Below are 141918 nucleotides of genomic sequence, written 5' to 3'. Positions count from 1 at the left end.
TCCTTGGCCAGTGACTTCTGTCCAGTCACCAAAGCAACCCGCAGAGGTGTAGCATCCGTGTAGATGTTGAATACTTTGCTGACCTGCAAAAGGAGTCTGTCACTGATCTAAGATAGACGGTGGCCCCTGCTACAACAAAGACTCTTGAATTGAATACAGGTGGTCAAGAGTTAAGTACCCGTACATCCAGCAGGGTAACTAAAGCTGGAAATACAGACTTCTAGATGCAGAGCTGGCATACCTGTTGGGCCAGCTCCTTAGTGGGAAGCACAACCAGCGCACGGATGTGGCAGACCACGCGATGCAACAGGGCCTGCAGGGACAGATATCATCTATGCTGCCAGGACTCTCCCAATTGTAGCAGCTCCAGCTAGAAACTTGTACTCTTATACTCACTTGTACCACCGGGATGACAAAAGCCAGTGTTTTCCCGCTGCCCGTTGGGGCAGAAACACAGAGGTCGCTAGGTTGGTAGCCACCTCTGCCTACCAGAAACCCACTGTCTGTACTCTCCAGGAGGGCAGGAATCACGGCTGCCTGGACTGCAACGAAGGAAGGAAAGGAACAGGTCAACTATACGTCAGGATATACCACTTCACCCAGGAGGATCTCCTGGTCAAAGACAGCACCAGGACTGGATAAAACCTAAGATAAGCACCAGGAACCTGAGCCCAAGCTCACTGATCTGGCGTGCAATAGGGGCCCCTAAACCACAGTCCTTAAACCGGAGCACTGACTGACAGCCCAGGGAAGGCTGCCTCGAGGAGTTCACCCCAATATCTGCCCCGGGCTGAAGTACCAGGAAAGTAGGACGAGATTCCATTAGCCCTCAGCTGCTTCTGCAAGTCAGGGTGAACCCCAGGGATGTCCTCGATTGGAGTAAGATCCTCGGTGACACTCTTCTTGACACAGCTTGGCTCTGCCAGCCATGTTGGCAGGAAAGGCTGGACCTGAAAGAGGAAAACCACAAGAGTTCTGCAGAGCCCTTCTTGGAGCAACACCAGTCATTAGAAATCAGGAGCTACAGAAAAGACCCTAACAACAGCTTCTGTAGAGGCACCTGGGGAGAGCAAATGCTGGAAACGGAAGGGTATGGGCGCAGGATTTAGAACATATTAGCAGAACAGGTTTCCTCAAGCCACTACTGTTTTAGGACCAGCAAGGGGATCTGACAAAGGGAGCAACACGCACATTGAACAGTCAGCCCTTCCTCAACATCCATCCTTGCAGCCTTTAGACAAGATACCCAGAACAGCAACTGCCCGCCCCTGCACCCAGAAATGTTCTCTGTGGGGGGCTGCCAGGCACACAGTGGGGCTTATCCCAGTATGTCTTACACGACTCTGGATTTCGGATACCCAAAGGAACTCCATAAGCCTCCCGCTATCCTGCAGTTAGGGTCACGCAATGGCAAAAAAAGGAAAAGAAAAAAGACAAAACAAAACCCACAAACACCATACTCACCTTCGGTGTCTTCCTCCTTGCAAAGTTCCCCAGCACCGGGCCCGGAGCCGGGGATCTCGGGGCCTCCTCTGGGGGCCTCTCACCTGAGTCCTCTGAGCCGGTGCTGAGCTCCCCGGGCGTCTCCTCGCCTCTCCCTGAGCCTGAGCGACACAGCACAGCACGGGGAACATCAAGCCCGGAACGCACCCAGGAAGCAGCCTCCACACCCGGTCCACACCTGGACGCACGGCCCACCTGCGTCCACGTTGTTGTCCGCTTTCTGCCGCTTCGCCCTAGGAGCCTCCAGGCTCTGAGCCACCGAGCCGCCAACCCCACGCCGCCTGCGGGGCCGTCGACGCCGCCTGCCCGCCGCTTCCGCGGCCGCCTCGGCAGACTCGGGCTTCGGCTCCCGCTGCTGCCGCTCACGGGCTCGGCTCTGCAGCCGCTCGAGCAGCACTCGCGCCCGGCTTCCCGCCTCGGCCTCTGTATCCCCGAGCCCGGACGCCTCGGGGCCCGGGTACCGGGCTACATGGAAGAGCGCCATGGTCGCCGCACGCTGTCGCTCCTCCTTGGCGCTCCTCGATGACGTAACCAACGTGCCCTAGCATGTGCTGGTGACGTCACGAGCGCGACTAAGCTAGGCGCAGACATCCTTTCCCGGGGGCAGCTACCGGCGGCATGGACCGTCTCCCGGCTTCGGCGGGCTCCCGCGGGGAGCTGGGCCGCCTACTGCAGGCGGTGCTAACGAGCCGTGGCCAGGCTAACGCGGTGTTTGACATCCTGGCGGTGCTTCAAGTGAGTGGCGGGGGCGGCCCTGGGGCGGCAAGTGGAAGTCACAAGCGGGCCCAGCATCACCCTGTCTGGCGTTCCTCCTCAGTCCGAGGACCCGGAGGATATCCAGGAAGGAGTACGCACATGCAGCCGACTCTTCGGTACCTTGCTGGAGCGGGAAGAGCTGTTCGTGGGCTCGCTGCCGCGCGAGGACACGGTCCTGGCAGGTGAGTGACCTGGAGGGTTGGGGTGCTCTCCGCCAGGCCGCCCCAGTGGGACGCCAGATCAACACCAGGAGGAACACCCCAAGCCAGGACCGTGTCATAGACTATGCGGTGTAGGAGGACTCATTCAACACACTCTGGCTCTGCAAGTGAGATCCGTGTACTGGCCAGAGCTACACTGAACTCGTATACTTAGCAGCTTTTTTTTTTTTTCTCCTTTCGTGTTTTAATTGTGCCACTTCCAGAGTTTGGTATTATCACTGCCCTGGTGTTTGGGATATCTAGAGGCAAAGTGAGAGGAACTGTGTTTCAGTCTCTCCCCCCACTTTGCAGAACTCAGAAATGGTCTTTTCCAAGCCCTGGAAGCATGAAGATGGGAGACACTGGGAAGGTGGGGCTGGCTTTAGGACCTTGGTCTGGCTTGGCACATGTAAACATCAGTGGGAGTTAGCTCTCCTCTGCCCTCAGGATCCCAGGAAGCCACACACAAATACAAAGTGTGGATGAGACACCGCTACCACAGCTGTTGTAACCGCCTGGAAGAGCTACTGACCCATCCCTCCTTCCAGGTCAAGGTGAGTTTTGGTGTGTGTGTGTGTGTGTGTGAGAGAGAGAGAGAGAGAGAGAGAGAGAGAGAGAGAGAGAGAGAGAGAGAGACAGGGTTTCTCTGTAGCTTTGGAGGCTGCCCTGGAACTCACTCTGTAGACTAGAGTGCATGAGTACACACTGTAGGCTGGTCTCAAACTCACAGATCCACCTGCCTCTGCCTCCCGAGTGCTGGGATTAAAGGTGTGAACCACCAACACCCGGCCTTCAAGGTGAATCTTGAAGTTGTTAGCCCAGCTTCCCCCCTTACTCTAAAATAGTTCACAAAGCAGAGGTAGGGGCTGCAGACGTGAACATCTCTGTCCTGGACTGAGAGATGCTTTTCTACCGGCATGTCTTCATCACTGCTCTTTGTCTTCCACGCAGTTGTTTCATTGTGGGGTATGTGTGATTCACCTGGTCCTCAAGGCACAGAGTCTGTCACCCAGGTTCTGGGCACCATATCTGCTTTGAGTATTGTATTTGTTATGGTGTCTCCAAAATTGTGTCACAAAAGGGCAGTTAGGTGGCCTTCCCTGCAAGCCCAGCTTGTGTGTACACCTCAGGCCAGATTCTATTGAGTTCTTTCCCAGGATAACAAGAGCATGTCACTGTCACTATCACCACAGGTGTATATATATAACATGGAGCAAGAAAAGATGGGTCTTCCTTTCTCTCCTGCTTTTTGGCTCAGACATAAGCCTGGTTGTGAGTCAAGATAAGCTTTGGGAGGCCTTCTGGAGGGTGGGGACATCATGGTCACTCTTCTCTGCTTTCCAGGAGCTGGCCCTCAAGACACTCATGAAGTTTGTGCAGCTGGAAGGAGCGAAACCCCTTGAGAAACCCCAGTGGGAAAGTCACTACCTCTTCCCTCGTACACTCTTCAGGGTGAGGCCTTGGTGGGACCTGAAGACTGTGGTGGCCATAAGCCTAAGATGGTTCTATGAGTTAGCTGCCTGAACAGCTAGATGGGAATATTATGTTCCTGTTCTGTTCTTGTTTTTGGTGTTTTGTTTTTTTGAGACAGGGTTTCTCTGTGTAGCTTTGGAGCCTGTCCTGGCACTCACTCTGGAGACCAGGCTGGCCTTGAACTCACAAAGATCCGCCTGCCTCTGCCTCCCGAGTGCTGGGATTAAAAGCGTGCGCCACCAACACCTGGCTCCTCTTCTGTCTTGACTTGGGAGCTGAGCAAGGCTTTTTGCTTGCAGGTCTCTGTGAGTTGGAGAGGAAATAGCAGACAGCCTGGTGTGGAGCTTGGTGGGATGGTGATACCCTTTTTGGTCATTCTAGGACCACTGTGTGAGAGAGTCACTCACCTTATCTCTATCCCTAGGCAGTGGTAGGAGGCCTGCTCACACCCGAGGAAGACCACAGCCTGCTTATCTCCCAGTTCTGTGAGTACTTGGAATATGATGACATCCGGTACCACACAATGCAGGTGGCCACAAGCACTGTGGCCCGAACCACCAGCCAGCAACCTGAGGTAAACAGCTGGGTTCCATCACCATTCTGTGTCCTAGTACCTCAGGGAGGCAAGTGGACAGCTGCTCAGGCTAGACTTCCTACAGGTGTCACTCACCTTCTGGAACAATGCCTTCGTGTTGCTATCTGCTGTGAACCTGCCCCTCCAGGAGTGCAACCTCACCAACTTCTATGTGAAGCATGCACGTGAGTTCTGGGCAGGTTAAGGCCAACCGGAGCGCCCCCCCCCCCCCCCCCCCCCCCCGCAAAGCACCCCTTGGAGGTCTCCTCAACACAGTCCAGATCTATCAAGCCCAGCTAGCCACTGGCTTCCCCTCTTGCAAATTGGTGACCCCTTTTTGCTGTTATTACAGAGACATCAGACAAATGGAAGGTCATTCACTTGAAGGTGAGATGCTTTCAGCAACTTGAAGGCTTTCCTTGGCACAGCCTTCTCTCTGGGAAGACACAGGCAGTCGCATGTACTCCGCTGTCTCAAGCAATGCCACTTCTATGTGTTGCCATAAGCAGCTTCAGACATGAATCCCTTGTGCCCTCTGTTCACTGTCCCTCCTTGTGCTGAGACATGGCATTACAGACTAGCATGGGGCTGGCAGGATCAAAGGCCCACAGTTGACTACAGAAGGGTTGGGTGGTGGGTGTCGGCAAGGAGGGGCTGGGGTGTGTCGAGATACATGAGCTACCTGGTCCAATTGCAGGAACACAGAAAAGCTTTCCAGGAGATGTGGCTTGGCTTCCTTAAGCACAAGGTAGGGTTTGGTGGGTGGAAGTGCCAGTCTTGGTATGGGGAGTGGGGGCGAGGGGAGTAGCTCCTTGACTGCCATGATCTCTGCAGCTGCCCCTCAGCCTCTACAAGAAGGTACTGGTGGCTATGCATGACTCCATCCTGCCCCACCTGGCTCAGCCCACCCTCATGATTGACTTCCTCACAAGTGCCTGTGATGTGGGTGAGTGGGACTTCCACCTAGGCTATTTGGCAGGGACGCTCACTGTGCATGGGTCCAGCTGCCATCTCCTGCCTGACAGACCTGAGCTAAACTCCATGGCCTTAGGTAGTCACCCTTTAGGCTGGCCACCTGCAGCTATGCCCATCCCTCCCTTACCTGCTCAGGCCCAGGGTGAACAAGGTATAGCCTCATGTCTTCCTGTGTTTCTGCAGGTGGTGCCATCAGCCTCCTGGCCTTGAATGGGCTTTTCATCCTAATCCATAAGCATAACCTGTGAGTGTCAGACAGGCCCACACTGGTCTGCTCTCTAGTTTCTCTCAAGGGCTGAGTTGCTCACCTAGAGGAGGTTACTACAGAAGAGGTGCAAGAGGAGGAGCCTTGGTTGCCTGGGGTTCTGTCCCTTTAACCATCTCACCTCCTGTATCTCTCTGGTCCCTTTCCTTCCACAGGGAATATCCTGATTTCTACCAGAAGCTCTATGGCCTCCTGGATCCATCCATCTTTCATGTCAAGTACCGAGCCCGTTTCTTTCACTTGGCCGACCTCTTCCTTTCCTCTTCGTGAGTGTTGGGGATATCCAGCTCCTTGGCCTGTGGCATCTATAGTTCTGGTTAGGGAGGAGGTGGAAGAATGGTTGGGGACCTATTTTTCTCATACCTGTTGCCTTCCCAGCCACCTCCCTGCCTACTTGGTGGCTGCCTTTGCAAAACGCCTGGCCCGGCTGGCCCTAACAGCACCGCCTGAGGCCCTGCTCATGGTCCTGCCCTTTATTTGCAACCTGTTGCGCAGACACCCTGCCTGCCGAGTTATGGTGCACCGCCCACAAGGCCCTGGTGAGCATAAGTATCTAGGCATTGTGGCAAACCCTGGCAAGAATCCTACCTGGTTCCTGTGGCCCAAAAGGCCACGTGGCAAATGAAGTCCTAATCCTTTTTATAGAGCTCAGTGCTGATCCATATGACCCAATGGAGAAGGATCCTGCCAGGAGCCATGCCTTGGAAAGCTGCTTGTGGGAACTTCAGGTGAGTCACCAGCCTGTCCAGATTCTAGAAGGCATTTGAGTCTCCACTGGCACATCTCCAGCAGCCTCCAGGGATCTTGGTCACACAGGGCACCATGCCAGGGTGTTACTAGCAACCCCACACTGGCTTAGGGCTTCAGGCTCCATCTTAAGGTCCTGCTGGTGTGTCAGGAAGTTTCTGTTAACATCATTACATGCTGCTCCCAGGCCCTCCAGCAGCACTACCATCCTGAGGTGTCCAGAGCTGCCAGTGTCATCAACCAGGTGCTGTCTGACCCAGAGGTTAGCATTGCACCACTCCTGGAACTTACTGCATATGAGGTGAGGGCCGTGCATGGGGCTGTTGGGGTGCAGGCCACGGGAACTACTGCATCCAGCCCAAAACCACTGTCTGTGCTTTGCAGATCTTTGAGCGGGACCTGAAGAAGAAAACACCTGGGTCGGTGCCTCTGGAGTTCATCCCAGCCAAAGGCCTGCTGGGCCGACAGGATGACCTCTGCGCCCAGTTCTTCACTCTCAGCTGACCTGGATGTTGCTTCATCTCCTAAGAATTTTCTTTTTGTGTCCGAGACAGGATCTCACTGTGTAGCCCAGGCTGGCCTGTAATGTAAGGTCCTCCTGCCTCAGCTTCCCCAGTGCTGAGGTTACAAGGGTGCACCAGCCATGCCTGGGTTCAAATAAATGTTTTTTTAAGGAAGTATATCTGGCCAGTTGGGTCTTGGGCAGGGCTGGGATCTTCAGGCCAGGCTCACATCCCTGCTAGGCAGGGAGAGGCTGCCAGAGTCCTCTGCCTTTCCTATAGTCTGGAGGACAAGGATACTTCCACGGGGATCCTGATGGAGGTGGCTTAGGAGCACTGGGCCCACTCTGTAGTGGGCAGCCCTGCTACATCCAGCTATGTTTAGTTTAGACTCATGTGAGGCAGGGTATCAAGTGGTGTCCTGGGGACACAGATCTGTCCCTATCCTTTGGACTGCTGGAAGTTTAATAGCTTGTCTACCTGCTCTTTACCACACAGAGCCTGGTTTCTACTGAAGTCAAGGACCCTCAGTTTCATCTCGGGGTTCAAACAGAGATGTCTTGGAGCTGTGGTGATGCAAGCAAATGAGTACACTGCCCTGTTTCTCATACCTGTTTGGCTGTTTGGATTCTGTATTAACCCATTTGCAAGGTGTTGGCCAACAGGTCCCACTGTGCATGGCTTGCAAGAGGCTTGGAAGAAAATGATGGTGGATTTGTCTGCCACCTGCATGATTTGTGGGCAGGGAGAGGGGTGGGATGGGACACAGGGCTCCTTCCATATGTCATCCCCTTAGCCACACTGCTCTAGTCAGTCTGGTGGGTATTTCTGCTGGCCTAAGGGTATTAGGTGGTAGAGCATGCCTTTAATTCCAGCACTCAGGAGGCAGAGGCAGGCAGATCTCTGTGAGGTCAAGGCCAGCCTGGTCCACAAAGCTACACAGAGAAACCCTGTTTCAAAAAACAACCCCCCCCAAAAGATTACACATTAATAAAGACATCACAATATAAGACATTTTACAAACTAAGACTACACAGAGAAACCCTGTCTCAAAAAAAAAAAGTCTTTAAAAAAAAAAATCTAGTCTCGCCAGGTGTTGGTGGTACACACCATTGATCCAATCAGAGGGAGGCAGAGGCAGGCAGATTTTTGTGAGATCCAGGCCAACCTGGTCTAAGGTACATAGAGAAACCTGTCTTAAAAAACAAAACAAGGAGTGGAGAAATGGCTCAGTGGTTTTTGAGTTCAATTCCCAGCAACCACATGATGGCTCACAACCATTTATAATGAGATCTGGTGCCCTCTTCTGGTGTGCAGGCATATATGCAGGCAGAATTCTATACATAATAAATCTTTAAAAAACAACAAAAAAAATTCAGTTCTTAAAATCCAAATTCTCTGTAAAACTCATCCTTTTAAAAACTTTAAGTCTCTCAACTGTGGGCTCCTGTACAACCAAAAACAAGCACTTCAAGAGGGAAGAACTGGGGCACAGTTACGATCTGAACAAAGAAAAAAACTCTTCTAACTGTAAATAACTCAATGTGCAAAGCCTGGGATTCACTCACCATCTTTCGGGCCTAGGGTTGCTTCTCTGGCACCCGCTGCAGCACACATAGCTTGTCTTCTAGGCTCTGGTTAGCTCCACTCCACACCGGCTGCTGCTCTTGTGGTTGTCATACAGTACTGGCGTCTCCAAAATGTTGGGTCTCTGTTGCAACGGGGCTGAACTTTCACCTATATCCTCTTAGGAGCTCTCTTCAGGGACTCCAGCCCTGCCACACAGTGACAAGCCTCAGCTGCTCTCCACGACCCCTTCAGGCCTGCAAACCAGTAACACCTGGTTGACCTTACACTACTGAGTTCAGCTACCAGCATGAGGTACCACCTTGGCGGCTTCTGGAACACAGCTTCTGTGTGCTGACCCTGAGGACACACTTCTCAGAAGACTTCATCCTTAAGTGATGCTGGTCTCTTCTTTATCACAGCTGATTCTTCAGCCCCAGATGACCAGCATCCATTGTCCCAGCAAAACAAAAGGTTTCACTTTTGTGGTTCTGGTTTCTTGTTAATCACAGCCAATTCTTCATCTCCAGCTGACCAGATACCACAGATTCTTCACACAAATGACCCAGTACTCTTTGCTTCCCGCTGAAACTTCACAAGCCAGGCCTCCATCAGCTGCACTGCTCTGAACATTCTTACCTCCCAGGCTCCTACAGAAGAGCTCTGAGCTCTCAACACTCAGTGGCATTTCTAGTTCAAAGTTGCATAATCCGTCCACAATCCTTCCCAAAGTAGCATGGTCAGGTCTGTCACAGCAATACCAGGTACTATCCTGGTACCAACTTGTCTTAGTCAGGGTTTCTTTTGCTGCCATGAAACACCATGACCAAGGCAATTTGGGGAGAAAAGGGTTTGTTTAGCTTACACTTCCACACCATCCTGCATCACTGAAGGAAGTCAGGACAGGAACTCAAACAGGGCAGAGACCTGGAGGCAGGAGTTGATGCAGAGGCAACTGAAGAGTTGATTGCTGGTTTGTTTCTTGTAGTTTGCTCAGCCTGCTTATAGAACCCAGAACCACTAGCCCAGGAATGGCACCACTCACAATGGGCTGGGTCCTCCCCCATCAATGCCCCACAGGCTTGACTACAGCTTGATCTTAAGGAGGCATTTTCTCAACTGAGGCACCCTTTTCTCTGATGACACTAGCTTTTGTCAAATTGATGTAAAACTAACCAGGAAGAATCTGTGGTATCTGGTCAGCTGGGGCTGAAGAATCAGCTATGATAAAGAGACCAGCATCACTGAGATAAAATCTTCTGAGAAGACTGAGAAGTGTGTCCCATGTAAAGATGTGTTGCTGATTTACCTTGCCTGGCTAAGGCACCTGATTGGTCTAATAAAAAGCTGAATGGCCAATAACAAGGGAGGAAGTATAGGCAGAACTTCCAGGCAGGGAGAATAAGGAGGAGGAATTTAGGCTCCAGGAAGTAAGAAAAAGAGACTACAGGGAGACACCAGGTACCAGCCAGCCAGACATGGAGGGAGCAGGAAAGTAGGACATACAGAATGAAAGAAAGGTAAAAAGCCCCAAGGCTTTTTACATAGATGAACAGAAACAGGTTAAATTAAAACAGCTAATGGGACAAGCCTAAGCTAAGGGCAAGCATTCATAATAAGTCTCTGTAGCTTCAGGCAATTAAGTCATACTCATAAGTAATAAAGACCATGCCTGGAGAGAGGTGGGGACACTCGAACATCTAATTGGCACTTAGCAAATTTGCTACAAGGAATGGTGTCAGTGACATACTTCCCAAAAGACAGCCCGTGCTTGGCGCTTCGGCAAAATCCCCAGCTGAGCATGACTTCCCCACTAGGTGATGGGGCGCATGGATGCCCCTCTGTAGTTGGAATTTTCTTTGGGCCACCAACCAGCTACAGAGACAGCTTTACATAGTTAAGCAATGCAACACACCTTTACATAGTTAAACAAATACTCAACACAAACAAATGCAGCACCTCTTTGCATAGTTAAACGCGTGTTCTACAACAACCCTCTGGGATGCTCATCTGCCCCAGGGCCTTGCCCTCTTATAGTCAGTAGCTGCTAAAAAGTGCCACACACATTCATCACACAACAGCCAAGTTGCTAGCTCAGGAAGGTGGTTTGTGCCTGTCCATCCTCAGTTGTTCAGTTGCTGTGGCCACAAAACAAGTTACTTTGGAACTTAATGCACAAACTACAACAGCATTTGTTCTTTAGCTGTGCTGGCTCTGCTCCACTCACAATAGCTGCACAGGTCATGGCTGTACTCCTCTGAGGCTTCCTTATCTACAGCAGCTGCTGTGGAGACAGAGCTGGAGTGACAGCCACAAATAAACCTTGCAAGCATCAAAAGGGGCTGGGTCACTTCCACGCTGTGATGCTGCAGATCAGGTAAGACACATCAAAAGGGGACCCAAATGGGGTGGGATGATGCTACTGTGTTCCTTCACGCTTATAGAACCTCATCACATCACACAAAGAGAGAGATGAAGGCACCCAGGGTGTTTTCTTTGGAAATAACACTGTTGAGCCTGTCACCAGGTGTGGACATTCAGATTCTGTGGGCCATATTGTTCTTGCTGCACGGGCTCAACTCCACCCTGTGACATGGAGGCCACCCTAGATCTCAAGAAGCTGGCCCTACACCAAGGGGATCAGGTTTTAGCCAATGACTGTTACCTGAACCTATCCCCTCTCTGGTGAGAATTGCTACCCGTGGTTATCTCTCTTGGGTTACTCAAGCCCCCTCAAGTCTCAGCATCTTCCCAGATCTCTTTATCATCTGTTACTCTCAGAACAAGCAAGGCTGACAACCCCTAAGCCTATGCAAGCCATCTTTCGGCTACTGATTCAGGATGGACGCTGGTTCCTTGCTGCTTACAGCGTATGCTTTGGGATTCCCCCTTTGAACTATTAGACCACCCCACTGTTTCCCTCATCAGCCACAGATTTGAGGCTTTTTCCTGGTGCTCACTTATTTGTATTGGAGCCTTGATCTCGCCTTTGTAAAAGCAATCATTTGCATATGAGCCACATCTCAGGCTGGCAAGTGTCCAGCCCACACCTAGGACTCTTTTTTATTCAAAAGTCCTCAACTTGTGACAAACAAAGTAATTGGTGGCTCCCTCTCTCACTCCTGTCCCATTTTCTTTGCTAGGCCACTGTTAATGCCCACTCTCCTCATGACAGGTGTGTGTAGCTGCCACTTGCCTGTCTCCTGATATCGGTCACTGCTTTATTGGTTTCATTTTGATTCTGTGTCCAAGAATTTTCTTCATTTCCTGGAGCCTTGACTATTCCTTTCTAGTTTATTGGAAACAAGACTCTTGGACCTCGATGGAATGTTAACACGTGACAAGGTGTTTCTAGCAGAAGAGATGTGTGTCTGTGGCCAACAAATCGGGGCCATTCTTCACCTCCACACTCTATGGCCTACAGGAGCTGACACAGGTCTGCATGGGCCAGGCGTCAGGTCAGCTGGGGCCTCACTCAGTGGAGGAAACATGGAGATTCAGAGAGGGGACCCTGATGCTTTCCCCAAATGCCTGCTCAATGGACCTTGCTTAAAAGCTTGGATTTTGCCCTTGTGATTGGCGACTCTGTGTCAGACACCGTCTAGGAATGGAGTTGTTTGTGAGAACTACCCAAGAAGACAAGACAAGAAGAGGTCTATAACCTCAGGTTCTTCAAAACATGGGAATTGTTCTTGGAATGTGTTTTTGTGTTCCTCCAAGGTATAGAGGATAGGAGTGAGTTTACATTAGATTGCTCATTATTGCTTGCTGTTATTATTCAATCAAATGTGCCACACCCATTCCAGTGGAGTCTGTGTGACACGAAGCAAATATTGCTAAAGACATGTCCAGACCTGAGATGTGTGTTTGCCGTAGCTAAGGCTCCTGGAGGTCACTGGCAGGATCCCAAAAGGACAAGATGGTCTCTGTGTCTCACTGTCTGTGGTGGGTTGTTTTCTGCTTTTTTCTTTTATGACTGGTCTGACTTTCTCAGCATCAACAGATGATCAGGTGTTGGTTGCTTTGGAGAAAGATTGAATACCTCTAGATATTTTGGTTCCAGGAACTGAAAGCACCTCACCAGCAATTTTTGTACAAAATGCTATCATTGAAGTTTCGTTTCTGCCTGTGGCCCGAGTGGAACAGTTCCTTGCTAGGGTGGCTCTGGATATGAACATTTCTACTAGAAGCCCCCCGTTAGTTAGAACTCTATTTGAAATGTTTAAAACACAAAATAAAAGCTTCAGATCAATCATTAATTCCAGCAAGCAGAGTTGTCTTACCAGATGTCTAGGAAAAGTAAAAGAGAAGCTCAAGAAGGAGATGATTCAGAAAACTTAGGGGAACTTGGAATTCCTATAAAGGTTGAATTAGCAGAACTTATGATAAGATTGATGGGAAGTGGTGGCATCCTCTAAGGTACAAAGGTCCATTATTTTTATAAAACAACAGCTGCCCCTTTGCCATACATAGGAGATTATGATAAAGACTTTAATCGCTGGGTTGTCATTGGGGGTGAAAAAAAGATTGTATATATCATTAAGCCGGTGGGAGAGACTAAAAGGAGCAAGACCACCTTGGTGTGGTGTCTTTAGCTGATAAGAGAGATATTTTATGGCAAATGTATAGATATTTACATTATCAATCAGAAGACTTTGTATGGAGACATACAGGGGATAAAAAGGATTTTATTGATTGCTTTATGAAACTTGTAAATTGGCCTAAAGAATCTTAAAGTTCAACAAGATCAAATTCTCAAAATCATAGCCAGCTCAGCAACTTAACCACTGTCTGGAGCTGAGATGATTCTGACTAAGACTGCTTCCTGCCATGTACTTTCGTCTTAACATTTGCTTAGAGCTAGTAATGTCTATTTTACACATTTTCTGTACTCAAGCCAAAAATGAAGTTCCTGTATTGCTTGTATAAGTTACAGTGATGAAGCAAAGATTTTTTGCAGCAGCATCAAACCTCTCTTGTGTCTGTGTCTGTCTGTCACGCTGAATCCGTCCCAACCTGAGTACCAAGACCCCGATTCTCCCGCAATCTGGTTCTCTCCCTGAGTGGTCTGCGGCACAAATGTCTATTTGCTTCTGTGGAAAAACATGCTTTCCACACGGGGCTTGTCTGTGTAATTGTATACAGTTTGCACTCATGAGAACTTTACACATGTGACTTTTCTTTTCTTGGGGGTGGGGTGTTTCAAGACAGGGTTTCTCTGGGTAGCTCTAGCTGTTCTGGAGCTTACTCTAAAGACTAGGCTGGCCTCAAACTCAGAAATCTGCCTGCCTCTGCCTCCTGAGTACTGGGATTAAAGGTGTGCACCACCACTGCCCAACTTCATGTGATTTTTTTTTCTTAACCATCAGAGCTTAATTGTCTGAGGCTCTAAATAAAGTTGGCTATTGCAGGAGACTTTAGTTTGCCTCATTTATCTGCTCCATCCTCCCAGGCCCCACTGCCTTAGAGCAGGACTGCTTTTCCTACTGGTCCTGTTGGGAAGAAAATTAACATTTCCCCAGCCTTTGCTGGCTCAGGGTAAACATCCCATAGCAAATTCAAGAGACAAGCAGCTCTAATCACATATGGCCCTCCTCTTTAGATGGATGAGAAATAGCTGGACCTCCAGAACAGACTCAGAACTGTTGGCTCCAATCTGGGTACCACAATCTCTGAGGCCAAGGTGAGAGTGGGCAAGTATCCATGTGAGCAGCCATTACGCCTGCCCTTTGCTGGGTGGCTGGAGTGATAGGCCTGCCTTCCTGGTGTTCAGGAGGAGGCACTCAGCCACAGAATAGTGCCATCGTTGAGTCTGGAGCCTCTTCAAGACAACCCTTATTAGGAAAACTATTTGGGACAGTGTGGCCTGAATCCAGTGAGGCCTTATTGGCTTCTGTAGCTTTAAGTCCTGGGGTTGGCCAAGCATGACCAGACAAGGATGGGGACTGTCCAATGGCACCCAAAGCTTTGCTTTCCAGTGTTCTCATGGTAGCAGGGAGAACAAAGGAAGTGAAGACTCCGTCCTCCTAACCAGATAACACCACAGTGAAAGCCTGGTTCTCAAGCACTCCAACAAAAATGCCCAACGTAACTAGCTCAGGTCCCTCAGACCCTGAGCCAGCAGAGTGGCAGGAGAGGGGGACTCAGTACAGACACACGTTGACATCAATCATTTCAATATTAGCTAGAGGAGCTCCTCCTCACAAGTTCCAAGGGTCAGACTGACAAAACAGGCCATCCCTGCTATGTGACAGCTCAGACCAAGACATATTGAGTCACTTCTGCTTTCTGAACACAAGGTGGCTCTCTAGACCCAGGTCTACCTCAGTTTTGAGCCGCCTTAGGACCTTCATAAGTAAAAAAGAGATTGGTGACATGGGAGAGTGCAGCAATTGGTAGTTGTCCTTAACCCTGCTACACTTACTTAATTTGCCAAGCTGCACTTGTGTCATTCTCTGGCTGGGCAACTGGTCCAGGGAATTTCTTTTACATCTGCTTTGGGAAGTTGGGCAACAAGCAAGGACTCTGCTGGATACAGGTCCTTGTCTACTGGACAGACAAGGTCAAGCCCAGCCCTGTCTGCCTCTTCGTGAGGTTCTAAGACTAGGAGAATGTGCTTGGCCAACCAGCCACGGACGATTCCTCTCACATTACTGTGCCCCTCACTGAGCCTCAGCAAGCCATGTTCTGCGAGAACACCCCCGTGTCCTGGCACTCATGGGTACCCATCTGCATGGGGTCCTGGTGTCACATGTGCCCCAGTTCAGGGACATGTTCACACAGGGCTAGGAAACAGCAGAGGGGATGTGAGATGTAGGAGAGGAAGAAGTGACAATCCATTTTCTTTGAACTGAATGACAAGCTATCATGCACAAAGATGTGGAAAGTTTCTTTGGGAACAGAAAGCTATCACTGAAGGCCACACCTGCATCTGATCGTGGAAGCCTATGGTGTTTGTGATGTCTGCAGTATGTATGTATATCCACATCACTTGTGGTGTGCGTGTGTGTAGGTGTGTGTGTGTGTGTGTGTGTGTGTGTGTGTGTGTGTGTGTGTACATGCACATCTGTGGTGTACTGCTGCATCTGGTTAGACAGCCTGAGTTTTAATCCCAGCAATCACATGACTGGACACCATAAGATAGATGTATGTACTTTGACCTCCACAGTCAGGCTGTAGCACCTACATGCACCCCACACACAAAATACATACAAACATATGTACACTAAAACTTTTTTTTTTTTTTTTTTTGGTTTTTGAAACAGGGTTTCTCTGCATAGCTTTGGAGCCTGTCCTGGAGCTCACTCTGTAGACCAGGCTGGCCTTGAACTCACAGAGATCTGCCTGCCTCTGCCTCCCGAGTGCTGAGATTAAAGGCATGTGCAATCACCACCCTGTTTAAAACATATTTTTTTTTCCATTTTTTGAGACAGGGTTTCTCTGTGGCTTTGGAGGCTGTCCTGGAACTAGCTCTTGTAGACCAGGGTGGTCTCGAATTCACAGAGATCCGCCTGCCTCTGCCTCCCGAGTGCTAGGATTAAAGGCGTGAGCCACCGCCATCCTATGACTGGTGCCAGAGTTGATGCCGTGTGAGGCAGAGGAGTGGGGACAGTGACTGAGAGGCAGGATGAAGCCCAGATATCTATGGTGTCATCATCCTATCCCAGGACTAATGACTACTGGTTTACTGCTTCTGGGGTATTGGTGGGATCTGGCTTGCTGAGGTTGGGTGGGAAGGCCTGGCTCTCCAGGCCTGCTTGTGCCTGACATTTCTGAGAACATCAACCACCCTGATGGAGGGATCCCAACTGATGGAGAACGCCAGCGGTAGGATTATCTTTCAGCGTAAGTAGTGGTGGCAACCTTACTCAGACCTTGCTATAAGCCTTGTTTCTTTATAAACAATGATTACGTTGTTTCTTTCACCTAGATCTAAAGATGGGAACAAGTTCAAGTCAGACAAAAAAGTGACTAAGCACCCCCAAACCTGCTACTTTGTCCTTGCTGTCCACGGAGCTCACCCCTTCCTGTACTACCCCAAGTCCCATTAATTGGCCTTCTTGATAGTTACAGGAATCCTTAACTTTCCTTGCTCTCTCTGCTCTGCATCCCCCACCTCCCAAACCACACAGAGCTTCACAATCAATGGTGGAATTACACAAAATGCAATTTATTGACCTAATGAGCAGACAAGTAAATAACTCAGCCAAGCAGGAGATCAATTCTTTGGTCTGATTTCCCCTATCTGCACACAGGGATCCATCCTTCTCGAGGAGAGGCACAGGCATGGACCTGGCCCATGTTTTCCTGAAGGCTAAGACCCTGCCCATCCACATTGCATCCCTCTTCTCCTGATCTGGTGATCAGGTCCTCTCAAATGCCTGGGGCTGCAGACAATCCTCTAAGGCCAGTCCCTCCACTACCTAAGACATCACGGTTGGAGCTGGATAGCTCAGTAGTTAAGAGCATTTAATGTTCTTGTAAAGGACCAGAGTTAGGTTCCCAGCAGTGCTGTGAGGTGGCTCACAACAACTTATAACTCCAGCTCCGGGCCATCTGACAAGGTCTTATGATCTTCAAATGCACGCTTGTCCATGCGTGTGTGCACTCACACATACACACACTCCAGCAAATGAAAATATATATATTTTTTAAATGTCACAGTCCTCTGGTCAGCAGTCCACGGCGGGTTAGCGCTAGTTCCTTGTGGAGACTCAGGGGACAGTCTGTCCACTCCTTCCCAGTTCTAGAGGTCTGACATTCCTGGGCTTGGGTCCACCTTCCGTCCTCAAAGCTGGTAGCATTTTGTCTTCTGGATCCTCTTAGTGTCTCTTGTCAGGCTGCCTCCCCTCTGTGTGGCCCTCTGTATTTGTAGCTTTTCTTTGTGGTGTTCAGGATGTAACGCAAGGCCTGAAGCATGCATTCTACCAGTTGAGCCACACACCTGGCCCCCTGAATTCTTCTAATAAAGACTTCATCTTGGTTTCTATTGCTGTAATAAAAATACCATGACCAAAAAAGCAACTTGGGGCAGAAAGGGTTTAGTTCAGTTCATAGTTCTACATCAGTTCGTCATCGAAGACACTCAAAGCTAGAACTCAAACAGGGCAGAGGCCGGGGAGGAGCGCTATTTATGACTTGGTCCCTGCAACTTGCTCAGCCTGCTTTCTAACCGTGCCTAGGGCGACCAGCCTGGACGAGGCACTGCCCACACTGCGCTGGGCCACAGGCCACTCTAGCGGAGGCATTTTCTCAATTGAGGTTCTCTTTTCCAAAATGAGTCTAGCTTGTGTGAAATTGACATAAAACTAGCTAGCACAGGCTCTTAGGAATAAGCTCTGGGCCCAGTCGAAACCCAGGACTTTTTACCTGCAAAGCCCCTTTGTAGGTCTCCACATAGCCTTGCAGGACACGTCTCCAGCACTATTCTACTATTTCCCCTCTACCCCGCATGACCCCCAACCCTGCCTTCACAGCTGCACACCATGCCCTTGGCAGAATGAATGGGTTGTATAGTAGTATTTGCCTGGAACTGGGTGTTGGCAGATGTTAAAACTCATGCTTACTGTAAATACAGAATTTCCTAACGCAATTACAGTCAATGTTGGACGGGGAATTAAATCAGCATGGCGGGAAGAGCAGGGAGGAAGAGGACAGCTTCTGGGTTTCAGAGGAGCACGCTTAACCTCAGCAGAGCGCTTACTCACTATGAGGATCATGTCCTTTAGCTTGGCCATTGTCCCTGACTAGAGCAGGGTGGGGTGTGGGGTGATGACAACAGAGGTGTTGTTTGTTTTAGATTTCTTATTCTTTTTTGTGTGTGTATGATTATTTTGTTTCCATGTATGTAGGAGCCAGAAGAGTGTTGGACCCCCTAGAACTGGAGTTATGGACAGCTGTGAGCCACCATATGAGCACTAAGTATCAAATCCGGGTCCACTACAAGAACAAGTGCTCTTAACCACTGAGCCATATTTCCAGTCCCGACAGGGTGTTGAACTTAGCTCTGCCCTCTGAACCTCTGAAAAGGTGACTAATTCCCAAGGCCAAGCTTTCACAACTCAAGGTGGGTGAGCGTTAGAAACCCAGGTGAGTATCTACAGAACTCAAGGAGAGGGATCCTGTGTCCTGGTTGCTTTCTAGGGATTCTTCGGCCCAGTAGAGACTCCTGGACTTTACCTCACTCGTCATTAACTTATACTCCTCCCATCCTTACCCTTTTGGACTTTAATTTTTTTTTTTATTTTATCTATTTATTACATATACAGTCTTCTACCTGCATGTCAGCAGAGGGCACCAGATCTTATTCAAGGTGGCTGTGAGCCATCATGTGGTTACCTGGAATTGAACTCAGGACCTCTAGAAGAACAGCCAGTGCTCTTAACTGTTGAGCCATCTCTCCAGTCCCTCACCCCCCCTTTTTTTTTTAGGCAGAGTCTTGCTAGGTAGCCCAGGCTTCAACCTTACTATGTAAATCAGTCTGGCTTCAAACTAATGCTATAGTCCAGACTGACCCCAAACTCTTAGCAATTCTCCTGCCTCAGCCTCCTGAATGCTGAGCTAATCAGCATTATGTAATGATGTAAGCCATCATTTTAAGCTATTTTTTTCCTGAGATAGGGTTTACCTGTGTAGTCCTGGCTGTCCTGGAACTCTGTCTGTAGACCAGGCTGCCTTGAACTCTCACAGATCCACCTGTCTCTGCCTACTGAGGGCTGGGGTTAAAGGTGTGGGATACCACTGTCTGCCAAAATTATTTCTTCCATATTTGGTTTAGTTTAGTTTGTTGAGGGGAGGTTTCAGGCAGCATCTCATGTTCAGGGCTGGCCTTGAACACACTATGCAGCAGAAAAGGGTCTTGAACTTATGACTCTCCTGCCTTATTTAATATTAATCACATCAGTGCTGAGGATTAGACCTAGAGCTCCCTGCTAGGAAAGCACGCTCCAGAGCACCACCCTAGCCTAAGCAACTTCCTGTTATAAAATGTCTTATTCCAGAATAACCATGTAAGGTGTGATTCTAACATGAGAGTGACCGATGCAGTTGCTAATGATACTACCATGTAGTTATTAATTATGACAATCCTAATTGTGGGAAGATAATGGAAATCCCAGAAGCAAAATGAAGCAGTGAGAAATCTCTGGAAAGTCACAAGGGAGGCACACCCAAGGGGATGGACCCAAAGCTTCCCACGCACGTATGACATGCCTTATTCATGTTGTACATTCTTTGTGTATATTTTGAGCAGAACTGCAGGCAAGACTCACATACATGTACTAAGTGTGCTTTAATTTTGTCTCAGCTTTTTTGATTGTCCTCATTTTGAATGAGGCACCACATGCAAGTACCTCTGCCAGGTGGATCCCAGGGATGCGTACTCAGGTTGAATCTGGAGGCAAACACCTAACCTGCTTAGTCATCTTGTGGACCCCTGTGATGGCTAATCTTGGCTGTCAGCTTGCCTACATCTGGAATCACCTAAAACCCAAACAATTGAGCACACCTGTGGAAGGGAAGACCTCCCCCCGAGTCTAGGCCATGTTTTCTGGAATGGAAGAAGGAAGCTTGTTGCCTGCTTGCCCTCACTCTCACGGGCAAGCTCATCTATCCTGTTGCTGAGGCATTTCCTTCACCCATATTAGAGCCCACTTCTTCAGGGTCCCAATGCAGCAGAAGACTGGCAGCTCTCTAGGAATTCTGAGACTCCAACACAGACTGGGACTGCCGAGACATGATTCTTAGCTCCTCTGTCCAGAGACAGCCATTGTTGGACTACCTAATCACAGTCTATAAGCCACTCTGATAAATTCCTTTTAATGTATGCCTATCCTTACATATATAGCTACAGGTATATTCAGATAAATAGATGTACATAAATTCTTTTGTTGCTGTTTTTGAGACAGGGTCTCTCTGTGTATCCCTGGCTGCCCTGGAACTCACTCTGTAGATCAGGCTAGCCCTGAGATGTATCTGCCTCTGCTTTCTGGGTGCTGGGATTAAAGGTGTGCACAACTTCCTCCCAGCTAGATATATTTTATCAATTAGTTCCTTTAGAAAACATTAACGTAGTCCCCTAAGCTATTCTTTGTTCTCCCTGAAGGTGTGTGTGTGCATGCACTTATACTTCTGTGGAGCAAAAGGACGATCTTAAGCGTCATTCCTTGGGAGCCATTTTTAAAATAGGCTCTCTCAGTGACCTGATTATTTAGCCAGTCAGTGAGCCTCAGGGATTCTCCTGTCTCTGCCTTCCCAGGACTGGGATTACAAGTTTAAATTACTGTCTTAGTCAAGGTTCCTATTGCTGCAATGAAACATCATGACCAAAAGTGAGTTGGGGAGGAAAGGGTTCCCTTGGCTTATGCTTTCACACCATTCTCCATCATTGAAGGAAGACAGGATAGGAACTCACACAGGGCAAGACCTGGAGGCAGGGGCTGATGCAGCGGCCATGCTCCTCATGGCTTGCTCAGTCTGCTTGCTTATAGAACTCAGGGATGGTACCACCCACCATAGCTGGGCCCTCCAACATCAATCACTAATCAAGAAAATGTTCTACAGGTTTGCCTATAGTCCAGTTTTATGGAGGCATTTTCAACTGGGGTTATGTCCTCTTAGATGATTCTAGCCTGTGTCAAGTTGACACAAAGTTAGCCAGCACATTAGCCCCTTGTCAACTTTTATACACATTTTTAAAAACATAACCTTTACTTTTTTGGTTCATTCCCAAGATCTCAGATTAATATTTATATATCACAAGTGTAAAACATATTACAAACTTAAAAGCCCCAGAGTTTTTACCAATTCAAACACTTTAAAATTTTAGTCTAGCTGGGCGTTGGTGGCGCATGCCTTTCATCCCAGCACTCGGGAGGCAGGGGCAGGTGGATCTCTGTGAGTTCGAGGCCAGCCTGGTCTACAAAGCTACACAGAGAAACTCTTGTCTCAAAAAACAAAAAGTTCAGTCTCTGTAAAAAACCCAAAGTCTCATCTGGCATAGTGCACACTCCTTTAATCCCAGCTCTTGGGAAACAGGCAGGTGGATGTCTGAGTTCAAGGCTAGCCTGTTCTACAAAATGAGTTCCAGAACAGCCAGGACTGTTACAAAGAGAAACCCTGTCTTGAAAAAAGAAATAAATCCAAAGTCTCTTTTAAAATCCAAAACCTCTTTTTTAAAAATTCAGTCTCCCAACTTATAAAATCAAAAATAAGGGACTGGAGAGATGGCTCAGAGGTTAAGAGCACCAGCTGCTCTTCCAGAGGTACTGAGTTCAAATCCCAGCAACCACATGGTGGCTCACAACCATCTATAATGAGATCTGGTGCCCTCTTCTGGTGTGCAGATATACATGGAAGCAGAATGTTGTATATATAATAAATAAATAAAATTTTTAAAAAAATAAAAAATAAGTTAAATACTTTCATACTTAAAGTGGGAAGAACCAGGGCACAGTAACAATCCAAACAAAGCAAAAACACATTCCAACAGTGTGAAGAGTTCAATGTACAAGATTTGGGATTTATTGTACACACAAGCTTCTGGGCTCCTTCAAAGTGCTCGGGTCACTTGTCTAGCTCCATCATCTTCAGCACGCATGGCTTGTCTTCTAAGCTCCAGTCTGCTTCACTCCACCACTGCTGCTGTTCTTGGTGGTCACCCCAGGTACTGGCATCTCCAAAATGCTGAGGTCTTCTACTGCAACTGTGCTGCAGGTTCACCAATAGCTTCTCCTGGACTCTCTTCAGGGACTCCAACCCTGCCACACAGTGACAAGCCTCAGCTGCTCTCCACGACCCCTTCAGGCCTGCAAACCAGTAACACCTGGTTGACCTTACACTACTGAGTTCAGCTGCCAGCACCAGGTACCACCTTGGCGGCTTCTGGAACACAGCTTCTGTGTGCTGACCCTGAGGACACACTTCTCAGAAGACTTCATCCTTAAGTGATGCTGGTCTCTTCTTTATCACAGCTGATTCTTCAGCCCCAGATGACCAGCATCCATTGTCCCAGCAAAACAAAAGGTTTCACTTTTGTGGTTCTGGTTTCTTGTTAATCACAGCCAATTCTTCATCTCCAGCTGACCAGATACCACAGATTCTTCACACAAATGACCCAGTACTCTTTGCTTCCCGCTGAAACTTCACAAGCCAGGCCTCCATCAGCTGCACTGCTCTGAACATTCTTACCTCCCAGGCTCCTACAGAAGAGCTCTGAGCTCTCAACACTCAGTGGCATTTCTAGTTCAAAGTTGCAAAATCCGTCCACAATCCTTCCCAAAGTAGCATGGTCAGGTCTGTCACAGCAATACCAGGTACTACCCTGGCACCAACTTGTCTTAGGGATTCTTTTGCTGCCATGAAACACAATGACCAAGGCAATTTGGGGAGAAAAGGGTTTGTTTGGCTTACACTTCCACACCATCCTGCATCACTGAAGGAAGTCAGGACAGGAACTCAAACAGTAGAAAGCTGGAGGCAGGAGCTGATGCAGAGGCCATGGAGGGTGCTGCTTACTGACTTGCTTCTCATGGCTTGCTCAGCCTGCTTTCTTAAAGAACCAGGTCCACCAGCTCAGGGATGGCTCCACCCCCAAAGGGCTGGGACCTCTCCCATCAATTACTAATTAAGTAAATGCTCCACAGGTTTGCCTACAGCCCAATCTTTCTTTTCTTTTCTTTCTTTCTTTCTTTCTTTCTTTCTTTCTTTCTTTCTTTCTTTTTTTTTTTTGAGACAGGGTTTCTTTGTGTTTAACAGTCCTAGCTGTCCTGGAACTCACTCTGTAGACCAGGCTGGCCTCAGACTCATAGAGATCCCCCTGTCTCTGTCTCCTGAGCACTGGGATCAAAGGCGTGCACTACCACCTGGTGAGATTCATTTCTTTAACTCTGCAACCTGTTTTTATCCCCTCCTCTGAGCTCTTTTCAGCATTCTACCCACACAAGTTCTCCAAGGACATTTCTTCACTTCTGTGGAGTGTGTTTTCTTCCAGCCTGGCTCTTCCTCTGTCTTCTGTCAGCATCCCCCACCCTCACTCCTGACCTTGCTTTACTCCCCCTTTTCTGCCATCTCTCCTCTCTCTCTCCCTCTTTTTTTTTTTTTTTTTCTTGTGCTGAAGAGGATTCAGATCACTGTGTTGGGACAATACAACCTGAAGTGAAATATGCCCTTCCCACCCCCGAGCTGTCCTAGCCCCTCAGCGGGGCGCCATCGATGTGGCCCTGGCTAGCAGTCCAGCACACCTGATAACTGAGGTACATGGAACAGGGTCAGGGAGAAATCAATGCAAACTGCACCCAGATGCAAGGATTGTGTCAGAGCTGCAAGTTGTCCAGCATCTTCCTGCTGCCTTGACCCAACGGGGCAGGGGGGTTGGAACTGCTTGTGGGTCCCTGAGACAACTGGCTCCAGTCACCTAAGTGCACTGCACTCGGCCTGTCTGTCCGACCCTTCCCACCTGCCTCCCTTGAATTCTGCGTGAGCAAGCTGGTGTAGTTTGAGGGAGGTGTGGGGCCTGTGAGGAGAGAGGGCCTCTCATGCTGGCGATCAGCGGGAGGAGGCGCCAGCCCGGGTGGGCTGTGCAGCTGCCAGATTCGCCTGAGCCCAGCGCTCATCCTCGCAGGAAAGCAAGGGCAACTCTGGGTGACAGCACGGTGACAGTCATGGGAAGTCCTTAATACTCCTGGCGTCGTACTGCCCTGACCCTGCCAAGTTTCAAAGGGGGCATTCTCGTTGGTGAGAAGATGAATGAAATAAACCCCTACTGCCGAAGTTACCGACTCCAAAAACCTTTCTATTGGGGAGAATTTCATCAGTGTTTAGAAAGTAGCATCCTGCATTCAAAGTCACCAGATCTTGCTCTTCAAATCAATCATTGCAGTGTGCTAAACAGTGCTTTCTTCTGCCCTCATCCTCTGTAATAAATGGTTTGGATTTGTTTACAGTTCGTGGTTGGGGGGGAACTTTGGTGACTCTTTTGTTTTGTTTTGTTTTGTTTTTCGAGACAGGGTTTCTCTGTGTAGCTTTGGAGCCTATCCTGGCACTCTCTCTGGAAACCAGGCTGGCCTCAAACTCACAGAGATCCGCCTGCCTCTGCCTCCTGAGTGCTGGGATTAAAGGCGTGCACCACCAACGCTCGGCTTGACTCTCTTATGTGAGGACACTGTCTCCCTAGAGCATAGAGCAGACCTGCTGTCCTGTTATGGAACCACCCCATGGAAGGCTGAAATGAGAAAATGCCATCCCACAGAACTGTGACCTTTGAGGGGAGAAATGAACTGGACTTTGGAATTTGTCATTCAAAACTGGTAAACATGGCCTGGCCAAGCTGTGACTCTATGACGAATGTCGGCAGTCACAGCCGGCCAGCGCCACTCAGCCGCTGAAGAAAGATGGCCTGTCGGTTTGTGTTAGCACAGATAAGCCATTTAATTTAATTTTAAAAATGACTATCAGGTGCTTAAAAGACCAAGAAGAAATAACAAACAAGCCTTCTCATCTTATTTTTCCCCAGGCAGTTAACTGAAGGACTTAGTGAGATTGTGAACTTAATTAACTCTGGCCATGTGGAAGCCATCAGCAGCATGAGGAGGCCGCACCACTGTGCAGGCACCAAGTCCCAAGATGCCTGCGCCAGTAGCTTCTCTAGGGGTACTTGGGTCTTTGGGGAATCCTGCATTAGGTGCAGCCTGGTGTTGCTTTATTCCCAGCTCCACCCTCAGGTTCCTGCGTTCTGACTCTGCCTGCTGCCGTGAGACCCCAAAATACACAGGTGTCAGTCCCCAACCTTAAGGCTTCCTGTGAGCCACATACTTGGGAAACCCCACTGTGTTTCTTTAAATTCTTAACTTGTGAGACCCAGTCCTCTACATGGAGACACATAGCTCAGCCCTATCTGGAAACTTCCTCCATGCAGTCCAGGGGCCCTGGTCCAGCCTCCATTCACCAAGGAGCCATCTGACTCTCAGAGCTGGGCAGTGACAGTGCCCCCAGGCTGGCCCTCTGCAGCAGTTAGCTTGGGCAGGTAAATTGTCATCTCACAACCTCAGAGTGATGCTTTGGGTTCCTCGATGTCAGCCATGATGACACTTTAGAGTCACCATGAACACCACAGTGGAATTAGATGTTCTTGGGGACACACAGGGTTCCTGCAAGTCTACGGTCACCACAGAGGTCACACAATCATGGATTCTGGTCTTGTTTGTTTGAGACAGGTTTTCTCTGTGTAGCCCTGGTTGTCCTGGAACTCATTTTGCAGACCAGGCTGTCCTGGAACTCCCAGAGATATGCCGGCCTCTGCCTCTTGGAGTGCTGAGACTAAAGGCATGCACCACCATCACCTGGCTAACAGCCCTCCTTTTAAGGCAGAGTCTTACTAAGTTGCTCAAGTTGGTCTTGAACTTTCCATTATTCTACTTCAGTCTCTTTGGAAGTTGGGGTACAGTTTGGGACACCAGGGGCCAGAGCATGAAGCCAGTCCACTCAACTCATGGCTCTGCTACTGCTTGGTTCCTCTGTGGGGTCAGGAAAGTTTCTGGGTTTGTTCCAAAATGAGAACATAAACATGCTGTTTTCCCCAGAATATTGTCTAGTGCCTCAGGGTAACACCTTACTTAGACACAGGATCTTTGCAAATGTAATATGAGTGGGGGTCAAACTGGAGCAAGATAGCCAGGGGCTTATGACAGAAGAGGGAGGACACAGGCCCAGGGAGACAGAGAGACATGGTGATGGAGGCAGAGCCTGGAGTGAGACTAGCCATGGGGGTCCACGACCTCTGGAAGTAGGAAGAGATAGGATCCTGCCTGAAGGCTCTAGTGGTGCTGGTCCTTCTTATCCCTTAGTAGGCTCCTGGCCTTTGGAACAGGGAGAGACCATGTTTATGTTGCTTAGACTCCACAATAGGTGGACATTTCGGAGGCAGCCCTAGGATACCAGTGCAGGCTTGGAGGTTCTTGAGCTGGTCCCTGTGGGAGAGGAAGCATGTGGTAGGTAAAGGTACAGATTGGAGGGCAGAAGATGGGTACCAAGGGATTCCTCCTGGGAAGCCTGGGAATGCCACCTCAGTGCCACTTAAGTGCCAGATACTAGGTGGGATTTGTTACTGCTATTCCCTTGTGCTCACACTTGAGTCTGGTTGCTTCCCATGGGGTCCAGTCCCAAAGATGATCTGAGCCATCAGAGAATCGTTGCTAGCAAGTTGAACACATTTATTAGACAGCATTAAATTCTGATGCATTGTGTCTACCAAAACCAGAGGAAAACAGCAGCGCCCTGCTCTCCCCAGGGAGTCCTCCCAGTTCTGTCTCCCAGAGCAGCCAGAGCTTTGGCTACAAATGAGCCATCTTCTGCCCAAACAACATGGATTCTTCTACATTGGCTGTGAAGCCAATTTATAATTGAATTATTGAAAGAAACAGACTCATTCAGTCTTACTAAATTCTATGTGTTTGGTTATTACCATTTAAAACATGATTGTTGTCTGAGAGAGAGAGAGAGAGAGAGAGAGAGAGAGAGAGAGAGAGAGAGAGAGAGAGAGACTACATGAGGCAGCCAGGCCAGGCAGGGTGGAAGGAAGGATCCCAGTTAGGCATGGAGAAGTGTAATCCATGTACCCTGTGACTGTGGCCTTCTTATACACAGTCACTTTCTTCTTCCCAGCCTCTGCCTGGCTAGCCAAAAAGTGTGGTCAGATGTTCTCAATGCTACTTTAATGTATTTAGAGAACTCATATTAATATAAACGGTGTCCTTTCTCTCTCCCCCCTTTCTCCTTTCTTCTCTCTTTATTCCCTCCCTCTTACTGGCTTTAACACTGCCCACGGTGGTATTCGATGTTATTCTGAGCCCAAGATTTATGGTTGAAGAATCAACACACATGAATGCCACTCAAAACTCGAAAGCAGGTCCCAGCATGGAACATCTCTGGGACAGACAGGGTCTAGGCAAGCAAGTACATCCTGCTGGCCATGGGCAGTACTGTCAACAGCAAAACGATGAAGCGTTAAGCTCTACAACAGACCCCCCCACACACACACACTATGTTCTTTCTCCATCTTTAGCTTGAATTGTCCCTTAGCATTCCTGGGCAGGTAGGTATGGGGGAAGTATGGACCATTTGTGAGTAGGAGAAGGCTGTGAGGGATGGATTTATCTCACAAAACAGGTGCTCTATTATGTCTGTGCTATAGCAGATGGAGGGAATGGATACCTTGGCCCCTGCCTCACAGCCCCTTCCAGGCCAGGAAGATGCTGAGGAAGACAGGTGTGTGATTTGCCAAGGTTTGAAAATGTTTTTCTGGTGAGATCCTCTATGACTATAGCTTGGTGGCTTTATCTGAACTGCCAATTTGCCCAGTGGGTACACATCAAGACAGATCTGTGGTGATACCTTGTTTGTATACTAACAAATAAAGCTTGCCTGAAGATCAGAGAGACAAAGGGACAAGCCACAGCACACCTTACCTCACCAACTTCCCAGCCAAAAAGAGAGCGAGCTCCTATATCCTTCTCTCTGCCCAGCCACATCACTTCTGGTCTGTCTGTACAGACCTCCAAACTTCTATGGTTAGCTAGCAGCTAGCTCTGCCTGCTGATCTTCAGGCAAGCTCTGTTTGTTAGAGCACAAACAGAACACAGCTGCACAGCTCTGTGTCTATGAGCCTGCAATGTTTTCCATGTGAGGGCAGAGGCTATGTTCAGTCACCAGTGGATGCCAGTATCACCCCCTCACCATGTGAACATCAGGTCTGCGGACTTCTTCCTGATTCTTCCTATGGGAACTCTGGGAAGGTCTAGACCAGAAGGAGGTGCTCCTGTGGCTGAGGGTAATGGGAGTCCCATTGAGAATGAGAAAGTGAATACCACAGCTCACAGCTACCGGAGGGGAGGTACTCAGGGGCAATGCACTGTGGTGGTCCCAGCTTTGGAAAGAGAATGGGGACATGCGACCTGTGTCTCCCCCATGGTAAGAGAGCATCATGGTATATTGCTGGGAGTAGCTCCATATCTTGCTTCAAAAGGCCAGGAGCCTGCACTGTGGAGCTTGGTTCACATCAGGGCAGCATGTGGGGTGTGCTTGCGTATGCGCAAGTCCTGCTGTTTGCTGGCCTTTGTAGCAGTTTCCTTTGTGAATCTGGTGTCCTAGCAGGATGAGGTAGTGACGCATCTTGTCCTGGAAAGAAGTATGTTGGGAAAGCGACTGCCAGGCCCATGGCCCCTCTGAAGTCTGGACTGCTCAGCTAAAATAGGTGTGGACAGGGCTGTGACAGATGGGGGCTCTGCTATTTAAAAGCCAATCTTTTCCTGCTGACCCTATGGAGGGGCGCAGGAAGCCAACAGTGGCCCATAGTTCTTCTACCTCTGCGAGACCAGCAGAGGGGTCAGGAGGCCTCTGTGTGGGCAGAGCTGGCTGGCCTTCAGCAGCCAGCAGTGAGCGGCGACTTCCAATGTTTCATGGGTGTTAAGGATCAGCCAGTTTTCCTCCTAGCAAGGAATAAGCTGCTCTTGCCACTTTTAGTTAGGAAGCATGGCTGCTAAGACCAGTTTGGCAGCCCTGGAATGGTCAGGGATTTAGGGTGGTAGCCATAGCCAGAACCTCACCATATGTACACCTACCTCCACCACTGTCTATGGTGACTGGTCAATGTCCATGGGAGTCAGGTGACTGCAAATAGAATAAGATGAGCCACTGTGTCCTGAGGTCGCTGTCTGTGAGGACACTGGCCATGTTCACACAACTCTCCTGCCTTATGTCTTAGAAACTCTGGCTTTCAGCTGCAAGTGCAACTGCCCACTGATAGGCCACATTTTCCAGCTCTGACCACCAGGCCAGGGATAACAGAGGCAAACAGCTCCAAAGGCCAGTGCCTCCATGTTTATCAACCCCCCCCCCCATCACCACTACCAGCAGGGAAACAACTACAGTGAGCCTAGCAAGGACATCTGGAAGTGCTCCCTAAAATTCAAGGCATTAAGAGTGTTTAACTTTATGCCGGGTGTTGGTGGTGCCACACCTTTAGTGCCTTCAGCACTGGGGAGGCAGAGGCAGAGGCAGAGGCAGGCAGATCTCTGAGTTCAAGACTAGTCCGGTCTACAAGAGCTAGTTCCAGAACAGCCTCCAAAGCCACAGAGAAACCCTGTCTAAAAAAAAAAAAAAAAAAAAAAAAAAAAAAAAAAAAAAAAAAAAAGAGTGTGGCATGGTCTCCACTCTGTGCTGTAGTTCAAACACTGTAGCCATAGATGATCTCAAACAACAGGTATGGCTGTGTGCCAATAAAACTTTATTTATAAAACAAGTGAGGGGCCAGAGGGATCATTTGATGGTGCCCACTGCAGAAATGGCAGAGCAACAAGAGACTTACTTCCCAGGCTGAAACCCATGCCCTGTGACTGCCCTCAGGAAGAAAGGTATAGGTGTTCACTGGGTCTGTCTGTCCATGTGATCTCTTTCCATAGCCTTGTTACCAGAGCACAAGAAGGGGCCACCCTCTGAGTTTCCCTTAGATTATGGTGAGGCTGAGTGGGTGAGCGAGGGGCAGCTGGGCTGGGAAGCCTGAACCTGCTAGGAAGACAGGGTGCTTGGCGTGAGGATGCACCCACTCTCAGCACTGAGTAGCTGAGTTTCTTTCCATGTGGGTTATGTACAGGGACTTAGCACATGCGTGGAGACTGTCCTCGCAGTCAGTTGGGGAACACTGTAGAAAAGGCACGTGATTTGGCATGGGTGTGCGCTGTCCTCAGATGTCCTCCCTCAGGCACAGCCGCCTGATCCAGGAAGTCTTGTTCCTAATGCAGACTGAAGCTGCTGTTCCTGGGCCTCTCCTCTGCTGTCCCAGGTGACAGGGCCCAGCCCTGAGGTGTGCAGGGCCCACATTGCTCTGGGTCTGTGGGGGTGGGCAAGAAGTTTCCATCCTGGCTCCAGTCCAGGATCTCCTGAGTCTTGGAGCACTCAAGAGTCCAAGGGCCCGAGTGTGTGGAGGTGGGGTGGGCAGAGGTCAGTGCTTGGTGTGTTTGATCCAGTTTCGGATCATCCACTTCTGCCCCGAGCAGCGCTGCACCACCAACCGCAGCCCAAAGTTGGCGTCTTTAGACATCTCTACCTCCAGACACCGGCCTGTGTCTCGGCTCACGATGGGGCCACTCTGTAGGACAGGAGAGACAGAGTCAGCTTGAGAGTCCGGGTCACATCCTGATAAGGAATCACAGCACTATCACCTAGGGACCTGTTTCCTTGGATTATTTGCATTTCCTCTGCCCTACCTCAGCCGGGCTAGCAGTTCTGTTCAAGTCTCTGGATTTCAAAGAGGTTCTAAGAACGCATCTAGGGCCTCCAAGACTGTCCTTTTCTTAGGTGCCCTTTGGTCTCCTTAATTATTTGGTATCTCTGTGGTCCCCAAATTTCATGGACCCTGGAGACTTTGGAGCCATCTCCAACAGGTTCTTCCATGCATGCTAGCCCTCCCTGTCCACCTGGCCAGCCTCCTGTGAGCCTTAGACCCTCAGTGGCCCAGCAAGCAACAGTGGCAATTCATCCCTACAGTCAGAGTAGCTACACCCCACCTCCTCCTACAAATTGCCCAGGGTGGCAGAACAACTCTGGAGGGATCCTCTGTGTGAGATCTCTGGAGGCTAGGGGCCAGGAAAAGATCAGTGGAGGTGTGATCCATAGAGGCTGCTGCTGAGTGGATTTCGGTGTACAGGAAGGGATGGTGAGGGGGTTGGACCTGGATCAGGGCCCAGAGACCAGAAGAGCAGGGCTTGAGGCAAGTGAAGGGCAGCAGGGAAGTGGTCAGCTGCAGAGCCCAGTGCGAGGAGCTCTAAAGGCCAGAGCTCCACCTCCTCTGCCTCTGTCCAGTGCTGGAGCAGGCAAGGTTGTGCCTCTCTCTTTTTGTGACTCTAGACCAGTTTTATAAACGTTCTGTGCCACAGGCCATGAGGTGGTCAATCTTGACTATCAATCTGATTTGACTGAGAAGTGTCTAGGGCAGTAAAGCATACCTCTGGGTGTGTCTGTGAGGGCGTCTGCAGAGAGGTAACTAGACAAGGGAGGCAAGCATACACCCCACAGGCTGGGGATCCAGATGGAATAACGGACAGAAAGGATGAAGCCAGCTGGTATAGGCTCCCTCCCTTCCTCCCATCATGGCGTGGGCTGCCCTGCTCTGCCACTATGGTAAACCCTCCGAAACCAGGAACAAGAAGTAAATCTTTCCCTTTAGCTGTTTCTCTCAGTATTTGCTACAGCCATGAAGTCTGAGTTTCCAGGACTGTCAGCCCCATCCACTGACCTGGGTGAAGTCCCATAGCCTCTGCGTAGGCCTGGCTACATCCTCACACTTCTTCAGGGTGGGCATGCGCCCCCGGCCATCATCTACCAGACACTTGGAGTCTGGCAGAAAGGCAGTGGAGCCCAGGGGGCCCAGTTGCAGGAGGCCATCAGCACTGTAGCGCACCAGCTGGGGAAACAGTGGGAGTTGTGAGTGCAGCTTAGGTTCAAGCTCAAGGTACCTGTCTATGCCAGGGCTTTCATCAATATCCAAACCCACAGCTTTTCTCTCTAGCAGGACAATGTGGTGTTGCTGTGGCCATGTCCACCACAGTCACAAGGCACCTTGTCAGGTGCCTAGGTCCCACTAGCACACACTCACTCATCTTGGACCTGAGAAAATGGTGCCAGCCAGGGGCTGAACCACAAGTGTTGACGAGGCTGGAGGGACAATCATTTACAACTCTACTGATCTCCCCCTTTGCCCTCAGTCAGAGGCCATTGTGCTGAAAACCCATTGGGGGAGGTTGGCCCAGGAAGCTTAACTCTTCCAGAGGCCACTACAGTGGGTGGCATGGAGGACAGTGATCTCCCACTCACTGGGCCATTGTGTCAAAGCAGGCACTTTGCAGCCTGAAATTAAGCAGCATTCAAAAGATACTGGCTATCTCTGTCCCATGTTGGAGGCAGCAAAACCATGAGCTCACAGAAACCCCAGTCTGCCCAGATGGATGTTGATGAGTGAGGCTCAGGTTCAGAGAAGACAGGTGCTGAGCTCAGCACCTGCTGGGGAGATACCAATCAACAGCAGCAGAATGGGATTGATTCACTTGTGGCTGGGATCAGCCACCTAGAGGTATGAACAACCCTAGCCCTGAGCTGCACAAGGCACTTAAGCCTGGCAATCATTTCTCTGAGTGATCCAGGCTTGCAAGCACAAAGCAGGGCTTACCTATCAAGAACAGAATGGAAAACATAACTTTTTTCCTCCATCATGTTTAGACCAGGCAACACTCCACCATGACTTCCATTAAGCCACAAGACCACCCCGGAAAACACATACTGCCTCTGTCCCATTTAAGTGATGGAGAAACCAAGGCAGGGGGACAGTTCATGACTTGGCAAGGCCCATTTGACCCAAAGCACTTGCTCTTAACTTAATGGCACCAGCTGCTTTCAGAGTCCCAAGCTGTTCCAGGCTCTTCTGAACTTGGCCCCAACAGCCAAGGGATTCTCCATGACCCATCCCATGCTCACCTTCCCTTCGCTATGAGGTCTAGGTGTGGCCTACCTGGGAGGACATGCCATGGCAGGGGTAGAGGATGGCCCGGTCATCATCTTCTGCGCCCTGGTCCAAGCAATAACCACTGGCTTTGCTGTTTCTTACCTATATCCAGGAGCAACAGAGAAACTGTAGGTCACTGAGGAAAATCCCAGGGCTTGAGGGAAAGCTTCCAGGGACTCTCCCACCTTGTCTCCCTCTTAGGAACAGAAGTGACCACTTTGTAGCTGGCTGTGGGCTGCCTGGGATGAGACAGGTATGAACTTCACATCCAGAATTCCTCCCTTGGGATAAAACCTGGGGGCCTAGCATCCACCTGGGGCAGGGCAGAAGGTGTGGTGTAGTGTGGGTGCATGGAAGGAGGTGGGAAAGTCAAACAGATGAGGCAACTGTGGTACCCTAGGCAGCCTGGGAAGAGATGAGTGAGCTTGTTACATAGACAGGTTGTGAGTGTATGGAGAGTTATATGGGCCCCAGGAGGTGAGGCTGGATTTGGTCAATAGGATGGCTTGTGTTACTAGCTTAGGGACATCCGTGTGCTAGCATCTCCTCCTATGCAGATGCAGAGGCTGTCTTGCCTCCAACACACTTTGGCTAAGACTGCAGCAAAAGTGGCTGTGTATAGCCCTGAGCTCAGGAGATAGTTGTAGGTTCCCCCAAGCACACACTTGGACAGAGCGGTTCCCAGATGGTGGAGGGGTGACATGACCCAACCAACAGCCAGCTGATCTCTAATCTATGTAACAAGTGCAGGGGCACCCACTCTGCAGTCCCCAGGAACAGTGGCGACCTCAGACTCTGACCCAGAAGAGTTATGTTCTGTTTCACCCAACTGGGTTTCAGGCTGTGGAGTTTGAAATAAGTCAATCACAGAGCACAGCCCCTTGAAAGGACCCCTGGGCCTGACCCTAGGACAGGAAAAGTCCAAGGGTCTCAACATCTAGAGTTGGGTATGGATCCCATGGAGGGACAACACAGGAAATGGAACAGTTGCTTCCCTTTCCACCTGCACTTCCAGGAAAGCTTCGTGCCCACAGGCTGGATCTGACTAAGGGGTGACCAAGGTCCAGAGCTGATAGGTCTGCCTGCCAGGCCCCTCAGTCCTACCCCTACCCTGGGTGATGTTCCAGGGCGGTCTGTATACCACCTCCACATAGGGAAGCTGGACTGACCTTATACAGTCAAGAAGCTGGGAACAGGAGGTTGTTGCTGTCTGTGGGATACCCTCCCCTCTTCCTGCCAGTTCTGTGGTGGGATACCTTACATTCCACACCTGGGCCAAGGTAGGAACACAGTGCCTTCTCCCAGGGTTTGGAGAGGGCTCTGTGCACAGCTGTGCACTCTGGAATCAGGGAGAAACATGGGTCCAGGGACAGCTGATGGGCCGGCACTCAAGTACACACACTTCTAAATACACCTATAATGCGTGCTTTGTGGCCAGGCGTTGGTGGCACACGCCTTTAATCCCGGCGCTCAGGAGGCAGAGGCAGACGGATCTCTGTGAGTTCAAGGCCAGCCTGGTCTACAGAGCAAGCTGCATGCATTGTGGTGTGTATGTAGCTCTGTGGCACCAGGGCACAAACCTGTGCACTTCTGTGTGTGGTGGAAGCTTCTGCACATGGGTGAAACTGTGTGGGGAGCTCCATATACATGAACAGCAACAGTGTGCATGTGTGTGTGTGTGTGTGTGTGTGTGTGTGTGTGTGTGTACACGTACCCATAGGAGCAGACAGACACGCTTCAGTGTGTGTTTGTATGATCTCATGCACAGGTATGCATGGGATGAGCTTATATATGTTCGTGTGAGTGAGTGAGCACAGGCTGCACACGTGTCTATACATAAGCTCATGTATTCACACATGTATGAATGCACATTCATGTGTAATCATGCACACGTGCACCTTGATATGAATGCGTGTGAATATATACACAGATGTGTGAAGATGTGTGATGGGCACGCGAGTTTATGCATTTGTCAGCATGTGTGTGATTGATTGCCCGTGTGTAAGCATGTGTGAATGTCTGTTTATACATATGCATGTATACATAGGCCTATCTGTTTTGGTATATTTCTTTTTATAACCACACACACTTATAGTAGGAGACTTCTTTTTAAAAATTACGTATTTTTCCCAGCAGGAGCATCTTTGTGAGATGTCTACAGGACAACCAGGGACTCTGTCTCCAAGAACTCCAATGAATTAATTAGTGTTTACTTTGTACCTGGCTGCACACTTGCCATGGTGAGCATATGGAAGTCAGAGGACAGTGTGAGGGAGCTGGTTTTCTGCTTCTACCATGCAGGTCCCAGGGATCAAACCCAAGTTATAGGACTTGGCAGGCAGCAAGCATCTTCACCTGCTGCGCTATCTCACTCACCCATTTGTTTGGGTATATTTCTGCATGCAAATGTGTAGGTACGTTTCCATGTGGACTCAATGGTGGTGCTGTCCATGAACAGGAGTATACCCATGTTATTTGGGGCCTCAATGTCCAAGAATGTGCATGAGGATATATACATTTGTGTTGGTGAGTTTCTGGTGGTGGGCACAGGATGCTGGGATATGTGATCCTGAGGTATAGGTGCTGAGGTGTTGGGCACCTCAACCACAACCCCAGCAGGGCCCTGGTGCAGAGGCGGTACCTCTCCGTACGTGAGGGTGTTGTTGTAGATCCTCATCTCAGGGTACACGTTCTCCAGGTACCATTTAAAGCTGCGGCATTTTAACTTCTGGCGCAGGGCCAGCCTCTCAGACACATCCCCGAAGTCCACTCCTGGGTTCTGTGGGACACAAGCATGCAGGAGAGTGTAAGTGTTGCGGATCCCATGGGGTCCTGATCCATGAGGCGGGAGGGAAGCCTGGAAGGGGACCTTGCAGGTCCTGGGTTAAGGAGGTCGGTCTTGTGCATCTCGCCGGGTTGTGAGGGATGGGATGGTCAGGTCCAGACGGTCCACATGATTATCCAAATGCCAGGTGTGCGGCCTTAGTGGCGGTGAGACAATTTAAGAGGATTAAGAGAGACATTTAAAAAGGTTAAGTCGGCCAGGAATGGTGAGGCACATCTGTGACCCCAGCACAAGGGAGGAAGAGGCAAAACTATAGTGAGTCAAGGTCAAATGGGGCTGCAGAATGAGACCCCATTTAAAATAACATATAAATACAAGAAAGCACCCATGTGCCCTGAATCAGGATATAAGGTCTATAGGACAAGGATTCTGACTATAGGACGGGGGTGGGGGGGCGCAGGCTGTTTCTAAGAGGCTGGACCAGCTGGAGAAAGGAACACTAGGGTGAGATTTAGGGCTTGGCTGACCTCTACTTACATTTGGTGGCTACCTGTAGCCTGGAACCTATGGTAAGGGGAAGGGTGTGACCACTGTGGCTGTACCAATGAGAAGAATCCCTTTCCTACATGGCCCACCCTGTAGGGGAGGTTGCCTGGATGTGGCCCAGTGTTCCAGAGTCACCCCAATTCCCTCCTTAGAGTCTTCAAGCCTCCCTGTATCTGTCCACCCCACCCAGTACCCGCCTTACTGTCATGGGGATATTCCATGCCATGTACACGTGGGACTTGAAATCATCCATCCACACCTCGGCCGCCCTCAGCGCGTTACGCTTGGCATAGTAGTCAATGTCGTTGTTGTATGGCTTCTTAGTACGCTCAATGTGGGCCACACGGGAGCAGGGGAGGACCTCCATGCTGCCGCCACACTGCCACACCTGGGGTGAGAGGGTTGGACCTGGTTAGAGGCTAAGGGGGTCACCTGACATACCAAGTAGCCCAGAATGCCATGGGAGGACACCTGGTCCACTCAGGTCTGGACTTCCTAGGGGCCTGGACATTTTGGGTTTATTAGAGGAAGGTGTCGAAGAAGAAGACATGGACTACAGGCTGTATCCACTTGGGCAAGAGGCTGCCTCCCCTTTAGGATTTCCTGACATGCCTGATTTCTCTTCCATGTTGTATGGCTGTGGCTTTGGATCCCATCTACCCCAGTCAGAACTCTGGGTAGGGATGCTTAACAACTACCTCCCTAGCCTGGTTTGTCAGAGTCAACCTATAGCTGATTTGGTTTGATTAAAAAAGGTAACTGGTTTCTCTCTGGGCGTTGGTTTAATCCCAGCACTCAGGAGGCAGAGGCAGGCGGATCTCTGTGAGTTCGAGGCCAGCCTGGTCTACAAGAGCTAGTTCCAGGACAGCCTCCAAAGCCACAGAGAAACCCTGCCTAGAAAAACCAAAAAAAAAAAAAAAAAAAAAAAGTACCAGTTTCTCAACAGCAACTGAATTGGAACCCCCAATCCCCACCCACCAGCCCCTACCCCAGCTCATTTTTAGATGCTTTCTTCCCAGTGTGTGGTGCTATTTTGATAGCCTGTGAAAATACTAAGAGAAGGGACTGGGCTGCAGGAAATAAGTCACTGAAGTGAAGCCTGCTTCCTGTTGCACTCTGCTTTATAGTCACCATAATGTGAACACCCACACCTCATGTTCCTGCCACCACAGACACACCTGCTTCTGCTGCCATGCCTTCCCAGCCATGCCAGACTGAGACTCTAAAACTACACACCCAAACAAATGTTTCCTTACTCATGCTATTGCTGTTGGGTGCTTTGGTCACAGTGAAGAAAACTAGCACACGCAGCCTCTGGTACCCTAAGCAAACACATGATCCCAATAGAAGGTAGAATAGCTTGCTTTCTAAGCAAACAAACATTGAATCCCCTAACCATCTGCAGCTCTGCAGTAGGAACGGATTTCATGCTCTGGTTCCTAAGCTCAGGCTTGTTCTAGTCATTTCAATTATATTTAGCTCTCCCCGGCTATAGGGCAAATCTCCATGATCATCTCAAGCTGAGCTAGCAAGTGGCCCATTTTTTATGTTGCCTTCCTCTCTGCCCAGGAATGGGATGTTTGACCAAGTGTTATTTGGAGAGTGCTGGGTAAGAGCTACGATGCACCTACATGATAAACAGGCCAGAGAAGATGCAGGCTAGGAGAGGAGTTTGCTCTCAGCCTGTGCCTGGGGCTGGACTGAATTATGTCAACATTTTGAACTGGCACTTGCACTCTTAGATCCCTGAGCTCCTGGTGCTGACCAGACCTTGGGGCTTCTCAGAATCCGTAACTGTGAGCTGGTTTCTAGGTCCACCTAGGTCTTTCTGATCTGTTTCTCAGGAGAACTGTTATAGAAAATTATTGTAACTATGTAAAGATGTGTTACATTTGTTTATGCTATGGGATATTTAACTGTGTAAGGGTGTATTACATTTGTTTCTGCTGCCTTTGTTAATGATGTAAAGATGTGTTACATTTGTTTATGCTGTATTTATTTTTCCAACTTGCCTGTCTAAGGCACCTGATTGATCTAATGAAGAGCTGAATGTCCAATGGCTAGGCACAGAGAGGGATAGGTGGGGCTGTTGGGCAGAGAGAATAAATAGGAGAAATCTAGGCTTGAATAGAAAGAGGGGAAAAAAGAAGAGAATGAGGGATATAGAGAGGGACACACCCAGGGCCAGAAGCCAGGGAGCTGCCAACCAGACAGGAGAAGAAGGAAAGAAAGATATACGGAAGGAAAAAAAGGTAAAAAGCCGCAAGGCAAAATGTAGATAAAGAGAAATATGTTAAGTTATAAGAGCTAGTAAGAAACAAGCATAAGATAAGGCGGAGAATTCAAACTAATAAGTCTCTGTGCCATGATTTGGGAGCTGGTTGGTGGCCCAAAGGCAAAAGCCTGCTACAGAGAACTCTGGCCAATCCCCTTTGTCCTGTGCCAGTGCCACTTCCATCAAAATAGTGTCTTGTGACCCACACAAACACATGACATCACATGACTTCAACTACAACAGGTATGATGGGATTGTTTTGTTGTTTGTGTTTCAAGACAAGGTTTCTCTGTGTAACAGCCCTGGCTGTCCTGGAACTCTCTTTGTAGACCAGGATCTGGAATTCACAGAGATCCACCTGCCTCTACCTCCCCAGTGCTGGGATTAAAGGTGTACAACACCACACCCAACACAATGGAATGTTTTCTTAAACACTGACAAATTTCACAGGCATAGTGACAATGCCTGAGAGAAACAATTTCAAGAAGGGATAATCATCACCCGTGGCCTCAGAGGTTGCAGTGCAGTCATTTGCCTCTGCTGCTGTGGGCATGAGGTGAGGCTGATGGGAGCAAGGCTGCTGGCTTTATGGACAGGGAGACACAGGAAGGAGCCTAGGGCATGATGTGCCTCCTGCCAAGGCTCTGTCTCCTGTGACCTATGTCCTCCAGCATGGACCCTCCTTCTTAAAGTTCCCGTTACCTCCCCAAATGGCACCACTAGCTGGGGACCAAGCCTTCAATATAGAAACCCGTGGAGGACATATCTTTTTCAAACCATGGCACAGGAATGAAAACAAGAGAGTAGCCAAGAAATCCTAGACAGACAATGAGGACATACTCAGTTGCTAGGTATAAAGTATTTTATAAAACAATGAGGTAATGGCTGAAAGTAAAAGCCCCAAACAGACACTATGGACACACATATATACACACATACCACATACAAACATACATACATATGTACATACCACTCACACAAAACACACTGACACATATGCATACACACCAATACACACTTGCACACACACAGAGGCTGTTGTTTTTGCGGCAAAGGATGGAGGGGCCTCTGTTTTATAACAGCATGAAGGCATTGGGACCTCATTTCTTTACAAGCACACACTGAACACTGACCAAGCTCTTACAGTGGAAACACTGTGCTACCAACAGGGAGGTTTTAAAGGGCTGCTGGCTTCAAGTTGTCCCTCCAGAAAACACCAGGAAAAGCCCTGTGCCCAGAATGAAGCCAGATGCAACAGGAAGGGGCTTCCCAACCACACAGGGAGCTGATATCCCTGAGGGCAGAACAGCTCTTCAACCAGCCAGAGAAGGAGAGGCAAGCAAGAAAAGCCAGCCAGGGAGAGAAAAGCACACGGTGAACATATGTACACAGAGTGTTCACCCCATTCAAAACCACAAAGCTACATCCTCAGTGTCTGTTATATTTGCAGAAGTTAAAAAATGACAGTTGATCAGCCCCCCGCATGCCGCAAGGCCTGGACAATGGCCTCCCTCAGGCATCACTGACAAAACAAATTCCACATACTCCGTATACTCACATATACAGACCACACAAACATACACACATGACACATTCCACACAAGTACACCAAGACCACACATACACATATATCGTAGTGTGTGCACATACCACACACATATATGCTCATTCACACATACACACATGTATGCACAAAACCCACACATATATCATACACATGCACACACATATACGTACATATACCACATGTATGTACAAACATATCACCCATGTATATACACAACACATGTACATACACACATACTACATTCATTCCACACATGTACACCCCACACTCACAGACATGTGGATTACATACACACACACACACACACACACACACACATATATTTCACACATGCACACACATACATGTGTACATATATACACCACACATATATATATATATACACACACACAGATAGATATCACATGCACATATACATATACCACACACCACATTTATATATGCATTCACATATACACACATACATATACTCACAGAGAAACATACCACACACATTTATCCTTTTGGGGGCAGAAAAGGGACCTAGCATTTGCATCAAAAGCTGTATAACACCAGTCTCATTTGGCTGGGAGACTCCATTTCCAGAGACATATCATAAGGGGTTGACTGAGCTGTGTGGGTAGCCAGACCAAGCCATCACTTCATGTCTGGTGACACAGAGAAGCCACAAGTGCCTTCCAGGTAGGTACCAGAGCCCATGAGTCTGAGTATGTGAAAGAAGACAGGAACTCATGAATTCATGTCGGCAGCAAACTTGCAGGTCCAGCAGGTCACCTCAAAGATATCTGCAGGACCACACCTAAGGTACAGACATAAATAACACATGGCAATGCTCATCACACGTGACCTACTGCATGCAAGTGCACACGCATATCCACAAGCAGGCTCTGAGCAGGGCACACCTGACACTGACACGCTGTGGGCAATTTCAATTCTATTTGAGTCAATGTGCCTCACCTCCCCATTTACATTAGGGTGATTTCATAAAGGGGGTAAAACAGTGTATAAGAAAGTGGGCAAGCATCTATCAAGGCCACCTTGAGCTCCTACTGCATTTTATATTTGCACAGTTCCAGGAGTTAGTTCTCATATGCTCCTCTACATGGGGAAACCGAGGCTGAGACAGTGGTGCAAAAAACAAACAAAAAAAGAGCAAGCAAAGGCAAGCTTGAATGCAGGTCTCAGGGATCACTGAAAACACAGTGCCCATGATGCTGCTCTACACACGAGGCAGTAGATACCCTCCGTCCTTTTCCTCCTGCCAATGCCTGCTCCCCACAGCTGGAGCATGTTCATATGTTGATAGTTGGCAGGTAAGGAGGCTCAGCTTATGGCCACTCTTGTCCAACACCCAGAAAGCAAGGGGCCCCTCTGATCTGTCTCAGTGAGGACTGCAGCTACATGACTCTCATAGTGTGGTCCATCCAATGTCCAGCCTAATCCTGCTGCTTGCCTGATTTGGGCTGTGTAGCCAATGCCCCTAGAAAACTCTTGGGAGCCTGCTGCAGTTAACATTGGAGCTGTTGGAAGCAGGCTGCTTCTAGGCCACCCACTTTCAGGGGGCAGCTGAGACTCCCCAGTAGCATCAGTGTGGCAATGACCTCAGATCTGACACACAACTCAAAGGTGCCGTCTCAGTCCTCCTCACCTTGGGCTCAGAGTAGATATCCTCTTGGGGCTCAAATATCATCCTGGGGAATGGCCTGCTCCCTGCCTCACACACATCTTACCAGTGCTCATCAAATTAACTGCTCATTTTTAACTTCCTGTCGTCTCCTCTCCTCCCTCTTCTACTAGAATTTTGTTCTCATCAGGCCTGGAGACACAGTCAGTATAGAACATTTGTATCACCCCCAAATCTAAATGTCCTTGGTGCCACCCTGGAGCATGGAGGGGCTGAGGGATTCCCATGAGGAAGGCTGGGAAGATGGGAGGACTCCCAGGGCGACATCTGAACCGACAGACATGAAGGAACAGTGGGAGCCAGCCAAGCTGTGGGGTCTGTAGGGTAAAGTGTCCCTGGTAGAGGGACAGCAGGGCGGAGGCTTTGGGGTGTGAACCTGTTTAGGATGCTGGTTAGCAGCCACAGGCCCATGCTCTGCTAGCGATTCCCTGTTCCCACAATTGCTGACCTGAGATTAACACGATGGCCCACACAGCCTTTCTAATCAACTCAACCCAATTAGAGAAACTCCATGGTCTTGAGGTCAATTTTCATTCCTGTGATTGTAGGAATGCCATCTGTGCGTCCCCTAATGAGGAAAGTCCTGCAGCCAATTAGGGGGGAAATGACTCTGTCACATCCATTAGGTTTAATAAAGGTCAGGACAAAAATCAAACAAAGTCTGGCCTGGAGAGCCAGCTGCAGAGGAGAAACTCAAGCGCTTGCTCCTGCATGGTAAACTGCCTGCAGCTTGACATGCTTTCCGTCCTGAGGATCACGGCTGGACCAGGGCCCACCCCATGGGGACTTGCCTTAGCCTTGGAACTGACTTTTACAAGGAAAGATGATTAAGAGACTATTCTTATTCTGCAGAGCTACTTTCAGAAAATGTGTTCTAGATCCTGGAGAGATGGCTCAGTGGTTAAGAGCACTATGCAAGCAGAAGGACAGTGACAGGAGCAAACATCATTATCCATTTGCATAGTGGACGACTGATTGGTGCAAGAGGAGTTTCGCCATGACTGGCACCAACAAGGCCCCTCGATTTGTACAAAGGACTGCAGTTAATTGGTACAAACCTCTGGCCATACCCCTTTCTGGCTATAAAAGCAAGGTGTTCAACTCACTTTGGGAGTCACTGGGAGACTCCCTCCTGTGCTGTCCCCTAGATATGTTAGCAACAGGCTGAACTGGCAACACAAAGAAAAGACTACGGCAGTGGGACAGCAATGGCAGTGCAGGCTGTAGTGGTGACAAGAGGTAGCAAGAGTTCCATGGAGAGACGGGCCAAAGTGACAAGGAGCAGAACATAGGAGAGCAGAGGTGGAGAGCTAAGATTGAAAAAGGGAGAAAGAAGAGAGCTATAGATGAGGAAGTATGGGCCCTGGTTGCTGGAAGAATTACAGAGAGCTGAAAAGCCTTTAGGGCTGGAAACCCTGACATCCAAAGCCCGAGAATTGTGACTCTTGTCACTCTAGAACATAAGGGCTTTCTTGAGAGCTGCAGCACTGGAAGTCGACACCTTCAGCTGCTCTGCAGTGCTTTGTCTGCTGCCACTATATATTTCTACCAGAAGCGGAGGGTCACAAAGGCTGCCAAGTGCTTGGGCTGCTGGTAGTTAAGGCCCAGGGCAATGAGCCTCCATTGCCAGAGAGTGTCCAGAGAAATTTGGTTCTGTCTTCGGAAGGGTCTGGAGCCATAAGCCTTTGGATCTGCCAGTCCAGTCCCCGGGCCTCGGGTAATATAGGGCCCAGAACTGCCAGCCCTGGAAGAACATCTCTTTGTTACTCAGGATTCCTGAGTAGCTGTTGGTAACACTGAACTTTTCCCGTGTATGCACATGTTCCCCATTGCCTCCCAGGATGGGGCTGCAGTTTAAGGTCAGACAAGCATTTCAATTATGATGTGTTACATCCCTCTCCAGCATGGATCTCAGCCTCAGTGGTCAATCACACCAGAGCCCACACATACATTAGCTGTGACAGGACAATAGGTCCTTGGAGACACCATAGCCACATACAAGTTTCTCACAGTGGGTCCTGGGACAGGCAGAGGCATCAGTCATGCAGTGGGGAAAGCTGTAACATGGTGGGTTTTTTTTTTTTTTTGTCCCTCTTAATCTCAGGGTCATGGGTTTGGGCCCTGTGCTAGGCACCATTTTGTGACATGAGGGTTTTTTTTTTTTTTTTTTTTTTTTTTTTTTTGTCCTGGATGGTCCCACTGCCACTTCAGCCCCAAATGAACACATGGATTCTATATTAGTTATAAATCTGTTGGCCTGTGACTAGGGCTTCTTATTGGCTAGCTCTGTCTTAATTATTAACCCATTTCTATTAATCCATGTATTTCCACATAGTCTTGACTTACTGGAGAATGCGGGACCCACAACTCCTTTGCCTGCTGCATGATGATTGCTCAGTGTCTCCGCAAAGAAGAGAGGGATTTCCTATTTGTCCCTGCTTATATCCTGATTCTGCCCAGCTAGTCACTTCCTGTCTGGCCAATCAGCCAATCAATGTTTTATTCATTAACCAGTAAGAGAAACATATACAGAATAACATCTCCCATCAAAAGGCTCTGGGACTTGGGGGGTGCGATGGTTAATCTGGATTGTCAACTCAATAAGACTTAGAATCACCATGGAAACACTTCTGGGGTCTGTCTGTGAAGAAGTTTCTAGATTGGGTTAGCTGAGGAGGGATAAACCCACTATGAATGTGGGCAGCACCATTGCATGGGTTGAGGGTCTAGACGGAATAGAAGAGAAAGCAGCTGAGTACCAGTGTCTGTCTGTCTCTGATTCCTGACCACAGACACAGTGGGATCGGCTGTCTCGAGCTCCTGCTGCTGTGACTTCCCCGCCGTGATAGGCAGCACTTTCAAGCTACAGACCATAATAAGCCTTTCTTTCCTTCTTTCCACGAGTTGTTTTTATTGGGTATTCAGTTACAGCAATGAGAAGAGGGCCTAAGACACTGGAGGCCAGTGACACAGGGACACAGCATGTGAGTCCACTAAGACCCCAAGACCCAGGCATGGAGCTGCTCTCACAGAAGATGGCAAAAAGCCAGCTCTCCTGAGTCACCATGGAGTTGGGTTCCAGACTTCCCTGCTTGCTCCTGATTGTCTTTGTCTTTATTTCCAAGTCCCCAGTAACAGCTTTCTGTCCTGAGAAAATCACTCTACAACCACATGCTTAAAAAATGAAGAAATATAGAAGACCATGACCCTTACCCCACAGGCTCTCCTAACAGCCACCCTGTCCCCTCTTAACCACCCCGTGCCATCTGTACCCTTCCAGTCTAAGCCACAGGCACCTTGTAAAGTGACAGCCAGCAGTGGTGGTTGCTACCACTGTTATTCTCCTGCCTTCTGCTGTCTCTAGCTTGGGTTGGTCCCGACTCCTTGTTTGCTTCCAGACCATCCAGGCACTATGAGCAGGGGTGGTTGATGAACTGCAGCTGCCTAAATCCAGGGTACCCTGACTCTCCCTGCTTGCAAGTCCCCTTTGTCCACACATATGTGCTGGACCCGGTGGTCAGCCCGGGTCATTCTGGGGAATAGGAGCATTGCCTGAAGGGTCAGATAGATCTACACTAACCTAGGCAAAACTGCTTCCTTGATTGCTATTGACTACAGGGATGCCTTGTCTTTGGCAATTTCTAGAACCACACCACACGGACGGCTCTTGAAAGAGCCATCTTAAATCGATTACTCTTTAATAATAGGATAATACTAGAGAATATTCACATTTGGAAGACCCGAGATTCCTGTGGATTCTCTAAGAAAAAGTGCCTCAGCCAGGGGTTGCCCCCACAGTTTTGGACCTGGAGCCACACAGGTGTCAAAGGCATCAAATTGAGTATTTGGGGGAGGGGAGGTCACCTTGTTTCTTCTCCATAGGCCAGACCTGGAGAGGCCTGTCCTGTAGGCTCCTGGTTTGGGGGTTCTCCTAGGACTCAGGAGTTTATCCCTGCAGGAGGGACCTTAGGAATTCAGACTCCAATCTTTAACAATGAGAACAGAGGAACCAGGGCTCAGCCTCTAGAGTCTTAGGATGGGGCAGGGAATCCTGGCTCAGAGAAGTGCTGGCCTTCCTCCTGCCCAGCTCCACAGGGTTTTGTAAGTATGCTGTGTTAGCCCATCCCACCTCCCTTCCCTTCTCTGCCCTTTCCCTTTCTTCCTCCTTCTATGGTTTATTTTATCTTGCTGGAACTGTCTATTTCAATGCAATCTCCCCTAAGTGCAGTCATAAATAAAAATAGAATGTATGCATTAGGCTCACTTGTGTGCCATTCACATGATGTGCAGGCGGTGTACATACCAGTGATTGCACACTCTTGAATTCTGTGTACAGGTCTCTGCAAAGAATAAGATCTACCTCTGGGTGAAGCTATGCCCTTGCCTTGTCCCTTAAGGGTTAATCCTGTGGGGCAGGTCAGGACCACCCCTAGGAAGGTGGGTTCACCTTAAGATAATGTATGATTCCTGATGTAGCAAAACAAACAAACTGGAAGTAATAGAATTGCTGTCTTAAAGGGTTTGTTAATAGATTTTCTTAGGAGACATAAAGTCACACAAAGTAGAATTTAGCTAGGGGGTGCTGCCCCACAAATACCCCAAAGATAAGTAGTATACTAACCAGGCCTGTTAGAGATAAATTTACAGCACGAGGATGTAAATGCTTGTCCACTAAATTTGACTAGCCATTAGACTCGTTCTCAAAGAACATGCCTCTGACATGCTCAAGGGGGCAGTGCAGGGCCACAACCAATGTTCATTCCTGGCCTGCCATAAAGCCCACGCCCCCCTCTCTTCTTGAGAAAAGCATAGTTCTTCCAGTCGGGCAAGATGAACCTGGGTGACATCTACTGGAGAAGAGCAAAACAGGTGTACTTAGGAAATTACTCCGGCAATATCTTTGCTATGAGAATCTCCCATCTGCCCAAGTGGCCAAACTTTTAGTCTCTTTCCTGTCACTGTTTAAATTGTTCCAAGTATAACCTGGGACCAGGACTTAAAAGAGATTTAAAGGTGATAGCATCTGTAAGATGCACGAGCCTAAGTTTTACTAAGTTGGTAAAATCTTCTGGTAGCAGCAAACCCGTATTTGGCTGCTAGCCTTGGCTGGCCGGGTGCTTTAGTAAAGAGACACCCTTCATCTCTAAGATTTCTCAATGAAAAGGATGATTATTTGTGTAACATCCTTTCCAAGAATTTCAGTCCCTTAGTGCAGTCCCTATAAGCCACTGGGTTCTCCTGGGTCTACCCACTGTTGTGCATCACGACTCAGAAGGATTCAACGATTCCCTTTCTCCTCCTTTTTATCTGGGACACTGGTCAGAGCCTAACTGTGCATTTCAACTCTCCAGTGCAAGCTTCCAGCTTTCCTACTCTTTCTAAAGCTTCCATCCCCACATCCTGGCTGCCTGCCACCATGCGGCTGACCTTGACCTCTGTGCCTGCTTATCTCTCCAATCTCTTCCTTCCACCAGTGGTGCCATTCACAGCTTACCTGTGCTTGGGTTTTCCTGATAAATTCCAAATTGACCTCAAGCTTTCATCTGAGTCTTCTTTGTCCTCCAGGAGATCAAGAGCCTAGCACGGGCCTGCCACACACAGCCTCTGCCCCTGAGCCACAAGCATAAGCAGAATCCTGACCACCAGTCTCCAAATCCAACCTGATTTTTTTTTTCTTTTTCAGGATAAAACAAAGCATTAAATAACTGCTTTCTCTACAAAACACTTGGAACTGAGGCTTGGTGGGATAAAGCTGAGTCCCAGGCTCTTCTGGCTTGGCCTCAGGCTGCAGTAAGGTCTTTCTCAGAATGGCAAGACTGCATGGATTCTGAACTTGGAAGGGACTTCAGGATCTGTGGGATGCACCCACCATCAGCCCCAACACCTCGGAGATACCTCTGTCCTTCTAGATGCTCGAGACCAATATGGCGGGGAGGCTGCTTTCCGCCTTTCCCTCCACTGCCCACCACCTCCACTCAATTCTTCTCTCAGCCATGGCTCGTCCTCTTTGTCTATTCTCTTCCATCCCACAAGTCAGAGGGATCCTGGAAGAAGATATCAGGGGCCTTGGAGTCTGGTGCTCCATGTCTTACTTCATAGACTAGGTGTATATCCTCCCATCTCTGAAGTGAGGCCACACAAACCTTGGGGACACATATGCTGCCTTAGAGCCTTGCACTGGCCAATCCTTGCCAGCCACATCCTGGCTTGCTGTCCAGAACCTTGTGGCTCACTACAGGATCCTGGTTTCCCTATGTGTCTTTATGATAAGTGCCACCACCTCGACCCCCCCTCCCTGTTTCATTTCCTACTGTCTTTCCCTCTAAGGGACACTCTTTCTTTACTCTAGTCATTTCCTTCTCTATAAACCAAGATGCGGGAAGGCCGGCCATCCTCTCCTGTTCCCTCTGTAGCTATAAAACCCAGCTATGAGGCATTCAGCACATCTGTTGCTAATGGTTCCAAGAGGCCCCGTGTCCTAGGGATACACAGAAGCAAAGGCTTAGAGTAAGGGCTGTGCCCATATCTGACTCACAGGGGTTATATAAGGGCTCATGGCTGCTTAATCTCCATTCTACAACCTCTCTGCTTGAGGTCAAGGTCCACGCTCTGCAGCAAGGCCCCAGTGCCCAGTTCTGCCTGTCACCTCCACTGCAGGCTGTTCCCAAGTCTCCTCTCATAGAGGCCCTGGCCCTTCTGTAGATGCTCTGCCTTTCCCCTATAACCAAGGTGGTAGCTGTATCTAGTTAGCAGGAGGACCAATGTTTTCCCCACTGTGTCCACCTGGGCCCCCTGCTCTGAGTATGAGACTTTCCCAGGCAACCCCACAAGCCAATGTGCATAACACAGGAAATGACAGTTTGTAGTGCTAACAGACATACGTGCTCCATCTGCTTTGACTGGCTCACAGGCAGAGCTTTGCTTTTAAAAGTGCTGGCAAGGACTCCAACTGGGCCCTTGTCTTAACTGGGCTAACAAAACCTTCCAAGCAGCGTGGCGCCTCAGGTCCACCCTTGTAGGCAGTCTTGGCTCCCCAGAGTCTGCCAGCCCAGCGCTCACTCACCCTCATTCCCAATTCAATATTCTCTGCGCCGTACACCTCCATGCCTGGGTCCAGCAGGCCAATGTCCCCGAAGTACTCCCGGTCCACCACAAATGAGCAGCCAATCATGGCAGGTGTCCTGGGGAAGGAGAGATACTGTGTGAGGGTATCACCATGGTGCAACCCAGAGCCCCATCGGCCTGTGAGACCACAGCTGAGTCTGCCCCTTCCTATCCTCATGTTTCTTGTTCCCACAGACATCAGTGTGCCCTGGGTATATGAGAACCCATTTCCCCAGGAGCCATGGGCCTGTCCTTGTATGCCTTAGGCCCCGAAAGAACAGTACAGACCAGAGTCTAAGAACTTGGCTTTGGTTGTGTGACTCCAACAGATGACAGTGTCTTAGACACTGTTTTCCACATGTCACTCCTTAGTGTCTTGTCTTGTTGGTGTATAAAGATTCAGGGCTACATGAGGCTTACATGCGCCAGTTGTACACTACTCAGTTCCATAACCTTTGCTGACATCAGTCTGAATGATGAGCTCTGAAGTTACAGAGTACACAGCTTTGCAGCTGTAGTCAACAGACTGCCGACTGCCACGTAATATTTTGACTTAAACCCACACACTTAAAAATGGCAGCAAAAAGCCTTTGGCATTTTGTTGAAATCATGAATGGATATGCTAATTATCTAGGTAACAAAAATCCATCAATGTCAGCTGGGCAGTGGTGGTACATGCCTTTAATTCCAGCAGCACTTGGGTGGCAGAGGCAGGTAGATGTCTGAGTTTGAGGCCAGCCTGGTCTACATAGTGAGTTCCAAGACAGCCAGGGTTACGCAGTCTCTCAAAAAAAAAAAAAAAAAAAAAAAAAACTAAACAAAAAACCAAAAACCAAAACAACAATCCATCAGTGTGCATACCCCTGGAAGTGGTAGCATGGGAAAGCAAAGATCAATAAAGGACCAGATGGGGGTGGAGAGTGAGTGGCCACCACCTTGATGACACTTTGCCAGAGTGAATGGATTGGCACAGGGTGAAAAATGCTGAAAAGATGAAGAAAAGGCAGTGCCACTTTTCCTTAGAACAAAGGCAACCCTCGGCATTGAGCACTTAGTCTCACCCAGGCCATGACTTTCTGAGGGACCTGTCATGGTCTTCCATGGCTCCTAAAGCTGAAGCCAGTGGAGGTTACTCAGGGTTCCTGGTTTCCCAGCTCAAATCTTTCCAATAACAAGAATGAAAAGACATCAGTCTGCATCAAATTTTTGTTTTGTTTTGTTTTGTTTTTGTTTTTCAAGACAGGGTTTCTCTGTATTGCTTTGGAGGTTGTCCTGGAACTAGCTCTGTAGACCAGCAGGCTGGCCTCAAACTCATGGAGATCTGCCTGTCTCTGCCTCTTGAGTGCTGGGATTAAAGACGTGTGCCACCAATGCCTGGCAGTCTGCATCAAATTTAACAGAAGCATTCTGCTCTTGCTGCCTGGAAAGGCAGTGATGAACATCATCTGAAAAGTGGTATTAAAAAGCAGTTGTCCTTTTATTTGTGCAATGATACAATTTCTTTTTTGTTCACAAAGATAACAGTAACAAAATGTTAATAGCACTTCTGGTTCTTAATAGCAAGAACTTGATTGGTTAAGATATAATCCCAATGTACAAATAGGTGTGGCTCTCATCTTCTTAACAGCAGTAACAATCCCAGGGTGACTTCTGATGAAGAGAGGTGCCAAATCCCCCACCACCAAGGCTATTATAGCCAGTAATGACTTTTTATTATTATTGCCTGGCTCCAAAATAAACGTAAACTCATGAGGAGACAGTGCATGAGTCAGATGCACTGATTTTATTTGCATAAGAAACTCTTGCTGTGATTACAGAAGAGTAGAACCAAGCGATGCCTCAAATGAGGTTTTCTCAGGTTGGGGGATGTGTCCTGGTCATTATAGGGATGTCCCCTACTTGTGCAACATTCAGAGGACAGTAAGACACAGCAACAGGTCTCCAGGGGTCCTGGTCTGGGGATTGTTTATCCCAATCAAATCTCTTGACTCTAATCCTGTCTTCTGGCCTTTAGGCTCCACTAGGCCATGGATGTTTCTGTTGTGGCATAAAAAGTGGATCAACCCAAATGGTCTCTGTGGCTGACTAGATAGACAAACAATGGTTTGTGTACAGCATGGAACATACAGGAGTATATCAGCTCACCAAGAGTCAGGCCACACCAAGGAAGAAACTGGCTTTAGGCGGTCACATTTGGGGCCCTGGTTCCATACACAGGCTCCTTCATCTTTCCACACTTCTCTCTTTCATGTCTCTCTCTTTCACTTCTGGGAGTTCTATTATTTGTGTAAAATTTGACTCCAATATTCTATTGCAGTCACTTATTTGGAAACAGCAGCGGTGATTCTGGAAACCCACTGGAGCCATGTAGGGATGACAAGCCAGAAGCAGTATTCCATGGACACCTGTCTTGCAGAGCTGTGGCTCTGAGTGGAGGTCATAAGCAGTCAGTTCAGAACCAGATTAAAATTGGTGGCACACGCCTTTAGTCCCAGCACTCGGAAGGCAGAGGCAGGCAGATCTCTGTGAGTTCGAGGCCAGCCTGAACTCCAGAGCGAGTGCCAGGTTAGGCTCCAAAGCTACACAGAGAAACCCTGTCTCAAAACAAACAAACAAACAAACAAAAACCAACAAAACAAACAAACAAAACAAAACTGCGAAGTTCTGTTATTTCTCGTTCCCACTCTGTTAAGTGACCTTCAGCTCTTCACGGAAGGCTACAGAGGATGGGCCCCACCACTGACTGTGTGGGGAAGGTGCTTTTTTTTTTTAAGCTTGAAGATAATTTCATTCGAGTTTTAAAAGATAAACCTCAGGGCAGACAATGCCCTTAATCCCAGGATTGGGGAAGCAGAAGCGGTAGTCACAGATCTCTGTGACTACGAGGCCATCCTGCTCTACATGTCAAGATCCAGGCTATCCAAAGCTACATAGTGATACCCTGTCTCAAAGTGGGCAGGGGTAGGTGGTTGTGCCATTTTGCCCTTTGAATTAAGACAGCATGGCAGAGAAGCAGCCACTTAGTAGGGAGGAGGGCGGGCTTCAGAGGAAGAGCTAAAAAGCCCAAAGCGTTAGGGAGAACACACCTAGACTTAGGCCAGTATCAGAAAGAGACAGAAAAAGTTATCCTTTCTGAGTCCCTACTCAGAAAGGGGTGGGAGTGTGGGGGGGAGCTCACAAAACCTCAGGGAAGCTCTGTTATGACTGCATCAGGGGCAGGCTTTCCAGGAAGGAAAGGTACATTATCTCATTAAAGGGTTAATTATCCCTCCCATCTTTTTAGCATGGTGTTAGGTGGATCAGAACCTGAAAGATGATCCGTTTAGCTAGGTCATTGACTGGCCCAGCTGATGTAATTAAGGAAGGAGATAACTGCAAGTCTCCCCACAGGCAGATTCCATTCCTTTGCTGGTCACACTTAGGAGGAATGAGCATAGATCTCCTTGTGTCAGAGGAAGTAATCTTGGTGAGGAGCAGCAATCATTCCAGATCGATGGGGATTTTGCCCATGGTTCCCGCTAACACAAAGTAAGTGCTATCTGATTGGGATTTGTCTTTGGCTCTTGATCCTCCAAGTGAGAAGCGTGATATGAGCCAAGAGTCCCCCATTATTCCAGATGTTATAGCATGAGGGAGGTGGCAACCAACAGCATTCTCCCTCCTCTGTTGCTCCTGATCCAACACCCTGAGGGAGAGGATATTGCCCCCACCATCTCTCATGCTCGAGTGAGGAAGTGATATCTGACAGGATTCCCCTCTGTTGCTCCTCATCTAAAACTGTGAGGGAGGTGACACCTGACAGGATTCTCCCCCACATTTCCTCATATTCCAGCGTGAGGGAGGTGACATAGGACTGCATTCCCCCGTCTCTCCTCATACACCAGGGGGAGGGAGGCCATGATGAAATCGTCCACCATCGTTCCTCCTGGTACTCCAGAGTTTAGGGACATGATGCCCGACTGGATTCTCCCTTGGACTCACAGGCAGGGGAGACAATGATACCAAGACAGTGATGCTCAGCTGACATATCAAACCACCTCCAAGGGCAAATCCGTGAAGGAGGTTGTGTCTGTCAGGATCTCCTCTGTGGCTCCTGGTGCTCCAGAGTGAATGTCAGTCAGGACTCACCTGGCCAAATATTTGGCTTGAGTCTGTTATCTTAAAAATTGCCCTTACAGGCCATTGTATATAAGCCTTTTTATGGATCGTGCTTTCATTTATTTTGAAAAGCCTGCCAGGAATAGAATGTCCAGATTACACAGGAAGTTCCCGTGTCTTTACAAGAGACTGCCAGTTCTCCAAAATGGCTTCTACTAGCCAGACATGAGCTTCTGTGTGCACCACCCACTTAAGAAAGAATTGTCCATCTTCATTTCAGCCGTCCTCTTGGGTACATAGCGGCGTCTCTGCCAGGTTTCAACTTGCATCTTTTCAACTGGGGCTTCCGTCTGTCTAGCATCTTTCCAGTGGTTAGCCACGTGCCTGTCTTTTCTTATTTATTTATTTATTTGTTTACTTGGTAAATGTTAAGTCAGCCCCATCAGTTAGCTGGTTTTGGGCACCAAGGTTAACAGCTTCTGGATGATTCTAATAAACTTGTTTGGGAACCACCATCCCACAAGATTCAATCAGGCCGGCAAGCTTGTTCCCTACTGTCTTTTGGGTATCGAGAGCCTGCCACAAACTGTGGGAGATGCCTCCCGTTGGGCCTCTGACTTCCACTGATTTCTAAAATGTCACACACAGAGCATTTATCTTGCTACTAATTAGGATCATGAAATGAATCTCAAATGAAGAAAAATAACCTTCAGACTGTCACTCTCTGCTTCAATGAGCCCCTTGGGAGCCATCTGTGAGCCTTGTGCTTCAGGAAGCTCCTCGTTTCTGGCCTTGCTGTAAAGCCCAGAGCCCAGACCCCTGCTCAGCAAACTACTGCAGGCCAGGCCAACTCCAAGACTTCTGGTCCATCTCTGAGGAAAAACCATGTGGAGCTAGGAGGTATGGTGAGATGGCGCTTTGCCAACTTTGGAAGCTCCCTTAGTTTTAGTGTTGTGAAACCATTTCCTCTGGGGCGATTTTTTTTTCCTCCTTTTGCACCAAATGATTTCATCTGGATTTAGGATTTAAAACCAATAGCTCTTTGCCAGTGGAGAGATGAGCAAGGCACTTCATTCAACTAGTTCCACAGTCTGCAGGGTCGAGCTGTGCACCAGCCTGGAAGGCCCCCAGGAGACCCTTGTACAGGACAGACTATGGACTAAAGCTTCTCTCAGCACTCTAGCCAGAATGCAACATTTTACCAGGAGGCCAGGAGGTGGGCCCCCCCAAGACCCACTGTGGGAGATAGAGTACAGTGGGCAACAGCACCCTGGGCCCAGAAGCATCTGGAGATGTTCATTCATTCCGAAGACAGTTCTGGAACCCAGGAGGATCCCCCAGGAGAAAGTGGAACAAGCTACCAGATGTGAAGGTACAGATTCCCCAGGGGCTCATCATCAGACGGTGTGGTGGGAGGGGGTGTTCTGGGGAAGGGCCCCAAAACTGCAGAAACATGGCAGTGACAACACAGGCAGGTGAACGAAAATTGACTAAGTGGGATGACCGATAGTGGCAGGGTCTCCCACACACAAGCTCCCACGGCCCCTGATGGCCAGGGCCCATAATTCTTTTGGATGAATGCGGCCCATGCTCAGGGCTTCTCCACGGCTGCCTCCTCTGCTCTCTGCCTTTCTGTCTCTGTATTTTTCTTTTCCTCTCTCCCTCTCCCTCTCTCCCAGTCTGTCTCTCTGCCTCTCCCTGAGTCTCTGTCCTTCTCTATACTTCTGTCTTTGTTTATACATCACTGACCTTTAACCTTTATCTCTCATTCTTTCTGTCTCCTTCTGTCACTGTCTCAGTTTGTCTTGTCTTTATCTGTTTCTGTCGCTCACTCAGCCTATCCCTATATCTCCATCTTTGAGCCCCCTCACACACTGTTGCTGTCTCTCTTGGTCTCCCCCTCCTTCTCTGTGTTTCTGCCTCTCCTCCTTCCAACCTTACAATACCAGCCCACAGCCTAATCAGACCTGATCATCATTCTGGTGGACTTGGATCTGAGCCAACCCTGTCCAGGTTCCCCGACCATGGCTACTCTGTAGTCTTGGCAGTCCCTGCCCCTGTAAGGTGCACATCTTTCCTCTGAGGCCAGGCCGGGGTTTCTTCAAGGAAACAATTCTCCCTCTGGTCCTGAACCATCTTTGGTGGCACCTCCCCACCCTCACAGTGATCCTGGCTCACCTGATGGGTGCTGACTCATCACCACGGTCCAGCCAGTCCTGTGGAGGGATGATGTACATGCACCACAGGCCCCAGTTGTAGCCGTGGGCGGCGCTGGCGTACTGCTGCACCTCAAACGTGCTGAACTTGATGTTGTCGATGGCTGGCAGGATGATGCGACGGCGGTCCTCCCGGATCCGCGCAAGGGCGGGCTCTGCCCTGCAGAAGGCACTGGCCATAAACAAGAGCCATCCCAGAACCCTCAGCAACCCAAGGAAGGAGCTCCACTGACCATGAGTGCAGACCCTTCAACTAGGCCCGGTCATGGCAGACTTGGACTACAAGGAATGGCTAACCCACAACACTGCCCTGACCAAAGACTGGGCCTTCTTGACCGGTCAGTTCTAGGCTCAGGGACATCTGAATGTTCAAGGGTCAGCCATGGCCCTGGGGTTGTACAGAGAGCTTTCTTAGCCTAATTCTACTCTCCCCTCTATTCCTGTGCCTGTGGTAGGTACATCCATTTGCAAAAGCTAACTGAAGGCCACACTTGTAACAGATTGTGTTCGTAAGAAGAAAAAAATATCCATATGCCTCATGGTGCATACATATACCGTATGCAACGCACAGCCTACATAACAGGCCGTGGTTAAGGGGAACGAGGATGATGATGTGTGGGAGGTGAAAGGCATTATGAAAAGCAAGCGCGAAGCAGTGAGTGGGGTGAGCTCTGCAGCTCTAGATGATACCCAGTGTGGAGTGCTCTGGGCACTGAGTGGGAGGACACTAGGGTGCGGGGATGGAAGTCCACACTGACAGAGCAGCTTTACCAGCCATTGGTACATGCTCAGTATGCATGGGGGGAAGGGGATCAGGAGGCCATGGGAGAGATGGGCAGGCAAGAGAGGTTCTAAAGGCAGAGGCTAGGGGCCATAGCAGCAGGCTTTCTTTCCATGGCATCAGCTGGGCTGATGCCTGTGCAGTATCTTGGAGGTAGCAGGGACAGACCTGGCCTTTGGGGTCACACTGTCTACCACAGGACAAGGTTCTATTTGGAGGACTACATCCAAACTGGGGTTCACCTACTGTCTGAGACTGACATGACTAGTGGGCTGAGGGTCTGTATGCTTCAGAGATGGGGGGATCAAGAGTCGGGGCAATATGGGGAGGGGCCAGCCCCTAACCTTGTCCCTCTGGGAGCCTCTATTGTCCTACCTCCTCATCAATGAGTGAATATATAAAGGACACCACAGAGACTGCAAATGCCATGTCTGCTAACATGCAGGATCTGCAATAAAGGCCAAGCTAGGAGGGTGCTGTCCTCAGATAACGGGGTTTCCAATTGAGTGAAAATGGGAGTTATACAGGTTTAAAAAAAAAATCACATTCTAACTGATAAATTCAGTTCTCCCAAGTGCTCACTATCCCTCAGGGAGCTGATGGTAGATAGAGTGTTCATTGTTGTGCAGTGTACAGCACAGGCCACAGTATGGGGTGATTCTGGTGGGAGGGTACATGATGGCACATAATGAATGATGTAGGATTCAAGGAGGTGACAGAATAATGGAAAAAGAAGTCTTGTCACAGAGTGGCAGAGGAGGGAGGCACGGGAGTATGAGGAGCAGAAGGAAGCCAGGTCTGTCAAACACCTGTTGAGTACAACCAGTAGCCCGAGCCTGCAGAAGGTATCCACAGTGCCTGCCAGGGTCCACAGTGAGGACCCACCCTGGGCCAGTTGTCTATTTTGCCCCATTTTCAAGAGAGACTGAAACTTGGGGGTTTTGTATCACTTCTCCCACCTCTTTGAAAGAAACTTAAGTTACATTTTATTTATTGTGCACACAATAAATAAATTGTGCAAGCCATAGTGTATGTGCGGAGGTCAGAGGACAACTTGGATGATTGATTCTCTCCTTCTACCACGTGGGTCCCAGGGATCAAAGTCAGGCTTGGCAGCAAGTGCCTCTACCCTCCAAGCCATCTCAGCAGCCCACTGACTCATTTTTCAAACTGAGAAGTTTGTCTTGGTGTCAACCTGGGGGTCAGGGGACTGGGTGTTACAAAGGGGCTCATTGCACAACTGTGTAGAACTATCTACTCTTTTAGTACAGGGACCTTCTGAGCTCCTGGTTGTTGGATGGCAGTTCCTGGTTCACCCAGTTTGGCCTCTCAGACAGGTGTGGCTTGGAGGCAGCTTCTCTTGTACCTCAGCTATCTCAACAGGTTTGGTGCAGGGGCTTCCTGGATGAGCCAGTGACCAGATTCCCAATAAGGGACAGGAGGCCTTGTGAAGGCCAGCAGAGGAGAAGAAGTGCAGCCATAAGCTGAGGGATACCTAGCCGTCAGGAACTTCGAGAGGGAAAAACCCTCTCTAGAGCCTCAGAGGGATGCAGCCCCAAAGTGCCTTGGTCCAGGTGCCCTAGCTGGGAGAGGACAAATCCCAGATATCTCTGGCAGCTGGTAAGGGGTTTTGGTCATGGTGGCCTCAGGGCAGTACTTTCCAGGCCACTTTTCCACTGCTCTGCTCTCCACACCCTGTGGTGCCCACTCTTACTTCTCATACCATGTCAGCCTAAGTGGCTTAAGGTCCCAGTTGCTCATGGGACATGCGCCTACGTGATGGCAGGTGTCACTCTGCAGTCTTGATAGACACACAGACACTGAGTTCCAGAGGAGAGCCATAGGTAGGGCTTCTAATGCCCCCTTCTCCATATGAAAAGCCAAGATCGTAGTGACCATTGCCAATCACACCTATAGGTAAAGCACAGCCTGCCAGTCACATGTATAGGTACAGCACAGCCTGCCAGTCACATGTATAGGTACAGCACAGCCTGCCAGTCACACCTATAGGTACAGCACAACCTGCATAGAGTAATAGCTGGGAATCCTTGAAATTGGAGGAGGGCTTTCCTGAAGCAGGAAGCTCCATGTTCCTCTGCCCAGCTCCTACCCATGGGACAAGGAGCCAGCTCTGATCCCAAGCCTCTGACATAGCTTCCCCAGTATGGGCCAGTTGCTGGACAAAAGATACTGTCCTCCAAGGCATCCTTTGCTGAAAAAACATGAGAAAGCCCAGGACAGACTCTGGGGTACTCAGCCCTTGTGGGTGTCTTGAGCTTACACAGGCCTGCCCTGGTCTAAGAAGCAAGCAGGGATAGGTTCCTGCCTCCGTGGACCACAGCAAAGAAAGGGATAGATAGATTGCTCCTATAATAGATGTCTTGCATACCTGATGGACTGTGACCACAGAATGGGGATGCTTCTTCATCTCCCGGTCACAGGGTCCCCTCGGTTTCTCATTTGAGCCCAATCCTTCCCATGAATGAGAAGTAGTATCTAGAATTTCTTAATCTATAACTTCCCACAATGTCAAGAAAACTCTCCCTCTCATGCCAAAATGGCTTGGCCTATTAGCAGAGCCCATCTCTGGAAACCTCCAGAGCCACAGCCCCACCTCATCTTATGAGCTCTCTGACCTGAATTCCCACAGGCTGTCCCTGTGTTCACAGACCCAAGCCCTTACCAGCCAGTATTGAACTCCACGTGGGCATCAAAGAAGCCAACAACGGGAGCGGTGGCCACCTTCCAGCCCTGCAGCCGGGCACGGATCAGACCTTCCCGACGGCTGTTGCGTACAACCTTCACAAGGCCTGGGTACCTTTTGTGAACATACTGGTCCAGGTTGAACTTGAGTTCCACTAAAGAGGAAAGATATGTGTGTTAGCATGCTACACCAGCAAGAGTCCAGGACACGACTGGGACGTTTGAGTCCTGCTCCCAAATTGGAGTTTCAAAAAGGTACTGTGAGGCCACATTAGGTTGGGTGATGTCCAACATGCTGGCAGGACTATGAGAGGACAAAACCCCAGTCCTATGAAGCTGGTACTTCCTGGAAAGGTAGCAAAGGGAAAAAACAAGCACAACTCAGACCAAATCGATAGAGGCAGTGTAGGCAGCAGGACCAGCCACTGAACTACAAACGAGAATGAAAACCCTGTGCAGATGAGGGGATGTCCAGCCAGGTCCTTACAAGCAGGAATGAAGTCCTGTGCTGTTAGCATGAGTTTTCTGGCCCTTGAGCCCAAATGAACACACAGATGCTATATTAATTATGGAACTGTTGGCCGATGACTAGGGCTTCTTATTGGCTAGCTCTGTCTTAATTATTAACTCATTTCTATCAATCTATATATTGTCACGAGGCTGTGGCTTACCCGGTAATGCCCAGCATTGTGTTACTCCTCTAGCAGCATTGTGACTCTAGCCTGCCTACACCTCCCAGAATTCTCCTTCTCTCCTGGTCCCACATATCCACTGCCTCATTGGCCATTGGCCCAACGGTGTTTTATTCATCAACCAATAAGAGAAATACATGCAAAAGGACATCCCCATCACTGTGAAGATGAGGGGGCAGCCAGCAAGGTCCCTCCACACTAGGGAGCCACTTGGTCGTAATGAGATAGGGTCCTCTGATACTGCAGCATTATGGAGGAACTGTAACATAGCACTCAGTGACACATACCAGACACTCACAGATGAATGCAGCTTGACTGTCTTCATGAAATGCCTACAGGTGTCAAATCGACAGAGGGACAACAGGAAAGTGTTGGCAGCTGGGACAGGTAAAGAATTGATTTCTGTGAGAATGCATGCTGGCTCACACCTGTGATCCCAGAACTCAAGCAGGTGAGGCAGGAGGATCTCTGTGAGTCTGAGATCACCTTAGGCTATGTGCTAAGTCCCAGGCTAGGCTGGGCTATAGAATGAGGCTCCAGAGGCCCCACCTCCACAAAAGATTCTAAGGTAGAGGTAGTGGTTGCCCAACATGGGTATCTCAATATCATTGGACCACATACTTGAAAATGGTTAAAATGGTAAAGGAGGGAGTTTCTAATTGGGTTAGTTGAGGGGGAGGCCCATCCTGACTGTGGGCAGCACCACCCATGGGCAGGAATCCTGGGCTAAATAAAACAGGAGAGATTGAGCCAAGCACCAGCATCCATTTTTTTCTGCTTTCTGAATGTGGGCGGACTAGCTGCCTTATGCTCCTTCTGCCACGTCTTCCCCACTGTGACGAACTATGCCCTTAGCCTGTGAACCAAAGTAGACCCTTCCTTAAGTTGATTCTATCAGACATAAGTCACTAATGCAGGCCTATTGGTAGTGGCCTTGAGAAGAAAAGGCACAAAGAACTGCACCCCAACAATGCAAAGACAGAGCCAAGGGTTACAGCCCGGAGCCCCCATGCATTGCTGCCAGCCACAGAAAATGGGAGGACACTCGGCAAGGTGCTTTCCCTGGCCACACCTCCAGGCTATTGCCTCAAAGCTTAGCAAGTCAACACTATGGCTTCAAGCCCCTAGTTAGAAGCCCTTGGCTGGGGCAGCCTGAAGATGGTGGTTTCTGTCCCACCTGGTCCTACAGCCAATTAGTCCTAAATAAACACAAAAAGACTTATATTAATATATAAACCGTTTGGCCGATGGCTAGGGCTTCTTACTGCCTAGCTCTCTCTTAATTATTAACCCATTTCTATTTATCTAAGTATTTCCACTTGGTCTTATCTTACCGGAGAAGGGTCCAGACCTGTTACTCCTTCCTCTTCTACATGGCATCTCTCGGTGGCCTCTCTCTACCTTCCTCTCCCCAGCCTTCTCATCACATAGCCCCACTTCTTTGACCCCCAAACAGGCTTTATTTGTGCAAGAAAGATATCACCACAACAGCTCCAGGAGTCTATACACCCCGAGAGCTGGTCCATAGCTGCAAATCTGTGTTCTCGACATCACTGCCCTTAAGGCGTGGTACCCACTCACCATTGTCGCTGTTGTCATCCACCAAGATGACTTCCTTCAGGAGCTGGGAGGGTGTATGGTTGACCACGCTGTGTACCGAGCGCAGGATGACCGAAAGAGCCTCGTTGACAAAGATGAAGACCACAGAGATCTGGGGAAGGTCTTCAGGGTGTGTTATCTGTTTGCACCTGTGGAGGCATGGTGCTCATCAGGATGAGCAGCAGGCAGCTGGGATTGGGGCGGCCCCTCAGTGCTGGGCTATTACCTAGAAGTGTAAGATGAAGTAAACTCTCCCAACCCCCAAGTTACTTTTGGTCACAGCAACAGAAACTCTGAGATACTGGGATATATAAGATGCTGTCTCAAAAACAAACAAACAAAAAATGAAAACAAAACCTAACCCAGGGGCTGAAGAGATGGCTCAGTAGTTAAGAACACTGGATGTTCTTGCAGAGGACCCAGTTTCATTTCCCAGAACCCACATGGTGGCTCACAACCATCTGTAACTCTAGCTCCAGGTGGATCTGACACCCTCTTGTGGACTTCAAAAGTACCAGGAATGCATGTGGTTTGCAGGCATATACATATATACATGCATATATGCACATATACACAGGCAAAACTCCCATGTACATAAAATAAAATCCAAATAAGAAAGGTAAGGAAAAGGCAGGGAGGGAGGGAGACTGGTTGGTTAGGTGACTTATACTTGTAATCCCAATACTCGGGAGGATGAGGCAGGAGGATCTGTAAGGATTCAGGCATTATGCTGTTCTACCCCTGTTACCTGGCAGAATGCACTCAGGCAGTACCCTGGTCAGCCCAGGGTTCCATGAGTACTAGTCTGCATGCAGGTGCAAAGGACCCCTTTAAAAGACAGATCCCCTTGCCAGGGCTCACTCCTTTAATCCCAGCACTCGGGAGGCAGAGGCAGGCGGATCTCTGTGAGTTCGAGGCCAGCCTGGTCTCCAGAGCGAGTGCCAGGTTAGGCTCCAAAGCCACACAGAAAACCCTGTCTCGAAAAAAAAAAAAAAAAAAAAAAAAAAAAAAAAAAAAAAAAAAAAAAGACAGACCAATACACTTACTCTCTCTTGCTCTCTCCTCTCTTGCCCTTTGCTCTCCCTCTCTCTCCCTTTGACTCTCTCTCTCCACCCCCTCTCGATCCTCCATACCCCCACCCCCGTTTAATAAACTCCACGGTTAATGAATCTCTTGGTTCGTGTTCTGTCACACACAGGTAATTTAAACAAAAGAACAACAGGATTACTATGAGTTCGAGGCTAGCCTGGATACATTGTGAGTTTCAGGTCAACCTGGGATAGAACGAGACCCTATCTCAAAACAACAAAGAAGAAATGGATAAAAGAGGAAACAAAAACTCGGGTGAAAACAAGGGATGGGACCCACTGAAAGACGTTGGATGCTATACCAAAGTAAAAAAATGTTTCCTTCCTCAAAAATGGAAAAAGCTGTTAAGTTAAACTCACCTACATTTGTGCGACATGGAATGCTACAGGAGAGATATGCTGGGTGGGGGCCCCATGACCCCTTCAGAGGCAGGAGTGTGAATGAGTACCAAAGGTAGACAGAGGTGGGACAAAACTGGGCATGAGGGAAGATAATACTGAGGGAAACTAAAGTTACAATTCTTTATTACGAAGGGGAAAGGCTGGAGAAGAGCTAGGGGGTCTGACCAGGATACAGCATCAGCACCCAGAGCAGTACTGGGGATGGACGGGGGCAGGAGTCTGCAGGAATTACACATGTCCCTAATGCTTCCAGGGAATGTTTCCATTTTGTTCCAGTGCTCAACAGCCAAAGGCACTTGACAAATCTGATAATAAGAGTTCAATCCCCAAGACCCACAAAGTGGAAGGGAAGAAATGATTTTTGCAAGTTGTCCACTGACCCTCAGACATGTGCTGTGGCAGGCATGCCCCAAGCCCACAAATCAACAAACAAATAATGTAACTTAAGATTTTGAATATATAAGGAAAGAAAATCACAGGGGTATATAAACAGATGGCCCTCTATCCAGCTTCTGCCTCCTCTTCAGTCACATGGGGTTTGGGGATCTCTCTTTAACTAATCGTAACCATAGTATCTCTGCTTCTAAATGAAGCTCTGAAGTCCTGTAGGTTAATATTTCAAAGTGAATTTTGGGGGCACAGATTAGTCTGTGACACCAGGAGCAGCAATGTTCATCCCACATTCAGACTGAGCTAGAATCCAAGGGGTTTTTGTGTCACTTCTTGAGAACACGGATAGCATTTGCTCACCGTCTACTCTTTGTGTCTTTTCAGTCAAGAGTCCCCGATTATGCTGTTAGAGATGAGCACTCTCCCTTGGCAGCAGGGGTTCAAACCATCGTCAGGAGCGGAGCATGGAGTGGGTCTCCTGTAGTTAAGGACCTGGCCATCCCCAGAAGTCACCTCCTTCGTGGACAGGCTGCCTACCTCTTGAGCTGCCTGTGTGACTTTCAAGGGACAGCTGCTGCCTAGCTCCACATTGATATGGGCTGCGTGTGCTTAGCCATGGAGATTTCATCACTCAGACAAACGCTTCCTGACAAGAAGACCTCAGTCCATTTATCCGTGGAGGAGAAAGTTGGAACGTATAATTTCATGAACTTGTGAAGCATGTAAAACAGAAACCACCAGCAGGCTTGCGGGAACTGCAGCCACACAAAAGGAAACCCCATAGCTCCATGGGGGAGGGGTGCAGTTGCTCTCTGCACCCTACCTACAGGCCACTGTGTCACTGGTCCATCATTGGTGCCCCTTGTCCATGGTTTATGCCTACTGTTGTTTAAGTTCCCTCCTGGAGGAGGATTGTAAATAATGTTTACTTCTCCTCCTAAGACCCCAACAACGAACAAGCACAATTCCACCCAAGTTCACTCTGGGGAACAAACTGGGCTTCCTACAGAGTGTTGGTGAGGACTGAGTTACAGGGCTGTGAGCGCCGCCCTTGAAGGGCCACACCAGAGAGTCTTTAGCCATCAGGGATGTTGATTTTCCCACAGCTTCACAGATGAAGCCTCTCCAAGTCTTCCCTGTCCTGTATACGTGAGCCCCTCTCAGAGGCCACATGCAATTAGAGCATGTGCATACAGCAACAGGTGGCAGGGAGACACTAGGTACTCAGGTGACCATCTTGTAATCATTCTTATCTTTCAAGGAGGGAATGTAAACAGCCAACATGCCCAGCTGTCTGACCCTTTTGCAAGTGAGATGGTGGTTGGTTTGTTCTGGGGACACTTATATATAACACCCACCCAGCACTTGAACCTCATGCCCATGTCTCTCACCCGTGTCCTCTGCCAGGGTCTTCTCTCCACTAGTCCTTTATGAGAAGGTGATGGTGGACATATAGGCCAAGTACCATTTGAGCATCTGCAAATCACTGCCATGTGCTATCAAGAGGCAGTGGCTGGCTGGGTCAGGAAGGACTGTACCAATTGTTTCTGTTTCTGGGTTAGTTGGCTATAAGCCCATGAACTTGGCCATTGGGCACATGCACTTGTTCCAAAGAACCCTCCATTGACAAGAACTGGTTCATTAGGGTGTGTGCTTTGAGAGTGCCCTGTCTCTGGCCCTCAGCCTAGCAAGCGCTGTTGAGAGGGAGAGCTCCTACCTCCCCCGGGCTCAGCCTCTCCTCACTGGTTTCCCTTTGGCATGTTGGTTGCTTCCCCTTCCTGGTTGTAGCAACCTTCCTCTTACAAGCACACTGCCTTCACTGAGAAGGCCAGGGTTTCCTCACAGTCACCATGCACTGGTCTAGGAAGTGGGCATAGGCCACTGGACTCCCGGTCACCTGCAGAAGAGCCAGGGTCTCCCAGGAGTGGAGGGATAATGGCCCCTTCTCAGAAATATCAATGTTTGCCTAGCAGAAGCACAGCATGAGATGGTATGCAGAAGACAGCGCTCCCATTTGCTAGAACCCGGCCTCATGGTTAGGAGACCCCAGGGAAAATGGAGGGAAATAGCTTCATTCTGTAATTATCTCCAGAGATAATTGGATAATATGTCAGAGATAAAGACAAGCTAACTAGAGAGACACACAGAGAGAAAGAGACAGAGGGAATGTAGAGAGATAAAAAACAGAATAGTGTCACGCAGTCCTTTAAACACCTGACAAATACAGAAATGAGTAGCTGCTGGCTCACGCCTCACATCCTTCCACACACCCTCCCACCCTGAGCTTTTGCTATTTGTCTAATCTCCCAACTTCCCTAGCCCACTTTGAATCGAGGTTTGCTTTTTTTGTTTTGTTTTGTTTTGTTTTTCACAAGAAAGGGCATAGGATGTCCTCTCTAGCAAGCATAGATACAACACAGAGCTGAGCCCATTCCACCCCCAGTTCTGTTCGCTCCTTAGGGGCACTGACGTAGGTCTGACAAATATCCTTGCTACTCTCTATGTGTTACAGAGAGTTATATGTTATGTGCCCTTGAGGTACCTTGTCCCTCCTTCAGATAAATGATGACTGTTCAATATGGAGTCAATGTGGTACCCTGGGCTGAATGTGTAAAGTGCTCATGAGGTAGTGTCTCAGGCCACCCTGTGCCCCCTCCTAACCTTGGGTTCCCTAGAGGTGCTGTGTGGGCTGAGATAATGCTTGTGATCACTCAAGACCTCAGAACCCCAGTGTCACAGAGGAAAAGAATAAACTGCTATTCCATGGCCCTGAAGTAACTCAGTGTCCAGGAGCCGGAGGTTCCTCCCAGCATCAGTAGCATCCATCATGTCTGTCAGAGAGGGAATAAACCAGATCTCAGGTTTTCTTATGGCTGGCCACACTGCCTTTCTGTGCACCAGGAGGTGGTTGCTATGTCTTGTTTCCAAGCCAAGGGAAGAGTGTAGCCCTGTGTCCAAGCAGAATAAAGCAGAGTGTTCAACCATGAGGACTGATAGGCAACAATCAACCAACTAGTGTTCCCCAAAGTTGGGCCCACTATGGGTTTACTATGGATACTGCCCCCTCCCAGTGCTGGCGTACAGTGGGGTTTCTGGAAACACATGGATGAGCATGAGCTGGAAGAGGAGGATTGAGGCTGAGGCTGGAAAGTGCACTAAAGGGACCACATACCGCAGAGGTTCCTGCTCACAACAGGGAGATGGAGGAACCCTGCCACAGAGATGGCAGGAGCAGCACACTTGCTGAGAACCTGAGCACCCCTCCTCAAATGCCCAGATCATTGGTGCTGATGGAAATGCATGGGGCTTCCCTTTGTGCCCTAGAAAGGTAAGTGTGGGATGACAAGAAGTGAAGTGGTGGCATGTCCCTGAGAGCCACTCACTACAAGGCAACAGGACACATGTCTCACGCTGAGCTGAAACTCAGCAGACAGAACGTGGCTCATTTGGAAACTGTGCCTTCATTTCTGGGAATATTGTATGGGGAGGTTCTTAGAAGGCAGGTCCCTGGGGACAGTGCTGCTGCCATGCTGAAGGCAGTGTCCTCCCTTGCTGTGAAACACACAATCATCCATGCAGAGCACACAAACGAGTTCAAAATCCTCAACTAGACAGCCACCTTGCTCCTGCCTTCCCACTGCCATCAAAGAAGCAGGGGAGTATTGACTTCCATTAGCCAAAGCAAGGAGACACTAAGGATCCAGAAACTAGGCTGTCCCTCCTGTACCAAACTGCCTTTCACACACTGAATTCATCCATACATCCATGTCGCTGGAGGCAAGACTTCCCTGCAATATACCCACACATACGAATACACACACAGGCACACACACACATTTGCACAGATGAGCATACACATGTGCACACTTGCACACATATGTACGTCCACATTCACAGATTTATATATAGTATTTTGCCTGAATATGCAGACACATCCCACAAAGACACCTCCAACTGGCATGTTACTGACCTAAGGAGGCACATACATTTACACAGTGCCTGTCTCTAGAGTTATGGACACACACATTCCACAAACACACTTCCATGTGCAAAGACAAAAAGCCATAAGAACCAAAAGTTGAAGTCATGCCTACATTCTCTGCCCCTACCAGTCCTCTTCTCACAGGCCCAGAAAAGTGATACAAACTCCCTTTTGGAGACATAGACACACCCTCAACCACATGTCAGAAGCAAGAAACACAAATATACATAGACACATGCAGGGCTCTCTCATGCTACCAACTCTCAAAGGGAGACAGGAAGGGACCTTAAACTGGTCAGAGGGTCACCACCTGAGTGAACTAGCCACTCAGAGACAGGCAGCCTCCCCTAGCCCCACAGGGCTGTAGGTATACACATCCCCTGTCCTCCAGGTAGTGACAATCTTCAAACCATTCCTGGGTCACTGGTGCTGGCAGATCTCCCAGGTCCAGGTGACACATTATGCTCTGGGCCAGCTCAGCTGTTGGTGTCCTCTGCTGACTTTCAGCAGCTACACCAGGCTCATGTGCTATAAGGATTCAGGCATTCTGCTGGCCTGCCCTGTCACCTGGCTCAGGCAGTACCCTGGGTTCAGCCCAGGGCTCCACAGAGGTGCAAAGGATCCCTTTAAGAGAAAGACGCTGCCCACTTAATGGTCTTTCCGCCAGTTCATCTTTCTGCTCTCTTCTCTTTTCCTCTCTTCTCTTTTCCTCTCCTCTCTTTCCTGCTGTGCCCCTGGGGCAGACCGGACTTTCCTGTCTCCCTCTTCTCTCCTCCCTCTCCCTCTCCCTCTCCCTCCCTCTCTCTCTCTCTCTCTCTCTCTCTCTCTCTCTCTCTCTCTCTCTCTCTCCCTCTCCTTCTCTCTCTCTCTCTGTCCTTCTCTCCCTCTTCTTTCTCCCCTCTCTCCTCCCCCCTCTCTCTCCCTACCCCCTCCTCTTTTCTCTTCCCCCCCCTTCCATCTCTGTTCCCATTTGGTCAACACCTACCCCCCCCCCGCTTCGCCTTTCCCAATAAACTCCATGTGGGTTTGTTGAAGTTTTGTGGTTCGTGTTTCATCACCCGTGGTAGCTGCAGCAAAACAACAATGTGTTCTGTCTTAGCCTAGGACCCCCTTATAGGGGCTGTGGGTGCTCAGCAGGCCCTGGTCAGAGGCCACACAGCAGGAAAGGGGAAAGCTGGACCGAAGGCCTATGGATGTTGAGGGCATACTAGGGGCTAATGTACTCTGTGTCCCCTCTGCCTACTGAGAGGCCTAGGGCCAGTCCTGTGCTCTGTGGCCCTCCCCCAGCTCCTCGGTGGTCCACATTTAAGGATGCAAGGATGGTGGCTTTCACTGTCAGGTTAGGTTTCAATCTTTGGTATCAGGGATGGGTCTGGAGTGCCAGAGAACAGTTGCTGTGCTGGCCCCTCTGCGGGGCCTTCTAGCTGTCCTACACACCTCTACCAGAGTAGGACTAGATGTGCAGCCAGGACAAGGCCTTGCTGCCCACAGCTCTAGTCCTAGTAAAAACCAGAGCCAGGAGTGGAAGCACATAACTGTCATCCCAGTACTCAGGAGGCTGAGGCAAGAGGATTGTGAATTTCAGGCCAGCCTGGAATGCATGAGAAGACCCTCCAGAAAGGCAATACTAAAACAAAACAAACGGAAAAAACCGTGGCACTACAGAACATAGGTCATGGGTCATGTCTTCAGGGAACTCCACTTCCCCTGAGATCTTCAGTGTCCAAAACTCCTGCCGTCCTCACAAGGACCAAGAACACAAGGGGATGGGGGTACGATTTGTCCAGTGGACAGTGCAGATCTATCTGCCAGTCTGGATCAAGGAGCCAGCTCAGCCTTCCATTGCCACGCACTCAGTTTGCACTTATCGGGGCTGACAGCCAAGCTGTTCCTAGCTCAGACAATGAATATGCATGGAGACTGCAAACATGAGACAAGGGACATCATGGCTGTGGCTTCTGGGGAAGGTTGTTCGTTTTGATGACACTGTTTAATTTGGATTTACTGGCTTCCTTTCATCATCCCAGGGGCAGGCTTAGTGATCAACATCTATGTGATACACTTTGTGCCATAATTAAAGCTGCCGCTTAATTAGAAAAGCTGTCCACCCCCAGACAAAAGGGGTCTGAGGATGGCTCTGACAAGGAAGCATGAGAACTCATTTGAGTGGATGGTGCTGCCTGTGGGTGCTGGGACACACACACACACACACTTATGCACACATGTACACACACACACACACACACACACACACACACACATACTCCTGCAGCCCAGCTTCTGATGGCCATGTCTGCCAGTCCTGCAGGCAGGTTCTGGCTGTGATAGGAGTGAAGCCCTTGAGGAAATCACAGCAAGAAAGCTTTGAGGGAGCCTAGACTGAGCTTGCAATGATCAGTTTCCCCACTTAGCCACCACAGACACCTGTCACTAAACACCAGGTGTTTATTTGCTGAATAGGCAGTGTTCACAGACAACACTGACATCACCGCCCACGTGTTCACCTTGGCATTCTTTGCCGGATGTCCAACTGCTGACTGCACACAATAGCCTCTAAGAATATGACTCAATACAACAGCCATTTCTTGCCATGGTTTTGGAGGGGCAGGAATTTGGAGGCCTCTACAAAGATTCTAGATTGAGGACTGTCATGTGATAGGCATTTGGGGTACCTGGGTGGTATGGGTGTCTCTCCAAACATCATTTCAGAACCTGCCCACTTCACCTTGCCCATTGGCCTGCATGCTCGGATGTCTGTCTTATTCCGTTTTTATTTCTTGACAGCCCTAACATGCTTCTGGCACAGTATCTCTGGGCTGGTTCCCATCATGCTTACACTCTGATTGGCCAGGCCTGGCACACATGCCTCACCTAACATGGAGCTTCTGCCATAACACATGAAACCAGACATGGGGAGAAAGGGTCTAAGAGCTGAGTGATGAAGTGTTGAATACACTTGTCCTCGGTTTACTCACTGGGAAGGGAGCGCTCACTGCTCCTTGGCAAGACGAGTGGGTGACATTCTGATGCAGGTGAACTGTCCATGTCAGAACCCTACCCACACTGTCCACCACTCTTCCTCACCCTCCCAACCTGGATCAGGAGGCTGTGAGAAAGACTATAGCAGGTCTTACCAGGTTCTGTCACAGCATGTCAGAAACCTTTGTGCAACCCCAAATTTAAAGGCAGCAGCTAGCTCCCTGGGTCTGTCTCATGATGTAAATAATTCAACTTCTGAATTTCAGAAAATGCCCAAAAATAAAGAATCAGGCATGAAAAATACAGGTTATTTTGGGGACTTAAAAAATAGCACAGCTACTAGGATATCCCCGGAGCTGCAGTCTCTGCTCCATGCTCAGAGGAGCACCTAGGCCCAGGCACCATCCTGGGAGCTGGTTCAAGCATAGCCCCGGAGAACTGTTCCAGATTCTGGACCTTCACAGCCACCCGGGACTCTGGGCTTTGGCCGTCTTACGACCCAAGCCCAAGTACAGAGCAAGGCAGAGGTGGAGAATAAAGTCTTCAAAAGCAGTCTAAAGAGGTGGGTGGTCCACTCCTTTTTTCTCCATCACTGCACCCACTTTTCTGATGAGGCACCTTCCTGAACTTCTTGTTCCCTCCTCCTCCTGGCCCCATCCTCTGCAGCAAGCTCCTTGATAGAGTTCTAGTCTTGGGTCCACTGGGCAACAGAGGAACTGCAAACAGACTCACCTCTCATCTACCTTCACCAGGCCCCACGAGGCACTCTGGCAGTAAGCTGCTCCCTGAGCTCAGACATCAGGAGCTGCAGAGAGTTTCCCTGTCTAGGCCTTCTGTCCTGGTAGTCTGTGACAGAGCCAAAGGGCAGCCAGCTTGCTGCTGCCAATTCAAAGCCTTGATGCTGGGCCTGGCTAATCCTCCTATCAAGGTATTTGTTCAATACTCAGCTCTGGTCAGGCCCCTTTGTGCTTTTGGAATGAGATAATAACCAGTCCTCAGAGACACAAGCAAGGCCATAGCAATGAGGAAGGTAACTCTCTTGGATCCTTTGCTTCTTTGTGTGGGGAGAAGCGATATGGTCACAGCCTCTGAAGGACTGGTGACACTTGGGACTCACCAAGCAATGACAGTACTGGCATAGCAGAAATAGCTGCAAAAGCCAGTGACATGAACACGCTGAGCAGTGACCAAAGCCTGTAGCTCAGGTGTCCAAATCCATGTGAGCGCTTGTGTGCATTTAAGTACATGCACACAGCTATAGCTGGACTCACATAATAGATCAGCCACCTCCAGCCTGACAGCCTCTGAGTCCAAAGGAAAGGGGACTGAACGGGTGGCTGGATGTCAAAAAGATGAATACAGCAGACAGCAGAGGGTCAAGAGAGACAGAGACAGAAAGAAACAGAGTTAGAAAGATTGGGGGAGACAGAAATAAACAAAGAGAGAGACAGAGACTTAGAAAGATTGAGGGAGACAGAGAAGAGACACAAAGAGAGACAGAGGAATCAGGGAGACAGGGACACAAAGAGACCAAGGGTCCATTTGTAACCCTGTACAGCAGAATCCCGCCTTCAGGCCTCAGCTGCCAAGCCCAGGCTGCTCACCTCTTGGGCCTGTAGTCGGGAATGGTCCTATCCAGGGAGATGCGGTCACTGAGCTGTGCATTGTACCCAAACTCCTCGAACTTGCCCTCGGTCTCTTGGCTATCGTCCTGCAGAGTGGCCGCCACTCCTCCCTGGCCCAGGCCACCTGGCCCCTCCACCAGCCCGATGGGCTTTGCAAGGCCTGGAGAAGACAAGAAAGGATAGGTCAGCAGATCCTTGGAGTTGCTCCCAGCACACCCACGCCAGCCCAGTTTGTTGAGGAAGAGACACAAGGCTGGCAAGGTTGTGGGAAGGTGGACAAGCAGAGCATAAGTGAGGGCTACTCTATATGACACCATGATAGTAAGAGTAAGTCACCACACATTCACAACAGAACCCCAGCAGCACAGGAAGGTCCAGTAGGACCCTTAACGTCAGCTACGAGTCCCATGCCATTATCAGTTCACCCATATAAAAGATCATTATGCTGACCTAAGAAGCCAAGACTGTGAACTCTTTGGACTCTATGTGTACTCTTTCTTTAACCCTGAAGCTGTTGTAAAGGGCAAATCAGGGCCAGTGAGATGGCTCAGAGGTTAAGGGTGCTTGCCACCAAACCTGATGACCTGAGTTCAATCCCATGTCAACCAGAACCACGTGGTGAAAAGAGAGAACTGACTCCTGAAAATTGTCCTCTGAGTTCCACCTGCATGCTGTAGCATACATAAACATACACACACACACACACACACACACACACACACACACACACACACACACCAGTGTAATAAAATCTAAAATAAAGAGTAAAGTTAACATATAAAATTTAATTGTAAAGAACTAAAATAAACTTTTCAATACAAAATCATTGTCCCCACACTGGGCATGGGTAGTGTTGTGTCTTCCAGACCAATTACAAATTGCTGCCACATAGAGTTTCGATCTGAGGACACAGGGAATAACTCAGGGAAGAAACAAGGCATTGGAGAAGTGAAGCCAGTGAAGAGCAGCAAGAACTCTCCAGAAGGCTAGGACGATGGGGTGGGGGCTATGGAACCAAGGGACCCTGCCTGGTGAGGAAAAGTTCTCAGCACTCACTGGAGTCATGACAGTGGACATGGCTCAGAGTATGCCCCTAGAGGAGCTGTAGTCCAGAGCAACAGCCACATGAAAAGACAATAAGTATCCTAACCCTCCTTGGTGGAGATCCAGCTAGGTAATATAAGGTGTGAACCTCTATACTCCAAATAGCCAGGGTGCTTCTCTACTCAGTCCAGGCTCCTGGACCTCTGTGTGTTCTGGAACATTCCATTTTAATTGTTGCAACATAGAGTTGATATTTGAATAGGATTGAAGAATATGCATTGAATATAAAATTGAAAATTATGAGACAGTACTCAACTTGCTTACTCTTTTCTTAATATTGCAATGTATCTAAAAATCATAATTTAGACAAGAGTTCTCCTGTAGCCCAGGCTGTCATAGAACTCAATACGTAGCCCTGGATGGGCCCCTCCTGCCTCACCACCACATCTGGCAAAAATCCTATTATTTTTAAGCACATGACATTTTGTGCCTTTTGTTTTGAAGGGGAAAAGACAGGCATCTCCCAGGGTGCCTGTCACTCTTTCTAAAGAAAGAGTGCACATAGAGTCCAGAGAGTTCACAGTCTTGGCCTCTGCATCTCCTCTGGTGGCATCTTGTCATACGCAGCAGCTTCCAAGCTGCTGCCATAGCTGGCAGGAGAACAGTCCTGACACCCTCAGAGCACTTTTCCTCGGATCCTGCTGTCTAGCTGGAGGATGGCTGGGGGCTGTTCAGGGGATGCCAGTATCCAGCTTTAGAGATTCACTTGTAAAAGCAAAATACATGCTCGGTGCACTATCCAGTCAATCCAGAATATATCACCTGAGTTCAATTGCCTGCAAACTCCACTCTTCAAAGTACTTGCCTCTTGCCTCTTGTTGGCCTGCTGTATCTTTCCATATCTCAGCCAGTACATGAACATTATAGTCGTGTTAGCCATATGGATCTGGCTCCTGCTTTGTGAGCCAGAGACAAGTCCCAGGGCTCCTGGGTGTGAAAAATGAGTGGAGTCTGTTTCCACCTCTGCCTACATCCCCTCCCCTGCACCGCCTTCTCCCAATTTTTCTCAACTCTGTTGTATTTTTAGCGATTCTGGTGGTTGCCCTTGTGACTTCAAGAGGAACGCTGAAGGCTCTATTTCTGGGAGCATCAACTTTCGCCAGGTCCCTTGATGCCCAACATGCAAGATGAGAGACCTACAGGCTTCTTGCCCATGGTACCACAGTGTCCCCCAAGGTTGTCTGCAATAGTCCTACCATGCTCTGCAAATGCAGGCAAGATTCCGTGGGATTTTAAAGCAAGAAATGGATCAGAATTTATCCTGTGAAATTGCATGAACAGAACTTGCTGGGGAGCCCAGCACTGAGGAACCCACTAGGATCAAAACGTAATTCCATCACTAACCAACCTCAGGCCACATAGAGAATTTTCAAACATCAAGGCAATATCGATTTTTATCGTCAATGTTCTAAATTCCCAGAACCATACACAGTTTGGTTGCTTTATGTTGCGCCATCTTGCTCGGGCATGGGCATGCAAGTATGGCAGTAACGGTGTTTGTTGGCTCGCGCTCTGCAGACATGTCCAACTCCCTCATTCTCTGCAGCAACCCTAGGAGGCCAGTCAATGAGGCACTTCACTCTGCAGATGAGGAAACTAAGATGCAGTGAGTCAAATAACACATGGCCACTCTGTTGGAAAGCACCCAGGCGGCATAGCTGGAAACAGCTGGTTTCCGAGCTGTATCCCAGGCTTCTTAACAAGGCGATTGTGGAGTAGACTCCAGCCTTTCTCACTGCAGAGTGGAGACAAGTGGTTCTCAGCACCCTCATCACTTCCTACATAACTTGTATTGTCTTGCCCAGCCACTATCCTTTGGACCCCTCTTGTACGCTGCCTAGGTAGGCTCTGTGATTTTGTGAATTCCACATCTCCTTAGGTCTGGGACTTGCTTTTTACTTGACTGAAAAATATTACCAAATCATATTTCAGAAGGAATGTATAGAAAGAGAATTTTCTTCTTCTTCATCCTTTTTTTTTTCAAGACAGGGTTTCTCTGTGTAGCTTGTAGACCAGGCTAGCCTCAAACTCACAGAGATCCATCTGCCTCTGATCTCTGTGAGTTTGAGGCCAGCCTGGTCTTCAGAGCAAGCTTCAGGAAGGCTCCAAAGCAATATAGAGAAACCTTGTCTTGAAAAACCAAAAAAAAAAAAAAAAAAAAAAAGTACAAAACAGCCCAGACAAGGCCTCTCTCTCGCTGTTCAGTGAAGGCGGTAGATGCAGGGCCCAGGCTAGGTAGGCTCCACTGTGATGAATCAAAGTAGATTCCTGGTGCTCTGCTGGTCCACACCTGGCTCCCACCATCCTTCCTAGCATCTGACCTCAAAGGACACACTACACATTTTACTTTTCTCAGAATAGTCTTGTATATTAATTATTTTTCTCATTGCTGGGCCAAAATTCCTCACAAAAGCAACTCAAGGATGGAAAGACAGATTGAGGGTCTGGCCCATCAAGGCAGCAGGAGCATGAGTGGCTGGTCACTCTGCAGGCACAGTCAGGAGGCAGAGAGAGATGAATGTGGTGCTCAGCTCACTTTCTCCTTTTTGTTCAGCCCGGGACCCCAGCCCACGAAAAGTTGCCACCCATTCAGGGTGAGCCTCCCATCTCAGTTAACCTGACCGAGAAACTCTTTCACAGACAAGCCCAGAGCTTCATCTCCTAGGTAACTCAACATCCTCCTAAGTTGACAATCACTACTAACAATCACACCTTGCTTTTTGAGCGTGTCCAAGGGCCACAGGAGGAGTTCTAGGAGGTACATGTCCACCAGTCCTGAAGGACACACCTGTTCCTTGCTCTTCACAGGGCTTTGTAGAGCCCCGTCGAAGATGTGGGATGGGAACTGTTTCTGGGGAGACTCACAAGTGGGTTCCACACAGACTTACCTCTGAGACCGTGAGGCATCAAGGCACTCTGGTCAGGGGCCTCCAGTGGAGAGGGATTGGCATGAGCAAAGTAAATCTCTAAAACCAGCCTGGGAGTGGATCCTGAAGTCAGGGCCACCTGCATGGGCCCCAGCCCCCCTCAGTTCTCGGGAGCGGGAAACTGTACCAGCTACGCTGATTGAAAACTCCAAATTGGATTTTGCCTTTAAGGAAGGTCACTCTGGCACCTCCCTGCCGGGATCCTGGCCTCTCATCTTCCTGCAGTCTCCCTGCATCAGCTCAGATCCCATTTCACAAAGATTTCTTGTAAAGAGATGGAATTGCTTGATCTCACCAGGAAATGAGGGCAAGCCTGGAAGGACACCAAGATGACCTCCCCGTGATAGAAAAGTCATGAGGCCTGTTTTACCATGTTAATAGTCTATACAGCCACTCATACCCTGAGGCTCTGACAAAATTCATACTGAGCTGTGCAGCCCCTTCTGCCCAGACTTCTGGACAGCAGCTGTAGAATCTCCTCTCTTACTCTTCACTGGGGCCTTGTTTTCACTGCTCCAGGCACAGTACAGCCTGGGCAGGGCACATTGGTTTGGGGTAGAAGATAGGGGATGATATTACTTCATTCCTTCCCAGTTCTCAGGATCCCCAGCTCCAATGAGCAGGGCAAGTATTATACCTACAAAGAACACAAGACCAGACTATACACACTACTGTGGGCTGAACTGCATCAGTTTAAGATCAGAGTTTTTAAGTTCTGATTTCAAGAATCATGAATGTGGCCCAATTTGGAAATAGATGTTGATCACAGTGAAATGAAGTCACATAGGATGAGGCTAAGTCCCAAATCTAGCATGGCTGGCATCCTCAGAACCAGAGGCTCTGGATGTCTACCCACAGAGAAGGCCATCTGTGTACAAGGCACAGTTAGAGTTGGGACCACAAGCCAGGGACATCTAGAAGGGGTGGAAAGGCTTTCCCTGGAACCACGTGAGACAGAACTTTCGGACTCCTTGACTTGCCATACAGCCACAGTCCATTCCATGTACTGTCACTTGGACCTGACCCAGCTCTGCTGGTATCTGGGAGCAGAAGATTCTGGTGTATACACTGGTCTTCACATGGAGTGACCCAGAGTGGGTCCACTCCAGAGTGCTTAGCTGCCTTGTGGGTTACCCTCCTGTGCAGAAGGTGAAGACATGGTTTCCTAAAGTACAACAGTTCCTCAAGAAGCAAGGATGGAGTGCTATCTAGTTTCCATCTTCCTATATCTTTCCTAGAAAACAAACAGAAGACAACATCCTGCACAGATAGTGGCTGAGCAATTCAAGAGCCAGCTCCCACACCTTCCAGGGATCACCTTCCAGGGATCTGGTGCCCTGATGAAAAGATGGGATCAATCAAAGTCCAACACCATCGTATAAGGAGCCCAACCAGACATCCAGGCACAAATGTCCACGGCAGAGGACAGGAGATCACCAGCATCTCACTCCAATAGGCAAAGCATTAACTGAAGAGCAGTGTCTTTAATCCCATGAGGCCAGTCAAGAAAGAGAGATACCCTTGAGAAAGAGGTCAGCTTTTTTGGTGAACACTCTTGGGGGATTATTACCACATTTCCTTCATGTTGTCAGGGAGACCTAGAAGGGATACCCAGAATCACCCAAGGGTCTCACCACAGAGAGGAAATCAGTATCTACAGTTTAGTGTCCCATGTTATTGTACAAGACGATGACCATGGTGAACACAAGGGACAGGTTAAGTTCACATTTTGCCCTACTCACTCTGCCCTAGAACCTTCCTGCCATGGAAGAGTCTTTTAAAACCTTAAAACCTTAAAACCTTAAAACCTTAAAACCTCACCTGAAACATAAAAAGCCAAAGTGAAACAGTACCTTTTATTTCTTTGTCCGTTTGTCAAAAAGGCATGGAGAGGGGTTAGAGTGATGGCTCAGTGACTAAGAGCCTTTGCTTCCAGGGACTGGAATTTGGTTCCCAACACCTACATCAGATGACTTGAAAATGCCTGTAACTCCAGCTCCAGAGGATCCAGTGACTTCCTCTGGCCTCTGTTGGAACACATATACACATGGTATGTGTGCACACTCATGTCCACACATATATGCACACATGTAACAATTATATTTTAACAGTTGTGAAGAGTCTCTGACAAAAGGCTGGGGTGGGATAAGGCATTCTTGGGAGAGATCAGGACGTGGTAGGCTAGAGGAGGGTTTTCTAAAACCTTGAAAGGTTGGTATGGGTGCAGGGGGACAAGGTGAGGTTAAGGGGCTTTGATCCTCAGCAAAGGGGCTACAAGAGGGTTTGTGCCCAGGTGGGGAGTAGACTGTCTAGTCTCACACATGGGCAGGTCACTAACGTGAACATGGTGGGGGCTCAGCGACTGTGCAGGGGGCAGGTGAGGAAAGTGGGCTTTCCGGTGTAGGGAGAGGGGATACTGTTGTCACTGAAGAACCAGGGGCAGCAGGGGGAACCTAGACACAGGAGATGAGGGCTGAGGTGGGGTTATTTTCAAGGCCCTGGGAGGAAGCTCCTGGAAGGCAGAGGGATTTTGCTAAATGAGATTGGAGTCTAGCTTAACACTGAAACTTGACTGCATGGAGGGACAGCTCTGCTCAAGAGAGGCAGGATACTCAGAGCCACCACAGAAGTGACCGAGGCAAACACAGGGTCCATAGGGAGGTTGGTGAGATTTAGAGACAATACCCAGGACTCACCCAACTCTCCAGGCTGCCAGGGTAACAAAACCTCACAGCTTTTACGGGTCCCACTGTTTCATTTTAATTTCTATTTCATTAATTTCTATTTACTGCCTCCTTCTCTCCAATTTGTTTAACGACTGTGTGCTTTCCTTAAGACTGAAGTAATATAATTCATTTGGACCTTAGTTGTCTTTCAGTATATTAATATAAACAATAAAGTTAAATATGGATCAGGCTGAACCTAACAATTTTTATGTCATTTGGTTTCTGAGTATTTTATGAAGTTCAAAAGCATGCTCTCTTCAGCTCATAGGAGATACAAGGTTATGGCTTTATGTGAGCATGTGTAAATTACTGGCATCTCTCTTCTACAGATTCTAACAGCTGTGTTCTGGGCAGAAAACATGATCTACAGGGTGGATTTGCCTATAGCCTGGTGCAGGCTCAAGGTTGTTTTTGTTGTTGCTGTTTTGTTTTTTTGAGATAGGGTTTCTCTACATAGTGAGTTCCAGGACAGACCAGGCTGCCATTGAACTCACAGAGCTCCACCTGTCTCTGCCTCCCAAGTTCTGGGATTAAAGGCATGTGCCACCACACCTAGCTCAGGCTTAACTCTAATTTTTTTCTTTTTGGCCAATCAGTGGTGAGTTCAAGGCTAGCCTGGTCTACAGAGTGAGCTCTAGGACAGCCAGGGCCACATAGAGAAACCTTGTCTTAAAAATTTTTTTTTACATTGTTGTACATACATGCACATGTCACAGCATACATGTGGAAAACAGGATAATTTTCTTTTTTAAAAAATATTTATTTATGTATTTATTTATTTATTATATATACAACATTCTACTTCCATGTATATCTGCACACCAGAAGAGGGCACCAGATCTCATAACGGATGGTTGTAAGCCACCATGTGGTTGCTGGGAACTGAACTCAGGACCTCTGGAAGAGCAGTCAGTGCTCTAACCTCTGAGCCATCTCTCCAGCCCCAGGATAATTTTCAAAAGTAGATTCTCTCCTTCACCATGTGGGCTCTGGGGATCAAACTCAAGTTTTGGGCTTGAAAGCAAGGATCTTTACCTGCAGGCTGAAGCCTGTTGGCAACATCTGTCCACGGCACCACTCCTTCCCCTCTCCCCCTGAACATACCTTTATCTTAACCCTCTTGGGTTACAATTTGTTGACTTAACTGTTGAGTCTGATCATGTCTTGGACTCTTGGCTGAGGCAAGTGCAGAGGTCAGGGCTGGTCCCAGCCTCCCATGGAGTTCCTGCCAGTGTCCCAGCAAAGACACCTTTGTGCCCCACCCCAGGAGTGTGTCTTACTTCACTTTCCTTGGCTTTCCATGGCCTCTTACACACAGCTAAACCCAGAATTCTAGGATGCTGTCAGAGTTAGGGTGGATAGCTTTTCTTATTAAATGACTGAACTTTTGCAGCTAATCATGAAGGAGGAGGAGGGAGGGGGGGAGGAAGGGAAGGAGGAAGGGAGGACTAGTGTCGGGCTGCCAGTCACTTCCTTACCAAGCCACACAGCTTCCCGGGTGCCTCCAGACCCATTATCACACGGTGATAATCCCTTCGAACCCACTCTACATTTTCAACAGGAGCTTAGATTTTTTTCTTCCTGGCAGGGCTGCCAGTTTATAGTTTCACTAGGATGACTGTGATGGATTAAATTGTCTGGAGCATAGCTGGTTTATTTTCCATGCCCCATCTTCCAGATATTCCAGGTCTTCAGGGGTCTGTCTCTTTCTGCCCTTGAGATACAGCAAGATGTGGCTGCCTCACCATGTGCCTTACTCTCCTTCCACACATTGCCTTTCCTCTTCCTTGCTGTACTGTGGCTATTTTCTCAAGAACAACTTCCAGGTACTACATCTTCTCTTTAGCAGTGTCTAATTCCCTGGGTGATCCAGCCATTGTGTCTTTAGTTTGAGTGGCAATACATTGCAACTTTGGAAATATATATATTTTTTCATTGTGTGTGTGTGTGTGTGTGTGTGTGTGTGTGTGTGTGTGTGTGTGTGTGTGTGTATGTTGAGACAAGGTCTCTGTTAGCCCGGGCTGACCTCAAATTTTCAACCCACTTTATTGTTCTTATATATTTTTCTAACCTATGCTTTCTCATTTCATGATATAATCTCTTTGTGCTCTTTATCCCTTTAACTCTTTTAAGTATTTCAAAACAGTTGACTATCTCTCAAAGCAACCATCATCCCTGTCCTATGGGTGTGTCTCTCAGCCACACCCATCAGCCCTCAGCTGTAGCTTGCTCCTTGCTTAATACATGTTTGGTCAATTTCCATGTGAAATAAGCCTCAGAGGAGGCCTTTTGATCTGGGAGGATTCTGTGTGGTCCTCGATGCAGGGGGAAATGCCCTGAGCATTTCTGCACTGGCTGGGGAGCATTGGAGCTAGAGCTGGCCCTCCCCTTCTTCGAGGAAACAGTCAGCTGAGGCCCTGTAGTGCCATTTCCATGTGTATGAGTCAAGTGACCCTGGTCATTTCCACGGGAGGTTGCTTTCACAGGATGACTTTGTTCTGTGAGTTTGAAATCACCCTGCCACTAAGGCAGGAGCTCATCTCAGGCCCCATTGGAGCCTCGCCGGACAACTGCCTGAAGGGGAATGTCCTTCTATGTATATGTTTGTGTTATTATTGGTCAATGAATGGGCCAAGAAAACCTCACGCTACAACTGCCTATGAACCCAGTTCCCTTGTTGGGCGTCAAGAAGACTCTGGGGCTTTGGCCCAAATGTTGGCAAAAGGCACATATTTTTAAAATAAGTGTTGGGGATACTCATTACAGAGTAGCAATGAAGGCAGCAGAAGCAAGGCTCACCTTGCTGGCTATCTTGGGTGAAGATGTCTGAGGCTCAGAGGTCCTGGGAGATGTGAGCAAAGAGCTATAATGGCAGATAACTGAGTTTCAGATGCGGCTTTGAGACAGGGCATTTCTCCACAAGCTCTTCAGTGTGACAAGAAGCCATGATTAGGGTTCTGGTCCAAAAGGAGGTCAGGCCAGAAGCTCACAACTGAGGCAGGGTTCTTGAGATAGGGTTCCAAGGCCCACAGCATGCAGTCACCTGGGAATGTGATAGGAATGCACACATGTCCCAGCCCGGCACACTGAGTCGGAAGATGCAGAGGAGGCTGAAGAGATAGCTCCGCAGTTAAGAGCACTTGCTACTTTTGCAGAGGGTCCAGGTTCATGCAGCAACCACATGGCGGCTCAGAACTGCCTGCAACTCCAGTAACTCCAGTTCCAGGGGTTCCAGTGCCCTCGCTTGGCCTCTGTAGGCACAAGCCATGCATATGGTGCACATATATACATACAGGCAAACACACATGAGGAAAAATAAATAAATCAAGAAGAGGAGAAGTTGGGTAGTGGTGGCGCATGCCTTTAATCCCAGCACTTGGGAGGCAGAGACAGGCGGAGCTCTGTGAGTTTGAGACCAGCCTGATCTACAAAGCTACATAGAGAAACCCTGCCTTGGAAAAAAAAAAGGAGAAGAAAAAAAGGAAGAAGGAGGAAGAAGGAAGAAGGAGGAGGAAAAATGAGGAGGAAGAAGAGGAAGAGGAGGAGGAAGAGGAGGAGGAAGAGGAGGAGGAAGAGGACGGCTTAGGCCCTGAGCTTCACACAGCTGAGGTTCCAGATGACTGCCTATGTCCCTGGTTCTAAGCCCATTGAACCACTAACCCAATCCAGAGAAGTCTGAAAAGCACTAGTAAGAATGTGAAAACAAGCCCCCAGCCCCCAGCCCCACCACAGAGCTGGACCTGACTCATCTGGTGTCATTGGACAGTGGAATTCTTAAGCATTTTTTTAAAAGACAAGATCCTCAAATCTGTAATCCTCCTGCCTCAGTCTCCTAAATGTTGGGATTACAGATGCCTACCACCACATCCATCTGGTTTCTGGAATCCTTAGCCCTCATCCCCCACCCCCACCATATCATGCTCATGAATGAATGAGTTAATGGAGGGGGGAATTTTGAGTAGCTCTGTATTATGGGCCTTCAGGTGTCACTGAGTCTCGGGTGTCATCTCCTAGCAGGTGGATTAGAGCTGAGGGACACAGACCAGCCTGACACAGAAGTGAACCATGACTCCTGGGGCTGGGGGACAATTTGTCTAGGTACAAATGAGCATGAACTGACCCTGGCTGTGGGAAGCAAGTGTTCAGAGCAAAGGCCAAGAGCAGGAAGAGCTACACACTTGTACCTCTCCTTGACCCATGGGGGCAGGTCACATGACAGCAGGGGGGGCAGTCTACCCCATGCTCAGAGCCCAAGTCCTAATTCTGGTTCAGAGGCAGTGAGCAGCCCTGGTGTGAGATAAGCTGCACGGCCTCCACTCCGATCCAACTCAATGGCAGCACAGCCACTGAAGGCAGCTCAGTGACGTGCAAAGGCAGCACCAATTCCACCTTTACAGAACAATCATTCAAAGTTCTTTTCCTGTGATCTGGGAGGAAGGAACACAAGTCTATAATTACAAAAGATGGCTGGGGGTGGCACCATTGCCAGAGGGTGGGCGTGAGACTGTTTACACAAGGGGCTGACTCAGTTTGGAAGCAGGATGGCAGGAAAGGATGACTCAGGAGTTGAGGTGCAATTGAATCAGTTTCCTACACACCTCCTCAAGCTGCACTTTGAGAAAAATTATGGCAGAAATTCCAGGATAAATATGTCATTCACTGTCATGTTGGGGACTACAGGTGGTAGTGAGGACTGGGGCTGATGGCTACACTGGGCCACTAAGATCTAACCGAATATTGCCAGCCAGAATTGGCACCAAGGGTACCAGGCGATCTAAGATTCCAAGAGAAGCATCGACATATAGGTTCCTATCATGGCATGGTTTGGAAGAAATGGGTAACGGATGAATATAGAAGTCTGTGTGCCAGACTGGGTTTGGCTGGCTAAGTCCTAGACGCTGGGAATTAGTGTGTGGCTATACACAGAGGGACTTTGTCAGTCTGATTAAATCCTGCAGGTTGAGATGGGAAGTCTGTTTCACTGGAAAAGAGGGTGGGGGCTGAATGCAGCCGTAAGTAGTTCGAAATCTGACACAGCAGAGAGAATATGTGAGAACAAGGTGAGGTAGGGATGCTGGTGGGTTATGCAAGACTGCAAGGGGCAGGGAGAGACCAGCCCCGGAGTCTGGAGGCAGCACAGCTCCCAGACTCCAAGGTTTTAGATCAGTAAAACACTTTGGGCTTCTGCACTCCAAGACCTTCAGTTGTGGTCATTTATTTCCACAAGCCCAAGAACAACAGGGTCAAGCAAATGCCCTTTCAGCTTTGTAAGTGTTCAGACCCCATATGCTGATGATTGCAGTCCCTCTCATAGGACTCCAAGCCTTAAGGCACCTTTAAATAGCGGCATCGGGACTGGTGTGTTTGGGAGGAGAGCACTTCCTATAGGCCTGGCCAGCAGAGATAGTGGCTGCAGGCAGCATGGTGACCAACACCATCACCTGTTACCTCTGTTCCTGTGGATCTGTGAACTTTGACCTGGGGCTAAGAGAACAAGGTGGCCCCTGCAGCTCTCTGAGGAGAGCAATTACTTCAGCAATGGCTTACAGAGAAAGAGAAGTGTGACGGAGTAGCAGCCAATGCTGGAGGGAGCTGCGAGGATGAAAAACAGTGTTTCAGGCCTATCCGCCAGGTATTGGTATATGGTGGCTGTGGAGGCTGCTTAGAAATTTTCCCTGTAGGTTCTCAGTATAAGTATGGACATCCAGCCTCTCCAGGGGACACAGCAATCTGGTAGCAGGGATCTGCTTGCTGCAGGGCAGTGATATACCTGTATGAGGGCTGCCTAAGGCCACGGTGAGCAGCTCCCAGCTGCTGCTTGAGAGCCCAAGTTGTACCTTAGACTATGGAGGTAACCCTCAAAGACTAGAAATGTGGCCTTGTCTGCAAAAAGGGTTGTTGTTGGCATCACTAAGTAGGAGTGTGGAGATGAGAGTGTTCAGGTTTAAGAAACCCCAAATCTAGCAGCCAGTGTCCTCATGACAGGCACAGCCAGTAGACAGAGAAGTAATGTGATAGCAAGCCCAGGATCCCTGGATATCTAGAACCATCAAGAGAAAGGTCAGGGGAGGAAAAGCTACCCGTGCCTCCATCTCAGTGGCTTGCAGACTTGTCATTTGTTACACCAGCCCCAGAAAAGAAGGAATTAAAGAAATGGGCGGCGGCGGCGGCGCGGCGGCGGCGGGGGTGGGGTGGGGGTGGGAGCAGGTGGTGGGCCAGTGGTGATATCTGGCAGCCTCTGTCTCTCCCTGTACTCTTAGCCATCAGACCCACTGTTTGCTTCCGGCAGAATGGTCTAAATGGCTCTGGTGGGCCACTCACTTCCACAAGGGCCTGGCAACCAAAAGTGAGTCTGACCATAGGCTGTCATTGACATTTACATGGGTCCTGCTGAATGCCATTCTGAGAGACATGTCTACAGAGTATTCCCATCACTTTAACACGCGAGCTTTGCTTTCTGTCCACAGTCCCATGCCCCCTTTCCTGCTTGGAACCAGGATTCAATGCTTGGGGCTGGAGCAGCCATGAAGTGATCACATTAAATGCAATGCATGGCAGGGATTCAGATGGGCTTAGCCCTGGAAGATATCCACCTCCCTCTGCAGTCCATGTGCCAAAGAGAGACCACAATGCAGGGCTGCTCTTCAACTGTGGTTCTGAAGCCGGGTGAGACAAAGAACCCAAGTCGCGTAGTCGCTGATAATCAGAGACTGAATTCTCTCCCTTAGAAAGAAAGGCAAAGGAAGACAAGATCCCAGCACAGGAAAAATCCAGACTGCCAACTTATCAATGGCCCTGCCAAGAAGTCGGCTAGTGTCTCCTGGCCAGGCAAGAGCCCCCGCAGGAACAGAAGTGCTGCCAGTTCCCACCAAGCCCCAGCAAAACTTCCCTGCCCCCAGAAAAGTCAGTTCACACTTGGCCAGCCCACCTCTTCCGCACAGAGTACCTGGGCTCGTGGGTGGCTGTGATTTTCAACTTGGAAGGCTGAGTGGCTCTGGAGCTCCCTGCTTCTCTTTGAGTCACTGGTTTCCATCTGTCACCGCAGCAGCAGCCAATGTTCTGAGAGAGGAAACAGCCTTGAGTACACAGGCTGCCAGCCACAAGTCCACCACAGAGGAAGAAGGAGAAGAAAAGGTCTCTGGGAAAGAGGGTAGCTGACCTTGAAAGTGAAGAGGGTGGGTATGACAAGTAGGTCCTCAGGACAGCTTCCCCTAGCCTGCCATGATTCAGTTGACATCTTCCATGATACTCAGGGCCATCATAAGCCCAGAGAAAGGACTCATTGTTAGCTAGGATCCCCTAGTGGCAGTAGGTCGGAGCAACATGTGCTCACGAAAACAACTAAGGATGTAACAAACAATAGAACCCAGTTCTAAATAGCAATAAACAGGGCTGGAGAGATGGCTCAGTGGTTAAGAGCACTAGCTACCCTTCCAGAGGCCCCAGGTTTGATTCCCAGAACCTTCATGGCATCTTACAACCATGTCTAACTCCAGTTATAGGAGATACGACACCACCTTCTGGACTCTGAGGGCCCAGGCACACATGTAGTACACAGACTTACATGCAGACCAAACACCTATAACTACATTTAAATTTTTTAAGTAAAATTTTAAACATCTGATGAAGTATGACCCAGAGCTAAGGCAGCAAGAGTGTGGGACAGGAGAGCTGTGTAGCACTTGTACTTGTCCTGATGGAGCTCTGAATGTTACAAATCTGACATTTCAAGTGGAAGAAATCAGCGGAGTGGAACCTCCGTGTCCCTCATTATATGGAAACTGTTTTGGACCGAATGACCATTAGGATGGACTAAAGGACCACCCAGGAGTCCTCAGGAGCCCAGAGAAACTACCTTGGTCCTCTCCAAGGGAATCCTCTCCATCCTCAGCCTGCAATCTGATCTCCTAACAATGGCCTCAGCCCATATAACAAGGCATATAAACAGACAAGACGCTGTGAGTGAACCCCACAGGAGCAATGGAGGCTGACTTCAGGCAGGAGTCCTCATTTTACCATTGGGTCCCAAAAGTACCAGGGGTCTCCATCTTCATCCAGCAAGCAGAGCCTCACTGTCTACAGTGGGAAAATGACCACCGTTACCTACCATGATCTATACAAAGCTTCCCTTGTGGTTCTGAGACCTTGGGTGTCAATCTTGTAGAGTGTGTAGGTGGATCAAGAAGACTGGGGACAAACAGGACATCCCTCCAGCACTCCTTGCTCCTCTCTCTCAACCCCCTCCCCTAAAAGTGCAGACTGATTTAATGTGACTAGCTGTTCATTTTTAAAGATCACAAAGGACAGATAATAATGACAGCCCCTGGTTTGCCTTAGTAGATAATGTCTCTCTCATACAGCCTCAATTTTATTCACTCTCTCCAAATACAATAGCTCGTTTCATTATGGTTGGGTCTTTTAAGATTCCCCGGGGACCTAAACTAATAATAAGTTGTCAATAGCATAGACCAATATCCTTAAATGATGAGGTCACTAACATTTTGCAGGGCATGGCAGTTAACTGGGAAATGCCCTCCGAGAATATATCTGATAATTCCTCCCATGGAGCTTCTGCACTCAACTGAGACATTGCAGGAGAGATGGGGGGGACTTGGAGTCCCTGGAACACAGGTTTCATAGTTCTTCTCCACATTGTAAGCCCACAGATGCCACACAGCTTCAACATACAGCAACCAGTACCCATCACCCCAGGTTGGGGTCTAATGATCATTGGTAGCAAGGACAGGGTGGTCTAAGGTGACCTCAACAGTGACACCTGAGTGATGTGGTGGTGTACATCACAGTACAGATATCACCCATCTGTTCATACATCCATCTATTCATTCATCCATCCACCCATATAATCTAACCCTCTATCACTCACTCAGCCATTCATCCACCCCACCAGGCAATATTTATCTACTGCCTGGAATTATCCTACCCATTTATCCACATCCTCCCTCCATTTTAACTGTTTCTTCTAAATCTTCATTAACATTTCTCAGAAATGAAATATGTGGTCCTATCACAGGGAATGGTAACTCACATTTCACAGGCATGGAAACCAATGCTCAAACAGAGACAATAACTTCCCCAAGGTCATTCAAATGGAATTTGTTCCCAGATCCAGCCAACACCAAATGCCTCCCCTTCCATGAAGCCATCTGACTTATCATTGAAACATCCCTCGCTTGTGGGTTTTCACACCGCTTACAGCACACTACCCCCAGAGAACAGTGACACGGGCTACTGCTTCTCATACTTACCTGGAGGCTCTCAGAGAAAGGCCAATTTGCAGGAGCTCAGCATTGCCCTTGGTCTCAGGGCATACACAGGGCTCACACCCACCACCTCCTCTCCAGCTTCCTGTGGAAGCCCCAAAACTCATGACTTTTAGTTACATGGAAGCATCTGTGAAGATCATCAGGCTGGAGAGACGGCTCAGTGGTTAAGATCATTGGTTGCTCTTGCATAATATCTGGGTCTTGGTTTCCAGCACCCATATGACAGCTCACAATTGTCTATTCCAGGGGATCCACCACCCTCTTCTGGTCTCTGTAGGCACTGCACACATATGGTACACATATACTTAAGATAAATAAATCTTTTTAAGAATTACTTTTAAAGAACAATGCAGTTGGTCCTATGGAGTTGGGTGAGAAGGTCAAGTGGACAGCGAATGGCAGAAATGGCTGCACTGAGGAAATGATAACCAACACTGGTGAGAGTCAGACCTCTTCTGACAGGAGACCCCTCAAGCAAGGCACTGCTCCCCGAGTTTCATGCATTCGTCCACTGGGAGCATCCACTGTCCCCGTTACGGAGGAAGACACGGAAGAACAAAGACATCAGGCATGTGACCGAGGCTGTTCAAGCAGAGGGGCAGGGCCAGCCCAACTATTCATCCTGTCGGAATCATGCAGTCCACTCCTGCCAATCAAGATCACCTCCATGTTCCCAGCCACGGCCAAGTGCTTGAACACTGGAATACTAGTGGGCATTCCTTCAACCTTCTCAGAATGTGTGGTAATTAGCCCAGCCACTGCCTACTTGAAAATAAAACCAAGGCTTGCTTGGTTTTAGATTGGGACATGCACAGAGTGACTGGCTGAATTGTATATTAAAATTAAAACAGTTCCGAGCTGGTGAGATGACTTAGAGGGTAAAGGCATTTGCTGCTAAGCCTCACCTGAGTTTGATCCCCAGAACCCAGGTGGGGGAGGAGAAAATTACCCTGTCAAGTTGTTCTCCAACCTGCATGTGTACATGTAAGTGACCACACGCACATGCATGCACACATACATACACAATAAACAAATGTAATTTAAGAATAATAAAAATTGACTTCCTACTGTAATAAGTAGGAGATATGACACCCAGCTCTGACCCAACTAGGTCATGCCTCCTTGGCCAGGCTCAGTGAGGTATGGAGGTCACACCTAGGTTCAAATCCCACCCCTGTCATCACTGATCTATAAGGTCCCTTGGGTCCTGGATGTGTGTGGAGACCAAAAGAGCAAACACATCTTTGTGTTTATAGTAGCTTGGTTTTGATTTTGCTTGTTTGTGCTGTCTATTATTAACTTTAACCCTGAGGCCTCACTCAGACCTGAGAGGAGGTGGGAGACATGGAACATGCAAAGTGAGGCTGGTTTGATCCTAAGATTTTCTCCAAAGGGGCCAGCACTCACCAGTGAGGATGCTGGGAATGGTGTCACCAAGAGTCCAGGCATGGTGTCACCAAGAGTCCAGGCATCCTCACCAGTGAGGTCTGTTGAGTCCTTGGTTCCATCTCTCTCCATCTCAGAAAAGGCCTGGTAGTGGCAGAGCCTACCTGTGAGGCATGGAAAAAACAAAAAACAAAAAACCACTTCAGAATTGCAGTTAGTCTGATGTGCTCAGCAGCCCTGGGATTCTGGCCTTAAAGAGGTAGTGCCACAGCTTAAAAGCGCTGACCCTGAGTTGGAGGAATGGCTCAGTATTTAAGAACACTTACTGCTTTTCCAGGAGACCAGGTTCAGTTCCCAGCACACACATCTCACAACCATCTATAACTCTAGTTCCAGACAAACCAATGCCCTCTTCTGGCATCACCAGGCATGTAAATGATGTATGGACATACACACAGAAAAAGCACCCATACATATAAAATAATAAGAAATTAATTTTAAAAAGACCACACTTCACCACCTTGTAGACTGGTGGTCTTAGTCCAATATACAACGTTCCAACCTGAGCATATGGCACATTCTGCAACATCCCTACTTGAAAGGAAACATGCATTCAAACACATACTTTAAAAAACTGTCTAGTGGCCAGGCATTGGTGGTACACACCTTTAATCCCAGTACTCAGGAGGTAGAGGCAGGTGGATCTCTGTGAGTTCGAGGCCAGCCTGGTCTACAGAGTTCCAGGACAGGCTCCAAAGCAATATAGAGAAACCCTGTCTCAAAACAAACAAACAAACAAAAACAAAAACGACTGTCTAGTGTAGGGGGTTAGGGAGATGGCTCAGTGGTTTAAAGCACTGGCTGCTCTTCCAGAGGAACTGGGTTCAATTCCCAGAACCCACATGGAAGCTCACAACTGTCTGTAACTCCAGTTCCAGGGGATCTGACACTCTCACACAGATACACATGTAAGTAAAACACCAATAAAACAAATAAAGCTGGGAGTGGTGGCACATGCGCTTAATCCCAGCACTCAGGGCAGAGGCAGGCAGATCTTTGAGTTTGAGGCCAGCCTGGTCTACAAAGCGAGTTCCAGGACAGCCAGGACTGTTACACAGAGAAACGCTGTCTTGGGGGAAAACAACAACAACAACAAAACTGTCTAGTCAGACATGATGGCAAATGCTCTTAATCCTAGCACTCAGGAGGCAGAGGCAGGTAGATTTCTAAGTTGAAGGCTAGCCTGGTCTACAGAGTTCCAGGCTACACCAGACTACACGGAGAAACTCTGTTTCATCCCCTCCAAATAAAAACCCAAAAAACAAAAAACCCAAAACTGAAAATTTAAAAAACAAACCATCTAGTTTACCTCTATTTAGAGGTATCCATCAAAGATACCTCTAAATAGAGAGAGGGAAGGAGAGGAAGGTAAATTACAGTTCTCAGCCTCAGCCCAGGCCTGGGAAAATGGAAAATCTTAGGAGAAAGCCCAGCCCCATGTTATCAGCACCATACCCTACAACCTTCCATCAGGGAGCTGTCCAAGGTGTTAGTGAGCCTGGCCCTATCCTTGCTCCTGTCCCCAACTAAGGACAGGGACCTCAATCCTGGATCCTCTTGTCTTATCAAATGTCTGGTCTCTCCCAGCAGCCCCAGCCAATATCCAATGCATACTGCCTCTTTCCATCTTAAAGGTATATGCCCTTTAGCCACTGGTCAGGAGGAGTGTCTGTTGTCAGGGAGAGCATTGGAGTTTTCACAACTGAGGGATGAGATGAATTAAAATCTACAGAGTAAGACCAGGGATGTAGTCCACCCATACTGCAAACAGTACACAAATACCATACACAGCATTACACACTCTGCTCTGGCCCAAATGCTTCCTGACTCTAACAGCATTAGAAAGAAAATACAGACTCAATGTCCCCATAATCTGGTCCCCACTGATCATACTGCCCTTTCCTGGACACTCCTTGAGCACTGTTGCCCCAGGATCTGGGTATCAATGAAAATGGCAAGACCTCCCACCCCTACATCAGCCTTCTGCTCATCTGCTTTCTCCTGACACTGAACACTGCTGAGCAGTCTGTATCTGTCACTTACTGGACAACACAGTAGCAGCCCCTCCCCAAAGCTGGGAACGTTTGCCCCAAAACTTGGGAGTGGGGGTGAGGGAGACAGATGACTCATAGAGAAAGAAAGTGGAGGAGAAAGGTTCCTTCTTGGTTGCACTGACCAGGGGTCCCAGTGTGATCTTGGGGCCTTGGAAGTGGAATGGGGTGGTCTATGGAGACAGCAGGCTGCTGACTATAAAGATAAGCAGGTGGCAACTCTAGGGCCCAGGAAAATGACCAGTCCCTGGGTTTCCATAAACCAGTCTTGCTCACACCTGGGTCTGAGTCTATACCAGGCACTAGACCCAAAAGGCACACCCTCTTCTCTCTCTGCTTTTCTAGCCCTCACCAAGACATGGGGACTATGGAGCTCTTGGCACACTTTCCTCAGGGCAGCACCTTGCACCGCAGCATGGCCAAGAGCACACTGGACAATGGGCATTGTAGAAAGATAAATCAGATGAAGTACACCTTCCCAGCATGGAACTCATCTAGTCAGGGCCACCCACAGAGGCACGATGAGGTGAGAAGGTGACAGAACAGGCTCCAGTAGACCTGCTGCATGCATCCTCAGGAGGATACGCAGAACCAATACTACAACCAAGGTTGTGCATTGTGAACAAAATATACTATATGAATCTTCTCAGGATTTACTCTGATTGGTTGTATAGAATTTTGAATGAGAATTTATTGGGTTTAATGAAAGAAATGGGCTCAGCTAGTCATCCAGATTTGATACCTGCATAGTATCCCATTTGAAAGTCACAGGGTGCTTGCTGGGCCAGTCTCTGCCATGTGGCCACCCTGCCTTGTTCCCTCAGCCCTGCTTTCTCAGAAGCACTGGCACATGGGCAGAATGGCTCTCCCCATCAACTCTCTCAGGATGAGCTGGCTCAGGGGTAACACTGAGCACCAGAACTGATACTAGGGCCCAAAGAGCTCACAGAGGGAGAGCAAGAGCCCCCTCCCGCCCCCAGAGACAAGCTTCATGGAGAGCAGTGCCCGAGAGGCACCAATGCACGTATCAGGTGCCCCCACCACACAACTTTGCATTCATGTATGCCCTCAGACCAGGAGCAGTGATCTCATGATTTCATGGGCTCCATTAGCATGTGATGAAGAGCACAGTGTGTCATGTACATCTACCAAAAGCATTAACTCAATGCAAAGCATCAGTGCTGTACCTCAGATCTGGTGGTTTGCTAAACTTGAATTAAAATGCCTTCCTCTCTGGAAGTTGAAAGCCATGTGACCCCAAGGCCTACAGTCAGATAGGCCCTGTGTCCTCTTAAGTGCAGCCTTGTCCCCACCCTCCTCCAGGAGCTCAGACCCCTCCTAAAGAGAGCAGGGACACCCAGCAGGAAGCAGCTGTCATTGGGCTCCATGACTATGGAGCAGGGAGCCTGGAGGGGTATCTGGGATTTCCTGGGACAGGGGCCTCATTATTTCCCTGGCACAACATCAAGGCCTGGGGAGGCAGCATTGTAAAGAACATTTGTACTTGGCATATGTATTTCAAAGCACACCACCAGAAGCTGAGGCATCCAACAGAGTCTTGTGGGCTAGGTCCAGGGCTGATTAGTCAGTCAGAGCTTCCACAATCCATGCTGTAGGCTCCAGGAGGCCCTGACCCAGAAAGCAACGCTGTGGGGCCTGACAGTTGCTGTGCATTCCTTTCATGCTCTGTGACAAAGTTGAGAGCCATCCAATTCCCTCCTGGGCCCAAGGGTTCAGCCCCTTGCACCAGACACTCATAGAGAGTTGGCATTATAATAGCCAATCAGCCCAGGGCAGTAGAGAGAACACTCATACTGCAAATATGTAGGCCACGGGGACTCTGCCAAAATGTAGACTCTGGGCCCCACCCAGCCAGCAGGAAGGGTGGCCAACCATCCTCCCTACACCAATGATAAGGTGATACTCTGACCTGTGCTGCCTCCCTCACCAAGCATCCAAACACCCAGAGTGTCTTCTTTATTTCCATCAGTCTGAGAGCCATGTGATGCTCTGGCCAGGAGGCAGACCCAGAGTCTGTCACACTGAAGATCCCCGGGGAGGACAGTCAGGCTGGAGCCCCAAAGGTCACCATACTCCACCTTCCTCCCTTCCCTCTGTACAATCTTTGCAAACTGGTCAAGTTTATATTATTCAGCAGATTCCCTGAGACTGACTCTTCTTTTGAATTAAATAACTCTGTCTCTCTTTTCTAAAAGTCAAGGGTATAGCCAGGGAGGTAGATTTATTTACAACCATTCTTTTTTTCCTTTCCAACTTTTTTATTTGAATTAGAAACAGGATTGTTTTACATGACAATCCCATTTCCCTTCTCCCACCCATCCTCCCCTACCCGCCCCCCCAAACCTTATCTGTCACATATCTTCTCTGCTCCCCCTGGATGGTGAGTCCTTCCATAAGGTGTCATCAGAGTCTTTCGTTTCCTTTGGGGTAGGGCCTAGGCCCACCCCCATGTGTCTTGGCTCAGGGAGTATTCCTCTATATGGACTGGGCTCCCAAAGTCCACACCTATGCTAGGGATAAATACTGGGCTTCTACAGGAGGTCCCGTAGATTTCCGAGGTTTCCTCACAGAAACCCATGTTCCTTGGGTCTGGATCAATCCCATGCTGGTATTCCAGCTATCTGCATATGGGTTCCAGTTCAGATCAGTGATTAGTTATGGGTATCTGCTTCTACTTCCACCAGCTGCTGGATGAGAGCATATAAGTCTGTCATAAATCTCATAGTCAGGGGAGGGCATTTGAGGTAGACTCTCCTCCGTTGCTGAGATAGTGGTGTCATCTTTGTAGATCTCCAGACATTTCCCTAGTGCCTGATTTCTCTGTAAACCAAAAGTGTCTCCCTCTATTATATCTCCATTCTTGTTATCGTGTATTCTTCCCCTGACTCTTTACAACCATTCTTATAAAATACTTTTTAAAAATATGACCAATGTCTTTGCAAATCACACATACCCCAACCATAATGACCTAATTTTTGGTGAATAATGTGCTTGATTAGGCAAAAATAGGTAAGCTCGCACTGGAAGACTAACTATCAACTATATTAACTATGTGAGGACACAGTTCAAGAACGGAGAGTGGGAAGAGATTTCTCAGTGCTTGTGAGAAAACCCTAAGAGACCAAGACAAGAGTCTCGTAACCTCAGTTTCTTCAAAAGCACAAAATTGTTCTTGGATTATTGTGGTGTTATATTATTTGTGACTTATTAAAGCTTACCTGAAGATTCAGAAAGTAAAGTCAGCCTCAAGCTATAGAAGCCAGGTGGTGGTAACACACACCTTTAGTCCCAGCAGCCAAAAGCTAGATGGTGGTGGTACACACCTTTAATCCTAGGAGTCTGGATTAAGAGGTAGACGGATCTCTGTGAGTCCAACGCCACCCAGGATCTACACAAGATCGATCCAGTCCTAAAGAGAAACAGCTCACACAAAGATGATCTTAGCACCTGGAGTCACATGACTTTAATCCCAGAACTAGAGGGATATTAAAGATAGGGGCAGGGTCTTCAGTAGTCAGGATCAGGGATTCATTCTCCAGCCACATTGAGGATAAGAAGACACTGAAGTCTCAGGATTCTCCAGCCACACTGAGGAGAGGTTACAGTCTGAGGTTTGGTGGAGCCAAAATTACTTTTCATTCTGAGATAGAGTAAGAGCTAGTGGCCAGCTACTTTGCTTCTCTGATCTTCAGCTTGAAGCTTGAACCTCAATATCAGTCTTGGGTCTTTTATTTATTGAGCAACAGATTATGTTTTCATGCCCCTCCCAAGTGTACAGATATAATTTAGTTCACTTCAGATTATTCAATTCAACTGGTTATTGTTTGTTTATATGCCTCTATGGAAAATCATGTCTTAGCCCAGTGTGGCTTGTCCTGTGATTGTACTCATGTGACTCCTTTTAACCCTCAGAGTATAAATTGTCTGACACTCTGAAATGAACAAAGTTAACTATTGCATGAGCCTTTAGCCCACCTCACTTATCAACTACATTCTTCCAGGTCATACCCTCTTCTAGAGCAGTAAACAATCAAAAACTCCATTTATGGTCTCCACTTCTTGATCACTATCTCCTAGATAAGTAATGCATTGCTACCAATGAAAGACAACCTGCTCCAGGCGGTGGTGGCGGCACACGCCCGTAATCCCAGCACTTGGGAGGCAGAGGCAGGTGGATCTCTCTGAGTTGTAAGCCAGCCTGCTCTACAGAGTGAGTTCTGGGGCAGCGGGGGCTACACAGACAAACCCTGTCTCAAAAAAAAAAAAATCGACAAAAGACAACCTTCATCGTGTATTGTTTGTCAAAAATAGTAGTAAACGGGAAATTAAAAAGTAGAACAATGACAGCTAGTCATAGCCCCACAACTAAACACACACACACACACACACACACACACACACACACACGGGGATGGCCTCTTGGAGGTCAGACTTGGAAACTGCAACAGGCTATACAGTGCTGCTGTTGGCTCTGCCTGGGAAGTTGGCCATGCTATAACTCTGATTCACTTGCCTGTTTACAGATGACAGGGGTGCATGTGTCAGAGTCCCTTCCCTGCAAAACGCATGGTGAGGCTCCTTCCTACAGTAACTCCTCCAGTCCCTGAGAGACTCTCATATCTACTTCACAAGGGAAGAAACTGAGGCTCAGAGAGGCAGATGATGCCCACAGGGACGGATAGAACTGGAGAGGAACCCAGCTGGTCAATGGCCCCACTTTAATGAAAATAGGGGAGCTCAGCCAAGCAGGGCTTCCCTGGGGACAGAGCTGGAGTTGCAGCTGTGAAGGGCTTGCCTCTGACAGATGGTGGAATCAGGGACAGTATTCAACATCTCACAATCCATAAATCAATAAACTGGACACATAGGACACCTGGGACAAAGCAGTCAGGCCCTGAGGCTGGGGCACTGAATTTAGAAGCTCTGACTGGGTCTTGGTCATGTCACAGGCTGTGTGAACCAGATTAACACCCTCCAGCATGGATGGAGGGGTAGCCCAGCTCTTGGGCTGCCTGGGAACCTTGCTCTTTCCCCTCTGCTAATTAACAAAAGCATCACTGTCTGGGTCAAGTTCATCTTGTCTGAAAAATCCAAGAGAAATAATGGATGCTTTTTAAAACCAGCCAGGAAGGCAGAAGCACCACGCTATCTAAAGTCCAGTTGTCTGGCCTGAAGAAATGGTTAAGAGCACTTTCTGCTCTTTCAGAGGATCCTCGTTTAGTTCCTAGCATCCATAGCAGGCTCTTCTCAACCACCTGTAACTCCAGCTCCAAGAGATCCAAAGCCCTCTTTGGCCTCTGCAGGTACTGCACACGCACAAACACACATGTGTACACACACACCTAAAAAAAGCGTAAAATAGGAAATTTAGGCACCCCTCTAAGAACTTTTATTGTCATCTCCCTTCCAAGGAGTCTCCCAGAACCTCCCAGAAGCCAAGGAGCACAGTTGATACCTGTAGACCTCACAAGTCACTAAGGAGACCAACATGGGCTCTGCCTGCCTCCCTGAAGACACCTTATACAATACTCCCCTCCCTCACTATTCACTAGGACCCTCATGACACCACAGGTCCTTTGCATCTGCTGACACCCACTCTGTTTACCAGGGTGCTCCTAGGTCACACTTTCCCTTCATTTACATCTGAGTTCAAACATTTACCGGTTAGAGTCCTTAGCTGTCCCTTTGTGTGAAGGTCCTCAGCTACACAGCACAACACCATATCTGGGGCAGTTGGAAGTGCAGAAGTCTGAGATTCAGGCATAATGAACTATCCCTGTGGAAGTTCTAAGGAAGCTGCCTTGCCTTTCTCAGTTCCTGGCAGATGCCAGAATCCCTTGGCTTGAAACCACAGTGCTCTGTCTCTGCCTCTGACCTTATAAGCCACTTCCTGTGTCTTTCTCTTGTTTTCCTGCTTGCAGGTGCCCACAGGGACCTGATGAGGGAATCAGATCCCATGAAACTGGGATTACAGACGGCTGTGAGCCACCTGATGTGGGCACTGGGAACCAAACTCCAGTCCCCTGAAAGAGCAGCAAGTGCTCTTAACTGCTGAGCTGTCTCTTCACCCCCTTTATTTCTCTTCTCATAGAGACAGATGTCATTAGATTTAGGCTCCCCCCAGACAGCGTAACCTCATCTTCAATATCTGCAAAGACCCTCTCTCCACATAAGGCCACATTCTAAGGCTTGGGGGATGTAAATTTTGGAGGACACAGTTCAACCCATGTGGCATCTTAAGTCCCTCACCCACCTACTCACTCTGTCATTCACTCCCTTTGGAGACCATCTCTGCTGAAAGAGCTTTAGTGTGGGCTCTGTAGCCACCCTGCCCTTCTGGGAGGTCACTCTGTTCAGCCATAGAGGTGCAGAAGAAGAAGAGGAGGAGGAAGAGGAGAAAGAGAAGAAGAAGAAGAAGAAGAAGAAGAAGAAGAAGAAGAAGAAGAAGAAGAAGAAGAAGAAGAAGAAGAAGAAGAAGAAGAAGAGCCACTACCTTCTGCAGGTAGAGTCTGCTGTACTTTGAATGTGTGGAGACTTACAGCACAGTTTTGGGTCTGCCCGGGCCCCTGCCAGCATTGGGTGGGTTCACAGGGCCCCTAAATTGGAGGGATCCCAGAATAAGCACTCGTGTATTTCCCTCACATATCTCCACAAGGTGTCCTTGTCCTTTGCCAGTCTGCACATCCCATGGAACAAGGATCTGTTTGCTTGGTCAGTAAGGGCTACAGAATAAGAACCACTGAGCAATCCTGGGATGCTCCATAGAGGAGGGGCAGCAGAGAGCACAGGAATGGTGCTAATGACCACTTTGCCACGTGCTAGATACATGCTGTCTTCCTCCGAAAAACCTTTGAAATGAAATGTAAAGCAAGTCTCTCCTTCTTCTGAAAAGGCTTTAAAGGGTCACACTCATCTTCATAGAGGTCAAGGACCCTGCTCAGCAAATGGGAGGATGATGACCTCTGCCACCCTCAGTGGACCTTACCTCTTCCTTCTGGTAGCTACCCTGTTCTTTCCTCTCAGGGCATTGTTTTTCTGAGACAGAGTGAGGTTGATGAGCTAGTCTTGAGACCCAGAACCCGCTTGCATTTCTTTGAGGGATTTTTTTTTTAATGTGTATGAGCGTTTTACCTGCATGTATGTCTGTGCACCACTTGCCTATAGTGCCAATGGAGGCCCTAGAACTGGAGTTACAGATGGTTGTGAGTCACCATACGGGTGCTGAAAATTAAACCCTGACTCTTTCGAAGAGCAGTCAGTACTCCTAACCACTTCAGCCCTCATCTGCATGTCTGTGGAGGCAGATATGGTAAAGGAATTCACAGGGGCTTATTTTATTCAGTTTCCAACCAACGAATGATAAACCATCTTTTACAATTCTGTAGTGTATCTGTGACAGACCGAAATATGTTGATTGCAAGCCAGATTGTAAAGATATTCATTCCACCCCAGCACACCCTGAGGCCGGAGCCACCACCTGTGAGTGCTTCCCTACAAGTTTGCCCCTCCTCCCTACCCCATATCTTTGTAGATTGCGGCCCCAGACTCAGCCAGAGTAGGTCCACTGCTCACAGGGAATTAGCATGGTAGTGTGCTCCAGCTTCACGACACATAGTTGCTTGTCGTGTGGAAGGAAACTCAGGGGCCCCACACAACTATGGTCAGGTGTAGTCAGTATCTCTGATGAAGACCAGTACCCAGAAGACTATGCAGCCCATCTGGGAGGAGCAAAGTAGAGCCAAATTTCTTCCAACTGAAGAAACTATAACCAAAACCATAACCAAAGATGCTCTAAGAGTTATGCATAGCATAGACAGAACGGCAGCCATCACACACACTGAGCTGCCCAGCTATGGAGCCTGGGCAATACTCCAGCGGGACAGTCACTGTTTCGCCACTGTTTGTAGTTATTTGTCAGAAGTAGGAAGGCTGTAAAAGGAGGAAGGGTAGGTGGAGGCCAGCCAATCCAACCAACTGTTGCTGTTTCCGCAGCTGCCATCACTCTTGCCACTTCCGTGGGCCATGTAGGACCATACACTCTGAGAAGGGTAAAAACCAGTGTGCTTGAGCCGAGAAGGTCACCTGGAACTGGAAGTGAGCCATTTTGAGAAATATAACTTGCTGGGGAACAAGAACCCTTCTGCCAGCAATCATGTTCCTTGCAAATGGGACATCCTTTGTGTGTGTGTGTGTGTGTTTTTTTTCTCCAGTGTGCAGAAAAGTTCCAAAGGGGCCTCTTTCTGGAAGCTAAGACCCCTGCATAGTCAGAGGCTCAAGAGGGATGTATGCTGGACCTGCCAAGGGAGACGAAGCCAATCCCCAGGTTCAGCCCCATACTGTTGCCACCTGTCTTTGGTCACCTGCATAACAGAGATAGGCTACCCCTGTAGGGACATCCAAGAGATGCGCTCACCGTGCTCGGCTAGCATTCTAAGGACACAGATGCACTCTTGAGCACATGGCCAGCCATTGGGAGGACAGAGATCTGAGGCACGTCCTGTCACACCTGACACAGCGGCAGGTGGTGAGCTGCCACATTCCCCAGCCATAGCATCAAGCCATCCCTAACTCAACACCCTGCCTCAGGCTCAGTCCTCACTTCTCTGAAACCAAAAATTACAAGGGAAAGCCACACCATTACTCAACATTCCTCCCAGCCACGCCTTCCTTCCCTCTTCCCTCTGGCCTCTTTTCCAGCTCTGAAAGGCCTTTGTGGATGGTAATTCAATGTGTCCAGCACAATGGCTGGGAGGACTGGTGCTTCCCAGTAGTCCTGGCCTTGCTGCCATGAAGGCAACTCAGAACTCATGCCCTTTGACAGTTGCCTCAATTTTCCCACCTGGCCTCCAGCCCCTCCATCTTAACCCTAGATGAGGGCTTCTGAAACCTACTTCTGAAGCTGTGCACACTGGGATTAGGCTGCAGGACACTTCTCGGCAGGAAACAGACAAGAGCTGAGTAACCCAGGGTCGCAGCATGAGAACAATCACGCTCCTGCAGCATGGCTCACTCCACATTCCCCGAATCGCCTTCACTCGAGCTGCTTCCTCTGACAGCTGTGCAACAGTGTGTGACTTTCCACAACACTTTTCACCCAGCACGTCTGCCAACAAGCATGGCAGTGGAATACGATGGCCTAAAATAACTTTATTCTCAGCCGAGTGTGGTAGCACACGCCTTTGATCTCAGTACTCAGGAGGCAGAGACGGGTGGATCTCTGTGAGTTTGAGGCCAGCCTGGTATACATGGAGTTCCAAGGAGGCCAGTGTTATGTAGAGAGAAACTGCCTTAAAAAAATAAAACTTATTTTATCAAAAGCAATGGGTAGCTCAGAGAAATGCCCATTTACTCAAATATATATGGGTGTGCTACCTGCCAGGGTGTTAGGCCCTAGAGATGGAAACACAGACAAGGGGATCAAGGGAGGTGGGCATAGTGGCACATTCCTTTAATCCCAGCACTCAGGAGGCAAAGGGCAGGTGGATCTCGGAGAGTTCAAGGCCAGCCTGGTGTACACAACAGAGAAACAGGACATCTGGGGCTACACAGTAGAGAGACCCTGTCTCTAAAACACCAAAGGAGGAGGAGGAGACCAAAGAATACCAGTCTTCACAGGTGTAGAGGGCAGTGGAAGAGGCAGGCAAGTACTTGGTCAGGAGAACTAGACCAGCAGCCCAGAGAAGGGCGAGCAAGTATTTATAAAGTAGATAGATGCCACCTGTGCCAGGACGTCAATGGCCAGCATCTGGGGCCCACATTAAGATCTTCTGGTTGGTTTTTAACTTGACTTTGTGATGATATCAGAAATGCAGGTCCTGCTCGTTCTCCAAGCTGCTGCCGCCACCAACTTCCTATACAACCCTGGCAAGTCATTCACTTCCCAGCTCCTAGTTTTTCTGTCCCAACCATAAGGCTGACCACAGCTGTGAATGTTGCCAACCGTAAGGCATGGTGAACACACGTGGGCTGGAGCAGCACAAATTGGAGGGAATAACAAACACATGTGCTCTGATCTTAGCAATGACCCCTCAAGAACAAGCACTTACCCTTCCATGTGTTCTTTCTCAGGTCATCAGGCACATAAGGAAAGGGGACCACCTCTGAATTTGGGGCAGAGCCCAGCCCCCCAGGGTGTGAGACACTGAACCAAATGGTTCCCTTCACTATATGGAGATTTCAGTAGTAGAGGAGAGCTGTTCCTCCACTCTGCTGGGGCTTCACAGACTCAGAGGGGCAAGCCCAGTACAGACAAAAGCCTGAATTCCCACCCACCCCCAATCACTAGGGGAAAAGGGTTGAATTCCTGGCATCAGATTGGAAGCAGCACCAAGCTTGGAGGATTTCAAATTTACAGTTCCTGAGAGTCTGGGCCAGCTGCTCACACAGCCATGGGCACTGGGCTTTATGTGCAATTTAAGGTATTCGGAGGATGAGTTTTTCCCATAAACATTTTTTCTTGCCTTGAGCGCTGGATTTAGAAGCAATTCTCAAGCACATCTGAGAGGGACCGCTCACCCTTTCCCACAAAATGCTTCCTCCCAGTCCTATGAGCCTGAGTCTACACTGCACAGGGGTGCTGCCAGAGTCAATAAGACATGTCATGAGGTCATGGGGCCAAAGAGAATGAGGAGAATGGCATACTCACCCCCAACAAAGCACCCTCCTGCACCCCCTGACTCAAAGGAAGACACCCCTTGCTCCCCAGGACTCCTCGTCATCCTTCCAGCCAAGAGAGAGTTCAAACGGAGAGTCCAGGCAGATGTAAGCAATTGCGCTCTCTTAGTGTTTAAATGCCACTGAGATAAGTTCCAGGTAGAAACCCTCGGGGAATCAAGCCCACATCTCTAGGATCTAAAATAGAACAAGCTGCAACAGGGAGAGCAACTTGCCTCTTCCAGGAAGCTCTCATGGTTCTCCTCCATTCCCTCAATCAGAGGCTTTGAACCAAGCCCGGAGTGGGGTAAGTGTGCCTAAATGGCTTCACTTAAACAGTCAGTCCCTGAAAACTCTGTGCTCTCCCCCGCTGGGAACCCACCTGCGACCAATGCTAGACTTGGGCTTTGCTTATCTCCTAGGGCAAATATTGAGTGATTAGACTCTGCTAAGCATATGAATCAGAGGAAGGCATCGCTGTCTCAGCACAGAGAGGGGAGAAAGGGAAACTGGAGGAGCCAAGGAGCAAGGGGGAGGGGCTTACTGAGGGTGGAGGAAAGGCATACAGGACAGGTGAAGAAAAGGGGGCGGGGAAAGGATGAGAGGCAGGAAGAAGCTGGAAGGAGCAGAGGAGCAGGGAGGAGAGAGTCCAGAGGAAGGAACTTCATTCTATCCATGTCAATATCAAGAAAGTCGACCGAGGGCCCCAGCTTTTCCTTCCACCAAATACTGGCCCCTCTTGTCCTTGGGGAACTGGGGACGGAAACAGCTCATGAGGCTGGCTCGCCAGCATGATGTTACACAAGCTCAAATGGTGCCAATGTTTTTATATAACCCTCTGGTTCACCCCATAAAACAGACCATAACACCCTGGCAAATACACTTCAATAAAGCTCCGTGCTATTACGGGGCCCAGAGTCTTCCAGAAGATGAATCACACTGGCGGCGTGGCCAAGCCACCGCTCCAACTCAACTTTCTTCCTCTCTGCCTTCAGCTGAATGGCTGAGAAGCCACAGAGCTGGTCAGGACTGCCATGGGTTCCAGGAGTTCCGTGGGTGGTGAGAAACCCCTCAGGAAGTTAGGGTTTTGTTATCACGTGAGCTGCCTGTATCCCCAGGTGGCACCTGGCCCCTCTGGGCTGTGCTCAGAGTTACGTCTGGAACTCTGTTCTCTCAGGAGTCCCCAGGTGACACCTTTCACAGCAAGCAGGGAACTTATGACCTGAGCCCTGCTGAAGATGCCCAGTAGGCAGTGCCTACTGAAGCTAGCTCCTAGCACTTGCAGAAAGAGGTTTTCTAGGGCTGCTTCTTCCAAGAGCCACACAGAAGAGAAGAAACCTGATGGTGCTGCAGGCTTTCACCAACTGTCTCTTTCCTGAAACCTAACAGAGTTGTCCTTGGGGACAGAGATGATGTATTCATCTTGCACTCAACATGCAACAGCTACCCCCATCTACTGCGACCTGCCGTGACCCAGTTGAGCCCCGCCCCCATCATGGAAAGGCAAAGAGGCCACCAGAAGCAGAGACTCTCATGCCTCAGGGTTTCCCAGGCACTGTGACCTCAGTCTATGTGAGCACTTGGCTCTGATGTGTCCCTGCCTGACACTTGACCCCATCTGTCCACACAGCACCTGTGCTGTCTTACACTTCTCCCACAACAAAACTTTCTGCAGGAACCCTGAGCATCCTTGAAAGAGGGCTATCCAGGCCAGAGGTCACAACTTCAATAGACAGGAACCCTCTGTGCCCTGCAGTGAGGAAGATGGGATCAGCCACTTTAGAAGGGCAGCAGTCACCTCCTCCTCCCGTTTCTCCAGGGAGGAAGGAGTGAGTCCAATCTAAACCCACAGTTGGAAAGATTCCCTGGGTCCTTGCTATGGGCCTAGATGTCACCTCTCCCCTCACAGCTCTGTAAGATACCCCTGGTCCCTGGCTGTGAACCTAGGCACAATCTGTTCGTCTCACTGTGCATCTAGGCATTGCCTGAGCCCCTCACTGCCCTCCTGCCAGCTCCTTAGAGGCTCTTCCTTGAGAAGTTTGACTTCTCTTGGGTAGTAAGTTTGGAGTCATTGTGGAGGAGGCAGGGACAGTTCCCAAGTGTTCACGGGATGAATGGATGGTGCAGTCACCCTATCACTGCCCTCTGCCAATGAAGGCCTCCCAGCCCCCCTGCTACCTCCTGAATTCCCTCCGCAGGACCCAGAGTAGCTTCTACCCTGGACCCTGGAAGATATTGTGGGGTGGGTGTGAGCAGCCACTCCTGGACACAGTGATGTCCTGACACAGGATCCTGCCTCCCTTCCATCCCAGGACACCCTCGGCTCACCATTCAGCTGGTTGTAGACCACCTCCTCCAGATGGTCCAAGCGCTGCAGGATGGCCTCACGGTCGGCCAGAGCACTCGCCTTGGAGAGCCGATTGCGCATCCGGCGGTCGGCGCCTCGCACGACCTGAACCAGCGCCTCAGAACGGTCCTGCAGGCGGCAGTACACAGAGAAGAGGATGATGCCCACGAACACCAGGATGTTGACCGTCAGCAAAGTTTTGATCTTCCTGGCCACCGCCATGAGCGCGGCTCGGACCGGGCCGCCTCACCCTCCGGGCATCCCCGGGGCCCCGGGGCCGCACGAGCCTGAGCGCGGCCGGCCGCGATGGGGACCATGGGCCGGGCAAAGGCGGGCGCTGTTCTTTCAGCACCGCCACGCGGGCTCCACGCGCCAGGCCGCCGCGACCCGCCCTTCTCCAGCGCGCAGAAACCGCCCGGGGCTGCGGGCACTGGGCACCGCCCGCATAGTCAGCAGGGCCCCCCCGCCGAGAGCTTCTTGGGCCAGGAGGCGGCGCGAGGCCTTGGCTGCTGCGTCCCTCTCCTGCGCGCCTCGCTCGCTCCTGCGCGCCCAGCTCCTGCGCGCCCCGCTCGCTCCTGCGCGCCCGACTCCTGCGCGCCCCGAAACCACGGCGCCGGTGCGCAGTGACGCGGCCTGCGCTCATCAGCATGCACGCGGCGCCCGCTGCCCCGCCCGCCGCCCCAAACCGATCCCGCGCGCCACCCTTGGCCAGGATAGGCCGGCCAGGAGCGAGGCCCAGAGCGCGGCACCACGGAGAACCTCAGACCTCCCTCCACACCCCGGGCTTATCTCAGGGTCTAACCACACACACTTGACCCCTATTGACACGGGGCCTTAGGGAACGCGGGTCAGGACTGTGCTGTAGGTGTATACCAGGGTGTGGTGGGTGCCTTTGTGTTTGAAGGAGTGAGTCAGAGCCACCTTGATTTGCCTGTGGTCAAACCTAATCTGATTGGCCGCCTTGCTCGGGGACCGAGGGATAAGAAAGGAGTAAAGGAGGCTGGAGACTGAGCAATCCTATTGCAGCATCAGGACCAAACAAATAAAAGATAAGCAAATCTTGACCAGGCTCCCCAAGTTCTTAGAGCTCAGGTGCATGTTCGGCCAGAAGAAAAACAACAAACACCTGCCTCTCCATCCCTAATTTAGCCCCAAACAGAGAGTTGTAGATAAGACCGCTGGAATCAGAAGAGATGACAGAAGTCACACAGCATGGGTTGCTAACCGGGAACACAGGATGTGAGCTCCTGTATGCCTGGTTACCACTGTATCGACAGTGCCCGAAACGATTTCTGACACGTAGTTGGTGTTCAGAAATATTTACTGAATGAATAAATGATGGAGCATGTATTAGGAGCTTACTTTGTGATGGGTCTTTCACATAGAAAGAAAAGGTCCCTGAGACTTTGTAGCTTTTGGTTCTGCATGTGAGTATGTGTGCATGCATGTTTCTGTTGTGTGTGCATATATCCATGTGTGTGTGTTCATGTTATTGTGTGTGCATGTACCCATGTGTCTACATATGTACATGTTTGTGCATGGGTATGCCAGATGTACTTGTGTTTGAGTACACATGTGTTTCTGTATTCATGAGTCTCCTTTGTGGACGTGCACATGAACAAAGGGTGTGTGACATGTTTCTATGTGTTGCACCTGTTTGTACATGTATGTGGTGTGTCTTCATGGTGTATATACACATGAGTAGTATGTGATATGTCTTCTTGTGTGTGTCTGTGTGTGTGTGTGTATATATATATATATATATATATATATATATATATATGCATGCATGTGCTGTGTCCTTATGACTATGCATGTGTGCAATGTGTACGTGATATGTGTGTTTGTATGCACCTATGTGTTCACGTGTGTGTATGCACTGTGTGTGTCCATGTTGTATCTGCTCACATTCAGGGGCAGTGAGTAGAGACTCTGACTCTCTACTCCACACTGGCTTCTTCACAGGTCAACATGTCCTGTATAGCTTGGGGACATTCTACCTCGTAGCGGAAGTGGCAGGAATGAAAGGCGTACTGCTTCTTTCCTGAATAAGCCTTTCCTTCCTTTTTACAGAAAATATGACTTGGGGGCTCAGAAGACACTATCAGGAAGGCCCCCAACCACTGGGACTGAGGCCAGCACTCCACATCACTCACCATAAAGATCATGCCTACCGAGATGGAGCCCAACACACCTCACACTTCAGGAGTCTTGGACAGCAGAGTGACTCACAGACACTGGTCTTTTTCCACAAATTGTCATCCCCATATCTCACATTTGATGTAATGTGTTGTTCTATGTATAACACATGACGGCCTGAGATGCTTACAAGTTCACAAGGGCCGCCTTTGAATCACAGAACAGAACTCACACAGATCTGAGTATAGGCACTGTTCTCAGCGGGGATGGCTACTAACTGGCTATTTCTAACAGAAATGGGATAGAGGTGGAAATGGGCATAGCCTAACTTTCCACCAGAGAAAACTGAGGCTTCAAGGAGAATGTATCCCTGACCAAGGTCATGCTGGCAGGGAAGCCTTGGTCTGGATTTAAGCCCAGACAACTTGGCTCCAGAATCAAATTTATTAGCCACTGATGTTCAAATAAAAAAATCAAAAACTTTTCATTATATGTTTATAGAAAGTGATATGAATGTGGCTCATGTGAATACCCAGCAGCAGTCCTGAGTCAGTGTTTGGCTGGATTCCATTGGCAGTGAGAGCACATGGAACCAGGAGTGAGCAAGAGGAGACTCTTTTGGAGGTCCAGCCTGGGTTTGTTGGCTTTGGAGGAGATGTTGAATGCTTAGTGTTGACTGCAGCCTGGGTCACAGGGCATGCAAAGGCAGAACTGTTGGGGAGAAGAGAACCCTGTTTGAAAGATAACACCTGAAAATGCACTTGTCTCCAGAGCCCTCTTCCACTGTCTCCTTGGTATCCCTGCCTCAGTAAGCAATGCCTCCTGAGTCCCTGAGTTTCTGTGGGCCATAGTGACTATTGCATGTGGAGACATCACCTGGAGAAGCCCAACAGATAATGGAAGCCACACAGTCACTCTCTGGGTGCAGGCTGAGGAAGAAAGGGCGGTGGAAGTTCAGGGTGTGCTTAAGGAGACACTGGGGTCATCCTTCAGGGAGATGGGGCACTGTGGGGTTGCTTGGCCTCATTCATCTCCCATAAGTTTGCACTGAATATCTCTCAGCAGGCCAGCTCCCTGCTGAGGAGGGAGGCTGAGTCACTAATTCAGCTCTTGTAGGTCATGGAAAGAAAGGAGTTCCCACTCAGTTTGCCCACACCACACCCAGGACAGACCAGGGCTAACATGGGAATGTAGTCCACTTCTGTCAGCTCTTCCAAGCCTATATTCCCTGTGGATATCTCTAAACATAAAGATCAACACTATTGGGGAGCCTGGGGCCACTCCCACCAAGCTTCCCGCCGGCTTACTTGTGTTCGCTTTTTTTGGTAGTATTTTACTGGGGTTTGGCAAAAACAAATGTGTGAACATGATCTGAGGTCCCCCACTCAGGCCAGATGTCACATGGGTCAAGAACATGTGTGCAACTCAGGGGAGGCAGAAGCTCCAGGCTGGGCTCTGCATTTGCCACAGTGTCTGTCACAGCTGAGCACCACCCAGAGCCACCCTTTATCTTTCCCTATAGCACTGCCCTTTCTCCCAAGAGAGGCTAGGATGGGAAGAAAGATACTAACTCCACTGAGAATTACACCAAAATACTCACAGCCCAATCTATATAGGTCACAGGGGAACAGTATTCTGGGTCTGTGAGCAGGTTCAAAAAGCATAGGACAACTCAACTCAGCTGGGGACATGTGTGTCAAGACTATGGTGTGTGGGTGACTGCAGAATCTAGTCAGGTGGGCTGACCATATATGTCGAGATAGCTTATGCCTCCCAGCAGCCCCCTCCTGCTACTAGAGCAACCACACACCCAAGATTGAGGTCAGTATTGATATTTGTTAGTATATTAGCATGTCATAATAGCTAACAGGTACCAAAAATGTGTCTTCAGACAGAAACACCCAAACCAGGGTCACATACTGGCAGGTTGATGAAAAGACCAGAAACTTGAAGAGCAATCAGTTCATGGGCACAATAGCAATAACTCCTGAGGATGCCGAGAACCCCACACACAGACACACACCCAAGGACCCCCCTGTCCCCAGGCATTACATCACTTTTGCTCCTGGACCCAGATATGCCTAGAGCTCGCCATTTATCGCACAACTTCTGGTTATATAAATCAATATATTTCCTCTTTTGATTAATCTGGTTTGGGCTTAGTCTCTGCTGTTTACTAATAAAATCTGCCTTACTAACTCCAAATCCAATTTAGCCAGAATGTCAGCAGAGGGTGGGGAGTAGAGGGAGAGATCTTTCTTCTGATACCTCCCCAGGCATCAGAGAAGGACTTTCATGGACTTTGCAAGGATTATAAAGGCCACTGCCTACACAGGCAGCCAGGCTTAGCATGCAGGACATACTGGGAGACTGAGAACAGCAGAGTACGGACAGGCCAAACTGGCTCTCCCAGGCCATCTTTCTCTGTCTGCATAATGATATTCACATTGTCTCCCTCCATCTCCCCTCCTAGTAATCTTTCCAACCCTGGTTTCTTCCCAGAACTCCCCAAAGATAAGCCACAAAGCACAGCTGTCGTAAGGAAGATTCATAGCTGGACTGTATACGTGTGGTGCTCGCAGACACTGCACCCGGTGCCGTCTTTTCATTTTATTTAGTACCTAGGAGCAAGCTGGTCCCGAATCACATTTATGCATTCTTCATAAATCAGCTGGCTTAGAGCAGTAGCACCTGCCTTGGTGTCCTTGGCCTGCTCTCTGAGTGGGTAGCAAGTGCCCGGGACAACATGCCCAGTTCAGAGTTTTGCTTTCATACCAGGGATCAGTGATCAGGGGTGTCAGGGAGAAGGAGCTGTGGTGAACAACGATTTCTAGCTAACATCTTCACCTAAGGGTTACAGGATTCTTTCATTGTCTGCATCCACATGGCTGAGATGCAGCATCCTAGAACCGTTAGCTTCCTGAAGCTCATAGGGACTGAACCTGTAAGCCAGCATCTCTCTCTGCGCTTGGGGAATCCCACCATACTGGGCTGCTCTCCAGCATCAGATTCCAGCCCCTGAGGTACTCACTGTGTGTTCCATGCCCCTGAGGCACTCACTGTGTGTTCAAGCCCCTGGAGCTACTCACTGTATGCTCCTCACCTGTTTATAGAGAAGCACAAGAAGTCTTTGAATTTCATGGTGAATTTATTGTGTCTTGAAGCTTTCAAAGAGGCCTGGGCATCTTCCTAGGAACAGATGAGGGAGAAGGAGCCCAAGGCCTGTGTTCCACACTGGGACCAGAGGGACCACACGCTGTACCTTGTCCCTTCTTAGGAACCAAGGATCAGGCCAGGGACCAGGTAACCAACTGTGTCCTGAGAGTGATTCTGGCATTTATGTAGAAACAGAGGACTGTGTCATGGATGCTGACCCCTTCCCTGGCTGGGACAAAGGGTCACCAGACTGTCTGCATACATGGGCTACATCATGAGTTTGAAGACAGCTTGAGCTACATGAGGAGGGGGAAGAGAGGGGAGGAGAGGGGGGAATAAAGAAAAGAAAAGGAGGAAAGGAACGGGGAGAGAGGGAGGAACGGGATGGCAAATCACAAGACAAATAGAATGGAGGATCCCACTTTCCTAAGCTATCTTTACCCTATGAATTAATTTTTAGGGGAAATCAGAGGGGTTTTTTGTACCATCAATGGAAAACATTTTTAAAGATTTATTTTCTATGCTGTGTGTAGTGCCACATGCCTTTAGTCTGGCACTTGGGACAGAGACAAATGGATCTCTGTTGAGTCCAAGGCTAGTCTGGTTCCAGACCAGCCAGACTACATAATAAGACCCTGTCTTAAAAAATTAAAAATGTATGTTTATTGGTATATGTATTTGAGTGCTTCTATGTGTGTAGGTACCCAGAGAAGACAGAAGAGGACACCGGCTCTCCTAGAGCTAAAGTTATAGGTAGTCTGACATGGGTGTTGGGAACTGAACTCAGTTCCTCTGAAAGAGCAGCAAGTGCTCTTAACTCCTGAGTTGTCTCTCCAACTCCAAAGAAAAGCATTTTTGTACCTCCTCTATCTTCTATCTAGTGGGGCTTGATGGAACCAAACTGGTACACTGGAGGAAAGACTAGATCCATCCAGGGTCCCACCTTGACTTGATGTACCTTTAGCCACACATAAGGACACAGCACAAACCCTTGAAGACACATGAGCCTCTTGTCACATTTGTCATTAGAATGGGCCAATCTGGGTTCTCATATGCTGAAGCTCTGTTGAAGTGACTTACAGATATTCTCTACTGTGCCCTAACCCTCTGGGCCATTATATGGTTGTTTTACTCATAAATAAAAACACAAAGATCTGATTTCTTTTGTCTAAGCCCTTCACTGCTTTCTGGTATTTTATGGGTTGGTCACCTATGAGGTACAGCCCCCTGATTGAAGAAAATAGGTAGAATGTGAACGGAGGTAGAATGTGGGTGAGGCTGGGAACTCCCTTACCACTACCATGGACAGTCAGCATCCTGAGCAGACACCAGAATGGACCTGGTCATACATGTCCTGTCCAGGATTCATGAGCCAGGGTCGCAACCACCTCACCTGGCTCACTTTTGCAAACCATTAAAATAAGCTGTCACAGTCTCATTTTTAATGCCGAGGATGGAGGGATTACTCGGTGGTTAAGAGCAACCGCTGCTCTTTTAGAGGACCAGCGTTCATTCAGTTCCCAGCACTGACATTGGTGCTCACAGTACCTCTACCTCTAACTTGAGCTGCAAGACTTCCAACATCCTTCTGGTCTCCACAGTTACCTGCATTCATATGCACTCATGCACAGGCACCAGTGCATGCGTGTGCACACACATAATTTTTTTAATCTAAAAAAAAAAAGTTGTGCGTGCTTGATATCAGGCGCCTGAGCCAGGACTGTGTGCCGTTCAAATTCCACCAGTGCTGGCCTGGGCCTTTGCCAACTTTCACTACTATATAATTTAATCTAATTGATCAATTAAATCCAAATAATTTTTAAACAACTCATAATAACAGTTATATAATTTCAGTACTACATGTAATTTTCTTAACAACTTTATCAAAGGAAATTGCTCATGAGCCGGTGCCGTCTGCCTCGTGGGATGTGTCATCTCCACCATTCTTTCTTAGGTGACTGGAAGCATGGAATCCCAGGAGAGGAGGAACCCCACAGGATAGGAGGCAGCTTGTTGGTGGTCAGGCGCCCACAGCTCCCTTTGTCACCTCTCAACACTAAGGGACTCCCTGGGGACCCCACAGGAAGACAATTGTTCTCTTGAGTTACCCTACAGCTGCACTGGGTAAGGACAGCCTCTCAGACAACATTAGAGGAGGCATGAAAGGAGCAGCTAACCTTTCTCATGTGACTGTCATGGGTCCTTCTGTGTTCAGTGAGTGGCTCTGTTGACCCCTCTGGGAATATCTAACCTTAGGTGAGATGCTGTGTCCCTCCTCCTGCAGGCTGTCTGAGCTCACTGTACCCAGACAAAAGAACACACGTCGTAAAATCAGCTTTCTACCACTGTGACGAAATACCTGAGACAAATAACCTACAAGGAAGAAAGGCTGGTTTGGATCGTGATTTCGGAGATTTCATTCCATGGATGCTTTGCCCTGTTGCATTGGAGCAGTGGAGAACACAGCACATGATGGTAGGAGAACAGGGCAGAGGAAGTCGGTCACTTCATAGCAGGCAGGAAGCAGAACAGAAAAAGAAGGAAAGAAAAGAAGCAAAGATCTGAGTCCCAACGTTTCCTTTATGTGTCCCTGATAATGCTAGAAGCTGAAGACCAAGACTTTAACATGGATGCTGTGAAACTCCGCATTCTTGATGCCACCATCCCTGGTCTATGGAAGTCACAGCACCAGAGGAAGGAACCTGTACAATCCCAATCGGAGGGCTGGGAGGCAAGGCCCACTCTCTGGGTACAGGAGCCTTCAGCTCCAGGTAACAGGAACTGACCTGAGCAACTAGAGTGGAAAACAGGTTTGTGGGTGGAGATGGCGCATCATTTGAGAGGAAGCAAAAACCAGGCTTGAAAAAGACAGAAAATGAGATTCAAGAAGCCAGCTGCAGCAACAGAAAGTCGAAGACCTGGAATGGGCAGGGCCTTTCTGGGCATTGGCTACACCATGAAAGTTCAGACAGACTGGTCAGCTTCTCTTTGGCATCATATGCCTGAAGAGTTAGGGTGCCCCAAAACAGGAAACAGAGAGCCCTGAGAGGACAGAGCACATGATGGCAGGAAAGGGACCAGCAACCCTCTTATCTGGCCATGTGGAACACTCCACCATGGCCCATTCCTATGCAGAACACCCCAGCTGATTGCTCCACTAATCAAGAGCTACCGTGTACACAAGACAGCTTCATGACTGGACTGGGGCTCCCTACCCAGCTCTGCAGTACCGGGCATTTTCCATTCACTGTCATGTCTTGCTGTGTGACGGCTCCTACCCACTCACACTGACCGTGGCCCCATTTCACAGGTGTTACAGGTTAAAGGGTCCCCAAAACTCACATGATATGGTTCTGCTTCCCCCAACACCTCAGAATGTGACCACATTGTCAACATCATTGGCTTGAGTGTTAGGATAACGTTGTTCTGGAGTAGGGTGCCCTAATCCAGTGATTAGTGACCTCACAGAGGAGGGAAAATCTGGGCAACAAAAACCCACAAAAGAAAACAATGAGAGGTCACAGAGAGGAACACACCCACAGGGCCAGAAGTAGCCTTGGGAGGGCCCGATGACCTCTGATTTCTGTTATTGAATCTTGACCTCTGGTGTCATTGTGGTTACTCTCGGAGACAGGATCAGCAGAGGAGTGCTCCAGGGCTCAGACAGTGCAAAATTAAGCCACAAACCTCTAAGGCACACAGAGGGCCTGCCCCACCAATCAGAAGCTGGCATGATTATAGGCCAGCATGTCACCTCCTGCTGTGCTGCTGTCTTGAAGACTTGTGTAGTGGTCAGAGGAGAGGCAGGGAGGGCCTAGCCTCAGAGTGAAGCAATCCTGGAGAACAGCCAGAAATGGGGAGTCACAAAGTAGGTCCCTGCCAGGGGTGTAAAAGCTGGTGTCTCAGAAGCAGCATCAGAATAAGGTAAGACAGGGTGGAAGGCAGAGGCCCTGGGGGCCAGGGCAGCATGGGAACTGGGTAGGTCCTACAGGTAAGCCTTGCTCCTGGCTCTGTGTGTACATCCCTGATTGCCTGAATATACATAGACCTGCATGTATGTTTTTAATGTATGTATCTGCATATATGTGCTGAGATGTATGTATGCCTGTATATTATGCTTACATGTATGTGTGTTTGTGTGCACAAGCATGTATAAGTTTCTGCATGAGCGTGCCTGCATGTGTGTCCCTCAATCTATGTGTGCCTGTATGTATACGACTACATGAATGCACTCCTTCACTTTTGCGGTTGTATGTATTTTCTTTCATACACACACACTTAGTGTGGCTATGTGTACATGAGCATGTTGCATATGCATGCACCATTGTGTATATGTGCTTACATGTATGCTCCTGTATACATTGTGTGCCTACATGTGTATTCCAACACTGTGCACCTGAATAGGTGAGTTGGCAAAAGTAAGCTTGCATGTAGTGTGCACCTGTATGTATATTCATTTGTACATGTGTGCCTGCAAGCATGTATTTTCATGTATCTGAGTCTGTGTGCTCCTACATGCGCACATACGTTTATGTGTGCATTTTCATGTGTGTGTGCTGGCAAGTATGTCTTTTTGCATGCATATTTGTATGTGAGTGTGTGTGACTTGTCATACATATGTATGTATATATAGTATGCTGTGCCGTGTGCATGTCATGTGTGTGAGTGTGTTTATGTATTCAGTCATGTGTTGTACAAAAAAGTTTCAGTCAACAGCAGATTACATACATGGCAGTGGACCCATGATTACATCACCTAATGTTGTCATAACGGTTCTTAGTTTTTCTATATACACTGTATACTCCCAAAGCAATGAAATTGCTTGCTAATGCATTATTTGGAACATAGCTTTGCTAGTTAGTTTTTGTCAACTTGGCACAAAGTCACTTGGGAAGAGGGAATCTCAACTAAAGAATTCCCTCCAGCAGATTGGCCTATGGGCATGTCTGTGGGGCATTTTCTTAATTGATGATTGATGTGAGAACTTCAGAATTAACATGTGCAAACAGGAATAATAGCATCTTGCTACTAGTGGCCTCAGTGGATGCCAGCCATTATCACTGTTGATCAGAGTGTGAGCCCAGCCCCACAGGCTCAGCTGTTTTATGCCTCATCTTCCTCCCTCCAGGCCCCCTATTGGCTTCATGTTCTGCCTCAGAATTCCATGACCAAGGCCCAAAGAGGGGCATTTACTCCCTACAGGGCCTAGCAATGGAGAGCCATCTGTGGCTGTCTCCTTCATTGTCCCCTTGAAGGTATAGAAATGGGATCGCAGAATGCCTGGTGCTGATGGTGAAATTCCCAAGATTTCTACTTAAATGCAGCAACAAAGTTTTCATTAATTCTCCGTAAGTGTAAATGTTCCCACAGGCACCAATTAAAGTCTTCTGTGGAGTTTTCCCAAACAAGCACCATTTTAATTTGAATATCAAACACTTTGCACAGCAGGGCTGCTGAGATTCCCACAGAGCCAGGCCCTAAGAGAGAGAGTGGCTTCCCTGGTCCCATTGCCCCCATCTCCTCTAGGTTTCTCTTCCATTGGGGTCCTTCTTACCATCTCAATAACCCCCATCTGCCCCCTCCAAGAAAGTGTCCCAAGACCCAGAATTCTCCAGGCCTTGGAAATGTAAGTACATGTTGGGGGGGGGGGGTGGCATGGAGTTACTGGAGGTTGAAGCCTTGACCAGACTTCTAGAAACTCACAGTGAAAGGGTCCCAAGGGCCCCTGCTTTCAGTTTTTCTGCTCATTATCCCACTTATCACAAAGAAAGCTTTCCACTGTCCCCAGTAGATAAACCTTTTGCCCATCAACACTTCCTCAAAAATTCAAGTTAATTGTCAATATCCATAAACTTTTTTGTGTATGTACATTGTATATATCATATACATGCATGCACATTTGCATGTGTGTGTGTGCAAGCAGGTAGAGGCCAGAGGTGGACATAAAGTATCTTCCTCTATTACTCTCCACCTTATCTTTTGAGACAGGGTCTCTCCTGGTACCCAGTGCTCACCAACTGGCTAGACCAGATTACCAATGAGTCCCAGGAATCTGCATGGCTCCCCAGTGCTCGAGTTACAAATTTGTGCCACCATGCCTTGCTGGGGATCCAAATCCAGGTTCTCAGGCCTTTGTGGCATGCACTTTACTGAGTGAGCCATCTCCCTAGCCCCAGTATCTGTGTATCTTAGCAATTCCCACCTCAGGTGTCCCTGTAAGTCCTCAGCAAGATGGCAAAGTGGGTCTGAACAATCGGGGCTGCTTCTAAAAAAAACTTTGTGCAAATTCAGTTTGCAGCAATTCCTGTTTAGCCCACTGTGGCCATTTGTTTTTCCTCCCTGCCATGTGGTCAAAATTGGGGTAGTGTTTGTGGAGGTCCCTGACTTAATGTTAGATCTCCTAGACTGGTAACAGTGAAATGTCAATACTATCAGCATCTTCAGAAGCATCACCATCACCATCATAACTGTCATCCTCATATTACCGCTATCACCATCATCAACCATCATTACTACTGGTACCACCATCTCATTGCCACTATCGCCAGCATCATCAATGTCATCATCTTCATCACCACCATCACCATTGCTATTGTCACTGCCATTTCTTTTCTGATTTTTTTTTTTTTTTTTGGTTTCTGTTTTTTGGGTTTTTTTTGAGACACATAGCCCTGGCTGTCCTGTAACTCACTATACTCACTATGTAGATCAGGATGGCCAGGACTTGAACTCACAGAGACCTGCCTGCCTCTGCCTCCCAAGAGCTGGGATTAAAGTCATGTGCCACTATACCTGGTCTTCACCACTGTGGTTTCCATCACCATCATCACTGTCATCATCAGCATCATGATTATCATCAGATCTACACAATGGAGTCTCTCTTTCATCAGACTGACTTAGGTAACTGGCTCCATGAGAGTTCTCTCAGTAGATCTAGTATTGTCAGTCCACACAAGTCCATTTGGGTCAGAGCTGAGGCGTGCATAGGTGGAGTGGAAGTAGGTTTGGAACCCATTGTTAATAACATCCAGTGGTCACAGCTCTGAAGATTATGGATAAAACTTGATCAGTGTCCTGCTTTGCCTATGTGTTTTTTCTACTTGAGTCACCTCTATTATCTGTCTAGCAAGCATCCATTTTCTCCTCTTCTTGAACTGCAAGATTTCTTTGAGGACCCACTTACTTTAAACCCATTGGTGGAGGTAACGATAACCAACTCTCAGCTCCAAAAATGATCTATCCATCACAGTCCATTAACATAGTCCCTTCCAGCCCTTGCCCAGGCATTGACCTTTGGGAAGCCCATGACGTACTTCCTGACTTTTTTTTTTAGAAGATGCTGAATATACCCTTTTACCATTAGTTTTGTGTGCCGTGTGGCATATGGGTAAGGAGTTCCTGTGTAGGTCTTCCCTAGCAACAGAAAGCTAGACTGAGGAGCTAGTAGCAGGAGACAGCTGAGATCTTGGGAGGTCTTCTAGCCTGCAGCAGCTGTGCTTGAGGCAGCTGCACAACCGAAGTGCTTTCTCTGATGTGTTTGGCTGAGCTCTGCCACACACAATCAAAACAGTCTTGACACATTCATCTGTGGAGGACTTTTCTGGGAAAGTCCCCACCAGGCTTGCTTGTGCAGCACTTGAACTTCACTTGAACAACTGCTCAGCTTCAATCTCCATCTCCCTGAAGTAAGATGACTGTCCCCACCTCTAGCAGCTAAGACACAGGCTGTGTCAGCCAAATAGCCTCTCTGGAATCAGCAGGATGGGGATTCTCAGGGGCCTGGGCTCTGCCTGTCCATCAGCATAGCCCTGCATTTGGAACGCTTGGAAACAGATTGACCCATGCTGTCCCTCTGGGCACCTATCTCCCCAGCAGACCTAACCTTTGAGATTCTGACATAAGCAAACAGTGTCTCCTGGGTTTTGTCTGGGACTAGTCATCGGTCCCTTGAGACATGGGCCTGACAGCTTCCATCCTATCTAGACATATTTGTCCCATCCCTGAAGGCCTTTGAAGAGGCCTGGATTCCTAGTCTGTGCTCTGGGCAAACAAGTCCTCCAGGCCCCTGAATCTTTTGTGGTCTTGTTTCAACTCCTGCTCTTCCACCAAAAAGCCCTGCCGGACAGACACTCTTCCCCAGCATATATTGAACAGTGTTGTGGTTTGTATATGTTTTCCCCCATGTTTACTGAGGTGTGAGACCTGGGAGGATGTAACTGATAAATGAGGTGAACTAAAGTCTCATGCAACTTTGTTTAGAGCCTCAGACAATTTATACTGTGAGGGTTAAAAGGAATCACAAGAATAAAGTCTACAGTCACAAGGGCAGGCTGCACATGGCGCACAAGCAGCTCGTGGCTAAAATATGTTTTTCCATAGAGGTATCTAAACACACAACAATAGCCAGTTGTAATAAATAATCTGAAGTAAACTCAATCCTATCTGCTACACCTGGGAGGGGTACAAAAGAATAATCCAAGAACGATTCTGTGTTTTTGAAAAAAAAAAAAAAAAAAAAAAACGTAAGTCATAATACTCTTGACTTGGTTTCTTGAAGTTTTCTCACAAGTACTCAGAATCCTCCTCATACAACTTCTGACACCCCAAACTTCATGTTCTGCAAGCTTGGTACCCAATCAAAGGTGGTATTAAGGTGGTAGGAACTTTAAGAGGCAGGATATAATGGAAAAGGATTGAGCCAGCACCATATTCTTGAGCCTGCAGAAGTACAAGCCAAATAAACATTTTTTGTCATGGGGTGCCCTGCCTGGAGTGTTTTGTTACAGCAACAGAAGATAAGAGTAAGATACTAAGTTATAAATTACAAGGAAGTCTTCTTCCCGGCCACCCTGTGTGCTACCTCATTGCAAAAGCACCAGTCTCAATCCATTTCTCACTATCCAGTCACTCAAGCAAGCATTCGCTTTTCTTGTCTGTGAGGTCAGCGTAATCTGAAGGCTAGAGGCTACAGGTGTAGCTCAGAGGTAGAGCACTTGAAGGAAGGGACTCTAGCCAGCCCAGGTATGGCAAACATGGCTCTGGCAGGCCTTACCCGCCCCCCACCCCCACCACACACACACACCCTTCCCTCTGCCTTGCTAAAAAACATTATTCCTTATTTGGCACTTCATCCCCCTAAGGCTGACTACCAAGGTCCAGCTATTAAAGTACTGAAGCCCAGCAATCAAAAGCCCCCTTTGGTTCATCTCATTAGCATGCCCAATTAAAATTAAACACCTCATCCTAATACAGGGTTTCCCCTTTTACATTTACAAACTGCCATTTGCCTATGGGCCACATCTGTCTCCTCTCTATCCAGAAGCAATCCTTTGTCCTCCCCGCCCCCCCCCCACACACAAATACCCCTTCTGCTCTCCCTTGCCCCTTTTCTCACCTCTCCCTTCTTCCCTTCCTCTTCTCCCTCTTCATCTATCCCCTACCTTTGTCCCTTGTCCCTGCCCTCTGTCCCTCTGGGGCAAATAGATCTCCTTTGGGCTGAGAACTGGTCTTGGGATGTCCTGTGCTGACTCTGAGGATCCCTACAGCTCTTGTCTAGCCCAAGACCCTGGGTTTGATTTATAGCTTCATAACTAATTAAAGGTATTTATGATTAAAATATTCCGATGAAAAGCCGAGTGGTGGTGGCACACACCTTTAATCTCAGCTTTTGGGAGGCAGAGACAGGTGGATTTCTGTGAGATCCTGGCCAGCCTGGTCTACAAAGCTACACAGAGAAACCAGTCTGGGGCGGGGATGAAAAAAATATTCGAGAAACAGGAGGTGTCCAACCCAGGCAAGTCAGACACCCTACTACGTCAGGATCCCTTTATCCATTCCTGTTTCTGTTCTTTCCATCTGTTAGCAACCCACTGGAAGGAGCTTCCCACTGTGTGCCTGGCATTCCACTGTCTCAAGTGATCTTTAGCTGCTTAATGTCTCTTCAGTGAAAGTTGACCACAAGAAAATATGGGGGGGGGGTTTATGGGGAGGGGTAATGTATGCATGGGTGTGAACGAACACACACACACACACACACACACACACACACACACACACACACACACACACGGCTCCTTATCTCATTAATACTTTCTGGATGTCAGACACTATAGCAGCCCAGAACTGGAAAACATTCTGAATGTCTGCATTTCTAAGCACCAGGGAGAAGCTGGAGCCTTTCTGGATGGAAGGATTTATCTCCAGGTTGGCCACTCCTCACTGGACCTTGGAATTTCAAGGACATTCTACCTCCTCACTGGACCTCGGAATTCCAAGGACATTATATGAACATACCCTGACCCCTCTCCAGCTGGCCATAGGCAAGACATGGATGGGCTATGGTAGCTCCACATCTTTTCTCCACAAACCCATAGCTGTGGTCAGAGGCCCAGACTGTCCTTGTGTTTTTCAGGGCATGGAAGTCCCAGCCCCAATCCTGGTCTCTTCTCACAGCAGTCTTTCTCTATCTGGACCTGCGTCCCGTGTTTTCGATCTACACAGAAGCCTGTGAGCTGCACATATATCTTAAGGGCACAGCCCTCCTCACAAAGTGCCACCATCTCCCAGACAGGATGGGACAGATGCCATCATGTGCAGTTTCTGAGTCATTGCTTGCACCAAAGACAAATCAGCTCACAGACCTTGTGAGTGGCTAGAAACAGATTTAAAAGAGCCAGCATCCCAAGGTGAACCTCCTGGGTAAGAGCTGCCTGGCCCCAAGCGTCGTATTTCTAGTTCCCTAACCCAGAAGCCAGAACCACCACCGCCTCAAACACACGAGGAGCATGGCAAAGCTTTCAACCTATCGCCCTTGCCCCAGTCCTCTCTGCTGTCCCCAGACCCCAGCCCTAGACTTGGCTACTGGCAGAAGATGCTGGAAGAGATAGCGCCCTCAATTCAGTCTAGCCATATGCTCCAAAGGCGAGTTTCTCAAGTGGATGGATTTAAAGCCCCTCGCTTCCTGCCAACATTACATGCTTCTCTTTTCCAGCAGGCTGGTCCAAACGCATCCTCCCCTGTCTTCCCAACATGGGGGAGGAAGGCAGTCGGAGTAGATGAATAAGACAGGTCTTCCTGAACGCTCTCCTCCTCCTCCACAAGACGAGCCTGGAGATAAGATGAAGCCGCTAGAAATTGGCTTTTCAATCTGAGTCCCCAAGGGGAACTGTCATGCTCCAGGCCATGGCTGCTCAGTATGGAGTCACCAGGACCCTGTTCCTGAGCTATAGTTGGGATCACCCAGACTCTGCAGGGACTCTGTTGAGCTTTCTCTGCCCAGCTCCAGGAGAGTTCCCAAAGACCAAACTGCTCCGTCTAAAAGCACTCCACCATGGCTCATTTGGCAGGGACAGCTCCCCTTTGACTCTGCCTGAAAAGCAGGAGCCAGAACTGTCCAGAACAAAGCTCACTGAGTCCTGGCCTCAGATGCAATGTGGAAGAGGGTGAGTCTCCAAGCAAAGAGGGGCCTGCCTTGCTGGTGCCTCCACAGTGACAAGACCAGCGAAATGCCCTGGGCTTCTCTGGAGAGCAGACACTGCCTGGCTTGCGGGTCCCAGAAGTGTGCTTGCAGCACCTCTTTGTATCTTACCCCTTCTAACAACCCACACTGACTTCTCTGCCAGGTCAACCAGCGCTCTCCCTTTTTGAGTCCACAACAGGAGCAATGGTGAGCCTCTCTGGGGACATCCTAGGAGCTCTGAGACAGAGCCACATAGAGCATGGGGCCCACTTGTAGCGAAAGCCAACCTGAGAAACAAATCCAGTGAACTCAGCACCCTTAGAGCCCTGTAGTTGGCTGTGCACTCCTGCCCTCCACCCACAGCTTCTTCCAGGGACCACTTGCAACAGGAACAATATGGAAGGCCAAAGCTCACAGGTGGGTCTTTCCTTAGGACTGTGATACCCCTCCCCCACCTACCCAGAGCTTCTCCCCTTGTCTGTGTCTCTGAAGACAACCTGGCCATGTTCAAGAACAAACCCTTCATGTGCAAGCAGAGTGATTATGGATCCCTTAACCTAGCCACGTGAACCTTCCAGGCCCTTGCATCCTTCCTATCTCACTTGCACCAATGGTCTCGTGAGCCACTACTAACCAGAAGTGATCATTTTCCCACTGTCAGTCAATGTTTCATCAATTTTACATTATAAACGTGAAATGTAGCTTCAGAAAATGTGGCTAGTTTCCATAGTCTCTGCTGTAGTCTGGATGTCACTGCAGTGTCCCCCAGAGGTTCATGTGCTTGCTGGAGCAAGTTCCTACATGGTGGAAGACACAGAAAGGGAGAAAGCTGACTGCCCATCCCTCACTGAACCCAGGGACATCTGAATAGACAGAGGAGACACAAGGAGCCCCCAGCCCTGCAGGCATGTTCCAGCCTCCGAGAGCCGGTTCTAGCGTTTCAGCCCACCATCTGGCACTCTGCTTGGATCTGCAGTGTTTACTTTCTGAAACTCTGCAGTCATGGGGTCTGAGATGGGAAGCGACTGTGTGTGGAAAACTGAGCTTCCTCTCATATGTTCCAGTGGCACAGAACAGCTTGCTTTCTGTACTTTAAAAACAAACCAGAAAGGAAAAATGAAAAAGGCTTGCCAAGCCCTTTCCCCGCTGAGGCAGGAAGCCTGGAGACTCCAGAAAGGGAGGAACCTCTCTCAGAATGATGGCATCACCAGGTGCCTGGTGTGATGGGAAAGTGTCAGCAGGTGCGGGGGGTAGGGTGGGGGGAGCATCAGGTGTTGTCTCATTAAGGGTGCCCGCTGAACCTCTTGTCTCTTCTGGGACTCTGCAGACAAGCTGGGTGAGAGCTGGGACATGACACCAGTGTTCTAAAGTAGTGAGCCCCGGGAACCCGAAGAATGGGTCTTCAGCTCCTGCAGGGAAGCCTGAGCATTAACTGTTCCTCTGTCACCAGTACCTGCACTGTCTGTAGAGCGCAATGGTACACGGTGTTCCTATGTTCAGCATTCTGCAACCCCTCACAATTCCCTTCCACCAGCTAACAGCTGCTCATCCTTTACATCCTCACTCCCATAATGGATCAGGACTCTTGTTCCTCTCCTAAGCCTCAAGTAGCACTTACCGACACGCACGGCAATATGGGCATGCTTATTTGATTGCTACCTTCCCAGTGGTCAAAAAGCGTTGTGTGATATTTTGATCACATTCGGACAATAAAGTTTGCTTTGAGTCAGAGGGTGAAGCTAGCCACTGGCTGACCAAAATTAGCCATCAAGGTCTTGGATTGAGGATGGATAGGAGACAGGAAGTAGAAAGGCGGGGCTGAGAAAACACCTCAGCCCTATTGGATGGAGGAACTGAAGAGGTAGGAGGTCACGGATGGCTTCTCTGAAGCTTCTCCGATCATTCAGGTTCTTACTCCTGATTTTTTTATTGATAAAGAATAATTAGATAAACGCTTCAGAAAAGCACTGAAGAAAAGATGTCTGTCCTCTGTCCAAAGCACAGGCACCCGGAGATGGAGGGAGGGTAAACCCGTGCAGACCCTCCCACCCACCTCAGACACTACTACCTAGAAGTGTCCCCTTCTGAAGCTCAATTCTCTGTCCTCATCACAGCTATCTCTGACTCCCAAAGTGGGTGATCCTGGAGGCCTGGCCTAGAGGAAAAGGAAGGACGTCAGACAACCAGTCCTTCACCAGGACAAAGCGGCTTAGTTGTTCTCATTATCTCTGTTCGTGTTGCTGACCTTCCCTTTCAAAGACAGAGGATGCTGCATCAGGTCCTAATGAGCGGGTTCATGGGCTTGACTCGGCCTGCCATGAAGGAGAAACCCTACCTCCTTGTCTTCCAGCCCTTTTATTCAGGAGCTGGTATGAAGGATGGGGTGGAGGGAGCTACAGTGCAAGGGCACCCTGAGGGGATCCTTGAAAGTTGTCACCACTGCAAAAGCAGAAGCCCAGACTCTGAGGACACTGGGCAGGCTCTTCCTTCCACTGAGGTGAAAACAGGAAGGGCAGCCCCAAGCAAGCTCCCTGGGTTCCCCTTCTAGTTCCTCAACCAGGCACTGGGTTTAGCTGGTGTGTTAGACCATTGCTTCAACTGTCTACATAGAACACAGTGTTCCCCACTCCCCTAGATCTCCCCTAGGAGTCACCCCAACTCCCAGCACCCAGATGTTGGTGATACTGGGACCTACTGCTATCTGTTTCCAAGGCTATCATTCTGGCCAGCTAGCACATTCTATGCTGCTCCAAAGGTTTGCTTGGGGGGGGGGGGAGGGAGCAGGTTCAAGCCAGGCAAGATGGTAGTCAAGACCCAGATTTTTGTTCCAATTATTGAAAGTGGGTTTCCTGGAGGCCAGCTCCTGAGATCAAGCTTCCAGGTGAAAACAGGCAAAAGAGGACAAAGATGAAGGAAGGAGAAGGGAACCTTGAAGGTGTGATTGAAGCACCTGGTTACAGCAATGCCTGGAGTTTTCCGTACAAAATTTTCAGTTACGGGAAGACTTCCTAGAAGATTCTGTGTAAATAACACTTCTGTCCATTTAAAATGAAATGGGAAGCCGGGCGTTGGTGGCTTTTAATGCCAGCCTTTAATGCCAGCACTCGGGAGGCAGAGGCAGGTGGATCTCTGTGAGTTCCAGGCCAGCCTGATCTACAGAGCAAGTTCCAGGACAGCCTCCAAAGTCACAGAGAAACCCTGTGAAAACCAAAAAAAAAAAAAAAAAAAAAAAAAGAAAGAAAGAAAGAAAGAAAGAAAGCGGAAAATCAGTAGTGTCATATATGGTGGCTCATGCCTGTGATCCTAGCACACAGGAGGCTAAGGCAGGAAGATTGCCATGAGCTTGTTGACTAAACCACACTGTGAAACTGTATCTTAGGACTGTCCAGTAGTGCCAGCCCATAAAGTAGCAGTAATCAGGATGTGATTTTTAGTGCCTGTCTCCTGTCTGGATTTGAGAAACTATTATAGACTTGATCCTTTGAACTGACCACCCAACTGCCTGAGGCCAGTAGCCAGCACACCTAGCATGTATAAAACCTGAGTTTGATCCCCTGGGATAGTATAAACCAAGAGTGGTGGAGCATACTTGTAACCTAAGCACCCAGAAAGTGGGGACAGGAAGTTCAAGATCATCTTCAGCTATGGCAAGTTTGAGGACAGCCTCAACTGTCTGAGAGCTGTCTCAAGAGAAAGAAAAGAAGGAAGGGAAGGAGGGGGGAGGCAAGAGGGAAGAAAGGGAACGAAAATAGAAGAAAACATGTTCTGCCATGAGGGATCTGGTAACCTTGAACCTTAGAGAAGAGACTGGTGCTGGAGAAACCAGCCTAGAAATGTACCAGGCAGGGCTTGGGCTTGGCACAGGGGCAGGGAGACCAGCACTATAAGTGGAAAGAAACAATGCTTCAAGTTGCCAGGCCAGGCGCTAGCACATACGGCCTTCTCCTCAGTCTTCCATGTGAATTTCTGGATTTGGAGACAAGCCATTTGTGATGTTTAGTGGGTCACACCTTGAAAAGGTACCGTATAGTCTTCTACTGTCCTGACCACCCACCCGTCTGTCCTCTTCAAGATCATCTCAGGGCAGACACCAGATCCCCCCAGCAGAGGGCTCTGGAGCCTCTATGCTCTGGAGGGTGCTCCTGCTAGGCCCTCACTGGACTTGTAGGCCATGTATCCTTTGTTCTCATGTAACAGTTGCAGAGGCCTCCTCCACGGTCTGTCTACCTCCAACAGACAACTTAGCAGTTTTCTCTGCAAACATGACACTCCTCTTGAGCTAACTGCATGACAGCTGGAATCAGTGGCAAGTTGAGTTTGGTGACCCTTGAGACACGGTCCAGCAGGACTTTCATCTAGGACTCCTCACCCCAGTGGAATTTCAGAGAACAGCACGGATGGAGGGACAATTGGCTGCTGGCACCGCGTACCTCACATTAGGGTACCACACACATTCTCCCAGGGCTCAGTTTTTGCAGTGAACAAGAAACAACACAACCCACCTAAGACTCTCTTGCAAATTGCAAGGTAAATACAAGATTATTTCCCTCCTCAAATTATGGCTAATTACACCTGGACTGAGTATACTAATTACAGACAAAGTTGTTGGTGCTATCTATCACTGGCTCCATGTTTACTCAGCAAGCCTGCCCTGCATCAGGTGGCAGGAGTCATACATAGAATGAACCCCAGCTGACCCCTCTGTATCCAGCCTTTTGCACGGGGCTCCTAGACTGCCTGCTCCAGCTGTCCTGAGATCCTGCTAGGGATCTATCAGACCTGAGCTCCACTCTGACATTGCGCCTCAATTGCCAATTAGTACCCAGGTGGTATCATCGCAGGGCTTCATTGCATAAAATGGGCATGATAAATCTTGGGCTTTGAAGGGCTAAATAAACAGCATTGCCTTAGAGCTGAGAGTTGACCTAGGGTACATAACGGTGGGTACATGTCACCAACACATCACTAGTAGTCCACCAGTGGTGACATCTCCTCTCACGCAGGGGGTTAATAGTAAGGCTGTCGTGCTTTCTGCTGTTTCCTCTCCATAGGTAAAGTGTGGTACTTTTTATTTTTTTAATAATCTATTTATTTTATTTTATGTGCATTGGTATTTTGCCTGCATGATGTCTGTGTGAGGGTGTCAGATCCCCTAGAACTGGAGTTACAGACAGGTGTGAACTGCCGTGTGGGTACTGGGAATTGAACCCAGGCCCTCTGGAAGAACAGCCAGTTCCCTTAACCACTGAGCCATCTCTCCAGCCCTGAGTGTGGTGCTTTTTAAAAGCCAGCCTGAAGACCAGGTGGCGAATGCCTTTAATCCCAGCACCCGGGAGGCAGAGGCAGGTGGATTTCTGTGAGTTTGAGGTCTGCCTGGTCTACAGAGTGAGTGCCAGGATAGGCTCAAAAGCTACACAGAAAAACCCTGCCTCAAAATAAACCAAAGGGAAAAAGGAGGAGGAGGAGGAGGAGGAGGAGGAGGAGGAGGAAGAGGAGGAGGGGGAGGGAGAAAGAAAGAAAGAAAGAAAGAAAGAAAGAAAGAAAGAAAGAAAGAAAGTCTGAATTGTCAATCTCCACACCCAAGGCCCTCAAGCTCCCTCTTGCAAATGGCAGGGCCGCTGCTCTGTGCACAAAGACACACTGAATCTATTAGAGTCTGCAGCCATCAACTGTCTGCTGAATCCATCCCCATCTCCTCACACAACCCAACTTAGTCAGATGTTTGGTGCTTCTGTAGTTCAACCGTAAATAATGACATTTGCCTGGTGCCCTGAAATGAGATTACGCATCAGAGTCTGAGCCCCAAGGCATGAAAGGAAACATCTCAGGGGAATTTCTGGGAAAGCTTTGTCTTGACATAGAAATTGCTTCCTTTTTCTTCCTTCAGTTTTGAATGTCGATGTGATGGTTAGGGTGTGGCAGCCATTTTTTAGAAATGATGTCTAAAGTTACTGAAGATGGTAGGTGACCCAGGAAGCAAGTCTGAGTTTTCCTTGACATCCTCCAACAGCTCTTTGAGCCCCACATTGCCTAACTGTCCCACATTTGCTTAAGTTATTGTGCTTGGGTTTCTGTTTGATGCAAATGAACTTATTCTCAAATGAGATCAACCCCGTTAGTCCAGCAACCATGATTTATGGAAGATAGCCCTCATTCCATGCCTTGGTCAACACAGTTATTCGGGCTTCATGCCAAATACTCTGGATACCAAGTAATCCAGAACCCACAGAGAAAACCTGGCTTCCAACAATGGTAGCTCTCCATAGAACTGAGGCTGGGGTATGTGGGTGAGGATCTCAGGAGGTCCACAGTCAGTTCACATGATGAGGGAAGGAGTCACCTCCTTGCCCTGTTAAAGGTTCTTACTCCTCAGTTAGAGGTAGGACTGGAGAGGCTGTGCCCAATCCCCAAACCTGCCTCTCTTCTGGATGCAGCAGACAGCTCTCCTCTGTAGGCACTCAGTTAGTGCAAATGGCACCAGCAGATGAGTGCCAAGCCCTGCTTCCTCTTAATCTGATTAATTTAAACAAAAAGGAACTTCACATTGTCTCAGAATATTTTGCCTCTCAACACCCTGCTGGGCCCCAGAGCACATCCTGAGTCTCTGCTCAGCCTTCCTGGCCTTTCCCAGGTGACAGATCCTTTTTAGAGCAGCTCACATGGGGACTTGACCTTGATACTTGAGGCCAGTTCTGCAACAGTGACTTAAGTAAAGTGTCCAGCTGTAGACAAGGCTCCAAGGATGCTTCTTAAAGAAGGAAGGACCACTCATCACCTTCAGGAGGTCACTGGCAGGTGGCCTCAGCCATTCCATGGCTTTGGGGCAAAGGCTTCCCACAGCCTAGAATAGTACTACTCTCCACCACCCTCCCCTGACCAGTAGGACAGAAGGCACAGTCAGGAAGCCAGAATTCTGATTGCTGGCCCGACATTACCCATGCAACCCTGAGCCTCTACATCTTCTTCTCAGAAATGTGGTTACCTCTATTAGAATGGTGTTTACAAGGGCTAGAGGGATTGCTCAGTCCAGGCCCTGGGCTCAGTCCCCAGTACCTGCTTGGTAGCCTACAACCATTGATAGCTCCAGTTCTAAAGGATCTGACACTCTTTTCTGAACTTGAGGAGCACCAGGCATGCACATGGTACACATACACACACAGAGGCCAAACACTATGCACATAAAATTAAAAACAACAACAACAACAAAAACCTCTAAAATGTCTTAAAAGAATGGTGTCTGCAATAATGAGGGCTCATTCAGTAGCTTCAGACAGCAGACACCCCAACTAGGAAGAGCATACATCAGAAAAGAAAGCTGTACTGGTGCTCAGGGGTAGTGTGAACTTCAGGCACATGCAGACCCAGGAGCTCAGCCAATGTCATCAAGACAAAGCCTCTTTCTCCTGGCTGGTGCATCATAGCTGGCTGTTTCCAGATTCCTTGCCTATTCTGGTGACGAGATGGTGCCAGCTGTCCAGACTTCTAACAGCTCCAGGCACTTGGCTCAGAGAGCATTCCCTTCTCCTCTTCACGTGTACAGTGGATTAACTTTCTGTTGCTTTCATGCCTGAGAGAAGCAATGCAAGAGGGAGAACTGCTGAGTTGGGTCACAGTTTCAGAGAGCTTAGGCCAAGGCTGCTCTTAACCATGCAGACATCATTCCAGCCCTTCCTGTGGCATTCTTAAAGTCACTGTAGAGTACCCCCTCCCACCAAAATGGCCAATAATAAAAGCAGGCAAGCTACACAGCTTACACAGTGATTAGAGGCTGTGAGCAGGCCCTTAATGTAAGTGTGTGAGCATCCCCAGTTGCTGTCGGCTGAATGACAAAGCAGCTCAACTGGAAAAATTTCCTAGCAAGCCACCAGCACCTGAAATCCACAGTTTGAGCAGGGACCTCATGGGTCCCCAAAACATTGCCCAGAATCACTGGTCACTCTGAAGACAGAGGAAGAGGGCAATTACCCAGCTCGTGCCATGAGGCAAAATCACCTTCACAGAGCAATTGGACAGCTGACAGGAACAAACTCTACTCGATAGGTAACAACCTTTGATTCAGACTGGGTATGAAATCACAAATATCCCTGTACACTTGCCACTGGAACAAAAACCCAACTGACCATCCTAGACCAATAGGGGTAGGTAGCGGCTGCTTTCTCCAGAGGTTCTGAACGCAGAGATAGGATGTCCATGTCCAGCAAAGTGCTTCCTGAGACAGCATCCAGTGCCCCAGAGGCCCACATTCACATCACCTATGATGTGAACTCCCGTGTCTATCTCCAGGTTGGGGACCATTTCTGTAGTGCTGCCACACTCTCTGCCTGAGTCCCTCCGCTGGGGCTTCCTGTGGAGCCCCAGGATTGGTTGAGTCATTTGGTAGGTCAAGGAGTCCAGTAGCCCTGGTTGCCTCAGCAACAAGCAGGATCACTCCATCTCCACAACTCCTGAGCTGTTCTGTTAGATACAGCCCAGTGATGAAAAGGAGGGAGAGAAAATCCACAGAAGGGCACCAGCCAGGAGTACAGTGATCCACAATACTCCAAGGAAGACTTCCGGTGTATCCAGCCACACTGTACGAGTCGCTCTGTCCCCAAAGCCCAAAGCTGAAGAGTCTTTCAATGGATGTGAGCCACTTTTCAGTCATCTTCCCTGCATGTCCAGCGTAACCAGATTCCGCCCTCTGCAGCAACAGGAGGCCAAGTCAGAGCCCATAAATGCTGTGTGATCTCCCTGCCCTGAGTAAGCAGGGCTGGAGAGGGAGCTTCAGTCGGTTATATCTGCTGCACGAGTGGGTAACTGCACACACACGCCTACATACATACACAAACACGTGCAGCATGTGCATGCAAGAACACATGCATACATATGTGCACACAGAAATGCATGCTCATACACACATGCACAGAATGCTCTTACACGTATGTGCATATGCACACTTACCCCCACACCTTCACATTTGCACATATAGTTCTTTCATTATACGTATATATGTATATGGGGTTGTCTCAAGATTTATTATTTATTTTTATTATTTTTGTTTGTTTTTTCTAGATAGGGTTTCTCCATGTAGTCCTAGCTATTTTAGAACTCGCTCTGTAGACCAGGCTGGCCTCAAACTCAGAGACTGTCCTTCCTCTGCCTCCCAGGTGCTGGGATTAAAAGCATGCAACACCACTGCCTCACTCAAGGTTTATTTTGTTTTTCTGCATATATGACTGTGCACAATGTGTGTGCCTGGTGCCAATAGAAACCAAAAAGAGTATTGGATCCCTTGAGAATGGAATTATAAACAGTTTATGAACTGCCATGGGTATGCTGATCATCAAACCAGGGTCCTAAAGTTCTGTTACCTGCTGAGCCATCTCTCCAGCCCTTGTTTATTTTTTTAGATAGGGTCTCCATGCCTAGACCAGGCTAGTCTTGAACTCCGAGAGCTCCACCTGCCTCAGCCTCTCAAGTGCTGATATTAAAGGTGTGTTGCTACTATGTCCTTTATTTATGTATCTGCAGAGCTATCTATGGAGGCCAAAAGAGGGCATCAGATTCCCTGGAGCTGAAGTTACAGGTGGTCTAAGCCATCTGAAGTGGATATTGGGAACTGAACTCGGGACCTCTGGAAGAGCAGCAAGTGCCCTTAACCACTGAGCCCTCTCTGCAGCCCTTTTGTTGTTGTCTGTTCTTTGTAAGCCTACAGCCCTGAGTATTCCTGGGCAGTCTCCCACCTAAGCACTACCTCGCTTAATTTCTGAGGTCAGATGAGATTGGGCATGTTCAGGGTGGTATAGCTGTACAGCTGGGTTCTTTTGTTGTTGTTGTTGCTGTTTTTTTGTTTTTTTGTTTTTGTTTTGAGACACTTTTATATAGCCCAAGATGGCCTCAAAATCTCTGTTGATTAAGATGACTTTGATTTTTTTTGGGGGGGGGTGTTTGTTTGTATTTGTTTTGTTTCTATTTTGTTTGTTTGTTTGTTTGTTGAGATGGTGTCACAGAATGTAGCCCTGTCTGTGCTGAAACTCACTGTATATGCCAGTCTGACCTTGAACTCACAGAAGCCATCTGCCTCTGCCACTGCCTCCAGAGTACAGGAATTAAAGGCGTCCAGTTGTTTTGTTTTTGAGAGAAACTTTCTGATAACGTTGAGCATGTTTTTACATTTATTACATTTATTTACTAGCTAGGATGTGGAATCCATATCACAGTACTCCTCTGGAAGTCAAGGGACAACTTGTGGAAGTTGGTATTCTCCTCTTCCCAGGGATCACATTCAGGGTAAAGTGCCTTATGAGCCGGGTCACCAACCCTACCCTGAATTTCTGCTCCTCCTTCCTCCATATTCAGATTACATGAACCACCAAATGACACTGGGGGTCAAACCCAGACTTTCATGCATGCTGGGCAAACACTCTATCAGCTGAGCCAGCCCCCACACACAAAAGAAACAGCTAATCTATGTATCCAATTACCAATACAATCACACCCCTGAATCCATTAGTGTGACTGTTCCATGAATACACGACTTGCTGTGTAGGGAACAGGAGCAAGATTCATGATTGTAGTCAAGCTGGTGCTGGGAATTTTTATTTTTACTTTACTCAAAATTCAAACACCAAATAATAACAGTGATTCTTTGGTGAAATGCATTTCCACATTCAATTAAAACTGGAGCCATTGGTTCAGAAGATGCTCCCAGGCAGCCTGCCAAAGGCTCCTCTGCAGGACTGATAAAGAGCCACCTTTATCAGAATGTGTCACTCTGGAAAAGAAGCTTGTGGTCCTGGTGATGTATGTCTAGCACCATAGCCTAAGGACCAACAAACAGTAGGCTCAGCCTTGTCTTCTAGTTCATGGTACAGGGTGTAGAACATTGTGAACACACTCTGGTCACCTCCCTGAGGAACTGAGCTTGGAAGACCCTAGCAGTTCATGTTCCAGGCATTCTCTTCATCTCCACCCCAGGGCCATGGCCCTATCTATGAGGTCTCAGTGCTCCGTGAGAAGTTCCCAACGTCCTTTGGATCCTAGCTGCAGCAACAACCATTCCCTGGGCTCCAGCCTGCTAGGAGACCCTGCGGATCACACTGTGGTTGTACAGAGCCAGCTTGGGTGGCATCTGACTCACGGTGAGGGGTACAGTTTGCTCCAAGAGTGCCAGGAATCTGCAAGGATTTTATTGACCACAGATGTTGTCTAGCATCTGTGAGAAGCTGGCACCAGTCCATCTGACTAACTCCACCACAGGCTGTGTGTCTATCATAGGGCAACTTAACAGACACAAGACAGAAGCAAGAGGCAACTCTGTGGAGATGTACACATGACAAGGAAGTGGTGTCCCTCTAGCACTCTGTAAAGTGTCATTATCATGCAACCAAGCAACAGCACCCCAGCCACATCCTGACCGAGACTCCAGAAGGGACCACCCATCATGTCCCCTGGAACCTCTGTCCTCACAAGTTGTGTGAGAGGAAAATCCTTCATGGTCACTTGGTGGGGGGGGGAGGCTGTGGGCTTTGGGTAATGGATTGTGGTGACTTCTGGCCATTCCCAAGGATGTTTGCTTCAAGGTACTTCGTGTGTGTGTGTGTGTGTGTGTGTGTGTGTGTGTGTGTGTGTGTGTGGTTTCTTTAAACAGGGTTTCTCTATGTAATAGCTCTGGCTGTCCTGAGACTCGCTCTATAGACCAGGCTGGTCTCAAACTCACAGATCTGCCTGTCTCTGCCTCCTGAGTGCTGGGATTAAAGGTGTGCACCACTATAGTTAATTTAAACTTTTAAATTAACATAAAAATACAAAAAGAGCTCAATTTACTTTGTGCCTATAAGGCCTTGAGTTCAACTTTATTGCCAAATAAATAAATAAATAAATAAGAACAAAAACAGAAACCTCTTGTTCCTCAATCTGCCCTGATCAACCTATGGTATTTCTTTCCAGGCCTTACAGACATATGCATGTGCACACACATATTTACATATACATGCAATTAGTGTGATTTTTGCCCCAACAAAGCCACGTTGCTTATGCTCCACTGTGACCTGCTGTCCATGCTCAGCACATGGCCCTTCCCTTCATTGTACTCCCTCTCAGTAATCAGATCGTTTTCAAGTTTCCTACTCTGACCTAAACATCCTCCCAAGTAGCCATACTGTGGAAGGCAGTGCCCATCCAGGACCCCCACAGCCTTCACTGAGGTCACAAAGACCTTCTGACCAGGCAGAATCCTTGAGAATGAGTTTGTCCCTTAGGACATAGTCTCAGTACCTGGCCTTGCCTGGTTATTTCTTGAGGTACTGTTTAGGCTTCTCCCCTCTCTTGGGCACTTTCAAGAATCTGGATATCAGGGGTTAGAGACACAGCTCAGTAGTTAAGAGTATTGCTGCTCTTACAGAGGGTCTAGTTTGAGTCTGGGTATCAAAGGCAGACTACTCACAAATGCCTGTAACTCCAGCCCCAGAGGTCTTGCTGCATCTTCTGGTCTCTGCGGGTACCTGCATACATGTGGCATATACACTCACACACACAATTGAGGGTTTTGTGATTTCAAGTGAAGAGTTTACACTCGTACACTTCCTGGCTTGCACTGGGAGTCTTGAGGTGGAGCACAGCAATGGCCTCTGGTTTGTGACAAACAGTGGAACAGAGCCATACTGCTTGTAGGCAGTAATGACCTGCCTTCTACCATCCCGGCTGTCACTTCACATTCAAAAGCAACCTTCACCGTGTGTTCCTCCTCAGCCCTTCAAAGGCTTTGACTCCTGTTTAAAACCCTTTCCTGAAACCATGTCATTAGCCATGTGCTGATTCCTTGACTGCCATGTTATCTGTCACTGATAGAAATCAAAGTATTGCCACCAAAGAAATGAGGGTGACACAGAAAATGGTCTGGTTTTAGCTGAGTGATCAGTGAATCTCCAGGTCAGGCATCTATACCAGGGAAAGAAAGGTTGAGTTGAAGGGACCAGCTCCCCATTTCAGCAGCCATAACAGCCTAGCGTGTTTGCCTGACTTGCCTTGGTCACTAGAAGATCAGATGCCTGCCTCCTGGCAAGGAACCAATCAGAAGTTAGCTGGTGGTGCTATGCTTTACGGCTCTGGGTGTGCTTTATGGACAAGTGCACAGCAATGATGCCCAGAGCATAGCAATCGCCCTGGGAGGGCCTATGGGCCATAACAACCAGTTGACCAATCAACACAGGGCAAGTCTGGAGGCACACCAATCCTGAGCCTGTGCGTACCCTTAGACACTCCCCCTTACGCTGCCCTATAAGATCTCTATGTGTAGCTTCGCTGCATCTTTCCTAGCCATCCGCCATGGTGGATGGATGGGGTTAGCTTGTTAAACAACTGCAATAAAGCCTCTTGCTGTTTGCATCAAGATTTCGTCTCTGCCTGGTGATTGGGGTCATCGAGGTCCTGGACCGAGATCCTGGGGGCCTGAGCATCCAGAGGTCTTTCATTGTGGAGGCCCAAGCCCTCAGGGTAGTGATTTTGTAAGTTTAAAAATCAGAAAACTAAAGCCTCGAGATGGGGCCACCACAATGGAACATGAACCGTGGGAGATACGTTAAACATAGTTTATTACAGGGGGGAGGAGAGAGACAAGAGCAGAAGAGCAGAGAGAAGAGAGGAAGAGGGATGGTCAAACAACCTGAAAGACAAGAAGAGGAGAGAGAGCAGAGAGGAGGTAAGAGAAGGTAAGAGCATAACAGTAGGAGAAGAGCGTAAGTGGATTTATTACATATACAGTCTTCTGCCTGCATGCCAGCAGAGGGCACCAGATCTCATTCAAGGTGGTTGTGAGCCACCATGTGATTGCTGGGAATTGAACTCAGGACCTCTGGAAGAACAGTCAGTGCTCTTAACCGCTGAGCCATCTCTCCAGCTCTTGGGGGTCTGTCTTTTAAAGGGGTCCTTTACACCTGAGTACAGACTTAGTTCCCATGGAACTCTGGGCTGACCAGGGTACTGCCTGAGTGGATTCTGCCAGGTAACAGGGCCAGGCCAGCGTAATGCCTGAACCTTTCACTCAGCCTCAGGGCCTTATTTGCACTTCGGAGGCAGAGACAGGTGGATCTCTGAGTTTGAGGCCAGCCTGGTCTGTACAATGAGCTCCAGGACATCCAGGGCTACACAGAGAAACCTTGTCTCAAAAGAAGGAAGGAAGGTCTTTGTAATTAAGGGTGTCTAGGTGCCACCATCCTGAATTTAGGGTGGATCTTAGATGCAGTACCATTTCCTTATGAATATGAGAGGAGAGTAAGCAGCCAGGTGTGGTGGCAGACAGCATTGATCCCAGCACTCCCGAGGTAGAGAGAGTTGCAGGGCAGCCAGGACTACATACAAAGAAACCTTGTCTCAAAAAAAAAAAAAAAAGTGAAGAGAGAAATTGAAGCGCTCTCATTTTCTCTCTCTCTCTCTTCTCTCTTACACACACACACACACACACACACACACACACACACACACACACACACGTGCGCGTGCGTGCTGCTGTGAAGACAAGGGTGGAGGCTTAATCTTGAGGCCAGGAATCCGAGTCTACAGGACACACAGAGATTCAAGAAAAGCCAGGACAATGGCCTCTGGCTGAGAAGACGAGTTCCAGGGCCTTGTTCTTGTTTGTTAACAGCCGCTCCAGGAAGTGAACACAATGGGGAAAACAGCCACACTGTTCCTCACCTGCTGGCTGAGTCCTGCTCCAACCAGACAAGAATTGTGGGTAACAAGATGCTCTATTCATGCTGACAGTTCTGGGTCCTAAGTACCCATGACCCAGGCAGACCTAGAGGCTCACAACCTCAGGCCCTGGAAGCTAGGGCCCTATTGCCACGGCTTTAGGAGGCAAAAAGCTCCCTGTTCTCAGTTTGGAGGCTATTGCTCTGGGCTTTACCAACCAGAAGCCCTGGAACTTAGCAGCTATCTATTATAACTCCCAGCTTCCAGCTGCAGTGACTGCAGCAGCAGCAGGCCGCATTCGACAGTATTGCACCTCCTGGATGGGCTTCAGTTTCCAGGACCCTCGGGTCCACAGTGACTAGTTTTACAGCACTTTGTGCCACACTTGTAATGAGTGGACATGACTGCTGGAGTTCACTGGGGTCTCTGGAAGAAGCCATGGCAACAGTCATGGTTGGAACAGGACCTTCAGGAGACATAGCTATGCTTTGGCAGCAAGCTCCTGTGGTCAAAGCAAAGCTTCCTTGAGGCTTGGGTGCCATACTCAAGGCACTCAGCTTGTCTTTTGGGGGAGAGGAGATAGACTGAGGCAGAGAGTCACTGCATAGTCCTGGCTGGCCTTGGAACTCACTTTGTAAACCAGGCTGGCTTTGAACTCACAGAGATCCATCTGCCTCTGCTGAAGGCATGTGCCATCAGGCCTGACCTGGCCAGCTTATCTTAAAAAGGCAGTCTCGCCAGATGATAGGCTGGTAGTCCTCCACTGAGGCAGCAGGACAGCGGGGACAGGTCTAACAATTACAGGGTCAAACTGCCCTGGTCTCCAACATCTTTATTTAATTTAAGGAAAAATAAACAGTTTAAAGTGGGCACTTACAGTAAAAGTCTATCCCTTACATTAGTGATGCTTTCGATGTACGACGCCAGCCAAATATACTAAAGAGCTGGGTCATTTTACATCTCGATGTAAAGGCCTAAAATAAGTTTTAGGCAGAAGAAAAAGGTATACAAAGGTCCTGGGCAGTTACCAGCTTGAGTGATGAAGCAGGAAGTCCTAGCCATTATTCAAGATAGGAGAGGAAGTCATAGGCCAAGTCCTCAAGGATCTGGGCTGAGTTCCATGTGCTGACGGAGCTGCTGGAGAAATTTCAGGAAAGAAAGGAAGGACAGTCCTTGTTTCTCTGTGATGGCTATGAGTAAGGGGCTCCCACTTTTACACAAAAGCCTCCACCGGAGTGCTGACCAGAAGGGCCACAGCTGCTCCCCAAAAGATGCAAATGTGATGAAAGATGCTGGCACTCCTCAGAGCAGACAACTGAACAGGAGAAACAAAGCTTAGGATGTTCGCTGAAGCAGCAGAAGGCAGGCAATACCAGGCATTGATGCCACACAATGCCTGCAAATGAGACTTCCAGAAGTCTGAGTTTGCTAAAAAGGACAACAGAGAGTCCAAATCAAGACCACGCTCTTGGTGGTTTTGCTTGCAAAACAATTTTCAAGTTGGTATCTCTTCCCAGGTGGCCTCACAATAACCACCGAACTCTGGAATGACTGGAGGGGTGGGACCTGCCAGGCTGGTCATTCTGCAAAACCAGCCACCATGTTAATTGCTTCATAATGGATTACATGTTGATGTATGGAAACAATCAGCGATTCAGGCTACTGCCCTGTGTCCACAGTAGAGATTTGATTACTTTTTTTATCACTAAATTAAATTCCTTCTCCTGTTTGTCTTGTTATGTTAAATCTCTCCAAATCTTAATAGACCACAATTTCGGCCTGCAGCTCAGCCTCAGATAACATGTCTGTAATTTGTAGGGTCCAGGGCCAGAGGTGCCGAGGAAGCCAGGCAGATGTGTAGAGGGTGCTAAAAATAGGAAGGAGCTGGAGAAGCAGCTGGCCAGGAGGTTGGATGCAGACAGAGCAGAGACTTCCATACTAAGGCACTTCTTGTCCCCAAGCCACTACACACCTGCCTTCCCATGCTGTGTGTGAGGGGCCTCCAGAATTGGCACAGATGGTTCCTGTAGATCAAGACAAGGCTCCTACCTTCTCCCTCAGACCAACTCTAGTCTTGCTTTCAGCCCTGTTCACTACTGATCCTGTCAGCCAGGCTGCTTTCCTATCCCCAGGACTCAGGTATACCCTGAGGACTCTCCTGGAAAGTCAAAGGCCTCTAAGAACAGAGTTCAGGTATCTCCCCAAGTCCAGCTGGTCATGAGCTCCCTGCAGATATAGCATGTCTACTTATATATAGTGTTGATTAACACGATGAGGGTGAACTGTAATGAACCCTGGGAATATTGTTGGACACTTATCCAATAGTTCATAACTTCCCCCAAAGTACAGAGTCAGCCAGGTGTGGTGCCGCACACCTTTAATTCCAGCATTTGGGAGGCAGTGTCAGGTAGATCTCTGAATTCAGGGCCAATCTAATCTGCACAGGGAGTTCCAGGCCAGAAGGACTACATAGTGAGACCCTGTTAAATAAATAAATAGATAAAAATAATGCAGTGTCAACCACCAATGGCCTGTTGTGAGTATGCAAAGGGCCTGTCTGATCCTGAAGCTGCAGTATCAAAGCTGAATCTCAAGTAAGCGAGACTGGGCCACTCTCCCAGGCTGGGTACCTGAGCTCAGCGCTGCTGACTACTCACAAAGGTGACCACCACAGCTGAGCCATGATCATCACTGTGACATCTATTCACAGCCTGGCACTAGAACGTGCCTGACTGCATAGGGGTCAGGGAGGTAGGTACCAGGCAGGCAAGATCCAAAACCCAGGTGGGTGACAAAGACATCCCGCAAAGTGAACAAAAGCCACGGGCTCCCAGCAGGAAAATCCGAGGTGACACGGAGGTGATGTGAGAACCACAGACTGACCATGCCCCAGGTGACTGACAGGGACAGGAGACCCTGAAAAGGGGAAGGAACCTTGGAGACGGAAGAAGAGACAGGGCCAGCAGTGGCTTGTGGCAGCCAGAACCACCATGCCCCCTCTGTAGGCTGAACTGTCCACAGGATGGCAACATTTCCCTGGGCTTCTCCCGGATGCTAGGGCTAAGAGGAGAGCTTCTCTTAGGGACACTCTTCAGGGACATCCATAGGACACAAGTCTGGAGGCACCAGAAAGCAGCAGCACTCAGGTGTGGCCCTGAGCATGGATGCGGCCCTCTCCAAGGATCTACCCACCTTCATTAAGACTATCTAGGAGAAAGTGTTGACATGCCGCCATCAAAATGAAGTAAATGGATAAAGAGTAAGAAGCTGTAAGGGACATTTAGACTTTGCTGGGCAGGCCTGGTCTTTCCAAGCGAAGAAGCAGAGAGGTCTTCTCAGTAGGCCTGTGTCTCAAGGCTACCATGTGATTTTACCCAAGAACTTGAGGTCTGCTGGGTGTTTTGTTTGTTGAAATACAGGACAGCACTCAGCAGGACCCATTGGGCTAGATATTGACATCCTGTGGTGCGTGGCGGTTGCTGGCTTGCCGTGGGTTGGGGCAATTGGAGTACTGCTCACTTTAGTTTCGCCCTGGGTTGCAACACCAAGAATTTGACCTCTAGCAGCATGGGCAAGAAAGCCCAAGTCACAGAGTGACAGACACTGCCTTGGGTCTCCAGCAAGGGTTCATCTGCTCTTTTCCAGCTACTGGTGCACTCTGCAGTCTTAGCCCTCCCAGTCTTGTGCCCATGCTGCCCCAGTTTCTTCCTCCAGGTCACCAGGCTGCCTCTCTCCTTTACAGCATCTATCAGCACACTTTTTATATTTTTGGGTCCCTCCTGGATGACCCAGGATTCTAAGTGACCTTAGTCACTTAGAATCAACTTCATTATGTCTACAAAGACCCATATCCAGACATGACTTCCTCCTTCCCAGGATCAGGGCTACTTCATAGTTTAAGGACACACCTGTAATCTCAGCACTTAGGAGGTAGAGGTAGGAAGATCAAGAGTTTAAAAGCAGGCTTGGCTACAAAGCAAATTCAAGCCAGCCTGGGATACATGAGCCCATGGTGCAAAAATTTTGTTAAGCTGAGTGCCTCTAATCCCAGCACTCAGGAGGCAGAGCCAGGCAGATCTTTGAATTCAAGGCCAGCCTGGTCTACAGAGTGAGTTCTAGGACAGCCAGGACTACACGAAGAAACCTTGTCTCAAAAAACACTTTTTTAAATTTTTTGGTTGTAAGCCTAGCCCCTAAGGGCTGAGCCATCTGTCCAGCTCCTCCATTTTCCGCCCACTGGGTTGCCTTGGCCAGCCTTGATATGAGGGTTTATGTCTGGTCTTGCTGTATCTTGATGTGCCATGCTTAATTGATGCCCCTGGGAGGCCTGCTCTTTTCTGGGGGGAGATGGGGTGGGGGTAGATTTAAGGGAGAGGGTAGGTGGGGTGGGGTGGGAAGAATGGAAGGAGGGGAAGCTTAGGAATAAATAAAAATTAAAAGATATACATATCCTTTAAAATTTGTTGTTGTTGTTGTTGTGGAGAGAGGTGGTTCAGTGATTAAAGAGTACTTACTGCTCTTGCAGAGGACCTGAGCTTAGTACCCAGAACCCACACGGTGGCTCACAACCATGAGAAACTAGTTCCAGAGCATTCGGTGCACACCCTCTTCTGACCTCTATGCCATCAGGCATGTGGATGCGTTACATACATACACCCAGGCAAGACAAATACTCGTGGAAATAAAATAAATACTTCTTTTTTTTCCTTACAGATTCACTTTGATTTGGTTTCATTCCGTTTTGCTGAGGCAGGCTCTCACCCCGTAGCCCAGGCCTACCTGGCACCCCTGATCTTCCTTCTCAGTCACCTACGTGCTGGTTTTATAGGCGTGTGACACAGTTCTACCCAGCTGACTGTTAATGTCCCCCACACACCCATGTTGGAATGTTAACCACAAGACAGCAGTGCTGGAGATGAATGCTCCCTGCTTGTCCCCAAGAACATAGCAGGGTAAAACAGAAAAAGAGCCAGGACGGAGGCAGTGAATGGAGAGACAGACAGCGTGGAACAGAAAGGAAAGGAAGAGAGAAGCACAGAAGACAGAAACAGGCAAAGGCAGACAGAAAGTGGAGCCAGCCCCCACTCCCAACCCCACCCCCCACCGTGGAGTTGCAGGTCACAACAGGGATGTGGATGCCCAATGTTGAGCTCTGGCGCACGCATGCACACTTTCATGCACAGACACACATGTGTTACTGTTCTCTATCCTGTGACAGCAGAGTTCTGCCAAGCAGACAATCATTGCCTCGTTGCCTCCTTGCCTCCTTCAGCTTCCTTTTGCAAGTAAGTAACAGAAAAGAACTAATATGGATGAGCACTCTGCCCATCAAGGGAGGGCACACTGGGAAGACTGAATGTCTGGAAAAAGTTCCTCCCCCAGATGCTCCGGTGGGACCTGGAAACACAGAGATTTCCTTATCTGTGTCCTCTCACCATCTGTGCTGTGTGGTCTGAGCCCTGCAGCCACCACCTCCTGCCAGGTAGAACAGTGACTGGCTGCAGAGACCCCCATGCTGAGCGCGCTGGGGCCCTCTCTGCATTTGGTGGGGATTACGGAAGATTTGTTTGTGTTTGATCTCTTGCCCAGCAGTCGATAAAATGTAATTAATTTAAAAACAAGATTCGCAGCTTCTGTCCTGCACACTGGAATGCACTTGGTGAGCGCTGGAGATGCTTGTGCTGGCTCTGCTAGAAGCAGGGTGTATGCAGGCCTTGCTTCTACTGCATCAGAACAAGAACCTCTCTTTTCTGCAGCTGCCAAGTTAAGGCAGTGTCTTCTGGGGTAGCAGCAGTTCTCCAGCCAGGGTGGGGACAGAGGTCACAGATACCTGTGAAGCCCCAGAACAAAGTAGGAGGACGTGGGTCCAGGGAGCTGCAGAAGGACATTGTGGCATGTGGATGGGGGGCTGAGATCTGATGTCTGATATACTTGAAGTCAGCCAGGTTCACAGATGGATTCAAATGAGTTCAACAAGCAACAGGAGAGGCATGCTGGCAGTAGATTGAACTGCTACAGAAAAGCAGGAGTCTTGAGGGGAGAGTTCCTAAGGAGGGCACCAGCATTGCTGCTGGGTTCTCGAGACTCAGGGAGCTGTGGTTAGAAAGCCATATTTCTAGGGCTAAGAGCCACAAACTGTTACAGTCAGCAGGGTCACTGATCTTCCCAGCCATGGGACCTTAAAAGTAAAGGAAAACTAAACCTCTTGGCTTCAAAATACAACAGGGAAAAATGGGATTTAAAATTGGTACATATTTGATAACATTTAAACCAGTAGTGTGAGGTGCACCTGATGCCAGTCAGGGTGGGGCTCA

At 48.8% G+C, this 141918-nt stretch overlaps 3 protein-coding genes across 3 annotated transcripts in view; 1 reads left to right on the top strand and 2 right to left on the bottom strand.

The window, feature by feature from the left end:
• Ddx51 (DEAD-box helicase 51) overlaps positions 1 to 2022 on the bottom strand; it is a 4774-nt gene extending 2752 nt beyond the window's left edge. The window contains exons 1-6 of the mRNA XM_027415898.2: positions 1699 to 2022; positions 1465 to 1604; positions 800 to 950; positions 397 to 542; positions 242 to 313; positions 1 to 83 (exon numbers count right to left, since the gene is read on the bottom strand). The exon at positions 1 to 83 is cut by the window's left edge and continues 24 nt beyond it. Of these exons, the coding sequence (XP_027271699.1) occupies positions 1 to 83; positions 242 to 313; positions 397 to 542; positions 800 to 950; positions 1465 to 1604; positions 1699 to 1987 (881 nt within the window). The 5' untranslated portion in view covers positions 1988 to 2022. The remainder of the gene's footprint in view (positions 84 to 241; positions 314 to 396; positions 543 to 799; positions 951 to 1464; positions 1605 to 1698) is intronic.
• Positions 2023 to 2067: 45 nt separating this feature from the next.
• Positions 2068 to 7173, top strand: Noc4l (nucleolar complex associated 4 homolog). The gene is made up of 15 exons (XM_027415899.2): positions 2068 to 2238; positions 2321 to 2441; positions 2907 to 3013; positions 3804 to 3911; positions 4357 to 4506; positions 4592 to 4691; positions 4859 to 4893; positions 5204 to 5254; positions 5341 to 5452; positions 5665 to 5725; positions 5902 to 6012; positions 6125 to 6285; positions 6392 to 6474; positions 6681 to 6794; positions 6878 to 7173. Exons 1-15 carry the CDS (start codon positions 2122 to 2124, stop codon positions 6995 to 6997), a joined length of 1551 nt encoding a protein of 516 aa, XP_027271700.1. The 5' UTR covers positions 2068 to 2121; the 3' UTR covers positions 6998 to 7173.
• Positions 7174 to 30550: 23377 nt separating this feature from the next.
• On the bottom strand, positions 30551 to 104403 carry Galnt9 (polypeptide N-acetylgalactosaminyltransferase 9). The gene is made up of 11 exons (XM_027415883.2): positions 104163 to 104403; positions 71602 to 71782; positions 61139 to 61305; positions 58846 to 59020; positions 55344 to 55541; positions 49027 to 49144; positions 36640 to 36825; positions 35748 to 35885; positions 33113 to 33208; positions 31844 to 32011; positions 30551 to 30697 (listed from the first exon to the last, which is right to left on the bottom strand). Exons 1-11 carry the CDS (start codon positions 104401 to 104403, stop codon positions 30551 to 30553), a joined length of 1815 nt encoding a protein of 604 aa, XP_027271684.1.
• Positions 104404 to 141918: the final 37515 nt, after the last annotated feature.

This window comes from Cricetulus griseus, chromosome 4, assembly GCF_003668045.3.
Source record: "Cricetulus griseus strain 17A/GY chromosome 4, alternate assembly CriGri-PICRH-1.0, whole genome shotgun sequence".
In the NCBI taxonomy this organism is placed as follows: domain Eukaryota; kingdom Metazoa; phylum Chordata; class Mammalia; order Rodentia; family Cricetidae; genus Cricetulus; species Cricetulus griseus.
The sequence above is the reverse complement of the archived record's forward strand: the minus strand, read 5'-3'. Positions and strand labels throughout refer to the sequence as shown.

Excerpts from the sequence above, each read along its gene's own strand:
- Noc4l (XM_027415899.2), top strand. The coding sequence starts at position 2,122 with ATGGACCGTCTCCCGGCTTCGGCGGGCTCCCGCGGGGAGCTGGGCCGC. Across the intron at positions 4,692-4,858 it reads CTTCTATGTGAAGCATGCAC|AGACATCAGACAAATGGAAG; the intron begins GTGAGTTCTGGG and ends CTGTTATTACAG. Across the intron at positions 6,475-6,680 it reads GCTGCTTGTGGGAACTTCAG|GCCCTCCAGCAGCACTACCA; the intron begins GTGAGTCACCAG and ends TGCTGCTCCCAG.
- Galnt9 (XM_027415883.2), bottom strand. The coding sequence starts at position 104,403 with ATGGCGGTGGCCAGGAAGATCAAAACTTTGCTGACGGTCAACATCCTG. Across the intron at positions 36,826-49,026 it reads ATATTGAATTGGGAATGAGG|GTGTGGCAGTGTGGCGGCAG; the intron begins GTGAGTGAGCGC and ends CTCTCACCCCAG. Across the intron at positions 32,012-33,112 it reads GCCATGGCATGTCCTCCCAG|CTGGTGCGCTACAGTGCTGA; the intron begins GTAGGCCACACC and ends CTGTTTCCCCAG.